This window comes from Mastigoproctus giganteus, chromosome 3 (assembly GCF_048544385.1).
Source record: "Mastigoproctus giganteus isolate SK-2022 chromosome 3, ASM4854438v1, whole genome shotgun sequence".
Taxonomy (NCBI): Eukaryota; Metazoa; Arthropoda; class Arachnida; order Uropygi; family Thelyphonidae; genus Mastigoproctus; species Mastigoproctus giganteus.
In genome coordinates, this window is record NC_143577.1 from 221,789,348 (window position 1) to 221,933,526 (window position 144,179).

General features: G+C 37.7%; 2 protein-coding genes across 2 annotated transcripts in view; both read right to left on the reverse strand.

Annotated features, from left to right (window-relative positions):
• Window positions 1–273: 273 nt before the first annotated feature.
• On the reverse strand, window positions 274–58,567 carry LOC150088767 (calcium-activated chloride channel regulator 1-like). Its single transcript, XM_090369636.1, has 14 exons — window positions 58,456–58,567; window positions 42,688–42,853; window positions 31,216–31,513; window positions 30,429–30,535; window positions 28,813–28,983; window positions 25,204–25,337; window positions 21,595–21,709; window positions 21,254–21,478; window positions 18,583–18,885; window positions 15,505–15,744; window positions 8,469–8,739; window positions 6,572–6,739; window positions 3,336–3,626; window positions 274–1,590 (listed from the first exon to the last, which is right to left on the reverse strand). The coding sequence occupies exons 2-14, from the start codon at window positions 42,847–42,849 to the stop codon at window positions 1,157–1,159; spliced, it is 2,919 nt and encodes a 972-aa protein (XP_090225762.1). The 5' UTR covers window positions 42,850–42,853; window positions 58,456–58,567; the 3' UTR covers window positions 274–1,156.
• Window positions 58,568–99,705: 41,138 nt separating this feature from the next.
• The window catches only part of LOC150088768 (calcium-activated chloride channel regulator 1-like), a 179,671-nt gene continuing 135,197 nt past the window's right edge, over window positions 99,706–144,179 (reverse strand). The window contains exons 12-14 of the mRNA XM_090370317.1: window positions 129,930–130,100; window positions 115,181–115,438; window positions 99,706–100,280 (exon numbers count right to left, since the gene is read on the reverse strand). Of these exons, the coding sequence (XP_090226443.1) occupies window positions 99,706–100,280; window positions 115,181–115,438; window positions 129,930–130,100 (1,004 nt within the window). The remainder of the gene's footprint in view (window positions 100,281–115,180; window positions 115,439–129,929; window positions 130,101–144,179) is intronic.

Below are 144,179 nucleotides of genomic sequence, written 5' to 3' on the forward strand. Positions count from 1 at the left end.
ACATCAAAATCATAGCTTTATTTTTTCATGAGAATTACATAATTATAAAATTATGAAAAAATATTTTATAACTGAAATTAAACATCATTTCTTACAAACAGATGATTATGCAAATAAAACAATGCAACATTGTGTGATCAATAGATCTGAGATGAATTCTAGGTTAGCATTTACAATAATGGTAACAAAATAAATAAATTACTCTGTTTTGCTAATCTTTTCAGACTAATTTAGGATAATATTGTAAAGGTTAACGCTGTATTTAATGTAGAGAAGAATATTTTTGAACAGTGCTCATTATGACATGTGTCATTTTGGACCAAAACATTTCGCTAGAAGTTTCTTTGCAAACATACAGCAATTAGCAATCTTTAATTATTCCTCTCTGTGCTGAGAAATTCAAAATCGCATGTTCTTAATCATGGTAAATAAAGGAATTGTCGAATTTCTTTACCACTGTTATGTTTCTGTATTTGGCTAATTCTGTACAGCATGCTCTTGAGTTTGGACAGATATGGTATGTTCAAAACATCTGTTGACCACATGACTTTCCTACTTTTCTGAGTCCCTTTATAAGTATTATACGTTTGATTTGAATTATATACAGCTTATTATATGACTAGAAATTTCTTACAAGTATTAGCTAACTTTAAGATCTGAATATTTCTTTGCAATCTATCTGAGGGGCACTATTTCTTGATTTGTCCCTTTGCCCTCTTTTACTTTTGAAAAGCTCCTGTGCTTTAGGTGAATTAGATATCAAATGTTTATGATTTGCTTCAGAATAGTTATATTTTATGTAACGTGCTATATTTTCAACGCAAAAATATGTACAGAAAGGGTATTGAGCTTAGATCTGAAAGTTCAATTTTCGCTTGATATCATCAACTTTCTGAAAAAAATATATCACCATTAACGTGAACTAATACGAAAATTAATTGCTGAAAATGAAATAAAATTAAATGAATAAAATTGCTCCTCTAACCAGATTTAAACCAATTTAACAATTGGTCATTCTGGAGCCCCCTTAAACTTTTGATCTTAAGATTACTATAGTTTAAGTAATGTGCTTAAAAGTATCCATTTTGTCCATGTTTCTTATGGTTGACATCGGTGCAATGAAAAATTTATGTCACTATACACACATTTGTAAATTTTAACGTGTTTCCTTGCTCACAGCTTTATAAATTTTCTTCCTGCGCACCATCATCACTACCACTCCTATTAAAGCGATACCAAAAAGAACCACACATCCAATGGCAAGAGCCACAGGCCACCATTTCAAAGTGCTCCTAGACGTTTTAGTATAAACACCGAAAATTCCAAAGTTGGCTGCAGCGATGTTATGACTGGGTGACAAATTATTATTCTCATCCTTTGCTTTTATGGAGAAGTATAAAGTTCGTCTAATGTTGCTGGTGAAGTTATAGAAATGAGACGGCAAAACAATTGTCACCATTTGAATCTCTCCAGCACCAAGAGGAAACAAAGTTCCATCGATGACCATTGTCTCAGTGAACTGGTAAGCAGTATGGAATCGATGAAGGAGGTCGTCTACATCAAAACTGGCTCGAAGATCGTAAGATGTGGCTGAAACGAAAGGAGAAGAATTAGGTACTCGTATATTAATGAAATAACAGACAATGATAAAACGATTTGGAATGGCCATTTAATTGATCGATGTTACAATGTCGCTTCTCTTTAAGGCACCACCCACAATAACTATCGGTCCAATCAGGGTCGATAGGAGGCATATACAGCGTGAGTAAATACTATGGGTGAATGCATCCTAGGGCTATCGCTATTCAAATTTATTGAAAGTATGGAACTCTTAGGTCTTGTCAACACAAAATTACCTCAGCCGCTTCTGGATCTAACACCACAGCATTAAAAATAGGCTCAAATTATTACACTGACACCATCATGCTTCACAGTATACTGGTTTGAAATTATCCTCGTTCTCCTGGTTGAAGACAAGCTACAGTTCTTACATCAGATGAAATAGTGATTACGAAGATCTACTGCTTTTGAGAATCTCGGAACGTTGAGCTGTCCCAAAAGTGGTCATTTACTAAGTCCTGTTCAGTATTTCATCACCTGTGCATGTTCAGTCAGCTGTATGTAGATTACAAATGGGGCTTCTACCTTTTACAGATTTATTTATAATTCTGTGCTATTTCGACCTTGACAAAACTTTTGGGTGGTAATATTGCGTATATCGGTACATGTCCCCACTATGCTCAAACGGGGAGATATTTATAGGCCCTACAGCCTTCAATAGCCATCTCAACAGTTTTGAAATTTTTCTCTTTTCACACATACCAACAAATTAGAGTTAAAAATTATATTAAGTTCATGTATTGCTTAAAAGACGTAATCTTGCAATTAATCCATAAATTATCTTTTGTATTTTAAGGTACAGTTATGAAATGAAAACCATTTGAAAGAACAAATTCAAATTGAGTTTTGAAAATTAATAAAGTTCAATGTGAGCAATACAGAAATGTGAAACAGATATTCAATCCCTTGTCACACTTTTTTTTTTTTTTTTGAACAGCGTGGTCAGCTTTGCACAAACCTCTGTGATCCTCATTTGGAGCTCTTCAAGTATCTTCTGCAGCTTTGTTTCAGACGATACTAGAAGGGCACAGAATTGAAACTTGGGGTTGATATTTTCGACTGTACCGCAAACGTAATCTGAAGAATAAAATATTAAAATTGTAAAGATCATTTGCTGATACTGTATTTACTAAAGGAAGAAAACACTGGATCCATGTGAGTAAAATAAAGTTTGGGCTGTTTGATACAGAGGATTTCCAGCATACAGGGAAACTAGAGAATTAGATATTGGCTACATTTCAAGATTTTTGTCATAATTCTGTCTTCAGGCCACACTACATATATACACAGTTGATATCTCAACGACAATAAACCAAGAAAATGAGTAGCGGTTAATTTATTTACACAAAAAATTTTCTCCTGAAGATGGAATCTGGCAAAATTCCTGAAATATTGTTAATATTTTTATAGTTATATTATAATCTGTGAAACACTGACTGGTAGATTGGAATTATTATAGGAGGTGTAATCAAAAAGTTCGGGGGCTGAAGCTAGTTTCGGCTTGTCCCAAGAGTGACTCATTGATTCATGGACTCAGTGATTCACTGACTCATCTATTCGGCGCCCTTTGGACAAAACGTGTTTGGTCGCATTTTGAGGTGATTGATTTTACTCAGCAGCAAATTTATATAAAATGATTCAGTTAATAAAGAAGTTTTCTTAAATATTAAATTCTTTCTTCAACACAATTAGAGAGAAAATTATGAAATAGTTACCATTTCCATCATACAAGTCATCTCCCGGAGCTGTCCACTGTAACTTTACTGATTTATTGGTTTGCGTTTCTATCGATGCCACTACTTCCAAATCGGTGATGTTAGCAGGTGGGATTACATCTCCAACGTCAGGAGTCCATTCCTCCAATCTAAAAGCTCCACCATCGGAAGTTCGTTCGAAATCTTCTGCTGGTACACCATCAGGTTCCTCCTCTTCTTCGGTGATATTTTTCTTAACGATTAGAAAATCATCAGGGGGAAACGAAACGGAGGGTTCCTTCACGGTTGTGTCTGGAATATAAAATTTTATAAGGTCAGTGGTTTAAAAAATAAGTAAACAGGAGCCGTCTGGTTCCTGTTTACTTTTTTTAAACTATTTTCTGCAACATTTTTAAACTTTTGTTAACTATTCTCCTGCGGTTAGGGGCTCGATAGAACTTGAGAAATTTGTGACTTATTAAAAAAATTTTATCCCAATATTATATCAAGCGAAAAAATAAATTGGCTTCATCAAAAGGCAGACCTACGGATTTAGAGATCCTCAGTTCACTGTGATCTTATTCAAAGCAACTGTGCTCCCTATACTGGAGTTCGCTGCTCCTATATGGAATCCACACTACACATATTTGATACAGCAAATTGAGTCTCTGCAAATGAAATTCGTCCACTGTCTTTCCAGACGTAATCCTATGTTTTACCACCCGATTTTCTACTGGAATCTCTGCTCTTACTTCAAGCTTCAATCTTTGGGAACTCCGCGAACTGTTGTGGATCTAAAGTAGTTTTATCTCATCTTCACTGATTCAACCTACCTGCCTGATCTTCTGTGCCATATTTATCTTCACGTTCCAGCGGTGGCTACTAAACAGGTCTACTTTCCACACCAGTAACTCTAGGACAGAGATTTCTAAGAACTCCTTCTTCAAAAGAACTATGACACTGATGAACAAATATAATCTGGATATGGATATGGATAAGAAAGTTTCACAGAACTATCTGGAGCAGTCTAGCTGGTTGACGAATGTGTACAAGGTGGAAGCTGTTTTAATTTTGTGTGTGATGTCCCTTGCTGCTGCCTGCTTTCTGAGATTTTCTTCAGGATACCGGACTAATGATATCACGAATTCGGTTTTTATTTGTTGAAAATAGATTAATAACTTTTTCATTTAAGTTTGGTGCACTGTTGATAGGGCATTTAGCCTTTCCTGATTCACAGTGTTCCTTGAAAATGTTTTATTATTTTTAATATCGAATGGCAGCGTTCGGGCTTTGAAGTAGCCATCGGAATGGTCAAAAGAACTTTTATGAGTTTTGTAAGTTTACCAAGAACTTCAGATAGATTATTTTCTGAGATAAATTTCAGCGTCAGTTAATTTGCAATAATTGTGTAGATCATGTCTGCTATAGAAAACTTGTAATTCCATAAGAAGTTTTTCTCTTTCAATCATGGGATATGCCTCAATAGTTTCCCGTACCTCTTTCATGGGCATTTTCGTACGAAAAATAACAAAGTTCTCCTTGTTAGACGATTTAGCAAGAATTAATTGCTTTGTAAAAGAATATCTCTCATCAATGTCAACACTCATATAATCGCATACTTCCTTTGCTTCAATCATGAGTGTTTTTGAAGGATTTTCACAGTACATTGAATTCCTGATTTTTTAGAATAGCATTCTTCAAGTTTCCTATATATTCATGTATTTTAACTGCCTCAATTTCTCGAGATTGCATTTGATTATAAATAACTTCCACGTGAGGCATTATCTGATGGAAAAGTTCTAACCAGAACTCGAATTTTTCATTACTCAAGATGTGCAAAATTCCAGTTGCTTCTGAAATCGTCTTATCTGCTATCGCTTGTAGTTCCTCCATGCACTATTTTAAGGATTCAAAATTTTCGTAAACGCTGTTCACGGTGCGTATATCGAATTTCCATCTTGTAGGGGAAGGTCGGGCAACACGGCTGTCCATATGCTTTCTGAGAATAGAGAGACGCTGTGGTGATCTCGAGAAAAATGTTGGTATCGACATGAGGTTCGAAAAGAATATTCTTGAATCTCGGGTTCTACTTGCCGCATTTCTCATCATCAGAATCAGTTGGTGTGCATAGCAGTGAATAAAATGTGCATTTTTGTACACTTTATTTATTTTAGCCTGAACTCCCCCTTTCTTGCCTTTCATTCTGCTTATGTTTGTAAAGCCAATTTGTCCACGTTAAGTCATCTCCGCACAATAAACAGGGAAAACAAAACAATGCATTTTTAACTTCACAACCACAAAGCCAACTTTTCCTTTGGTACCATTCAGTTTTAAAACTGCGAATATATTTCTTATTATTACTTATTCTCCGCTGAGAAATTTGAATCTTTGGTGTGGGGCGGCCTTCTTTTTTAATCGCATTTTTTTTTTAGAGAGATAATTGTGAAGAAAACTAAGTTGCTGAAGTTTATTCACTGTCACGCGTTTTACTTAATGGGGAAGCACGGAGGCCATGATCGAATCAAATTTCACAAAATCGTGTGTCGTAGAAATAATGTTTTACTTACACATCACCTCATATTATAACTTGAACTGTTCAAGTTCAATTCGCAATTAAGCTGTAATCACATAATTACACTGAATGTTGAGTATTGACTTAACACTGATGTTATTTAGTTACTTAACCGGAATTCGGACGAATAACAAAAAGACCGACATTGTGGCTACACACCCATCATGGTCAAAGATGAAATCTGCTTTGCACACTTCACAGTGACTTTGATTCGTTTCACCTATAAAAAATTTATATTGGCAAGTTGCCAATGGCAACCAACTACCAGATATTCACTTGAATAATTAGCCCACGGTTAATTAAACTTCAAAGTTGGAAACGATTTCGTGTTTTTATTCGTTTATTATTGAAATGATTACTGGAAATAGAGGATGCGCATACTATATGCGGGTCTTGTTCATAAAAATATTCATTGCGTTGCATTGTTCTTCACAAAATTTCATATAACTCCGTTCACTGTATATCTAGATTTAAATAGCTGGGAGTGCCACAGTACCTATGGACAAGCCGCCCCTGACACACACAATGTGATCTGGATGTGAGCTACTTTACCTTGAGATTAAATGCGAAGCTAATAATGTCTAAAATGAAATACAAAGAACTACTAATGACAGTTCACATTGAAGTATAATTAATAAATTTAACTTAAAATGTATTTAAAATTCAGTTCAAACACTTTACTAACCTTTACTTTGAGGTTTCGGTACTGCCACTGAAGCAGACGATCTAACACCGTTTCTTATCTTTGCGTTACCATCGTTGATGACACGAGCTATAACAGCATAGCGACCATTACCATTAAAATGGGTGAAGTAACCAGTATAGACACCATCGTCTCTGGTGACATCAGCACCTGGAATCAGAAAAGTCTTGGTCATATAGAATATGAGAGGTCAGTTACATAAGACGATGGAAAGAACATATTTTTTTTCCATCTTTATATATATAAAAGGCGTGGCAACAAAGTTCCCGACTGGTGCCGTTGCGGTCATGATCCATGAGTTTGAAAATAAACGGAAGTGAAAAAGTGTAGTTCAAACTTACTCCAACAGATGGTGGTACGAAGATTGCTCAGTAGGCTGACAAGTTGCAAGTAACGATCAGTTTCGTTAGTAGCGTTAACGTTTCGTGATACGGTTTTGAAATGGAGCAACGAAACTGGGAAATTGCAACAGAAACGTATGAAATATTAAAATATGTTTATAGTGATGAAAGGTTAAGTTGCACGAACAGAAGAAGTGGCGTCCATCAACCTCTAGAAATGAAGACAGAGTTATAAAAGTTCGGAAATTGTGCAAGAGATCGTCGTTTGAGCCTCGGAATGATGGCTAACGAGTTGGATTTGAATAAGGAGAAATTCGTCACCTCTGTGCAAAATTCATGTGGAAGGTCTGTGCAAAATTCATGCAGCTCAGCCTCACAAATGAATAGAAGAACCTATACAGATTGTCAAGGAGATGAGTATTGAGTGTTTCAGTACGACCCAGAGACGAAGTGTCAAAGCAGGCAGTGGACTTCAAAATCATCACCAAGGCTCAGAAAGTTTCGTTTACAGAAGTCCACGATCAAGACGACGCTGATCATGTTTTTGTTGACAAACAGGGTGTGATTCAAGGAATTTGTACCTGAAGGAGAGTGTCAATTCTGCGTTCTATGTATAGATGCTTCAAAGACTATTGAAGCGCATTTCCTAGGTTAGGCCCCAATTTTGAGAGAAAGGCAGCTAGTTCTTGTTGGGGGGGGGGGGGGGCAATTCCCACCCGCCCATTCCGCACTTATTGCAAAGACATTTATGACGAAATTTGGCATTCTACAGTTAACTATCCACCATGATCCAGGAAACCAGTAAAAATTTAAGGGTAGGGACGGCGAATCTTGAAGAGGACGGTTACATCATCTTCGAAAGCGTCTCTACAAACAATACAGGACTGGACGCATCATGGCTTAAGTTGCTCATGCGCCATTTAAAAAAAAAAAGATTAATCAATAAACATTATGATGAGTTGCATTACTCAATGTTTAGGGCTGACGAATTCGGGTTTAGAAGCTGCCCGGAGAATGCTGTCTGCCGCAGTACATCGTTCCAAATGTGAATTTTCGAGGAGGAAGTGTCATGGTGTGGGACTATTTCTCGTGGCTTGAATCAGGACCGTTGATTTAGATTAAGTAAAAGCAGACTGGTTTGGCCCTCTTCAATTCTTGACCTGAATCCTACAAAACAGTTTGGAATGACCTGTAATGATGGATCAGATGATGCTGGCTACTATCGTGAACTGGTTAATGGTCTACTAAGGACTACCACTGGCATTAATTCCTTTAACAAGACTCCATTTTCTTCAAATTTCCTGTTATTTGATAACTTTGAAGGGATAGTGTATACGAGAGTTATGGAAAAGTAGTGGCATCCAGATAACTAGGAAATTATGATTATAATCCTTCAGTACTTCTCGATTATTACATGGATGTCAATACTTTTTCATAAACGCTCCTATTTTCTCTTTCACATCAATATTATTTCACTATTGTTGTAACACAGACTGATAAATAAAAAAAATAGAAAAAATACACATTCATGAACTCACCTACACCGTCATCTCGAAGGGTTATGTCCACTGTTTTCCCCATTGGGCGGTCCACAGTCGCTACCACGGTAGCATCTATCACAGCCTGGTAACCTTTTTTAACCTCGGCATACACTTTAGCATAGGCGGGAAACTTAAGTTGCATATCATTCAACCATGATCGAACTCGAATGGGTTGATGCTGGAGGTCTTTAGCTTCTGAGGTCAATGAAAAAGCAACTACAACTGGAAAGTAGCCGCTCTTGTGAAAGGTGATTCTCCAAGTTCCAATCTACGATACATTAAGAGAACTATTAATTCGCTGACATCTTCAGCTGTTTATTAATAAGATGTGTAATATTAACATGACAACAACAAAATAAAGTAATTTATAAACTATTTAACATTATTTCCCCGGCTTTGAATACCACTTCCTCCCAAAGGATTGGTTGGTTGGTCGGTTGTTTTAGGATTTTATGGCGCATTAGCGTCTAATGCTAATCCAAGTCAATCCTCCCAAAGGAATATATGTGTGTTAAGCGCTAAGATATCTAAGACCACATGTATATTGTGTCGGTATTCTTCAATCGGTTTATGTATTTGACAACTGAAAAAGTGTCTAAGAGATAAAAACATGCAATGACCCTTGCTCGAGACCTGTTCTGCACTTCCGGATAAAATTCCTCATGTGTGAATGTAGATGCAAAATACTCATTGAGGTTGCAAGTAACCTGAGCAGGATTATCAACAGTAGAACCATCGATATCAAGGGGACCAATTTGATCCATCCCCTTTCTTCTAGTTTTTGTATAAGTGAAGAATCTTTTGCTGTTTTTGTTTGCATCCTTCGCTTGCCTAACCTCCTTTGTGACTCGATTATAGACTATTTTATATCTACCATAGACTTCTGTATCGCTTGATAATTCTATGCATTTTAATTCTCTGCCAGGAGTCTCATCAGTTTACCTGACATCCATTTAAGCCTATATCCTAAAGAGAATTTTTTAGTTGGTATGATAAGCCTAGTAATCTTCACCACTAGCGAATTTGATGTAGTGCAATATCAGGGCAACTCGTTGTGAAAGCATTAACAATGTGAGATATAACATAGCGATGCCATTTCCCCTAATAATTCTGTTCTGCTGCCTACCTTAATATAATTAGATAGATCCCTTTCACCCCAATTGCCTTTCTTATGTTTAACTTCGATGATTTACTACGAATTAACATGATGGTATGCACTAACTTGTTCGATCTGCAGATTCTTGATGCATGAATAATCACTGCTGATAATCAGATCAAGAGTATTACTCCCTCTGGCTGCCTCTCGAACATGCTGCTGCAGAAAACAATCATCCAATAAATCTACAAAAGTCTTGCTAGTGTGCGAGTGACCAACCCACAAATTCCAGTCAATATCTGGGAAGTTAAAATCCCTCATTGCAAGATATACTGATTTACTGGCCCACTCTATTTCTCTGTACAATTGTTCATTGTACACATCAGTCATTAGGCCTATAACACACTATTACTCTCATTTTTACCCTTCCCAGTGCTTACGTCGCACCAAACTGACTCAACATTGCACTGTCCATCTACAGTGGCGGGCAAAAAAACTGAACCACCTTAAAAAAAGTAGCATTTATAGTGAAACGTATAAGATATTGTTCGATTGCAGTCATTTTGTTTGTCGTAAAGCAAAGGTATTGCATCAGATAATGCTTCTATTGCATCAGACAGTAATTGCATCAGCCGTTTCTATAAATACGGCGTTGGAAGGGTATACATGCTCATTAGTATCCTGTTTTGCGGAGGTGTAAGCATGGTTCTATATGTTCAGTTAACACCAAGAAAAAAAAAAAAGTGTAGCTCTTGCTCTGTCCCAGGAAGGGCTTTCAACGCGTGCTATCGCTGATAAAATAGGCTGCCACCAGTCAACAGTATCCCGGTTGCTGAAATTAAAGCGCGAAACCGGTGATGTGAAGAGAAGACCTGGATCAGGCCATAAGAGAGTGACTACGCCTTCCGAAGACCCAAGATCGATATTTGAAACGGATATGCCTTCGTAATTGCCATGTTAGTGCTCCTGATCTAAAACTGGACTTTGAGATGGCCTCTGGTGTTGAAACAAGTGCATGAACTATCCAAAGACGGCTTTTTGAATGTGGTCTGCATGTCTACCGGCCCAAGAAGAAGCCTTTGTTGACCCAACGAATGAGGAAAAGCGACTTGCTTGGGCTAAAACGCATGTTTCATGGACAAAAGAGCAATGGGACACTATCATCTTTTCTGACGAATCGAAATGACTTGGATGGGAAGCGATATATCAGAAGACGAAAATCGGAGGCATATCATCCTGACTGCATAACACCGACTGTAAAGTTCCCCGGCGGTCAGATGGTCTGGGGATGCATAACAAGCAAAGGGGCGAATTAAGTTTATTAACGGAACCGTGAATGCAGAAACCTCCACTGCTATCTTGGAGGAGTGCCTGAAACCCGTTATTAGGAATCACCACACAGACGTCCAAAACTGCGTTTTTCAATAGGACTCAGCACCTTTCCACACAACAAAATTCACAAGATTTATGCTATTTGGATTTAATGATGAGTTTGTCTTCTTGTCTCACAAGGCTTAAAACATACTTATACCAATGTTTACCTTCTTTTTTCTCCCTTAAGGGGCAGTCATACCTCAGAAATGCTGGCATTACAGTATCGGACTGGCCCGGCAACAGTCTAGATTTGAACCCTACTGAGAATTGCTGTTACATAATGTTGTCAAAAATTGCTCAGAAGAAGGCAACAAGTAAGATTCAGCTGCAGGAGAGCATTTTAAGAGTGTGGTACCACGAAATGCCTACGTGATGCCTAATGATGCCACGTGATGCCTAAGCAGTGGAATAATGCAATCATAGTTTTGCTGCATAAGAAAGGAGATAAATCAGAAATTGGAAATTATAGACCAATTAGCTTGTTATCCCACATCTAAAAGTTGTTCACAAGGGTCATTACTAACAGATTAGAAAGAATACTTGATGAGAATCAACCGAAAGAGCAAGCTGGCTTTAGGACAGGATTCTCAACTATGGATCACCTTCACGTAATATCACAGCTAATGGAGAAAGCAAATAAATATAAAACACCATTATGCCTGGCATTTGTGGATTATGAAAAGGCATTTGACTCCATACAGCATAAGGCAATGTTTCGGGCACTGGAAAGACAAGGCATAGATACTCCATATATTATGATTTTGAAGAAAATATATGAGAGTGCTACATCCTTTATTAGACTAGACAAAGACAGTAGCAAATTTAAAATCGAGAAAGGAGTTCGACAAGGAGACACAATATCTCCGAAGCTGTTTACTGCTGCCCTTGAGGAAGCTTTCAGAAGATTAGACTGGTCGCAGAAAGGAGTCAATGTGAACGGAGAGTACCTAAACCATTTACGATTTGCAGACGACATTGTGGTCATAAGCCACGATCCCAAAGAATTAGAGGAAAATTTTAATCAGTTATGCACAGTTAGTAAGGATTTTGGACTAAAGATGAATATGGCTAAAACAAAAGTAATGATGAACAAGTATGCCACGAAAAGGGAAATAATGATTGAAGGGCAGTAATTGAAAAGGTGGAGTCATATACTTATCTGGGACAAGTTATTAGCTGTAATAATGATAAATGGCTGGAAGTCAAGAGAAGAATAAATGTTGGATGGATAGCAGTCAGGAAATATAGTCACATACTGAAGAGCAATATCCCAGTTTGTCTGAAACGTAAAATAATGAATCAATGTATACTCCCCACCATCACTTATGGAAGTGAAACTTGGGCACTCACCAAAAGAATGGAAGAGAAGCTGAGAACTACACAGCGAAGAATGGAACGAATTATATTGGGAATCAGACTGTTAGATAAGAAGAGAAACACATGGATTAGGCAGCAAACTCAAGTAAAGGACATTCTTATCAAAACTAAAGAACTAAAATGGTCTTGGGCAGGACACATAGCTCGAAGACATGATGACAGATGGACTAAGAAAATAACAGAATGGTACCCAAGAGGAGCTAGAAGAAAACCTGGAAGATAAAGGCGGAGATGGACAGATGAAATTCATGAGTTTTTGAGTAGTAAATGGATGGCCAGTGCTCAAAACAGAAGGAACTGGAAAGTTGCTGGAGAGGCCTTCATCCTGCAGTGGATTGAAAATGGCTGATGATGATGATGATGACCACGAAATTGGGCAACCGTATAACCAGAAATTGATTAACTCTATGCCAGATCGTTGCAAGGTTGTAATTGCAGCTCAAGGAGGAACAACAAAATATTGAGGATTTATTTTGCTGATTTACAGTACATAATACTATTACGTTAACTTGTCATTTCAGTTTGTACACGTAAATGCAATAAAATGTATGTTTGGTTGTCATGATTGCCATTTGCATGATTTCTCATATTTCCATTAATTACGCATTTTACCCTTTGGGAAGATATTTGTAACAATTAGGTATATCAGGTGGAGTCTTTTTATTGGAATTCATTCACAGATATACAGGGTGTTTCAGTTAAACGTTTCAGAACTTCTAAGAGGGGTAGGGTACATCCTGACAACTCGAAATCATATAGCAATGTGGGGTCGGAAATGCTTTCCTGAAGCGGTGTTGTACACAGAAGCACCATAAAGAAAAGAGACCGTAAGTGAGAAATCGTTTTAATAATACATGAAAAGAAGCAAAAGGTACATGGATTAAAGTAAGTGTTCGAAGTTTTTTCCACGGGCTACAATGCACGCCTCACATCTCCGACGCATGGACATCCGAACATTCTGGAATACTCCAGGCGAATTTCGAATTTCTTCGGCAGCTACTGCGATTCTTGCAACCAGCTCCTCAGCATTGTCAACAGGGGTGTCATAAACTAGCGATTTCATATGACCCCAGAAATAAAAATCAAGACATGATAGGTCGGGTGACCGAGCAGGCCAACGCACGGGACCACCACGTCCGATCCCCTGTGGACCAAATGTGACATCCAGGTAGTTTCGAACATCTCCGCTATAATGGGCAGGGGCTCCATCGTGTTGGAACCACATTGTCTGTTGCGTCGATGCAGAAATCTGTTCATCTCTCAAAAGTTGTGGCAATACTTGCTGCAGAAAGATCAAGTAGATAGGTCCGGTTAGACGACACGGTAACAGGTAAGGTCCGATGAGGTGATCTCCCATAATACCGGCCCATACATTGACCGAAAATCGAATCTGTGCTGCACGACGTCGTATTGCATGCGGGTTCTAGACCGCCCAGATATGGTCGTTATGCGTGTTGAAAATTCCTTCCCTTGTGAAGGATGCCTCATCGGAAAACAACACTTCAGCAGGAAAAAGGGGATTTGTAGCACATTTTCCACGGTACCACTGTGCGAAAGCAATACGAGGTTGAAGAAACTTCGAACACTTACTTTAATCCATGTACCTTTTGCTTCTTTTCATGTATTATTAAAACGATTTCTCACTTACGGTCTCTTTTCTTTATGGTGCTTCTGTGTACAACACCGCTTCAGGAAAGCATTTCCGACCCCACATTGCTATATGATTTCGAGTTGTCAGGATGTACCCTACCCCTCTTAGAAGTTCTGAAACGTTTAACTGAAACACCCTGTATATATATATATCCCTTCTAACAAATTTCTGCAACCCACAATGCAGCGCAAAACACATTATTTGCAAAATTCACAAGTGATGCAGCTTTTTTGTCCGCCACTGTATGTCAACTGGATGCACTTCCTTAGATTTTATGTGTTTCTTAACTAACAGCATAACTCTTCCTCCCTTCCTATCCTGTCTGTACACTTTGTATTCCCCATATTCCAATTCTGCACTGCTTATATCTTTGTGCCACCACGTCTCTGGTATCCCAACAATATTCGCCTCTGATGTCTTGACCAGCACTTCAAATTCATCAAATTTATTTACTATGCTCCTAGCATCGGTGTACACGCAAGTATACATGCACTTGTTTTTACTATTAGTCACCCTAACACAGCCCATGTATTTTCCTGTTCCATAATGACTCCCAGCAGTCCTTGAAATCCCAAGTACCTTGCCTCAAGGTTGCAGCTCATTCCAATAATCACTTTCACCTCTGCCTGCGGCTATTATTAATCTATATATTTCCCCCAAGCTTTCAGTTTCCAACCCACCTAACACTGCCTCGATACCATAAGCAAATATTCTCGCATCCTCTCTATTTAACTGTATCCCATCCCTGTTGAATGTCTCTCCTGTTAACAAGCACAGACCACCCTTAGAAAAATTCTACCCCAGGGGCCTTGCACAATCTCTCCAGGGTCCGAATCCTGTCTTGTCAATGATGCAAGAAACTTTTTTTAGGCGTTTTTTCACATTGTGGACGAATTAGTCCGTCTTGGTGTTTAACACATACCTAACCTAATTGGTAATCGAACTTAACACGGTATGGAAGGACTATCAGATGAAGAGTTTCACAAACTTTTGCAATGCTATCCTCATTTCTGTTTGAGCTACAACATACCACTTCCGTTAACTCATCAAACATGACCGCAACAGCACCAGTCCGGGAAATTTATTGTCACATCTCGTATATACAAGAAACTTCATATGATTTTAATATCGATTAACTTTCTGGTCTGCCGTTCATCTTGGGCGGGTAATTAGCTCGACTCAGCAAAGATAAACTGCAGTCTCTTCCATTGGTTTGCGGCTTCTCCATATTTTATAATAATCAATAATTGCGAAAAATATAAAATTATATGTACCTGTTGAATTGTCTTTGGAAATCCTTGAGCAAACGTTAAACTAATGATTGTGTGTCATTAATCTATATTTTCTGGACCACAGATTTTCTTTTCAGTGATGCAAAATCTCTTTTTGCCTTATTATAAAGTCTGGAATTTGTTTGGTGATTATGGGATGAGATTTAATTGTTATATTTTTAGTATTCCGCATTACATTTTCCTTTACGATATTTCTGGATGTTCTCCACACCACGAAGAAAGTAAAACATGAGAGATACCTACCTCAGCTTCGGGGAATTTGACCTGAATTCTTTGTCGAGATTCGCCATCTTTGCTATATTCCATGCTGTTTTCGTCGTATCTTCTTCCACTGGGGCTTGTTAAAGTAACTTTTATATCAGTGATGTTAACTTGAATATCAGGAGTGGTGAAGGTAAAGACTGTGTTTCTACCAAGGTCACTATCGATGCGAGCCAACTTTTCGGTTATTTCGTTGTAGAGTGGGAACAGTTCATCTTTTATCTATTCGACAGAAGAGAAAGTAAAAAAGGAACAGAATTATTTTGAAAACTTCAAGTTATATTTCTAATAATAAAGACTGTCCATGCTTCATAGTATGTTTTAACTGTCATCTGTTATTGGGATAAGAAAATTAAAAACAAATCGCACTGCTAGACCAGGACCTGTGATGTAAGAATGGAAAAAGGGCAAACAGCAACTGAAATCACAATGATAATTCTCAGATAGTTATGAAAACCAGAACTACAATATAAGCAAAGTAAGGGTTTCACTAATCTATTCCAGCCAAGGACAGTCATTGACGATTCCAGTCGAATCAGTTATGGGGACTCTACAATTATCGATGATTTACTTTATATACCTACGCATTTTTCTGTACAAAACGCAACTTTTTTATCTTTATTCTTTTGCTTGTATTTTCATACATTTCGCAATTTCTAATATTCGCAATTTCTCTCACAGCAGCAACTGCTTTATGGAACTTGTGTATATGAGCATTGTCATGAAGAAGCAGGGCATCTCGTGTCGATTTCCTTCTTCTTTGTTACTTTATGGGCCTTTTTTCAAAAGGTGGCTCAGTTAGTCGGTCTCAAGCGAGGTAGCATGGTTTTTCCTCCCGGAAAATTAAATTGGCTTCCTCGTCCAGCAAACCCGCCTTCAGAACACACGCAATTTACACACAGTATATACAGAGCATATTACAAAACAAATCGACTATGATCATATTGTGCCATATATATTGTCTGTAAATTGAGTGTGTTCCGTGGTCGATGTTCTATTTGCTAAACGACAAACCATGCTACATTCACCTGAGACTGACCAGCTCAACCACTTTGTGAAAAACGTGGCCCATAAAAATTCCTCACATTATTCACAGGATTCAACTCGGGTGTTTACCACCTGGTGCGAGGAGGACGGTGATTCCACCAAATGTGTTACCCGCGAGGGTTTATGGTCTCGTTGATCGTTGTGAATATGTGTTTTTTTTTCGTCTATCAAAAGAATTCCTTCCATATTCTAAAAACCGGTGGTTAAAAAACCCTCCAAGCTTTAATCAAGTATTATGAAAACACAGGAAGTCAGGACAGAATAAAATAACCTAGAGTAAGTTCGCAAACTTTATCCAGCTAAGGGTATGGACCGGTCTATAATTAATTGCGAACAGGTTTTTAGTTGTTGTTGTAGGGTTTAAGTGCATCAGCGACTTAAACCATATTGCGTCGCACATGTATCTGTAAACTGAGTGTGTTTTGTGGTCGATTTTCCTGTTTGCTGGACTAAAAATCCGAGTTTCGGGAGGAAAAATGTCCCTATGCTGCTCTGCCTGAGAATGACTAACTCGGCCACGTTGTGATAAAGGTCCATAAAAATCCCTCGCGTCATTGAAAGGATTCAAATTCAGGTCTTTTTCACCCGGTGTGGAGAGGACGTTGCTTATATCAACAGTGCTACTGCGAGGAGTTTTTATAATACCTTTTTTTGAGGTCCAAAAATGTAAATGAGTAAATTTACACCCTTTATTTCTCTTTCTCTAATCTGATCACAATAATTTATTTATTGTGTTCGCTCTATAGTTTTTAAATGACTATGAATAAAAATGAGAACGAAAATGTTGTATAACCCTACAAAGAAACTTTTATGTTATGAGCATAACAAACCAAATTTATTTTTAAATCTGTTAAAATAATTTTACCCCAGGGGCTCACATTTGGTGAGTATGGGCTTGGCACACCCAGGGTCCTGAGCTGGATATCATCATTCTTCCTTTTCTTGGTAATTCCCTTCTACTTCTCTTGTTCTCTCTCTCTCTCTCAGGGTAATTCAGAAAATTTTTTTCATATTGTTGTTGGGTTTAGTCATTAGCGACTATAGACTATACTGATTACGTCTGTGTTTGGGGGGGCAATTTGCATATCGTGCGGATTTTTCCGGTAAAATACACTTTTTAACTAAATATGAATTTGCTAAAATGTTATTTATAAGGAAATCTAAGTATTAAATACAGTAGTTTTATAAGTTCCATTTGAAAAAGCACATAGTAATATACAAACACATTATATTCACCTTACATTGGAATGTAAATTGTATTCATTTTCCACCATTCTCTGAGATTTGAAGAAATAACAACAAAACCAGGAACATATGCTGATTCTCCTGGTCAAGCAGGTATACAAAATTTAAAAGTAAATCAATGAAAACGAAGACATTAAATTGAACTTGAAATTATGTACCACATTCACTTTTCCATGCCGCTTAGGTCTACCTTCTGTGTCCTTACAATTGAAAACCAGAAAATTGACGTTTAAACTCAGACATTTGGCTGTAAACAAGTAGAGATGGCAACCCTATCTGTAAGTGATTTCATGTTATTTTTGGTCCACTGTATTTCGTTAATGATTGTAATAATAAAGTTTTAAAATCATCAATGAAAGAAGAAATCATGCTACTCTCGCCTGAGACCGATTAACTCGGCCACGTTGTGAAAAAAGGCCTATAAAAATTCCACCCTTCATAAAAATTCCACCCATAGTGTGCGGTTCTCAGTATTTATAATGAGAAGCTGATAAACATTTATTGGTGAGTTTTACCAATAGTAATGTAGATGGATTTCACATCACCCTCAAACGTGAGTGCAACAACTCACCATAGTACATCATCCAATGTGGCAAAAAGAGCCCAAGCTAAGGTTTGTGATGATATGATACAGCAGGGTTTGTGATGTTATGAGCTAAGGTTTGTGATGATATGATACATAAAAACCACAATCAGAAATTGGTAATATTATTTTCAGTATTAAATTTAATAAAAGGTTACTCAATAAGAATCCAGATATTAGCATACCTGTACTGGTTGAAAGTTAACGTCAGCCTGTGCAGTCACCGATTCCAGAAATGCGGAATCCAAGGCAGAGGACGGTCTGGTTCCATCAATATTTGCAAAAAAATATCCTTTTCCACCGGTTGCTAGGGTAATGTTTTCTAGTTTGTCACTGGCATCTCTACCAAACGCCACAGTATTTATAAGCACTTTTTCATGAATCATTTGAGGCATAACTTCATCTAGAAAAGGAGCAATGTTTTCTTCTCCATCCGTAATGAGAAGAATTAGCCCTCCTTCAACAGGGAGCTGGCTTTCTTGTAGAACCTATAGAAAATAACCAGAGATTTCATAAAAATTAGCACTCAACACTCAGAAGGAGCTATGTAATTTTAATCACAAAACTATGATAATAAAACCATTTTCAAAATAAAAAGGATCTCACAAAGTTGTGTTGAAAGAATTACCATATGATTATTTTTCGATTAGCTTTAAAAAGTAAGGGGGGGGTCTCCTTACACAGTAAACCTAAAATTGTATTAATGCGCCTTGCTGTCATCCTTAAATATCACAGTCCGTTTCATTTATTTTTCTTTTTTGTCAATCATCATCATCATCAGCCATTTTCAATCCACTGCAGGATGAAGGCCTCTCCAGCAACTTTCCAGTTCCTTCTGTTTTGAGCACTGGCCATCCATTTACTACCCATAAACTCATGAATTTCATCTATCCATCTCCGCCTTTGTCTTCCAGGTTTTCTTCTAGCTCCTCTTGGATACCATTCTGTTATTTTCTTAGTCCATCTGTCATCATGTCTTCGAGCTATGTGTCCTGCCCAAGACCATTTTAGTTCTTTAGTTTTGATAAGAATGTCCTTTACTTGAGTTTGTTGCCTAATCCATGTGTTTCTCTTCTTATCTAACAGTCTGATTCCCAATATGATTCGTTCCATTCTTCGCTGTGTAGTTCTCAGCTTCTCTTCCATTCTTTTGGTGAGTGCCCAAGTTTCACTTCCATAAGTCATGGTGGGGAGTATACATTGATTCATTATTTTACGTTTCAAACAAACTGGGATATTGCTCTTCAGTATGTGACTATATTTCCTGAATGCTATCCATCCAAAATTTATTCTTCTCTTGACTTCCAGCCATTTATCATTATTACAGCTAATAACTTGTCCCAGATAAGTATATGACTCCACCTTTTCAATTACTGCTCCTTCAATCATTATTTCCCTTTCTGTGGCATACTTGTTCATCATTACTTTTGTTTTAGCCATATTCATCTTTAGTCCAAAATCCTTACTAGCTGTGCATAACTGATTAAGATTTTCCTCTAATTCTTTGGGATCATGGCTTATGACCACAATGTCATCTGCAAATCGTAAATGGTTTAGGTACTCTCCGTTCACATTGACTCCTTTCTGCGACCAGTCTAATCTTCTGAAAGCTTCCTCAAGGGCAGCAGTAAACAGCTTCGGAGATACTGTGTCTCCTTGTCGAACTCCTTTCTCGATTTTAAATTTCCTACTGTCTTTGTCTAGTCTAATAAAGGAGGTAGCACTCTCGTATAATTTCTTCAAAATCATAATATATGGGGTATCAATGCCTTGTCTTTCCAGTGCCCGAAACATTGCCTTATGCTGTATGGAGTCAAATGCCTTTTCATAATCCACAAATATCAGGCATAATGGTGTTTTATATTCATTTGCTTTCTCCATTAGCTGTGATATTACGTGAAGGTGATCCATAGTTGAGAATCCTGTCCTAAAGCCAGCTTGCTCTTTCGGTTGATCCTCATCAAGTATTCTTTCCAATCTGTTAGTAATGACCCTTGTGAACAACTTGTAGAAGTGGGATAACAAGCTAATTGGTCTATAATTTCAAATTTCTGATTTATCTCCTTTCTTATGCAGCAAAACTATGATTGCATTATTCCACTGCTTTTTGTCAATATACCGATATAAATTTAAAAATGTATCAATATAAATAAATATTAAAAATAAAATTACTTAATATTTATATTTATAAATATTATTATATTTGTTGTTTGCTGGACGAAAATTCCGAGTTACATGGAGAAAAATCATGCTACCCTCGCCTGAGGCCGACTAACTCAGCCACGTTGTGAAAATGGCCCATAAAAATTTCGCGCATCATTGAGGGAATTCGAATTCGAATCTTTTCTACCCGATGTGGGGAGGGCGGTGATTACACCAACTGTACTACTCTCGAGGGCGTTAGAGAGACAATCTACTATCATTCGCAGCGAGTGGTCAAAAAGAAACTGAACATCCAATTGCAAAAAAGGAGACGACAATCCATAAGATGGGAGCTTTCTTAGGAGACTTATGCTAAACACGATTAATGGCAACGCCTTAGAAATCTCTAGAGCAGCTGCTTTAGTTTCACTGATCCTTTCCATCAAATTTGTCAAAGATGAGTAACATAAGCCAAGATATCGACAGTGGATAAACCATAACGGAATTCATTAATTTCTCAAAAATACTTTCATGACAATTCATGATATTCATCCATCAGTTTTAGGAAAACACTATTTCTTTTGGTAAAATCTTCAATTTTCTTACTATGAACATTATGAATTATGAACATTAATATTACGAACTTAAATATTCATCATAAAATGGAGAAAACTGTTTAACAATATCTATTAAACTCTTTAAATGTTCCCTTACCTTTATTCCTGCCAGTAATCCTCTGCCAATCGCTGTTTTACCACCATCATCTTTATGCGGTAAACTTTTGCTAAGTTCCATTCGGGTGTGGTTATTAACCTTCGTAAGACCATGAAGTATAGAAGCTCTGGTACTGAACTGCACGATACCAAGGTAAGCTCCATCTGGAACTCTGTCTTCGACAAGTCTTGTAGCTGCTCGATGGAGAAGTTTAATTGGACGCCCCTTAAACAATAAAAATGCGAAATCATCAACTATGCTGGTTAAAATTTTATTAAAGTCATATTTGAATCGTTTTAAGTTATTAGATCTTTACTATTGGGATGAAAGGTCAGACTTACATTCATACTACCCGATACATCAAGAACTAGGACGTAACGACCCTCTTCTGTTAAGGGTGGTTGGATGATACGAAAGATTGGATCCGTAACGACAGAAACATCTCTGGTTACTCTCCTAGATAAACAATATAGTTCATATTCAACCAGTAACAGATTTTATTTAGAGATTTTTATAATTTAACAAATAGCAAAGCCATGGTAGGTAAACATTTTAGATCATTTATACAAAGATTAAGTATTTCAAAAATTTACAGTTTAATCGAACACAAATTATATTGTCAAAAATAACTGGACACCTACATGTTTCAAAGGACCTTTTTGTTGATAAAATATTTAATAACGTGTTAACCCAATTTTGGCTTTATTTACAAGCTATGTCCTTGTCGATTACCAACGACGAACCAATTTTTAACATGGAATAACATGGAAGCGGTATTTTGGTCCATTGCTCTTGGCACAACGTTAAACCCATCTCCTGATTGTGGACATGTTGGCCTAGCCAAAGCAATTCTAATTCATCCCAAAGGTGTTTAATGGGGCTGCGGTCCTGACAGTAATCCCATTATGAATTATAAAGAATCGCAAATAGGGTTCGAGGATTAGTTCTTGGTACTTTTGCGCAGTTACGGTACCCCTATTGGGGTGCGGCCGTTGATAATTATTTCGCCCACACGAGAACATTGTCTCCACCGCAAGCGTCCCTTTCTTTAATGTTGGAGTAATGGTACTGTATTTCTTGTTGTCTCCAGTTTAAATAACGTCTAAATCTGTTTGTAGGCTAAAACGGGACTCATAAGAGAACAGAACTGTACCCCATTTGTCAGGGCATCGAGTCACATGTTCATGGCACCAGTTTCGATGAGCTCTGCAGTGGTTTGGGGTTAATCGGATACAAACCACTAACTTCCTTGCGTAGAGTCCACTTGACTTGAGCGTTCTTAACGGTTGGAAATGTTTTCGCCTAGTGTGGATACCTCTGTAGCAACCTTAAGACAGTTGATGACAGGACATCGTTGGGTTCCGTCTTTTTGTTAGAGCGAAATAGCAGTCTGTTCTGGTTGACGTAGCCCTCGGGAGACTTTGGCCAGCTTTTATTGTAATAGTTCCTGTCTCTTGAAACTGCTTCCGTAAAGTGTAAAGTGTATTGATGTCTAGCGGCACCAGGGGTTCCCCCCATCTCCGCGTTGCTTTCATTGTGGGTGTACCAGTTCGCTGGGAAGGCCAGAGATTTAAAAGTATATGGACATTGTCTACGTGTAGTGTTATGTACCGTTGTTCTTCTGGCAATTTAATTGCTGGACCTCTGCTGAGGCCCAACGTTGCCCCATTTTCGCTCCGTACAGGCAGACCAGGAACCCAGTACTTTTATATTTACTCTGGAAGGCCCTGCCACCTAATTTCCTGAGATTTCAGAGGCTAGGACCTAAATAAAAAAAAAAAAAAAAACGCGCGCGCTCTTTTATATGCACATACCTACAGACAGATCCATATATATGCGATACATATATCCATCATCGTCGGTTTTGATGATCGTTACGTGAGGGGGATACCGCTTGCATAATAAAGGCCGAAATTATAGGCAAACGGTAATTTGGACATAAGTTTTGGTGTGTGGGGTATTCGCTGGCGTAAAGATAGAGTGAGTGGGAGACTAAAGGCTGGGTGGTTAAGGTAAAAATATGGGGATGTTAGTGTAGGCAACCCCAGGAGTCAGTGTGGCAGGCCCATGCCTCACCAGGAGAAAGTAGGGGAACAGGAGGGGGCGACCGCCCCCGCCGACGCAGGAGGAGGAGGTGGAAAGACACCAGGCAAGGGAGCCTGGTGCGATCGCCAACAGGTGTCTGCAAGAAAACTACGCATAGACCCTGCTGGTAGTATCCAATCTGGTGTCATATCCGAGTTGTCGTCCTTGGGACCGGGATCCCGTCCGTGTTAGTCCTTTACCTTAGTGTGGTTTATTTCCTAAGTCTTCCAGTTCTCAGGAATGTGTCTTGTTCACGTAGACCCAACTGGTGGGATGTCCAAGTTTGGTAGTTATCTCCAGTTGTCATTCATGTTAGTTTACTTTGGTACAGTTTGTTTCCTGAGTTTTCTAATTCTTGGGGGTAGATCATTTCTGGTGTCCCAGTCCAAGCGAGCTGAAGAACAGATGTTCTCTGGTTATAGTGGTAGTGGGTTGCAGCGATTTGGTTTCTCCACCTCGCGAACAGTGCCTGCGGATAATCCTAGAAGGCTTGATACTCCTCCTTCGTGTTTAGGAGGTGATGTTCTTGTCCCTATGTTAATTAGTGGATCCTGGTGAATAAAACACCACGTAGGTCTTCATAGAGCAGTCATACATGAGGTGCTGCCAGCTCTCCAGCCCCCTGCAAGTGCAAGTTGGATCATCCTGGATCCCAAGTAGAGACAGTTTGGCATTAATCGCTCCGTGTCCAGTTAAGAGGTAAGTTACCTGTAGAGAACCAGTTCGGTGAGGTTGGATAGTTTTGTTCAATATTGGGTATAAACTTCTTTGTGATGTCTCCCTTTTGAGAGGTGCTCCACCTTTCCTGCCTTGCCTGCTACAGGTGAGTTTGTATCCTCTTCTTTTCCACATTTCTGTTGCTGGTTAGGTCAATAGTGAAACCCAGAAAAGTCTGTGGGGTACCTTTGTCTTGGTAGTACAGTAGACCGCGACGTACGATTTCTAAGTCTAGCGGGAGAGTGGCAGCGAGCACCTGTAGAGCATGGGTGCTCACCGTGCGGCAGGCGCGGGAGATAGTTAGGAGGATGGATCTGTGAATTTGGTCTGTAATACGTCTGTTTACTGCTGCTGTAGTTTTTTTAAACCAACTGCAAACACTGCGTGACAGATTAAGCAAACGTACCATCTCCTCCTGCGATTGCCCGGCTTCATGTCGTCCAACGGCCAGTCATCTCAAAGAAACATCTAAACGACGATGACTTGCCATCCTGATTGCTAGAAATGTGGCTATTCCACTGAGCAAGCCAGAAAAAGGGAATGAAGTGATGTGGTCGCAACTCGTGTTTTTATAGGCATGAATAATTTGCATAATGTGCGGTTCTGTAAGGTGGTAGATCGATTTCTATTGGATACGAAAATGAAAACTATTTTGTTCTGTTAATTTTGTCGAGCAGCGTAGTTGTCTTTTGTACCTGTTTCTGACAGCAGGTATAGTTCTTAGTTCCCAAATCCCAGGGGTGTCCATATAGTTTGGTAATATAATACAATGCCGAATTAAAATTAATGTTTGAGGAGCGGATGATAAAAACACTGTAGATTGAGCACACCAGATGGCTAATAATAATGATAATAATAATAAACAAAACAGTAGCGCCCCATGTGGTTACTTTAGCAATCAAATGATGACGAAATCTTTACCTTTATCTATTATGACCACTAGCCAGCATATGTTGACTATAATAAACACTTCTGGAAACTTTTAAAATCGTGAAGCTACTTTTGACTTACCCTGTATATCTGATTAAAAGTTTAAGCAGTCTTGAAACATAAGTATTAAAGTAATTAAATATTAAAATTCATTATATTCAAGAAACATTTACTATCGTTAATTTATCTATTAAATATTAAAATTAATCTTTTATTACCTTTGACCTGAAAAATCAGAATGTTTGGAAATAATACTCCACGTACTTTCATAATTGCACAATGTATTTTGCTTAGTTGGGGCCTGGGTATTGTGGAGACGTTCTACTTCATTGTTATCACAAAATCCTTCCATCTGAAATCAAAAATAAAATTTTGAAAAATTAAGGCGCATATATTGTATACATTTTGTGCCAGTCAAGGTGGAATGAGTATTCAGCAGTGAGAAATATTTGCTCAAGTTGCCTCCAATTTTGTGTTCCTTCTAATCTAAAAATAGTTTCCAATCTTTTGTTAAAGTTTAAGAACAATATGAATACAGGAAAACTACCACGAGCCTTAACATTGAAGGAGAGGATTGAAATTATAAAGAGCCATGCAAAATATGAAAATGCTGCCAAAGTTTCGCGCCAGTTAAAGAAGATTTTTGGACATAAACCAATCACAATAAAGACCATAAAACAAATTGTAAAAAAAGTTTCAAAAAGTGGGAACCGTGTACAATTTACCAAAACATGGTAGACCTTGTATCTCAAAGACATCTGCAAATTTGGAACTTGTAAGAGACGATACCGAAAGTAGGAATGCCTAAATGGGGAATTGTGGGAGCGAAGTTGAAAAATATGTAATTAATGATATTGAAATTTCGCAAGATTATTTAATGAAAAAACTTTCGAGCCTACAGGCCAATAAGGCTCCTGGAGTTGATGGAATATACCCTATAATCTTAAGGGAGGCAGCAGTGAGTGCATTGAACCATTGAGGCTAATTATGCGAGCATCACTAGACTCTGGGGAGATTCCCTTGGATTGGAAAAGTGCCATTGTATCTCCCATACATAAGGGTGGCTCTAAGAGTGAAGTGGGAAATTATCGACCTGACAGTCTGACTTCAGTAGTAGGGAAAATCATGGAGGCAATGATCAAGGGTGGAATTCAGGATCATCTGGATAGAATTGAAATTCTCAAGGATACTCAGCATGGTTTTGTAAAGGGAAAATCATGCTTAACAAATCTGGTTCGCTATTTTGAAAGGGTCACTCACGAGCTGGATTTAGGGAATAATTTCGACATTGTTTATTTAGATTTCAGCAAAGCTTTTGACTCAGTCCCACATGAGCGGTTGGTTGCTTTATAAGCTGGAACAGGTTGGAATCACTGGGAAAATCCTTAGATGGATATCAGGATGGCTTCAGGGCAGGAGGCAGAGGGTTGTAATAAATGGCTATTCCTCAGATTGGGTTGATGTAAGAAGTGGGGTTCCCCAAGGATCAGTATTAGGACCACTGTTGTTTTTAATTTTCATAAACGACATTGATGAAGGGATAGAGGGCGTGATGTCTAAATTTGCAGTTGATGTTAAAATTGGTAGAGTAGTTAATGATCACTGTCAAGCTGAGCTTCTTCAGAGAGACCTAGATAGACTTCAGGAATGGTCAGAAAAATGGCAGCTATGCTTTAATCCAACAAAGTGTAAGGTATTACACCTGGGAAACAGCAATCCCAAAATAACTTATTCACTTGGTGGAGTTCAACTAAACCCAGTACAGGAGGAAAGGGACTTGGGTGTTACGATACGGTCAGACATGAAATTCTCTGAGCATTGTAAATAGGTTGAAAGGAAGGGCCATGGTGTCCTATTGATGATCTATCGAACTTTTGCAAGTAGAGATAGGGACGTGATAATCCCATTATATAAGGCTTTTGTTGGACCACACTTGGAATTTTTTTTTTTTTTTTTTTGATTTGGTAGTTGTTGGCGCATCGGCTTCTGTGGCCATATTGCACCTCCCAAGGTTTTTGCGGTACTTTGATCCAAGCCCGAGGCGGGAATCGAACCCGCGACCTTTGGGTTGCCGGGCGGGTACTTTACCCACTCGGCTAGCCCGGTTGGCTCACTTGGAATACTGTGTTCAAGTATGGAAACCGCACCTAAAGAAAGACATCGAGCTTCTTGAAAGGGTACAAAGACGGGTAACTCGCCTGGCGAGATCGGCAAAAGGGCGTCCTTATGAAGAAAGACTTCGAATATGTGGGTTGCAGAGTTTGGAAACTAGACACCTTAGAGGAGATTTGATTGAGGTGTTTAAGGCTCTGAGAGGCATCAGTAAAATGAATGAGGACGAAATTTTCAAGATTATAAATGATGCTAGAACTATGGGACATAAATTCAAGTTACGGGGGAAGATATTTAGATTGGACTGCAGGAAGTTTTATTTTAGCCAGCGAGTTATAAATGGAATATACTGGAATAAGTTGCCGACATGGGTGGTAGAGGCTGACAGTTTGGGGAAATTCAAAAGTTATCTGGATAGTACCTTCGGGTGAGGGAAACGCATAGGGTGATAGGTTTAATTTCCTTTTCTTTTATTAATTATTAGTTGTTTTTTTTTTATCATTGTTTTATTCGTTTTTTTTTTTTTTTTTTTTTTTTGGCTGGTGCAGCATAAGCCATAGGCTTTCTTGCACATGCGGCCATTACTAATATTAATACTGATACTAATACTAAAACAAGCTTAAACAGTAGCTAAAGAAAATTTAACATAAGGTTTATCCTCTCATGTTGCTATGAAGTTTGAAGGAGTACGACTCAGATAGAAGATTGGAATTTTACCCAACGGTTTTTGATCATGGGTGTTACAACCCCAGATATCGTTCACAATGTTTTGAGGACTGATGAAGCCAAATTTAACATAAATAGAGCTGCTATCGCCATAACCGTGTTTATTACTCTCTTAACAACTCCCATTTCTTATTTAAACTCCTGACTTGATAATCTATCCAGGAATTTAGACAGGAGGTGTTCCTGGACCTTTTTCTTTAAGGCAACCATGATAGGAGAAAGATACCTGAGGCTTCTGAAAGACAAAAACCATTTCACTAAATGCAATCAAAACTCAATCTTTAGCACTGGCTTTTTTTTATTTATGCTTGGTTGGAGCACCACCTCTCACTATGCAAAAATTGTCTGCAAATTCTTAGAAGAAAAGTTCCCAGGTCAAGAGATCGGAAGGCGAGGTTCAATTGAATGGCCACTGCACTCTCGAATTTAACATATAGTTTTTATTTTTTGTGAGGATTCTTAAAGATAATTAGCACAGGTTTGTGCAAGAGCTTCATCAGTCAATAGAGAATCTGAAGACGTTTTTGAGGAATTGTCTTGATGCGTTTCACTCTGTATTCAAAAGGTATACAGTTTTGTAAAGGCCAAAATGAGTCCATACTGAACAGATGTGAAAATTTCATTTTGTTTTTTTTTTAAGTTTACACAGATCCTCATAACACAGGAAAAGACACTGATATTTGGATGATTAATTGTCTTTTAAACACCAACTTTCATATTATGTTGGAGTTTGACAAGTCTATTTGGGGACTTGAACGTTATTTATATTATCATGATAGGGAATGATCCAACGTAATAAAAGCTGAATTCTAAAATATAAAAAGAAAAGGAAATGGCGTTCTTGAAATCGAATTTAGTAGATGATCTACTTTAGCCATAAAATGATTGGTAACAGTGCATTAATGTCTAATTAAAAATGACAATTCCTATTATAATCGCACATAAAATTTAAACGAATATTTTATTTTAATATACTAATGATAACTTACCGAGGGAATGAAGGGCATGTACATAATGGATGCCTTCGCTTCGTCGCTATGCATATCAGGAATGAAAATGCAATCGCTGCTTACAAATCCTCCTTCGACAATTGTGCATGGACCACCGTCTCGCGATTCGATCCATCCTCTGATGTCCCGTATGCAACTAGTAGGTCTGATCTAAAGAGAAATAAAGAAATGGTGCAATATGCCGCGCAAAGAATGATTTCATGAGTTTTTGGGATACATAATTTCTGTAAAATAACCAATAACTTATAGGTTTATTCAGAAAGGAAATTAATTTCATTAAAGTTTCATTTTCATTATTTGCATTTAGACTGCAATCCTTAGAATTAATTCCTGCATTGCAGTAGCAACATCCCTTTGTGTGGGAATAGAGTGGTCTGTTGCGCAAGTGAAGGCTCAAAGTCGGGAATGGCTGATACAAGATTGCAGTTCGCATAGGTGGAAATCAGTTTTTGAGTGTCTGCGAGGAAGGATGGGTCGGTGTCGAGGTCTATCCACTTCAAAAGTGGAATGATTGTGGGGGAAAGCCGTGCAGGTGCCAGTACCTCGACAACAGCCAACGTGACTAAGTGCTCCAGTTCTGTGGTGTCACGATTTTACCGTGACTGACTCAATAGCAGCATCGTGTGTTTCGTCTCCTAACACAGCAGCGCTCAGCACAGAACCCCAGCCGGTACAATGTAAGAATAGCAAGACCATCCACATGGACTATGCACTGGACATTAGCTCGTATAGGCTATGTCAGGGGTACCCATGCTCAATGCGAGACACATGAAAATGGATTTGCCTTGCATGGGTAAGTCAGCGCCAACACTAGGCTATCGATATGTGGAAATCTGTTGCCTGCTCTGATGATTTCCGTTTCCAACTCTATCATGGTGATAGGCGTATCTGCATTTGGAGAAAGTAACATGAGGCCGTGGCACCTGGATGCACATTTGATGCTCCGTGGCATGTCCTGGGTCTTCTGATTACCATGAATCAACAACTCATTGAGAATACCTACGTTTCCATCGTCTTGTTGATAGACGCCGGAGGAGTTATCTGAATACTGTCATCGTGAAGAGGGTGTATTTGATCGACGAGGACAAAAAGGTAGACATGTATATTATACATTTATGCAAATCTGTTGTGGCCGATCACGTACACTCTCTTCACGATGACAGTATCTTGACAACTCCAGCGTCTATCAACAAGACAGGTTGCTAAGTGGTTTCAAGTAAATCACAATGAATTCTCCGTTCTCCGAGCCGATCTCAACCCAAATGAGCATGTTTGCAGTCTACTGGAAAAGGACATTTCATGCTACAACTATCCACCTGGAAAAGTGCGAGTATTACTGGACACATTGTGGGCCGCATGAGTAGCACTACCACAGAAGACCCTGAAACCCCTTGTCCAGTCCGTGCCAAGACGTGCATGGGCTGTATTACGAACAGAAGATTGCCTCAAGAAGGTGTTGCTAAGTAAAGTCAGCTCAGTGTATATTGTAATGATTACTCACTGTATCGAATACGAAAACAAAAAGAAGGAAGTAAGCATATCAACAATAATGCGCCTCAATTACTCTTTCACAAATGTACCGTACATATACTCACCCTTCCATTTTCTTGGTAAAACATTGGGAATCTTCGATCTCCAGGATCGCCATATTCGTCAAAGACACCATAGCGTAAATGGGCCCACTCGTGCACCAGTTGACGTTCTGCGTACCACACATGAAATAATGAAATGAATATACGAATAAGCAATAATAGAGCAGTTATGCCTCTTTATTAAACTATGCATACTAAAAATAACAGAGTTTGAACATTCATCGCAATACCAATACTTACTGTACAACCATAACTTATCAAACTTGCGTTACCACATTGTCTAGTTTGAGCTATAATGCTATGCCAGTCATCATGTAACTTGAATTTAACGCTTAGCATCTCACCAGACGCGTTAACATATATGCATACTCCTCGTATTGTCTTCACCATGTCTGTCCGTCCGTCCACATGTAACAACTCGATTCCCAGTGGAGGGATTTTCATGAAATTTCATTAAAATCAAACCAACAGAAATCCAGCAACTGTTATTATTATTATTATGATCATTATTATTATAGCATATTGTGGAAGAAGCACTGGTTATTATGTTTATTGTCATATGCTGGTTAAAGGAATGAATGGAAAATGTGAGGAATGCGCAGAAACAACATTTTCTCGTATACGTGCCTTGAAGAGCACGTATCCAAGGTATCCGGACTTACGAATGCCTTGAAAAAATAAAACACCAATTTAAAAATATAAATAAAATGTATTTTTAAATAAAACAAATAAAATAGTAATTTAAAATAAAATGTATTTCGACTACTTTTAAATTCTATTTTCAGTTTACCTGGAGCTCCAAAGGTATCCGTGGTCTTTTCTCTCAATTCTTTAATAAACCAAGGTGTCAAGTGGATGTACTGTCCAGCTTCTCCACACCCACCGGGTTGAAGTGTATAAGGGGCATTCCCATGAGCTGGATTTTGTTCATCAATACGAATATGGGCTTTAGAAAAGAAATTCCCCGATACTTTTTCAAAATAAGGTTTTGTTGTCCACGTAGGTGGAACAGCGATAGTGACATCTTTAAAATAGGCTTTACCCTTACTAGAAGCGTGGAGAAATTTGGAAGCGTTCGTCAAGAGTTCCTGAAACGAAGAACAGAAGGAAAAATATGTATTTCATAAATCTTTTTATAAAATATATTATAGAGGGTGATCTACTTTTCTCTCAGAACAATATATTGTATTTATTCAAATAACATTTAAAGTACTGTCTTGAATATGGATTATTTAAAAAAAAAAAACAATGGCACTAATACTCCTGCCATTTACCAGCATATATTTTCAAACAGTTTAAAGAGCTCTCAATCTGACAACGAGATCATGGCGTCATTCGATGTAGTGTGTCCCTGTTTAAATGGATTCCAGTCCAACAGGCCGTAAACTGCATCAAGAGGCTTCTGGAGAATGACTCAAATCTACCGATCAGAACATCACTATCCACAGAAGACATCTGTACCGCCCTCAACCTATGCTTATCAGGCAGCGTCATTACCTTCGGGGATTCCTTATACAAGCAGGTGCACGATACTGCCATTCGCGCTCCTGTTAGCTCCGTCGTGGCCAACATCGCCATGGAGGAATTGGAAGAACAGATATTCCTGGACCCGTCTGTATCTACTACAACATGGTGCAGATACGTCGATGACATCTTCAACGTCATCCCACGTGGTTCTGAAGCAACATTACTGGAGTACCTCAATTCGTTGTCAGTGTTCATCCAGTTCACTTTAGAGTTAGAAGTGGACGAGTCTCTTCCATTCTTAGATGTCCTGGTAAAACGTGTGGGCCCACACCTAGAAACCTCGGTATACCGTAGCCAATTGGTGCGGGCAGTTTACCAACTATAGATCGGGCCACGGCCCCTAGACATCTCAACAGCACCGCCTGCACCCTATTCTTCCGTGCTTGGAGTCATTCCAGCTCAGATGAAGCAAGGCGCACAGAGATTTCCAGAGTGAGAACGGATTTAGTCAATTGTGGCTATCCAACCCACATATTAGACAAGTGTTTATTGCAAGCGCAAGAGCCCACGATTCACCCACGTCCGTGCAACAACAAAGCAGCAATCTAGTAGTTAAAAGTTTAATCTCCTGACCATGCACGCATAACTCTGTATCTGTTAAATTTTGTCTCTAACGTCTTTATCCCGTTAGAATTTGTTGATGAAGGGGCCCATTTAACCCTGAAAGCTTCACGCTATTCGTTATTAAGCGTTTTTTCACTGGATTATACAGTATTTATCTCTTGATGTTATTATGCTTAAAATATTCTTATTAACAATGTCAATCACTTGAGCAAGCACACAAATTTCTTAATTTCGTATTTAAAAATTAACTCATTAAATCTTGGTAAATATCATAAACTCGAATCCTGGTTGGTACTTTTAAAATGATATATAATTTATGATTTATTTATTTATTTTGTCTGTAATTTGATCACGTATATCAAAAATGTTGGGCCCACTGTTGTTTTGTATATTTACCAATGATATTGATGAAGGTATATCAGCTTAGTGTCGAAGTTTGCAGATGATACAAAGGTGGCAGCGTTGTTAATGACAGTGTACTACTGCAACAGGATCTAGAAAAGTTGGGGAGATGGGCTGAGAAGTGGCAACTGAAGTTTAACCTTGACAAATGTAAAGTACTGCATACGGGTAGAAGTAACTCGAGAGAAAAGTACCAACTGTGTGGTACTATACTTAAGGTGGTAGAAAATGAAAAAGATCTGGGAGTAATTGTGCAGTCAGATATGAAGTTCTTTGAGCAATGCAGACAGGCTGCCAGGGCAGGTCATGGGGTTTTGTCGATGATATATAGGAATCTTTCTAGCCGGGAAAAGGAGGTGATTGTTCCTTTGTATAAGGCAATGGTCAGGCCACGCCTTGAGTACTGTATACAGGTCTGGAGGCCTCATTTCAAGAAGGATATAGAGCTGCTGGAACGAGTACAGAGAAGGGCAACAAGATTAGTGAATGGAACAAAGGGGTGCTCTTTCGAAGAAAGGCTTAAGTTTTGCAAATTACAGTGTCTGGAGACTAGGCACCCCCGCGAGGTGATCTGATAGAGGTGTGTAAGGCCTTGAATGGGTTGAGCACGCTGAATTCTGATGGGATTCTTCCTCTTGCTCAGATTAAGAACCTGAGGGGGCATAGATTCAAACTGAGGAAAGACAGTAGTAGAATAAATGTGCGGAAGTTTGCCTTTAGCCAGCGGGTGGTTAATTGCTGGAACAAACTTCCATCTGTCGTTGTGGAAGTTGATAGCTTTAATAAATTCAAGGAGGACTGGACAAACTTTTACAGGGGAATGATTGTGTGAATTTTTTTTTTTTTTTTGGCTGATGCTACATGAGCTCATACGCTAGCTTTCTTACATCACATGCCACTATTACTAACAGCGAAAACAAATATGAAACTGTCGCATCCATTACACTACTGGGTAAAGCTGATATTATTATGCTTAAAATATTCTTATTTACTTCAGTTACTTGTGCAAGCGCACAAATTACTTAATTTCGGATTATGTTAATATCATCCTGCTTGAGACTTTTCTAAATGATATATCTCTTTAAGCACAAAACTCGAGGCTAATATCATGTAGAAACGCAAACTGAAGAACGGTTTGATAGCCTGTAATAGTAAAGCAATGTAGTTGCAGATTCCAAAGAGTATACTACTAACAAAAAAAAAAAAAAAAAAAGAAAAGAAAAGAAAAAAGAGAATAGTTATCAATAAATTACTCCAAATAAAATCCAAAGAAGAAGATACAAGGCTGGAATGTTAAAAATCGGTACGTTCACTTTGCTATTAATTATTTAAGAGAAATATTAACTATTGTAATTAAGAACCCTCTCTTTCATGTTATTGATTACTAAGGAAGCGTATAAGAAAGACATAAAAATTCAAAATAAGCACGTGGGCTTTTTTTATTTCCTTATTCTTGAAGGTCTAAGGAAACGAAAACACCTACGGATTTTAAAAGGGGAAGTTGAACTTCCCCTGTTATGACTTCTAAGAAAGTTCATTGCCATATGTTACGTCCCGTCCGGTGTAGTGTGTGGTAACTTCCTTAAGAAGTCTGAAAAAGGTAAGATTGAAGAAGGAAGCCCAGCAGACCTTGAGATTCTGTTTTCCATTGTTCTCCATTGGAAGATGTGCGAAATCTGATTTTAGACGTTACTGGAAACATTAAGATAGCTGTGCTATACAGTTTTCTACTCACTAGAATGTACAGTATGAACCAAAAACATAGAATAACTTTTAAAAAAAAATCAATAATGCACAATTTATTTACGTTTATGTAATGTTCACACATACACCGCCTGACCACTTTATTAGAATCATGAGGAAATAGCGCGTTGTACCGTTATTTGTCAGAACTACTGCTACAACATGTATAGAGCATTCAAGGTGGTAAAAAGTGACACGAACAATATTGGATCATTCATATAACAAATGTGTCTTCAGTTACTTACTATAGTGACTTGAGCAAAGGATTATGCTGACGAACATCCCTTTCCAGTTCATCCCACAGATGCTCAATGGGACTGAAATCCGAAGTGGGTCGGTAGAGCAGAATGCTTGAAGCCTTCTTCTAAAACTATTTCACATATTTAATGCTTTGAATGGTTGCATTATCACCTTGAAAGTACTCCTGTCCATAGGGGTAAATGTACAACACTTCCGGTTGTTCCTTATCCTCTGTCACGTTTAGATATGTTCTAACGTTCACGATGACTCCCAGTGGGATCTGAGTACCAAATGTTTGCCATAAAAACATGCCCCGCACTATTAAACCTCCTCTATCTTGTTTTGTATTGTCGGTTCAAAACAGGATGGGTCCAATTTCTCGTGTGGTTTCTTCCACACGTGGACTTTTCTGTTGGTGCTGAAACGCGCAGATCGGAACTCGTCGGACCACATTATTCTCATTCAGGGTTTCTGCTTCAATCCTTTGCATTCCTAAGACCAACAAAACATATTTTCCAGCAGGGATTCGAGGACATTGGCGTAGGAGGCGTTCAGGAAACCCACTCTTTTGGCTTATACTGTATTATGATCCGAAAATAAAATGCATTCTTAATGTCTAGACGTTGAAGATGAGCATAGGCGAATAAGATTCGTTTTTTTTTTGAGGGATATAAGACAAATTAATAAGAATTCCCACAACTTTTCTTCCTACAAATGTCGCTAAAATCATATTGTGATCAGAACTGGAATGGTCTAATATTGATGTTGGTAGAATTTTGTCGACTTATTTTTAATGTTGCATGACTTGAAATTAATTAATGAATCTTATTAATGAAAATTCATATATTATCATAAATGTTTTCCACTATTCTTTGGCAACTCCTCTCCTATTTATGGTCTTAGATGTATCATCAGACTTATCATGCAAGAAAATAGAAATCAATACACGTTAGGACAACTTTTTTGTGTTCCAATAATGAATTCATTCTAGGCAAATTGAGAAACTTGACTGAGTCATAGTTATCCTTTGAATGATGCTTCATACTATTCGAAAGAAATCTGTGAGAAGTAGGAAGGATATGTAGGAGGTACATGACTCAACAAGAACCGGTCCTGTTGTCGCTAGTAAGCATGGCACCACGAGTGTGTAACATTACTTTATCTCAGTGGGTGAATGTGATTTATAAACAGATTAGACACAGGAAATTCCTGTCAACTTATTATCCAGTTCCACATTTCCTTGATACTGTTTATGCTGTTGTTATGGCACATATCCCGCTCTAGCTGATAATCTTCTGATCGGTTTATATGTTTAATGTCACACACTCCTAAGTGGAAGAAGTATGCTTTTTTTATTGATGCGAAAATATAATCCATGGTAATGAGCATCTTTTCCGAGTCCCAGAAACATAGCGATTAAAGTAACGTAACCGTGCGCCAAAGCAACTAAGGCGTATGAGGTGTCTGCGTATTACCTTTGTAAGCTGCGTGTATTTTCTAGTCAGTTTGGTTGTTTCATAGAATGAAAAACTAAGTAATCATGGATGTTGCGAGGGCCCAGTCAATATTACTGAATAACTTGAGAACATATTTTTGAAATTTTCCACAACACCACATGGAAGTATGTTCCACGATCAACCATCCACTGAATGAAGGCAAATTTCCGCACATTTGTCCTGCAACCATCCTTCCTCAATTTGAATTTATATCCTCTCATGTGCGTAGTCTGAGCATGAGGAAGAATTCCACCAGCATTGAGCTTACTCAATCCATTCAAGCTCTTAAACACTTCAGATCTCCAGACGTTTCAATTTGCAGAACTAAAGCCTTTCTTGGTAAGACCATCCTTTCTTTCCCTTCACTAATCACGTTGCCCTTCACTGCACCCGTTCCAGCAGATCTACATCCTTCCTAAATAAAGGACAGACTTCTTAACGCTCAAAGGATGATGAGAAGCATAATACAAAAATTGTCCAGAATGAATAGGCTTTCTGTAAATACGGGTGCCTAAAGAAGTGCCTTATTTTATGATAGTTAAATTCAAGAAATTATTACTATATCTTTTTTGAACTTCAGTAGTGTATTTATATCTGGGATGAAATAAAGTAAACTTAGTTAATAAGCTATCTATGAAAATTAAGTTCCCTACCGACCAATCCGAAATGAGCTCTGCGTTCACCAAGATTCTTCCTAATATTAAAAACATTTATTCCATCCGTTCATTGCAGCATATGGCAATCGACAATGTGTCCTCACGAAAAGTTCAGTCCTTTTCTTGCCAATGTGTTTTTCTTACCATATTAAATTTATGTTTTTGTTGCCAATTGGCAAATCAGACCCGCTCAATGAGGCACACTTCAAAGAGGTAGCGTTTTAATGGTGTTTACTTTAATCACTTCCACATAAAAATTTCAATGCAGAATAGAGATTTGAGTTATTTAAAAAAATAAGTTTTTAAAGTACTACCATTGACAGTCTCAGGCGAGGATAGCATGGTTTTCTCTCCGGAAACTCAGGCTTTTCATCCGGCAAACAGAAAATCGACCTCCGAACACGCGAAATTTACAGGCAGTATACAGGGAGCAATAAGGCCTCAGTCGCTAATGCTCCTAAAACCAACAACAACAACTGGAAGCCTTTGAGCTAAAATCTTCATATTATGTTGAGTAATATCCCCAAGGGCTCACATCTGGTGAGTATGAGCTTGGCACACTCAGGATCAGAGGCTATCTTGTGGAGAAGTTTGATATCTATAGTTATACTAGTCTGCATCATCAGAGTTGTTTTAATACGTGTTCGGAACAAAACATTGGGTTCCAGCAAGTAAAGTAATGGATAAACTTTCTTTGGATAGATTAGATCTGGTTATTGAACTTAAAGAGGGAGTTAAGTTCCAGATTAGAGAGATAAATCGATTATTGGAAGGATGAGTACCTTGGACAGATATATAAAACGTTTGGGTTTTTTCTGGAGATTCCAATCTATTTGGTCGTTTGACTTTTAAAGCTCAGAGTATGTTTATCGAGGATATAGTTATTCGCAAAAGTGTAGACCAGATATTTGGCTTTTGAGACCTGCGACTGTTGAATATTTGATGGATCCAAGTAAGCCTTGGTGTAAGGAGAGTGAAGCGGGTGTCTTTGAACCCGTACACAACTAACAAACAAAAAAAAAAAAAAATATATATATATTTGTATATGCAACGTACTAACCAGAAATCCAACCGCGAATTTTGCACAAAATAGTAAAAGTCCAAGAAACACTGAGAACTATATAATTTAGAAAAACTTACATGCGGTCAACAGTCACTCATGAACAGGCTAAAAACTTTTCATCCAGCAAACAGAACACACGCAATTTACAGCAGTATACACGGGACAATATAGCCTTAGTCGCTGATGCTCCTAAAACTCTACTACTACAAACGATTCATATTTAGTGGAAAAATGTGATTCATCCCCTTCCTGCTCTTCTGCCCTCTGCTCTTCTTTGTCAGACACGTCTCGTAATCTGTCTTTGCTTGCCTGACTTCTTTGGGACTTGATTGCAGACTAGTTTATATCTACTGTAGACTTGTATGTCGTGTGATAATTTATATCCATTGAAGTATTTTTCTTATCTTCCACGGATTTAATCAGTTCATATGATACCTATTTAGGTCTTTCTTCAACAATATATCTTAGTTGGTATAAGAAACCTAGCAGCTTCTACTATTATTTCCCTGAATGCTTCCCATTTGCCTTCGTGGGTAGCACAGTTGGCAGAATCATCGTACTCCTCACACCGGGTGGAAAAGACCCGAGTTTGAATCCTGTCGATAACGTGAGGAATTTTTATGGGCCTTTTTCATAGCGTGGCTGAGTTAGTTGGTCCCAGGTAAAGGCAGCATGGTTTTTTCTCCCGGGTTTTAGGTTGGACCTAAAAACCTCATGGTTTTTAGGTCCAACAAACAGAAAATCGACCACAGAACGCACACAACTTACAGACAGTATATACGGCAGTAGGGTTTTAGTCGCTGATGCTCCTAAAACCCTATTATAACAAGTATTTGTGTTGCAAATTAGAATGTCCTTCAGTAAGATGGGGAAAAAAATTGTAACATAAAATTTCAGGAGACACACATACTCAAGAATTTTCGTATATTACACAATCTGAAAAAATTAATATGTTTGCCTTGTGTACTTTATGCAGATATGAATTTTCAGTTTCAAGGAGTGGGAAATATGATGGTGTCAGACATTTGCAAACAAATAAATCTAATAATAGTGCAGTGCATAGAAAGAAATGCAAAACAGACGTTCCGTTTCATCGTTTCATGGTGATTGTGATGTCATACATACGCTGGCCAAAAAAAAAAAAAAAAAATAAAAGTACCTTTGTATTAAGACTGTCACAGACAGAAGAGATGCAAAGAAAACTGTGACGTTGGAGTAATGACTGTTGCCTCGAGTATAAAGACTGCACAGGCTGTTCGATTGCAGTAATCTGAAGCTAGAATGAGAAAACCGCTTGATCTATTAGATTTTGAAAAAGGTCTTATGGTGAATGCATATTTAGTAAGAGCCACGATTCAAGAAACGAAAGACATAACTGATTTCTCAAAAGCATCCATCCCAAAGGTTTTTGATGACTGGAAAGCAAGCGGTTCTATAGTCTCTCAAAGGCGTATTTGTGGCAGAAAAATAATACAAGCGCGAAGCCATCGTATTCTAAGGAGAACTGTACGGAAAAAGAGGCCATCCAGTGTGCAGCAAATAACGTCTGACTTTCACCAAGCCTAGAACTGCCCTTTCAACGTGTACTATGCACAGGGAATTGAAGAAATTGGGCATTGGCAGTCGCCTGCCTACTCGGAAGACACTTGTTTAGAGAGAAAAAAAAAAAAAAAAAAAAAAGAAAAAAATCCTCTGCAGTGGTGCCGGGAACGTTGTGATTGGACAGTGGAACAATTAAAGAAAGTCATTTGGTCAGACGAATCATGAAAAGCTTTGTTTTGCACTGATAATAGAGAGAGAGTGACGAGAATCTCACGAAGCGATGGACCCGCTTGCCTTGCTAAGACAATCCAAGCATTTGGAGGTGGTATCATGGTATGGGGAATGTTTTGTTGGCGCAGAATGGGTCTGTTGATACCGGTGGAAGGTCGAACGTCATCCAGGAGTACCTGAATTTTGTATCGGATCTACTGCACTCTGCAATGTTACACTTTCCGAAGGTGATTGCCAATTTATGAATGACAATGCAACAGCGCATCGTGCCACAATCGTGCAAGAATGGTTTGGAGAACATGACATGGATTTCCACCATCTTCTTTGGCCCCCCACATTTGTCTGGTCCTAATCCTATTGAGAATGTGCGAGATATGCTGGAGAGAGCTGCTCGGCAACGAAGTCCCCGTCCTTCAACTTTGTCACAGCCACGCGATATTTTGCTAGAAGAATGGTTACAATTAGACCAAAACGCGTTAAAACAACTTAGAGAATCCATGTTACTCCGCACACTTGCTGTTATTCGAAACAATGTCTGCCCGATTCGATACTGAATAAATGTTCATGTTTTTTTAGCCAGTGTGTGTATGTGCTATTTGTTTATTTGCATCGGTTATCACAGAGCATGCTCTTCTTCTGAGTTGTGTTGATCATGCAAATACATTATTCAGAAATACGTTTCTTCATAGTGAAATAGTGAAATTGCAAAGATAGGAAAAGAAGAGGTAATGATGGTTTTGAAAAATGGACCAATTTCGATTGCTACAGATAATAGTAATCAAAGTGATTCCAAGCTATATCCTATTGTGTTTGAGTTTGCTAGCTTTTTTTTTTTTTGGTAGTTGTTGGTGCATCGGCTTCTGTGGCCATAATGCACCTCCCAAAGTTTTTACATTTTCTACTCTGATCCAAGCCCGAGGCGGGATTCGAACCCGCGACCCTTGGGGGTTTCCAGGCAGGCACTTTACCCACTCGGCTAGCCCGGTCGGCGGTTTGCTAGCGTATTGTCTCTATTTCCATATTTAATTTTAAGCAGAATCGCTAAGATCTTTGAGGTGGCAGTTGGTTGGTGGGTGAAGCGCTAAAACAACAAAGGCTATGAGGCAACAGTATATTTGTATCTGTAATAGAGTGTTACTTCGGTCGGTTTGCCTATCGTTTAGATGAAAAACCTGAGTTTCTAGGGAAATAGAACCATGCAGCCCACACAGGAGATCCATTAACTTGGTCACATTGTGAACAAAGCTGCTAAAATTCCTCCCGTCGAAGTGACATTAGAACTCAGACCTTTTCCAGACGGCATGGACGGTGTGGAAAGCACTTTGGTAACTACTTCGATTTGAAGAGAAGAGAGGATAATTTCTACAAGATTAGTTTAAACTTAAGATTCAAGAAAGATCAAAGAAGTGGAACTGAGGATTGATGGTGCGAAAAGCTGTAGATGTAAAAATTTGGAGAAGATAGGCTTTTATGTGATGATATAAATGCAGGCTGTGGCTCTGTAGTAGCGGACAAGGGTACGTATTATTTCAAGATGGAGCCCTCGAGCCAGCACGAGCTATCACAAAAAAAATATATATATATATTTATTTATAATTTAAAATAAATCGCGTTTGATGAAATCGAACTGCATTTTCAAATATTAAACCGGGACAATGGGCTTTTCTTAAAGCTACACGAGTTTTAAAAACACTATTTTTTGTCTATTTTGTCTCTCTTTCTCTCTGAGGCATCATTTCTAAATATATTCTTTGAGGTTTCACCGCCAATCTTAATTGCCGAGTTTAAAGGAAATTTTCTTTTAAGTTTTCGACTCGTTTTAAGTGCCCTTAAAGTGTCCAAGGTTTATTTATGTTGAATCACGTGATTTCCTAGTGCATAGGGTCGTTATTGCAGGCGGTGATGGATATCTTAACAGCTGTCAAGAATAAGGGTAGAAATTCAAGATGGTAGTGGGAGGTGATTTCAGCGTTTGTAAGTTTCGGGTCATGTCGGTCTTAATTCATTTTTGGACAGTTTTGGAAAACATAAACCGAAAATTAAAAAAAGAATAACAAACGTGGATATTAAATGAACTCAGTACTAAACAAGAAGGAACTTAAGGAATTCTCATTGCAAATAATATCACGGACAAACGCAGTGGAAGGAACTTTTTCATTCTACAGAATGTACACACTGAGAATGTTTTGAACTAAGAAAAAAAGTTCGCAACTGCAGTAGCTTTAGTTAATACTGTTAAGTAGGAATGATAGAAGACAGGTGGCTTGGCTTTTTTTTTTCTTTCTTTCTCTCAGACCGAATCTCCCACCAGCTATGAATCCAGAGAAAAACTGCACAATATTTAACCTTTATCATGTTACTGTTTTGGAAACACTTAAGTTCCACCATGTTACAATTTCAGTCTTCCATTAAGAACTGTACCAAGCTTATTTTATATCTCTCGTAACAAATTACGTCATTGGTTTGCAATTTTCAAATTTACACTCGCAGAAAACTAGTATTTATAATATAATTATATTTATGATTATAATATAAATATTATTATATTTAACTGACCCGTCTACCTCATCTCTCTCGACGTTCCTGTGTACAAAAATAACTTGGATTATTTAGATTTTGAGTGGAATCAGTACAGATGATCTCTGCTTACACGAATTTTCAGTAATGAAAGCAGTAATGGTTAATGTAATTTTCATTTTCAGTAATGATTAAATGGCCATCAACTTGACCTAGACTATGAAACGTACTTTTTGTCAGTTATATTTCATTTTGAATAAGCTTATACTGACTTGACTTACCTTAATGTTATAAATTAATGCTTCATCTTCAGGGATGGTATTTCGAATGGCTATCAGTACTCCCCTGTATCCCCCATCGTCCATGGTTATAATGGAAGCTCTTCCTGGACAGCCGAAGCATGCTATTAGGATGAAGGCGAGTGAACTCAAGAGTACAGACATGGCTCTGGAATACAAAACAAAAAATATATATATATAATAAACAATGGTTGCGACTGACATCACTAACGACCATTATATCTTTATTTCGTTAGGCAAGGAGATCTGGACAAAGGAAGATACTTCTGGAAACAAACCTATGAGAAACTATAAAAGTCTGATTTCGCGTAAATACTGATCAAATGATAGTAGAGAAACAAAAACATAATTAAGATAGAGAGAAAAAGAACTTGATCATCCATTTTCTATATGAGGACCCCAATCGACCTTTTTGTTATCGACTATTGTCTTCATAATGCGATTTAGCAACACCTTTGGAAGGAAAATGTGTTCGTATCTGTTTGGAAGGGTTTTGGTCCATATTGGATTCTTACAAAGATAATATAAATATTCGCGACATCCTTCGGTCCTATTGGACGAATCTAGCTAGCTTCTATTTTTGCACTTTTTTTTTCACTGTACCACTTGACAAAACATCCTAAAGAGGTTATAAAAATAAATTCTTAATACGGAATATCTGCCCTCTCACCAGTGGCCTTTTCTGATATCAATAATCCTCTGGGGGCCACTTTTAAAAAGTTTTTGGCGTATGGAAAAAGGAATCTTCTCCATTCCTCCTATAAGGCTGCAGTTAAACCCAGGTCGTTTTGTTCTAGTCCTCAGCTGTTGTTTTCTGAACAACTGAGAGCCGGAATAAAAGGTACGCGATCAGATCTCAGTTCAGAGTTGAAAATGGAAGGTTCGTTACATTATTCTACTCTATTGTCGAACTAACTGTGTTTTGTGTGTGAGTAATACGAATGCAGTACCTCTCCAAAGAATTCCTTTCCTCCAAAAAAGAAATACGCCTTCAGCTCTTCAGTTATTTCGGGTATTTGCAAACCAGCCCATGAATACAAACACGCCCCCGTACAGACACAACACACGATAAAGACCATAACAGCTGGTTCTTTATTTTTATCAGATTAGTATATGTAAAACCCAAAAACATCAATCGCATCTACCTCCTTTTCCCTGCTAGCAAAAGATGCTACAATCATCTTGAAACTATCGAAGAGTATATTCCACTGTACAATTGAAGTTCGAATTATATCAATACTTTACCGAATTCATAAACTGGTCTATTATTAAGCAGAAATTTTCTTTAAGCAGTTTCCCTAAGTTTATGTGCCATATACCATTCACACGAAGGTTAATTTTAGCAGTTGCATTTCTGCACAATTTTAAGTCACCCATCGTAGCAGAAAGGAAAGAGGATTACCTTAAACTGACATACCATTGATAGTTGCAGAGGGTGGTGTTTGTCTCTGCGATATTCTGTTGTCTGGGTGCCCCTCCCTGGCCTTGTATCACTTCATCTTTCTTCGCCAACTTTTGATCTCTTGACACCAACACACGTGTTCGACTTCCTGGCAGACTAAATATACTTTCAAATGTAGCAGATGTACTGGCAGATTGCCTCTTCGATTACCAAATACTGCTCACGTGCTGAGAAAACCTACGGGGATGTTAGGAGAGGCACGTGACAAAAAACAGTAAAAGACCAAAATATGTCACTAGACCATGTTGCTATCTTCTTTCGGAAAATAGGTTTTCCAAAATAAATACGAGTAACTATCTTAAGGCAGCTGCTTCTCTCTCTTTCTCTCTCTTTTTTATTTATCTGGGGAAACGAACCTCCTTTTGAACTGTATTAAAACACATCTGAACTTCAAAGGAGAATCGTAATAAAAGATTCTTGAAGAAAGAAATATAAGAAGATAGAATTTTACCGTTGAAAATTTTAGGATGTATTCAACTGAATTGTTAATACTAAGAATAGTATTAGTGTATTTAGAAAAATAAATAAATACTATTAATAACTAACGTTTCCCCCCCCCCCCACATTTACCAACAACTTTGCGGTTTGAATCTATGTACTTTGTATTAATCAAAAAATTGTACAAAAATTTAAAATTTTAAATATAAATTTATTTTTATATAATATTTTTAAAGTGAAATTGTATGCAGACAAATTGATTATGAATGACAATTTCAAGTGAAATTTTAACTAATTCTCAAACCTTATTACTCGTTTCAAATGAAATTTTTGTTCGATCATTATGCAGATCATGGCTCACCTGTTATCTCACCTTTAGAATAAAATGCCACAAGCCTAAAAATTTTGTAATTTCTTTTTTCGTAAGACGATACGAGGGGAAATTGTGCTGTTGCAGGGACGGATCTACATTGGGAGAGCAATGTGGATCCGTTGAGAGCAATTCTTGATCCATCACTGTGCAGCCAGCGGTGATACTTAAAATTAATGTATGTGTACAGTTGCTTTTCCTTGATCTTTGCAGTTTGCTGTCGGGTCGTTGTTTGACCATTTTGACAAGAACACTTTAACTAGCACACTTTAACTACGGCGGCTCTCGAACACCCCACCAGTTCAGCCGTTTGGGAAATCGAGGCGCCAGCTCGTCGAGCTCCCACAATCTGTCCTTTATCAAAGTCAGATAAATCATTCCTTTTACCCATCATGCTCGGAATTTTACTGCTTATTGAACCACTGACACCTTATCTATGCTACGTAGGTCGACTAACTGCGCCACTCTACGTTACCTGGTCAACAGGTAGCATTCAGTTTTCATAGGGGTGGTCATAATTCAGTGACCACTCAGTGTATATTGTAATTATATATCTTTAAATGGAGTCTGTACTATGTGTGCCTGCAGATGCTCTTCAATATATGGTAAATAGTTTGTTTTTTAAACCCTTAACTGTTATTGACTTGAGATAATGATTACTGTCATATTTGTACAGATATGTACAAATTCACCGGTCAAAAAATTAGAAACCTTTATCCAATAACTAGTAAGCATGTGCACTTCGTGGGAAGGCGTTCACTAGGTGTCTGAGAAAGTCTAGTTTCCGATTTCACTATTCTAACATCAGGATACTTGTCAGCTTTTGTATTGTGGTCGGTACATAATTGTGAAGTTGAAATACTCCTTTCCCAGACATTCTCAATTGGATTCAGATCTGAAAAATCAAGTGGCCGAGGAGGATATTGGAAATCTGAGGAATGTTTCTCTAACTATGAAGGATATAATTTTTGCACTGTGGGTCGTTGTCATCTTGAAAGAACACATCTCAATTCGGGTAAAAGCGAAGCTTTTACCCAGATCCTCTCCCAGGTCTACAAACTTGATGCTGATATTAACAAATTCGCATGTGATAAAAGATATAGAAAGAAGGTGCTTTCCATGCAATGACATCAGTTGGTCTCAGCTTTTTTTTTGTTTATTTCTCTTTGTATGTCTTGACATTATTAATCATTGGCCTGCGTGCCGTGACGGGTCGGTTGCAACGTTAAGTTCTCTGTAACCATCTTTTTCATAGGTTGCAATAAAATTTATTTTCCTCTCTCTCTCTCTTTGCAGGGCGGAGTTGGTCCGATATGACGGAAAGATATTCATTGGAGGCAACACAACCTTCTATTTTTCTTTTAAGTTTTCGACTCGTTTTATGTGCCCTTAAAGTGTCCAAGGTTTATTTATGTTGAATCACGGAATGTTTCTCTATGTGCATAGGGTCGATTTCCTAGTGTATAGGGTCATTTGCCGACCCAGTTCTCACCAAAAGAAAATACCATACCATGATACCACCTGCAGCTTCTTGAATGGTGGACATGAGACAGTCTGGATACATGAGTTTACGAGGTTCACGCCATAATTTTACCGTACTACTGGTGCAAAACAAGTGTAAATCAAGACTCATCCGACCACATGATATATTTCCGATTTTCACGATCCAGTCTTGGCGTTGGCGGCACCTCTCTAATCGAATCTTTTGATTTTTTAAAGAAAGAAGTGGCTTTCGTACAGACACACGACAGCCAAATCGCAGTTTCATCAACTTCCACCGCATAGTTCGGTTGGAAATGGATCTTTCTTGGCCTAAATTGGATTTTTCAGTCATTCACTGCACACGTACCTTCCATTCTGACGCACAATTCCCTATAAATTCCTGCGGTCTCATTCATTTTAGAACTACATTTTCCTTTCGTCTTCCACTCATTGTATACCTTTCAGATGGTTGCTTTCGACACTCCAGTGATTTCTTTGTTTTCTCAATCATGGCCCTGGCTAAACATGGCCCACTGATAACACCATCCTGAAAATCAGAAAGATCATTTGAATTCCCTATGACCGAATCGACTAAAAATCCCAGGAAAGTGTACAATGTTTATCTGATATCAAGAAACTTGTGATTTTATATTTGAATATAAATTATCGTTTAATTATCTGCACGCGAATTGCAAAAGGTTTTTAATTTTTGGCCAATGAGTGTATTGAATTGAGTGGATTTTATTGTAAATCCTGTTTTACTTAATGTGGCTAATATACAGTTATTTCAGTGCTGATGTTTCCAGGGGGTTGTCATTCAATATGGAATGCCATATTGATATTGGAGACATTCATATCGATCGCTTTATAAAATTATATTACGTATTACAAATTGTTTTCAATTATGGTACAGTGTTCATGTATAGTTCAATACGCGTGCTGATTATACCTTCAACCAATGCACTGTATACTTGCCTTTATATAAATAGTACTGTACCTTAAGACTCACTTGACAATTTTTTCTAGAATCGATACCACTGTATTCGTCCCCCACAGAATTTTTTTTTAATCCTCTTATGAAGGAAATAAATGATATACTAAACTCAACTATTTTATCCGTGTTGCATTAAATTTATCCATAAAAATCCGTAATGATTTTAAATCTTGAGATTTTAAATACCATGATAGTATTTTTTTTATATTACTATTTAAAATTCAACGTTATATTGTAGTTGGAAAATAGTACTGCATACATATTTCAATACGTACAAAATCAAATCTACCAAACAGATGGCACCTTTCTTAGCTTTTAAAATCTTTTAAATTAAATTCACGTTAAATGTTTATCTCTTCCACGTGCGGTTTCATAGCAACGTGTTATCCGTGAGTGATTAAAAAAAAAAAAGAAAGACACTTGACTTCAACTTAGATCACACGTAGATAAGAGGAACGTGTTCAGTTTCTTTTCAATGGCTTAAACTGTGTTGATGGCAAACTTACGTTTCTTCCTTTTTTTATGGCTTCCTAAGTGCTGGGTCGGTGTACCGTTAAGCACCCCCACGAACTCTCATCATTGCCATAATTATCACCCTTTTTTGTTCCCACTCCCTCGCGTTGCGTCGAGGTGGGTGTTTCTGAGTAGGTCACACTTGTAAAGGACTGGTATTCCCAGAAGTAACAAGGGGAAGAGAAGAATTTTCTCCAGAGGTTACCGCCTCTAATTTTCAACTACGAGATGTGGGGATCAGGTGGAGATGCACTTAATGACTGTGGGATGTTTATGCTTCAGTAACACGTTTCCTCCTTCTGCTTAACATTTTGTTTCTATCAAGAGGATATAAAATTACTTTAATTGCTAGGAGAATTCAAAGCGATTATTAATTACTGGGCATTATATCTGGCAGCTGTATCATTGTGAGCAAGCCAAATAAGCTAAATTATTGGTGTATTGAGTGCAAAAGCAACTAAGGTGTTCGGTATGTTATGTCAGTAATAACGTATTTTCTTCGGATAGCTTGCAGGAAGAAAAACACGAGTTTCTGGATAATAAAAACAACCACACAATATTCGCCTGAGGTCGAATAACTCGGCCAGTTCCACACGGAGTAGAAGAACTCTGATCGTAACCACTGTGCTAATGGGAACCGGAACTATTGGATGATTCAATTGATTAACTTATTTGCAATAGATTTGTAAGCTGTAATCATGAATTGGTTACAGATACAGCTAGAGTCAGGGTACAAATAGTTACCAGGCCAGGGGCAAAAGCAAAATATTGAGTCTAGTTTCCTATTAGTGGCATGCAGACTCCATAGGCTGCTAAAGTTGAGTATGACCGATTAAATCATGTCTAATGATGAACACTTATCATAAAAGTACTGGCGACGTGATGGCCATGTCTAAGGTCCTAACAATTGCTTCGCTAGTATAGATTTTAGAAAAACCAAAAAAAAAAAAAACCTGTTTCATTGAGGAATAAATTAATAATCAAAAAGAGCGAGTCCCTGCTCACATCTCTCGAGAAACTACTCGTTTAAGGTAGTGATCATTCACTATCACACGTCAATTATTTTCGACGGAGATTCTCCTATGATTTTTTTTTTTTTTTTTTTAAAGCTTAAACACGAAAGATATTAGAATTTACAATATTTAGTATCGTACACGGATTGCAGGCTGAGAAGACAGAAGATCTGTTTTTTTTTTTTGCATTAGTTTTGAATTTCTATAGATTGTAATATTCGGGAAATGCAGTAGAACCCAGATAAGAAGTTTTCTAAGGGCGTGTAGGTTTAGAACTTCTTACGAAGGAAAACTTCTTAGAAGGAAAAATGACCTAAGGATATGAAATACTAACTATACAAATACAAATGAAAAGATACATAAGTTAAAGATCATTTTTAAGTACTATTTCAGAATTTATAAATATTTTACTCTGCCTATGGGAAACATTTTTAAACTGAGAATTTCTAATTGCTTAACATTCTGTTCATTAAACTCACTACCAAGTTGGAAGAATGAGCTCCTTTGGAGTTTCGACATACCTTAAAATGTCACAATTACAATAAGACAGAGCAACAATCCACTAAGTTCAGAACTGTTCATAACCATCAGAACTTCACTCTCAACGTGGTCGACGTATCCAATTATGGATATCGATGAAAGCAATTGCAATGTCACTTCCATTATATCAAAATGTTTATACTAAAAAGGTTTCAGTATAAACATTATTTTAGTTCGTAGTAAATCATCGAAGTATGTTAAATGGCATCGTTTTTGTTATATCTCATATTGTGAATGCCTTCACAACGAGTTGCCCTGACATTGATTGAGTTACCTTCAACAGTGGATTCTCGAATAGGCAACACTTCACCAATAGATTCTCGGCGGATACCACCACCCAGTGGTGATATACACCGTGTATTCTTTGTCACGTACTTTTTATGCGGGAAACCTTTTTACTCGGGAAACTTCTCAAGCGGGAAAATAATACATTACAATATATAGCGTTGAAATTGGGAATCAAGAAACCAAACCTAGTACAGGGGGAAACTTCTTATGCGGGAATTTCTTATCCGGGTTCTACTGGACAGGTGAAGGAAAATTGCTCCAGAAAACAGAAACTGAAGTGATAAATGAGGAAGAGAAAAAGTTGGTTCTGTGAGTTTGGAATTAGAAAGTGAATGGATGCTGATTGGTTGTCGCAGTGTTCAGACTGGTTTGAGAGTGGGGAAATTACAGACGATAATTCAGAAAAATAGTACTCAGAAAAGGCATGCACTATAAACTGAACATCTATAAGAGAGAGACCCAAGAAACGGGGCAATAATTAATCTGACTACCTTCTTTTAAATAGAATGTAGAAGTTTCAGAGAGGTTTTGGGTGCCACCGCCCCAGATATGAGAACAATATTCCATGGCGGAGCGAATTTGAGCTTTGTACAGAGTGAGTAGTTGTTCAAAAGAAAGTAACACCAAGAGAGTAGAGAAAACAAATATTTTATGCAGACGAAGCAATATTTACCATGTGCTTATGCAAAGAGAGAGATTAGAAGTCGGGGTAACCCCTAATACAGATATTGGAGAAGTTGATGCTTTTATGCAGAGAGCAAAGTTTCTCAAACTGGAGGGTGGAATGTAAGTGTTCTCATCAGCCAAATTACGGACAGGATCAGTCAGTGGAAGAAGGTCATTAATATACAAAAGTAAAAGAGTACACAAACAGTGGTGGAGAAATTAGAAGATAGAGTGCCAAGATCACCTGCATTGAGCGATCAGAGAGAAAACTAAGAACCCAATTACAAATGTAATTTCTTATCTTTACGTTTATCGCTTTTTTGTAAACTGCAAAGCAGTTTACAAAAACCTGGCCTGGGAGTTTCACATCTTTTATAAGCGCTGGTCGAAATTTGTAAATCCAACGTGCTATGGTCTTGCAGTGTGGAACACTACCACTCCTTCCGATGTTGAAGTGACGCGTAAATGCAGGATATTTATTCTACCACCACTTCATTTTATGAATGCTTTCGTGTATTCTGCTCCAGAACGTGACCACAGCGGCCCCATCGCAACCGCTACGAAATGGAGCTGTTTTAAAATAGGTAATTGTTTTTGCCCGACCCTGTATAAATAGAAAATTCAATTCTTGAAACAGTGCAATAAAGATTCAAATCGGCTTACATTCAATGTAGTGATGAACGATAAGTTATTTCCATATAGCTGTACGTCTTTGGATTCCTATAGTATAGTGGCTTCTTCGCGTTTGAAATTGCAGTCAGCTGGTAACAACTTAAGCTGAGTTGTTGTTGTAGTAGGATTTTAGGAGCATCAGCGACTAAGGCCATATTGTTCCGTGTATATTGTCTGTAAATTGCGTGCCTTCTGAGGTAGATTTTCTGTTTGCTGGAGGAAAAAACCCGAGTTTCCAGGAGAAAAAAAAAAACCATGCCTAAGACCGACTAACTGAGCCACGTTGTGAAAAAGGCCCACAAAAATACTACCGTCATCGACTGGACTCGAACTTAGGCTTTTCCACCCAGTGTGGAGAGGATGGCGATCCTACCAACTGTGCTACCCACGAGGGTTCTTAGGTTGGGGAAGACTGGTAAACCATAAATACCTACATTAGAATATATACAATCATAAACACGATAAACGTAGACTTCTACAATGTATTCCTTTTCCGGAACATATATATTACATTTTTGATGGCGAAATACATTGAATGAAACTATTAATGACATCTAATGCTAGTTAAAATTTCATCTGTTTATTCAACGATCTGCGAAAACTCTTCCGTATCTTTCGTTTTAGTTGCTGGTTAGACTAAACTATCTTCTTATTACTGTTTAATCGTTTTGTCATCGAGTGTACATCTTCGCCAGCTATAGTACATATTAGCTGGAAATATGCAGCTCTTTGTTCTAACTGTATTCTTATATACCCCCAGGGGCTCACATCTGGTGAATATGGGCTTGGCACACACAGGGTCCTGAGCTGTATATCATCATTCTTTTCTTTCTTGGTGATTCCCTTCTACTTCTCTCTCTCTCTCTCTCTCTCTCTCTCTCTCAGGGTAATTCAGAATTTTTTTTTTATTTTTGCCTGGTGCAGCATAAGCCTCAGGCTTCCTTGCACCATATGACTACTACTAATAATAATATACAGTAATTTATGCAGTATTTTTTATAAAAGCCTATATATTTCCAAGGTAGCGGAACTGTCCATCTCCTGCTTGAATATACCTGTTGTTTTTCTCAATGTTAATCCTCCAAAGAACTAAAGTTTTTGTTCTTTCTTTAATCAAGATAGTTTAATATATAAACTAATATACAGAAAATGAAAGCCTCTTTATCTATCTGAAACCGATATCTTTAGACAGAAGTCTTAAAATAAAAATTATAAATAGACCATTCTCGACAGCAAAACAAGGATTGTCAACAACAAAAAAGAAAGGAAACTATAGAAGTAGATGATTTAATAGTGAAAATTTATAGCTTACATAACTCAATGTTTTATGGAGGTTTTTACAGATAAGAAATTGAAAATGATGCCGACAAATGACTTTAGTACATTAGCGTGGTATCAAGGGACTAAAAAAACGGAGATAAAAAAGGCAAACGACCAAGTTGATATCGCATGGCAGATCACCCCCGCGGATATTCCACCATAAAAGAAAAAAGTAATAATCTGCTAGCAAATTCTGGGCGGGAACGGCTGTCACGTGCGGGAAAAAGAGGCCACTGCCTGGCAAGAAACGATGAAACCAGCGGCGTTTCATATAGGAAGTCTCTCTCTAAGAACTTTTTATCGCATGTGACCATTTTTAGCACTTATCAATAATCCTACTTTAGGGTGTTCTGTGTGTTTTTTAAGCATTAGTTCATCTCTGTATTCAAAAAGACCATGTGAACTAAATATAGGTATTTTACTTGTATAAAAGCGTGCACCAAATTAATGGTGCTACCTTAGCCACTGTTTCAGTGATATAAAATACTGATAGTAATTAAAATGAAAAATTAGACTTGGTGTGATCAAATGATGGGTTACAAAAATTAAACGCTATTATAACACATCAAAAGAATTGTTACAAACTGCAACAAGTAACGCTAAAGAGGCGCTAACTGCCAGTTTAATCCCCAAAAAATCGAAATTCAAATGACCAAATGAAAGAAAATTAAATTAATAATACAAGACCAACACTCACTAAAGCAAGCACAGAGACAGTCTCTTGCATAAAGAATAGCTTTAACTGCTATCGCAAACAAGCTAGAAACCCCCACAAACACTACTAAATCCAACGGCTGAATACAGACACCCACTTAAAGAAGAAAAACAAAAAAAGTTTAGGGAAACAGCAGTGACCACTTCAAGGGGGATCGGCACTACTGGAATTCCATTTCCAAAACACCCGCATTTCTGTCAGAGCTTGATAACAGTAAAAGAACCATGGATACCCTTATGTGATTGATCGAGACAGGCAGAACAGAAAAAAAAAAAAGACTGAAATTTAGTTAACTCCATAACCAGAAATCATCTTAAACAAACTGAAAATGACAAAATAAAAGGTAAATTTTATGTCGACAGAAGCCAACCGACAGGTCAAAATGCAAATATGCAACGTCCCATTCTTAAAACACAATGAAAATAAAGCGAAATAAGAATCATATGTGTCTTCCCCTTTCAAGTTTCAACATATGAATTATCCTTTCCTTTTGTCAAGCTATGAACTGAATCTTTACACTACCATTTTATTGAAATATCTCACAGAAATTTACATCAGAAGTAAACTGGTTGAAAAGGATAATTTCTCTTTGCTTCTTCTCATTTACCTTTTGATCTTAGTTGAATATGTACACTTCTTGCAAGAAGACAAAATGGCTGAGGACCAGTGCTTTCTCTAACAAGCAATTTGTTTTTCCAATAATACAGTACTAAACACTGTACCACGCACGCTCTGTGTTCGAATCCAATCCTAACGCTGCCATGAAAAATGCAGGACCGAAAATATATGCACGAACGCCACATGTAGCTGCAGTGACAACGCAGTTTTTAAGTGTATGGTGTGCGGCTCTGCTTTATATGTGTGGAAACACTTTTTTCTTTCTTTTTTACCCTCTTTGAATAAGATATATTTTGTAATACACCACCTCTACAGTTTCAGAACCACGCATTCGAAATAAATGGCAAAATATGTTTGTTAAAATGATACATTAAGACAGGAGTTTCTCAAAATTTACAACACCGCAACCCCTACAATGATAAATGAATTTCTGCAACCTCTTCCCCATAAATAAAACTAATAATCTCATTTGGGTTAGAGTTTGACAAGAAATTAATATGCCACTTACTTTTAATTAAAATTTAATCTACATATCAAATAAAACAATGATATAGCTTTAAACTTTATAAAATAAAACTGTTGCAGATATAAACAAAGCAATCATATAAAACCGGAGGCAAAATTGAAGAAAAACATTTGCGACCCACCAGGGGAGGATCCCAATCGATAGTTTTAGAATCCTTGCATCAAGAGCTAAATTTTACTCTGAACGAGAGTAAATTCTGTTTTATAATGTATTAACTCTACAAATCAGGGAAACTATTATCTTTTTTCCCCCTGGGACTCACAGATTGACAACGATTCAATTCAGGTGGGATCATTAGGACACTTCCTTTTAAATTTATCAAGAAAACGTTAGACGTGATCGTTCGACTTTATTTCCAAACTTTGACTGTTCGGATTGGTGGATTTCAGTATATATAATTTACTTCTCAATAACCTGGAATCATTAAAGATCGAAGGCAAGAACCAACTGACATTTCGGACTATGTTTATGATTCTCTATTTCACCAAGGACAGAAATCACAGTCTTTGCAACAAAATCCTATTTTCGAACAGTTCAAGGCAGTTCCGACAACCGTTGGTTCACTTTGGCCCCTTGGATAGATAGTCTTCCATTATTAAATCAGAAAGGCAACAATAATTAACACAATCTTCTTTACAAGTTTTAAAATTATCATGAGCTACATGGTTCAACTGTACATATAAACAGCATATATTAAATTTAATGTTTGGTTTCGACACTCATTTGTAATCCGGGTATCTCTTTTTAATGAAATGAAATGCATGCACTGAATTTTAACCCATCTTTATAAAATGCTCACTTGGCAATTTTTTGTTATGAAATATTTCTGCCATGCATGTACACTGCGACCTTTAGATCATACTGTAAGCTTCGTATTCCGTTTTCATAATCCTTTGACTAATGTATATGGAGCTAGGACGTCACTGGAAATTCATTATCGCCCACGATATCCTTTTATTTTATTATTTTTTTTATATGAACAAACAGAGTTAATAAAAGCCATAAATTTGCTTTCAAATTAAAACTGCCTGAGAGGGCTGATTCTGATCTACGAGAAGAACATAACTATTTTATTGTGTTAATACTGAATTAGCAACTTGCTTTAAATCTTCAGTTTTTTGCTATAACCTTTTTATTCTATAATTATTATTTTTTACCCCCAATTTTATACTTGTAGAACGAAATTGCTACGATTGGAGGAAGTCAGCTTGTTTAGAAGCTGCAATAGTAATTAATTTTAACAGTGTTTTCGTGATTTAGGAACGAAATAGTCAGCCGAATGAAAGGATTCGTCGACCGCATTAAATACTTGTAGAACATTACCTCCCCCCTCCTACACTGAAGTTAGTCAGCTTTTGGCGGAAGTAGGAGTCCTTTTAGTTCTTCAAAATACGGAAGCCTGCATTTAACACCAGCATCCAACATGCATAATATTCATTTCTTTCGGTTAGCAGGATTATTATTGACCAATTCCTTCCCTCCACCCTCCAAAGGAACCCACACCTTTTTGTTTATTTCAGGACATCTGCAAAAGCATATTTTAGTTACACTCTTACGATGGCCTAGTAACGTCTTTTTACTCTAAAAGAGCCATCACTTACCGAGGCGTTTATCAGAAGGTTGCGTACCATAAACCGGAAGTGTAACAGTTCTGTGACTGCATCCCTTTATCAACTAACTGTTTGTTATTCTTAAATTACGCACAATCGCAGAAAGTTTGCAAAGTCTAGGTTAATTTTTTGTCACTATATTTTTCAAGCATCAATACTATACTTTCGTATTGTCATTTATTTAATTAAAACATAATGCAAAACTTAAATTTTAGTTAAATCTACACAACTATTGCCAATATATCGGTTTTGTGAGTAAATTTTTTATATTGGATCTTTGTGAACAACATCATTTAATCGCCTTAGCCAGTAGTTTTACTAGCCATTTATTTAGCCTGTTTCGATTAAATTGCGAAAGTGATAAAATAGTTATACTTTTAGTTTTTATTCTATTTTGGGCTCCTACTGTTTTTTTTTTTTTTTTTTTTTAAATAAATATCAATATTTTTTAGCTACGAAGCTTAGCGGCCTCTAGTGGTACTCTTAGTTTTATTAATATTATTGTAAAATGGAGGTCATCTACCTTTCTTATGTCTTATTTTATGATTATCCGTTCGTACTATTTTCCAAGAAGCTCTTAAAGGATATAAGAATTTCATAGTCTACTTATAAGCTACCTTTGAAAATTGAAGAAACGAAGATGTGAGACATTAGTCGCTTGTAAGCAGGTTGTTTTTAGCGTAGGGTCAAAACGAAAGGGAAATATAAAGTAAGATTTCCAGATCCCATCCTTGAATTTTTTTTTACAGAAGTTTTCTAAATAACTTAATCGTTTTCTTATTTTTAATTACATAATTTTGCTCGTTAGGCCTACATAATATTTTATATTAAATGATTGGATGTTAGAAGCCAAATTATTCCAATGCCTAAAGTGTTTTTTTCATAACCTTTTGTGAAATATTACATTAATGCATTAAGCAACGATGTAATTAGTGTAATGTAGTTGACAACTTCTTTCAATTACTGGTTAAGTAATTAACTTTCAATTAACTGTCTAATTATGCTACATCACAAAAAACTATAAGGCAGACTGTGCTTTCATAAACAGTAATTTGAATACTAATTTACTACGATAAGCTATATAAAAGCCTCATGTAGATGAATAATTATTACGAGAGGACAAAAGTTCTTAATGTTTCTTCCAGATAATTTGCATATGTCAGGAGATGCAGGTGCTTGGTTACTCCTGTGTAAAACTTTTCTTAACTCGATGAAAAATATGCAAAGTTAACTTTATGCCAAATTGATATATATACCTAGCGAAAAATTTAATTCGAAATCGTTTCTAATGTGTTGCGAAGCAATTTTGATTACTTTAAGTATGCGTATGATTGTAATTTTGATAAAGAAAAAAACCTGGAATCCCCAGAATCGTATATTATTATTATCCAAATTATGACTTTTATGCAAATATATTCTACAAATTAATATATACAAAGGTTACATGTGAATAATACAGGAAATTGTTTATTCTCTGTTACTATATAAAGTGAAAATTCAACCTTAATGCCCAAGTAAAACATGTTGGGGGGGGGGGATGTTAATAAATATCAGAAAAACAAGCACTACTGGTTTCGACGTACTTTGCCAGTTAAGGATAATTTCTTTATATTTTAGATGAACAGCAGTTAACAGATAAATAGTTGCTGCAGTCAATAATAAGTGTATTTAAGATAAAAAAACTAATAATAATAATTTCCGTTTATATTCAGGGGCAGCAACCATTATACTCCATGAGCATATTTGAATGAAGTTCTGTATCTTCCTGGTGGTTACGTCAGGGGCCGTACAAAAAGGTGATGGGGTTGGATAGTGTGATGTTGAGGTTATGGTTCTTGATTAGCAAGTTTAAAGTTATTTCAGCCAAGTGCTATTTTCACTTCGTCGATAAGAGTAAGGTCTTCTGTAGAAGAGCTTGGCGAGAGTTTAAGGAAGTTAAATGTGATTTGAAGAATATAGGTCAAATGTCATCCTGCCTTCGGCTTGTAATAAAAGTGCGCTTCCTGTAAAAATATGAACCACGGCACGTGTGTAACGTGACCACCGGGAGAAGTTTACTTTGAATAAATGAAAGCACAGATGATGAATATAAATGCGAATAGCAGAGTAAAAAAATGAGAGAGAGAGAGAGAAGATAAAACCAACTTTATACACAGTGGCGAAAGTATAAAGTTAAGTCTATCTCCTCCAATATTATCTAAAAGATTTATCCATCAATCAAAAATCGGGCCTTCTTACTTTTCGGATTCCTTCCCCCCCCCCTCACTGTGGCAGACCTGGAGTGTGGTAGTTTCTCCACTGCTGATACCGAGAGGTATGACTGTCAGTTCTTTACAAGAAAATTTCATTTCTGGGTTTGATCACGGGTGTTTGTGCGAATATATTAAATGTAATATTTATGAAAATAAATATAACGATTAAAGGTTTTATTAGCTGTAACTCACTTCTGATTACCAGAAAAAGTTATATTTTCGATAATTTTTTTTAAAGAATATAAAGATTAAACGATACTCATTCACTTACCTGAGGATCTCAATCGGCACTCCACTTTACTACAAATACGCTGGAGAAACGCGGTCTATTCGTATGAACTTCCTTCCTGACTTCGCTTTCCCGGGCCCGGAAATGGGCGTTCTTAACTTCATCTCACAGAGGGAGCTGCAGTATTGGCAATGATATAAGTGACCATCTTTTTTTTTATTCTTTTTTCTTTCTTCACTTGTCTATAGTTGTCATCACGGTTCACTCTCACTGATAAATAACGTAATCCTTTTTGCTACATAACAGCAAAGTGGTGTGAGTAAATGAAGATTACGTGTAAGCAGAATTTTGGACGGGAGGTAGAGGACGTGGCAGTAAATATTTTTCCTTCAAGTTTTAGTGCCAAGTTCAACTAGACATTGACAATCATCGTGTAAAAATAGCTTGTCTGCACTAAGAAAGTGAAATTAAGAAAATCGAAGTCGAGTGGGTTAAAAATAAGAGCTCTTACATGTTTTGGGATAACTTACTGAATATATTTCCTGGAGAGTGTTTTTCTCTGGAAACTAAATAAAAACGGAAAGAATAAACTAACTGTTTCGAACTTCAAAGGTAACAAAATTGAAGGTATAAAGCAGGAAAGTTCGAATAAACTGTAATTTGGCTTTTTAAACGAAGGGTTGTTTTTAATTAGAGGTACTGGCAGTAATGTAATGAAATTCGTGAATTAACGTGATTTATATTTTCGGATTAAAAGTATTAGTTGTATTATTTTATTAGTGGCGTATCTGGAGTTGATGGCGCCCAGTGCAAAAAAAAAAAAAAAAAAAAAAAAGGCGCCCCTGGTTGCATTTTTTTTACCATAAAAATGGCGCCCTCCAAATTTGGCGCACAGGGCACGTGCCTCACCCTAGTTACGCCACTATGTATTATCAGTAAATCAGCGTTAAATTGTTTAATAATATATATTTTTTGGGAATATAATAATTATTCGTCGTATTTAATGTTTTTTGCTTCTGAAATTAGATCGCGGGCCAAACGCAGTCCTCGTCAGCAAATCACAAAGTAAGGTTAAAAATAAATTGAAAAATGTAAGCAGGAAAGTGAGCTAAAAATGATGTGGTTACAAAGGATTGTTGTTGTTTGTGTGGTTTTTAGGAGCATTAGCAACTAAGGCCATATTTCTCTGGGATATGCGGTGGTCATTCCCTGACCTTTCCGCATCTTCCGTATTTGGTGGTGACGGGCTCGAACCCCGGTCTAATTAAGAAGCGTGTGCTACGCACTGCTGCTCCTTCCCACCTGGCTACGGAGGCGCCTTGGTCACAAAGGAACTGGATGCAAAAAATAATTTTGATATCATATATTTGGATTTCAGGAAAGCTTTTGACACTGTTGCGCATGGAAGACTATTGTACAAATTGGAGCAGAATGGTATTAAGTAAGTTGCTACAATGGATAAAAGGATGGTTGAGTGGGAGAAGACAGAGGGTGGTAATCAATGGGTGCTGCTCTTCGTGTACTAATGTTATTAGTGGAGTCCCACAGGGTTCGGTGTTGGGTCCACTGTTGTTTTGTATATTTATCAATGATATTGATGAAGGTATATCAGGCTTAGTGTCGAAGTTTGCAGATGAAACAAAGGTTAGCAGGGTTGTTAATGACAGTAATGGCAGTGTGCTACTGCAACAGGATCTAGATAATTTGGGCAGATGGGCGAAGAAGTGTCAACTGAAGTTTAACCTTGACAAATGCAAAGTACTGCATATGGGTAGAAGTAACCCGAGAGAAAAGTACCAACTGCGTGGTAAAAAAGTAAAAGTAAAGTGCAGCCATTATCAACCCACTGCAGGATGGAATTGTTGAGGAAGCCTCCTCAACAATTCATGTTGAGGGAAATGGACCATAATCTGCCACGCTGGTCCAGTGCGGGTTGGCAGATCGACCGTATTCAGCAGTCAGGGGCTTGAACCCCGGTCTACTCAAAGAGCGTGTGCTACTGCACTCCCGCTCCTGCCCACTCGGCTACGGACGCGCCTCTGGTATTATACTTAAGGTGGTAGAAAATGAAAAATACCTGGGAGTGATTGTGCAGTCAGATATGAAGTTTTCTGAGCAATGCAGACAGGCTGCCAGGGCAGGTCATGGGGTTTTGTCAAGGATGGCATGATGCCGTGAAGGGTATTGTATGGTCGTGGTACCTGCGTGTACCGGTGAACTGTACAATGAAGATCTTATTTGCTTGAGCGTGTACAGAGAAGGGCAACAAGATTGGTGAGGGGAATGAAGGGATCCTCTTACCAAAAAGAGAGGCTTAAGTTCTGCAAATTGCAGTGGCTGGAGACTAGGCACCTGCGTGGTGATCTAATTGAGGTGTATAAGGCCTTGAATGGGTTGAGCACGCTGAATTCTGATGGGATCCTTTCACTTGTTCAGATTACGAACCTAAGGGGGCATAAATTCAAATTAAGAAAAGACAGATGTAGAATAGATGTGCGAAAATTTGCCTTTAGCCAGCGGGTGGTTAATTGCTGGAACAAACTTCCATCTGTCGTTGTGGAAGTTGATAGGTTGAATAAATTTAAGGAGGAACTGGACAGGCATTAGGAGGGAATGGTGTGATATTTTTTTTTTTTTTTTTTTTTTTTTGGCTGATGCTGCATAAGCTCATACACTTGCTTTCTTGCATCACATGCCACTACTACTAATATATACCTTTCGACATGATCACCAAAAATATTTATATACTGTACACTACTTGTCCGAACGTTTTATGAAATTCTGAAGGCCGTCTGCGTAAAAAGAATTTTGTTATTGCTGTTTGTGATCTACATAATTTTCAAATTCTGCATCGTCAGAAAAACTCGAGGATTGTAACTGGCATTGAGTGATGGGTCCATCATTTTCAATTAAATTCAAACTGAGTTTCGATTCGCAGAAAAGGGCCGTTGAATACTGCTGTTGCCTGAGAAGGCAAGACCATATGCACATACTGTAACCCAAGGGTTCGTTAATCATCTTCGTACAACCCTAACCTCGCTCCCCGCTATTTCCATTTGTTTGGCCAACTTAAACAGCAGCTTAGTGGAAGACTTTTTTTCTGATGATGTGGAGGTTGTAAATGAGGTACCTTCGTCCCTGGTTACTACAGCCATCGATGTCTTTTTACACAGTGGATATTCAGAATTTGATATCGCAAATTGTTTTTCAGAGGTTATCAGGAGGGATTTCGTTTCAACATTATCAAATGTAGACTGTATATCCAAAATACTATATCGTAACCTGTTCTTTCCTACTGAGAGTTTCTGAATGTTATTCTTTCTAGCAGGTTCGTAACAACGAACTTGTCTGCTAGGACAGAGTGCATATACTGTATTTGGGATAGCTTGGGAAACAATGATCAATGAACTTTTCTTGTGAAGCGATTTAAGAAGTCTACAGCCAATTGAAATTGGTAATTTTAGTGTGTACAAGGAGATCCCTGATAAAGGAACTGGTTAATTTTGAGGTGAACTTTGGAAATAGTAAATCTGTCAGGGTGTACTGCAGCTTTATTTGATAGTTCGTTAATGACTAATAAGTTCTTATTCGATAACAGTATTTTTTTTTTTTTTTTGACGGTTCTTCTTTTTCTGTGTTTGGGAGAATAAGAGGATCATGGTTCTTGTTGCGGCTTCAACAAGTTTACAAAAGTATTCTTTGTCCATGCTAAAAAGGTCTTTTGTTCGAGTAACTTGTTTAGGTATTGAGTGAATACGTGTTACATTAAGTAGTGTTTTCTATAAACAGTTTTGTGAGCCTCTGTTGCAACATGATGATTTTTGTCACTCGCTTGGAGAGGTCCGGGTTCGAATCCCATCGATGACTGGAAGAACGACGGCTGTAGTTAGCCGATCCCAGACGGAGGGAGAAGGTTTCTCCCTTGAATTGTTCCGGGCTTTTCAGCCCACACAACATACAAATCGGCTGGCGATCACACAGTTATACAGACATAATACGCAATGAGCAATATGGTCTAAGTTGCTAATGCTCCTAAAAACCAGCAACAATAAAAACACTTAGGGATTAATTTGTTAAACATTTCTCGACATATAAATAATCATAAGGGGTGGGGGGATGGCGACCAGGCTTTTGAGTTATTTTTTTAGAATGCGTTCTTTTTCTTTAATTTCATATTTTTGGTTAAGGCGGGTCATACGCCCCTGTGACACGCACTGCAGATGACTAACTTGCATTCAGTGACTCCAGATGAATAAATTTAATAATTTGGCTTCCAATTTCATGCATGCGCAGAAACGAAATTTTTTCGGTTCGTGTATAAAATTTGTTTATTTTTTTATAAATCATGAGTTACTGTTATTTGGTAACACGCCTGAAAATGCTCTTTCTTGGTTTTTTGATTTGCCTCATTGCATCTTAGGCAGTGTAGTAAAACCATATGGAGTGAATATCATTGAAACGATTTTTCGACCGAAACAGCAAAAGAGATTGTCACCGGAGCACACGATCCATCTCAGTCCATTCAGTTAGGACTCTGGTTTTCAACCTTTTTTTAAATAACGGCACCCCTAAGTAATTTATTTTATTTTGCGGTACCCCTACTCAATTTTCTGCCTGTTAGATCTGATTCTCTCTCTGTTTATATATATATATATATATATATATATATATATATAATATTAAAAAATATATATGTTATATGATATTTATTACAATAATATAATTATAAAAATTACATTTCATAATACAAATTATATACAGTATATAATTTTATTCTTTATATAGAGGTACTAAGTAAACATCAATTATAAATCACCACAAAATTAAAAAGATACTGTACACCTTTTTATAATGAAATAAACATATAAATTAAAAAATAACAATAAGTTTAAGTAACTGAAACCCAAATTACGTGGCACCCCGGTTGAAAACCACTGAGTTAGGTGTTAAAAATTGAATCAGGAAACGGAAGTGACAGTATTATTCCCTTGAATTTAACTCAGCGTGCTGCGGGCGAGGTAGGAAGTTGAGTGAATATACCGTAATGGCTTTAGCAGACTGGTAGCCATCAGAGTTTGTTGTGCGAGAAAGTTGTTGTTGGGTTTTAGGAGCATTAGAGATTAAGGCCATATTGCTCCGTGTATACTGTATGTAAATTGCGTGTGTTCTGAGGTCGATTTTCTGTTTGCTGGACGAAAAAACCCATGCTACCCTCCCTTGAGACCGACGAACTCAGCCACGTTGTGAAAACGTGGCACCTAAAAATTCCTCTCATAATCGACGGGACTCGAACCCAGGTCTTTTCCATTCAGTGTGAGAAGGACGGCGATTCTACCAACTTACCCACAAGGGCATGCGAAGAGGAAATACTTTCTAGTTTGTTTGTAGGTATGATAAATGGGCTTTAATGGATTTCTTGAACAGACTGAATATTTTAATAAGTATGCCCTACTTAAAAGGTCTCCAGTAGTTGACAAGAGGAATTTTTGAAGCTAAGACAAAGCAGAGTGATCGTTTGAACACATGCAACATAATGATAACTGGTTTCATGTTTCTTTGCATTAACATAAAGAACAGAACTAGCAATTCAAAACTGTCTTCATTTAAAAAAAAAAAAAAAAAAAATCAGTGAATTGAAAGTTTACCGCTATAAGAAAAAAAGTGATAATTCATGATACATATTTAGTAAACCAATAACAAAATATGAGATCCTCAAAGCGCAACTAGTTTCCAATGCGGTAACCGAGAATTCTTTTTTTCGCATCCACAATATTTTCCATTCATTCCTCCAATGAGGATACTGCAACGAACGTAATATCCAGTGCTTCAGCTACAGTGTACAGCATATACATGTGGACATGTGTTTTTGTAAGGGGCGGCTCCTAGAACGTTAGTTCAACTCCGCCTCGTATCTCTGTGAAGAACAGTATCTCTACAAATGCGCCAGATATGTGTGTGTGACGTTGGTTTGTGTGTATTATGTGTGTGTTCTGTTGTTCTGTTCTGGCCACTTGGCTACCCAGAAGCATCAGTCACCTGGACAGATGATTCTGGGTACTCGTCCACACCACGGGAAGGTGGGCCAGTCCCAGCTAAACACGTACCGTCTCAATACGAGACTCTGATCCACCTGATGTTGCCAAAAGGTGGGCCAGATTCCTCTAGGGGCCCACTCCAGAGGGGAGAGAGAGAAAAATAAATAAATAAAAAATAAAATAAAATAAATAAATAAAAAATAATATATATATTTAGATTTTCCCGTGGTGCAAAAAAAAAAAAAAATCACTGTAAAACGCGAAACAACAAAAAAAAAAAAAAAAAAAGTGACAGCAACCCTGAAGATCGCAAAAAAAAAAAAAAAAAAAAGTGACAGCAACCCTGAAGATCGCAAAAAAAAAAACAAAAAAAAAACAACCATGTGACTGATTGTAGAACGCGAAGAAAAAAATAATAATAATAAATAAAAAAAAATAATAATAAAAAAAAAATAATAAATAAAAAAAATATATATTAAAAATAAAAAAAAATAAATAAAATAATATAAAATAAATAAAAAATAAAAGGGGGGGGAGAGAGAGAGAGAGAGAGAGAGAGAGATATGGTGTTTTCCTTCCTGAACACAGGCCGCAGAAACAAGCTCCACAGCCCATGTAGCAGGATGGGGGGGGGGAAATACATGGTTGGTTTCAGTTCACTGCTGGGTCCTCGATGTTTGCCACTGGGGGCCTGTTAATCCTTCGTCTGCGCTGTCTGTACAGCATATACAGGGATCACCAACCGGTCTATCGCGATCGACAGGTCAATAATTGGTACTACTTTCAAAATCGATCTCATATCTCCCGTTCCTATCGCCTTTTATCGAAATCCGCCATGCTTACATCCTGAACAACTTTTTGTAGATGGCCTGAAAAAGGTCAGTTCACATCGACAGACATTTTCAGCAGTTTCATATAATGGAAAAAAAAAAATTCTTATTTTTGGCTGTTTGTTATTTGGTTTTTAGGAGCATTAGTAACTAAGGCCATATTGCTCCGGGGATATGCGGTGGTCATTCCCTGACCTTTCCGCATCCTCCGTATTTGGTGGTCACGGTCTCGAACCCCAGTCTAATCAAGAAGCGTGTGCTACGCACTGCTGCTGGCTACGGAGGCGCCTTATTTTTGGCATATCCATTTTTGTTGAGGATGTAAGTGACTTGTCAGTTGTTAGAGAAAAGGCATTGAGTGTCAAGATTAGCCATGTTAATAATATACTGCTTCCATTGACTTGACAGTTGAGGCGAGCAGCATTTTAATTGTAACTCCCCGATCTGATATTTAATTGTGTTCAAGACTCGCACCATCTCATATGGTGAGAGGCCCTACATATAGCGGCAGCGAGTTCCACCATGAATCGTAATTCTGGGGCCGTTGTCTTACACCACGATGACAGATGGCAAATCAATAATACTAGTAATAGTACACCACAGTGTACTCTCAGGGTTTAATGAATGAATGTCTCATATTATCATCCCCCAATTCGCCGTAGCCGATTCAGAGTTATCTATTTACGCATGCGTGGGTTTTCTCAAAGTGGCCTATTATGTTTGCTGCTGTCGATCTCGACTAAGTTGAGAAAGAAGCTCATCGTCACCTTGAAAGCTCATGTCGCGTAATTTATTTCATAAAATATTGTCAGTTATTATTGAGGAACGTGTGTGTTGAAGGTGAAGAATTTCAACCGGAGGCCATTTCCTTGCAAAATGACAACATTAAATGTAGAAAATCTACATTTTCTTGTGCGGATGCTCTCAAAACAAAGCATCAAACCACATTATCAGACGTCTTAGCGATAGCATTCGAATTGTGTCAACGTCATACTAGAATTGTCCAAAATTGTAGCAAATATGGAGTGTCAGAGCACTTATTAATTCAGTAAATAATGCTTCAGGAATGTAATCCTTCTGTTTTGATTGCTGTTAAGGAATTTTATTTTTGTATAAAAATGTTATCTTTAAATACAGTATTTTATTGTATAGAAAGTAAAAAAAATATATAAATATATTTTTTAGGCCCCCCCCCCGAATAATTAAATTCATCTGCCGTGCTGTGTGTCTTATGTCTGTTAATTGCGTGTGTTCTATGGTCGAGTTGTCTGTTTTGCTGGACGAAAGCCCCAGTTTCTGGAGATAAAACCTTACTATCTGTGCCTGAGACCGACTAACTCAGGGACGGAGTGAAAAAAGCCTATTAAATTTCCTCGCATCATCGATGGGATTCGAAGCCGAGCCTTTTCCACCCGGTGTGGGGAGGACGATGATGCTACCACTGTGCTGCCGCGCAGACAGTCAAAATTTAAATTTTGTTTGTGATTTTGATAAAAAGAATGACAAAAATAAAATAATAATAATAACTAGGGGGCTCCGCTCCCTGCTTGCTTCGCTCGCCAACCCCCAGCCAATATCAAATATACAAAAAAAAAAAAAAAAAAAAAGTCTTAACTTGCTCGGCATCATTATTGAAGCCGCTTCGGAAAGAGTGTCCTTCACATGATCGACCGATTTGCTTACACCTGCCGCTCGGGCGGCTTCTTGAAAAGTCTCATACACTATGCCTTTCACAGTTCTCACGTCTTCGAAACACGACGTTTCGCTTCTCATAACAACAATTTCAAATGAAACATCTCGCGGCGAGACTTTACTTTACACATTTTTACGTTGCCGCCATTTATTTCCCGTTTTGTCCCACATAAAATGTACAGGTATGGCGGAGTACGTCACATATTCTACACCCCTCTCGTTATTATACTAACATTATAACGCACTGATCGAAATTTAATCAGGAAATGACTTATGTAATTATCTACCAGCGCGTTTGTAGTGACGTAATTGCCCCGCCCACTTATACACGTCACCCGCATCCCTCTTCTCCCATTGCCTCGATATATATCACCAGGAGGTAACATTTTTTAATGTATAGAGAGATAATAATTGCCAGATTTCGATTTGCTCGATTTTAATGAAATTTGGGATGCTCGACAAATCATTCTAAAAGAATTAAATATAAAATTGCATGTAATCCTGTCCACTGGGGTACTGGTACTCTGGCTAATTTGCACCACCTGCGCCGTAAGAGGAAACATTACTGATGATGCTGAAGTCCATCAACAGTCATCTAGTTGTTCTAATTCTACAACAGATGGCAGCACACGTCCCCCGAAATTTGTGGACAAAGAATTTAAGAACTACATCCTTGGAAATGTCGGTACCTAGGAATATCAGAAAGAGGAGGGAGGATGGAGAGCAGACCGGTCTACTTTTCCAGGTCTGGATATTTGGTAAAGTCCCGGAATTGGAGTCTGGAAAAGGTGGACTGGCCCAGTGAGGCTGTTTGTCCCAGGGTCGAGCTATTTTTTGACAGCATCCACAAGGTATCAGAACAGTACAGGCAGTTTTCGCTTTATGAGTTCCCGGGTTTACGAGTTCCCCCCCTCCCCAGGTATCAGGTATCAACAAAATCGAAAATAAGAACATTAATTGCAAAAAACGAATGTTAAACATTCATAAATACCGCATTCCAAACCACGTGCGTAGCTATACATTACAGTATACCCCGCATTACGATATTAATCAGTTCCAGAGACACCATCGTATTTGAAAATATTGTAATGTGAACCCAATAACACTGTTTTTTTTTTTTTTTTTTTTGGTAGTTCGTTTCAAGATCTCGGAAGTTGAAATTTTCGCTGTATAACTAAGCTATTTATCTCTCTAAAATGTCATTTTTAAGGTCACGAGCGTGACCTGAAGGCCATATAAAAGGTCGTGAGCGTGGTTTGTAAATTGTATTAGTTACCAATTCAAATCATTAAAATGCACTACACTTTCATCGATATCATATGTTCCGTTATAAGAATCAAATTTAAACGCCTTTTTGATATTTTTCTGAAGCACATTTCTGGAGGTCATGACCATAAAACAATAAAAACAATTTGCACTTTCCGGTTCATTGGGCTTTTCTGTTACTGCAAGCAATTATAAATGGGTAGTAAACTCGGTCTTCTTGCATTTGTAAAAATACCGATAGCTGGAATTGTGTGGTTTTTTATGTTATTATGGTGAAATGTATTTCCCCTTTACTGAAATCTTCAATCGTATAAAAAACGTAAATACATTTTCAGAATCTGCTCTTCATTCCTTTTTTTAAGCTTCGTAAACTTGTTACTCCACGCAAATTGTGTTAGTTGCAATTTGTGTATGCCGTTAAAAAATGCTTATGCATGCAATCGTCAAATTTATAATTAAAAGAGAAGATTATCTTGGAAACAAACGCCTCTTGAAACATTTCTGAAGGAGACGACTCCTTGTGCAACAAACCAACGAGTGCTGAGCCAATAATGAGTGATCAACGAGTGTGCATTTAGTCGATGATGATGAAGAATAAACATTCTTTAACATTTGTAAGTCGTAAATAATTTCTCTATAATTATAATTTGCTTGATTTAGTTTTCATTTCTTTCGACAAATCAATCATTGTTTAAACATAAACTAATTAGCTAACTAATTTCATTGTTGAGAACGTAACCCCTATTTTTAACCTTATATCTATGGGAAATGAATTCCCGCTTTACGAGCGAGCGCTAGGAACGAATTCCTCGTAAAGTCGAGACTACCTGTATACAAAAATGTAATCGCATTTTAAAGCGTTTTCATAATACCATTTAGCATTACAAGGAAAACTGCGATGTTATAATTTTTATTAAAACGTCTCGTTTTTCCACTGCATCGTCATTGTCGACTGCTAAAATGACATAAAAATGTTATTTTGCCACACATAATAACTACAATACAATTTAATTAAATTATATAAGATTTACTTTAATTTAATTAATTACTTAAATTTAAAATAATTGTTTTGTTGCAGTTATCATAACGGATTACTTAGAATATATATATCTCTCTCTCTCTCCTGGCCATTCTCATCCTCATATCGGTTGGCATTACTAGAATGAGAATTATGACATTTTCTATTGCTCTTTGCTTTGGTTGAATTACTGTTTTAAATCTCCTGATTGAAATATACGCTCAAATTATGTGAGTGAAATTATTTTTGTACGGATGAAATCCTTTACTCCTCGTATATTACATCCTAAACTTTTTGATCTTTATCTAAACGGAAGTTTTCCAATAAATATTCTAAGGCTGTTCCAAATAAGAATGTAGCTTATCACAATTGACTCTCATCCAAATCTTCACGTTATGCCTGCATAAAACCCGCAACAGTAGTAAAAAGTTATTAATCAATCCGAACTCAATTGTGAATAGGCTGAGGAGAAAATTTACTTTTTGGCCAAATGGTAGTCGAGCATTTATCTCTTTAAAAAGCCAAATCTGTTGGCTACATATTGATCCTCCATACTTCCGCCTCTGATACATCGTAATGGTATATTCCATCATCATCTAAAGACAAAGGTGATTTAACAGTATCCTGCTTTTATTCAAACCCTTACATCGATGACTTTGGTAAATCACCTGCTACCATAGCAAACGCATTCTGCTTAATGTCTTCAGTGTTCTTTAAATACTAGATAGATTATATAATTTATATGATTTAAAGTGGCATATTAAGGCCGCCCGAAAACTAACTCATCTGCTCATTTGAAATATGTTCATAAATTGCATGTGTTCTTTGGTTGATATGCCTGTTTTGTCTGATGAAAAACCCGAGTTTCCGGGGGTAAAAACCTTGCAATCCACACCTAAGAATCTGAGACTGACTAATTCAGCTACGTAGTGAAAAGAAATTACGGGATTCGAACCTAGGCCTTTTCCGCCGGGTGTGGGGAGTGATTATAACCACTGCGCTACACGCGGGGACAAGGAAGACTGATTAGGACATTAAATAATTCTGATGTCCTAATAATCTAATTCAGTGCTTAATCCTGTTTTGTGTCGCCGATTTACATTTCCTTATTCCACTAGTGTTTTCCTTATGTGTAGAAATTTGTTCCTATCCGGCCATTTCCTAAAATTGGTGACATCCCTCCCTTACAATTCTCGCCCCACTGCACTTGCCTCAACTTTTTTCAAAGTAATGGAGAACTCCGTCAACCGCCAACTTTTACACTGGTTCTTAATCGAAACCTTCTATCTGAACACTAATTGCCAATATGCATTACGTCTGTGTCGATCCGCTGGTGATATATTTAGTTTCCAGAGCAAAGCTCTGCTATCTCCCATATCTTCCATCATGCAATATAATTGATGTATTTTCAGATTATGATGGACATCATGGCGAGATCCAATCTTCCTTACATTTCGAGGGTATAGCTCTAAAACGGTGTTAAGGCTGGCCGCACATAGTTCACTGAGCCAGACGTATTGGTATCTCTGTAGGAGGCTTCCGAATCATGTATAATCTCTCTGGCTTTACTCTGTCAGATAGTGACTGGAAGGAGGTCCGAGTTGTGTCTATGCATGGGGGGGGGGGGCATTTTCAGGCCACGTTATGTCAAGGTGCTGGGTGTATTACCATTTGTACGCCATATCCAAAAATTTAATTAGTTCATACAGCATCTCGTCCTCCTCTTTTTTTTTTTACTACTGAATATGCAGTGTATTATCCAATTAACAGAACAAACGTATCTGCAAAAAGATCCAAACGTCCCAAACACTTCCTCATCCATTTCACAAACACATGTGGTCTCAATGATGTCCATTTCCACTTACGGTCTACCAGACACCAGGTACTTTTTCTGACAGAATCCCAAATATGATTCAACCACTCATCTTGTTGTCCGAATTATTTTCTCTATGATTCCTTTCGCTTCAAATGTGTTACTTGTGCATGTGTCTGCTTTGATATTTCCTGTCAGAGCCTTAGTAATCTGGAATTTCCTCTTTTCGATCTTCTGTGGCTTAAAATCTCTCTACCACATTCTGTCAAATTCATCTATTGCTTCTGTAGTTCTACAAAATCCACTAATCACTTGGAACTCTTTCCTGGAACAAACTTCCATCTGTCGTTGTGGAAGTTGATAGGTTAAATAAATTTAAGGAGTAACTGGACAGGCATTTGGAGGAAATGGTGGTTTTTTTTTTTTTTTTTTTTTCCCTTTTGGCTGATGCTGCATAAGCTCCTACACTTGCTTTCTTGCATCACGTGCCACTGCTACTACTACTACTTGTTCTCTTTGAAACTTTACTTTCTACACTCCAACAATCCTAGACGTGAGGTAATTTTCCTTGGTGATTCTAATGGTCACAGATCCAGCTGGCTTCCGTTTTCTAATCACACAGACCCTAGCTGGTTGAGATTCCAAGACTTTTGTAAGTATTAACTGCACAGCCAACAAACAACTCTTCAAAGTACACAGTCGAGATAAGTGGTTCTCTAGGCACCTCAGACCACAACTTGGTGATGGTCTCTTCTCCAACGAGACCATGTGTTTGGCATTAGAAGAATGCAAAATAGTATGATCTGCGAGATTTCGTCTTTTCCTTGGTGAAATTACTGTTTCAAATCTTCTGATGTCAACGTTTGCTCAGATCGTATCTGTGAAATTATCCTTGTAGGGTGAAATCCTTTATCTCACACACACCTTAAAATCTTGCCCTTTATCTAAACATTAGTTTTCCAATAAATGTGCTAATGCTGTTCAAGATAAGAATTTTGCATATCGCAATTCTCTTGTATCCAAATCTCCAGGTTCATTTTATGCCTACACCAAAGCTCGCCGACCGGGCTAGCCGGATGGGTCAAGTGCCTGCCTGGCAACCCAAAGGTCGCGGGTTCGAATCCCGCCTCGGGCTGGGATCAAAGTACTGCAAAAACCTTGGGAGGTGCATTATGGCCACAGAAGCCGATGCGCCAACAACTACCAAAAAAAAAAAAAAAAAAAAAAAAAAAACCACCAAAGCTCGCAAATTTGTAAAGCAGTACATTATATACTTTTGGTCAACGTGCACGCTAGTAACTAAGACAGCATTCCATCTGGAAATTTCGAAAGGGACAGCAATTAAGTTTTATAAGAAACTAAGAGATATTTGTGGATTGCAGTTAATAAAAAAACCCCATTAAGTTGGGTGGATCGGGGAAAATTGTAGAAGCAAGCGAAACTGTATTGGTAAAACCAAAACATCAGAGGACGAAATTTAACTGCTAAGAAGAAATGGGTGTTTGGTGTGTTCGAAAGAGAATCTAAATTCGTCTTCATGAAATTGATAAAAAATCGGAAAGCAAAAACTCTTTTGCGCATTATTAGAAAAGTAGTGAAGAAAAATACCACCATCATAACAGATGAATGGCGTGCAGATTGCTGCATTACGGCCTTCGAAAAAAAAGAAGAACAAACATTTAACGGTGAAACACAAGGAACATTTTGTAGATCCACATACAGGAGCATATACGAATAATATCGAAGCCCAGTGGAAGAAACTAAAAAGTGTAACTAAAGGAGTAAATGGCAGCTATAAACATATGATCGTATTACGGTTAATGAATATGTGGCGTCAAATTTATGGGAAAAATTATGAAGATACTTTTCACAATATTGTTACTCAAATTGCGAATAGCTATTCAGGTCCAACTGTATGATTTGTTACTCATGATTTTTTTTTCTGAGAAAGTTTCGTTTTGTTCATTTTTATGTTCTTCATTGTGTTTTTTTTTTCTTTCTCATTATTAAAAGCAGATTTTTAGAGTTGATGAGTGCTTTTACTGTATTATTGATTTAGGTTTGGTTACGAAAAAAGGAAAAGGTTTCTTTGTTTTTCGTTGTATTTCATAACCCGAGCTTAAATGGTAGGTTAGGAAATAAAAGAAAAGGTTTCCTTGTATTTCGCGACCTAAACTTAAACGTTAGGTTGGGAAATAATAGAAAAAGAAAGAAAAATTCTTTGTATATACAGGGTGATTCACTACCAGTGCGACAAACTTGCAGGAGGTGTAGGGGGCACAAAGACGAATCGGAATCACATAGCATTGCAGGGTCCGAAATGCCTTCGTCATGCGGTAGAGGACGTTGAACGGGAGGTCGCTTGAACAGCGATCCCGCTGGAAGTCAGCATTTGTGAACCGGTTCCCAAGGCAGTAGGATGGACGAGTATTCAAACGTTGAATTGGCCGACATGCACCTCGCGTATGGAGCTGTGGACTGTAACGGGCGCGCCGTTCTGCGCTTGTACTTGGAACGTTTCCCGCACAGGCATGCTCCTCATCATACGATTTTCGCACGTGTGCACAGAAGGTTAAGTGAGACTGGTTGTTTCACGAGACGTACCATGAATCGAGAGCGAACGACGAGGACGCCAGACAATGAGGAGAATATCCTACGTCTTGCAGAAGGCAGTACGAGTACTCGAGCGATAGGCCAACGATTGGGTATTTCCCAATCCACTGTATGGAGGATACTGTCAACAAACCAAATGAGTTCATTCCATCTGCAACGTGTCCAATCATTGGAGCTTGCGGATTATCCACTCTGGAGGACTTTTGCTACTTGGTTTCTTCAACAGAAACGGTTCGTATACTGAATAGCTATTAAGGTGCTGATTGACGTTATGATACGTGTGTATCCGCATGAGTGTCTTTAAAAATAAAAGTACAGTAATAAAATATTAATATTTTATTAATAAACAATTTATGTGCTAGTCCACTCATGATTCTAAAGAAAAAAGGTTAGGTTACCCCCTCCATTTCGGGAGAGGTTCAAGCTCCCATGGAATTCAAGTGGAGGTAACCTGACCTTTTTTCACCATTAGGGCATATTATTCAACAAGAAAATAAAAATACAGTCATAAAAAAATTTATTTTTTTATGAATGTATTTCTAAATATGACTGATTCTAAAGAAAATAGGTTAGGTTACCCCCTCCACTTCGGGACTGGTTCAAGCTCCCACGGGGTTCAAGTCGAGGTACCTGACCTTTTTTCACCATTACAGTAAATGTTAGGGCATGTGCGATTAGGACAAGTTACCATTAGTGCTGCTACAGTGATACTAAACCGATGTTATCGTGTGTTGTGTTCGCGCACCAATCAGCATGTTGTTTGCGATGCCTACCTGTCAATCAGTATATCGTTCTCGACTTTTCTCCAGACCGATAACACCTACAGTCTGTTTACCGAGTGAGCAGCGCTAGAGTGCCGTATCGGCAAACTAATTTTCCGTGTAAGTTATCCGACGTTTCTCATCGTTCTCGTGCAGTCTTTCTTTACCTTCATCATTTTCTCATATCCAGCCAGTTCCTTTAGGGCGAAAAATCCCTCCCATCCAATTATCGTCCCTTGCAATTACTTCCACTCTTTCTAAAGTAATGGAGAAATCTATTAACCACTAACTCTTAAAATATCTAGAAACCTTCCAAACTGATCAATGATCGCCAGTATGGATTCTGTCAGTTACGATCCACTGGTGATATAAGAGACTTATGTTATCCATCTATGGGCAAATTCAATGGAAAAGCTTGGTTAACTCAAGCAGTTACTCTTGACATTTCAACAGTAGCGTAGCTACCCTTTTTTGGACCCACAGGCAAAGAACATGTTCGGGTCCCAGGCCCCTACTTAATGAAAGTTGCAAAAAGAGGAGACAGCCAAAGACGCCAGGCCTGGAGGCAATTGCCTTGCCTGCCTACATGGTAGCTACTTCACTGAATTTCAAATACTTTTGATCATGTTTGGCATAAAGATCTTAATAAGCTTCCATCTTAAGGTTTGCCAACTGTTTTTTGTAATTGAATATCCAGTTTTCTCTCTGACCAGTCACTGTAGACTGTGGTCAATGACTCTCTTCTAATTTTTCCATTAATACTAGTGTTTCTCAAGTTTCATTTCTTTCTCCCACTCTTTTCTTCTTGTATTGACTGGAAACCCTATCCATAGTTTTGTGGAGCACTTTTCATTCCACAAACAGCTTCAACTTCTCAGATATCCTCTACCAGTTTCTGAAATGCTGATTTCAAGGTAGATCTCCAGTGGGAATAATAACTTAGTCGATTTCAATCCTTCTAAAACTCCGAGCTGTCTTATATCTAACAAAAAGGATGCTTATCTTTGTTTATGTTTATCTTTAATGACACTCAGATTTCTAGACAAGATCACATATTTTTATAGGTGATTAGCCTGTCTTCTGGTCTCTGGCTTAAGTACATCACAAATGTTCTTCTGCATCTAAAAAACTGAGTTTTATCTTTTGCATTTGGCATTCCTTTTCTTCCAAATAGCTGCTCGCACTGTACAAATCACAAATCCTTCCGTTCTACTATGGAACATCGTTCTGATATCTGGGGCGGTGTCCGTAAAACCGCTTTCAGGCTTCTAGATTCCTTTAAAAAAGGGCAGTTAGGTTAATTAATGTCCCATCTCTAACAGTCTTTCCACTGTTGGTCTGCATGGGTAGCATAGTGGTATCATCACCGGTGGAAAAGGCTCGGATTTGAATCCCATTGATGACGCGAGGAACTTTTATGGGCCTTTTTCACTCCCTAGCTGTTAGTTGGTCTTAAGTGTGTATAGCAAGGTTTTTTTCCCGCAGAAACTGGGGTTTTTTTGTCCAGCAAACAGGCAAATCCGCCAGAGAACACATGCAATTTTCAGACAAAATAAATATATGGGTAGATGTAATTATTTACAGAGGACCCTAATATAATTTTTTTTTTTCCACTCTGTCGGTCTGCATGTATAACAGTGGTATCGTCACCATCCTCCCCACACTGTGTCCGAAAAGCCTAGAGTTGAATCTTGCCGATGACACGAGCAACTTTTATGGGCTTTTTTGACTCCCTAGCTGTTAGTCGGTCTCAAGTGTGGATAGCAAGGTTTTCCCACCCCAGAAACTGGGGTTTTTCATCCCGCAAAGCAGGCATCTCCACTAGAGAACACACAATTTACGAACTTTTTTTTTTTTTTGACTGATGCTACATAAGCTTACTTTCTTGTATCACATGCCTCTACTACATGGGTATATGAATTAACTTTCTGGGTGACCATAATTTAGTAGTTTTTTCTCTTTCCTCCCACCCTCCCGTAGACATTTGTTTCTGCTGCATGCCTTTTCTATAGATACTTCCATGGGTACTGTTCTTTTGAATTGGCTTCTATAATTCCCTCTCTCTTCCAAACCAGTCTGAATACATGTCGCAATTAGTAAGCATCCATTTACTGTCCAACTTCAAACTCACAGAACCAACTTTTCTCTCATTTATTACTTCAACTTCCATTTTCTGGAACAGCCTCCCCTTCATAAGTTTTGAGGTATTTCCTCAAAATTGCAATTTAACGATATTTAAGTCTAATCAACAAGTATCTTCTTTCAGCTTCTCAATTTTCAACCCATGCACTTATATACGGAGTGATCACTGACTTATGACCACCCCTATGAAAACTGAATGCGACCTGTTGACCATGTGAGGTACAAGAGTGCGGAGTTAGTCGACCTATGTAGCATAGGTAAGGTGTCAGTGGTTCGATAGGTAGTAAAATTCCGAACATGATGGATAAAAGGATTTATTGGACAGATTGTGGTTGCTTGATGAGCTGGTGCCTCGATTTCTCAAATGGCTGAACTGGTGGGGTGTTCGAGAGCTGCCGTAGTTAAAGTGTACCAGAACTGGTGTCAAAATGGTCAAACAACGACCTGACGGCAAAATTGCAAAGGTCAGCAAAAGGTTCATGTTAGCGGTGAGTGCCGGGTCCAGCGACACAAACAGGCACAGCAATGTTGAAGAGTTGACTACCCAATACGACATGAGCCAACCCGGAACAATATCTGGCATGACCATGCATTGCACACTCATACGTATGGGCTATACTAGCAAACGACCCCTATGGCATTATCTCCTAACCAAGGTTCATTGGTGTAAAAGATTTGCCTGGTGCAAAGAGCATGCATGTTGAATGTTAGGTGTGCTGGTCGGATGAGTCACGTTATTTACTCCATGCCGTGGATGGTCGTGTACAGATTTGGGGCATTAACAAACATGAGGCTCTTCATTAATCATGCATGGCATCAAAAGTGCAGGCTAGTGGAGACAGTTGTATGGTGTGGGGCATGTGTAACTGGCAGGAATTTGGACCCCTGGTGCATGTGGAACAATGTATCAGTGGTCTCTGCTATTGTCAACTGCTTGCTGTGTACACCCCGCTATGTTAAACATTTTTTCTGAATGGCAATGGTGTCTCTAAGATGACAATGCGCTGAGCCATCGGGCACTTGTTGTACAGGAATGGTTTGAGGAAGGCAGTTCTGACTTCCAGCATATTGATTACCCTTCAAACTCCACCGATATCAATCTCAAAGAGCACTTGTGGGACACTATGGAAAGGCATATCAGGCATCTGGATGCACCAATCACCTCCCTACCTGCATTGCTGACCCAATTACACAAAGCTTGGTTGGCCATACCTCCCGAACGCTTCTGACATCTTGTTGAATCAATGCCACATCAGATAGCTGCTGTACTGAGGGCAAAAGGAGGACCTACAAAGTATTAGGTAGGCGGTCATAATTCACTGATCACTCAGTGTAGGTTCTAATTGCTCTTGTGCTTGGGATTTTCATAAAAAAAAATTGGCTTATGTTAGTCATCTTTGGATATATTCAATAGAAAATTTCTGTGAATTTGTAGCATTGTTCATGATAATTGTAATGCTTTTGATGTGTTTGGCAAAACGTTTTTCTAACTGATCTCTGAAATTCTGGTTTTCTGAGTTGTTTGCAGTTAAGCCACGAGTTTTCTCTTTGACCATTTATTTGAGAGTGATGATAGATGGTTTTTTGTGTTCTTACTTCACAACTAATATTTGTATTCTCCAAGGTCCTGTTCTTCGTATCACCTCTTTTCCTTCTATTTATGAATGGCCTTCGTCCACTGCTTGGAAATCCAGTACATGGTTTTGTTCATGATAGCAGACCACTTTGAGAGAAACATTGTTGGGAAAAAAACAAACAAAAAACTAGCATAGAATTCTTGAATATGCATCCAATTGGAAGTGCTTCCAATTGATGTTGGTGGACAATGCAATGTTGAGTCTGTTTGGTGTGAAATAAGCACGGGGAAAGGAAAAATGAGGGTAGGTGTATGTTATAGGTCTAATGAATCTGATGAGTATAATGAGCAATTGTGCAGAGAAATAGAGTGGGCCAGTAAATCAGAATGTCTTATAATGGGGGATTTTCTTTCCGGCTATTGATTGAAACTTGCGGTTTTGTCATTCGCACACTAGCAAGACTTTTGTGGATTTATTGGATGACTGTTTTCTACAGCAACATGTTCGAGAGGCAACCAGAGGGAGTAATACTCTTGATCTAATTATCAGCAGTGATTATTCATGCTTTAAGAATTTGCAGATAAAGGATCCACTGGGTGACAGTGATCACAATGTACTGATGTGGGAATTACTTAAAGATGTAACTACCATCAAGGCATCGAATTCCCAAATGCATCCAACTGAAGGTGAATCCAATGTTTATCCGATTAGAAGTGCTTCCAATTGATGAAGGGGGACAATGCAGTGTTAGCATTAGCATTAGTAGAATCATATGATGCAAGCTTATGCATCTTCAGTCAAAAAAAAAAAAAAACCCACTCCCATTTCAGCCCTCTGTTTGTTCGAAATACCTGTCCAGCTGAGCCTTAAATTTATTTAGCCTATCAACTTCCACAACAAGGGATGGAAGTCTGTTCCACCAACAAACTACACACTGCCTAAAGGCAAATTTCTGCACATCTATCCTACATCTGTCTTTCCTCAATCTGAATTTATGCCCTCTCAAGTGATTATTCTGAGCAAGAGGAAGAATGCCGTCGGCATTGAGCATGCTCAAACCATTCAAGGCTTTATACACCTCTTTCAGATCACCTCGCCGGTGCCTAGTCTCCAGACACTGTAATTTGCAAAACTTAAGCCTTTCTTCGTAAGAGCAACCCTTTGTTTCATTCACTAATCTTGTTGCCCTTCTCTGTACTCGTTCAGCAGCTCTACATCCTTCTTGAAATGAGGCCTCCAGACCTGTATACAGTACTCAAGGTGTGGCCTGACCATTGCCTTATACAAAGGAATAATCATCTCACTATCCCAGCTAGAAATATTCCTGGACTCCATTAATAACATTAGTCCGCGATGAGCAGTGTCCATTGATTACCACTCTCTGTCTTTTCCCCTCAACCATCCCTTTATCCATAGCAGCAATTTGCCTCCAATGCCACACTGCTCCAGTTTGTGCAGCAGTCTTCCATGTGCAACAGTATCAAAAGCCTTTCTAAGATCCAAGTATATAAAATATCAAAGTTATTCCCTGCATCCAGTTCTTTTGTGACTGCATCATAGTATCCAATCAAATTGGTCAGGCATGACTTTCCCTTAACAAAACATGCTGTGTCCTGGCTATAACAGAAGTCTTGTCTAGATGATCCTGCAGTGCTTCTTTAACCAGTGCCTCCATTAATTTTCCTGGAACAGAAGTTAAACTCACAGGTCTATAATTACTTGTCAGCCTTTGATCCTCCTTTGTGAATTGGGGTCACATTTTCACATCTCCAGTCTATGGGTACCTCCAATGAGTCCAAAGACACTCTCATAATTAAGGCTAGGGGTTTGCTTACTTCCTTTAATATTACTGGATAGATCCCATCCACCCTGGGTGCCTTTTTTATGTTTATCCTTAAAAATTTCTCCTCCACTTTCATCTCAGTTATTACAAAATCATCTAGCTCACTGCCAGAGTTTACTTCACCTCTGGCATTCCCCTTCTTGAATAACTCCTCATGTGTGAATGTAGATGCAGAATACTCGTTTAGTTTGTTAGCCACCTGAACAGGATAATCAACAGTTTAACGATCAATATCCAGTGGACTAATCTGATTCATCCCTTTCCTTCTAGAGTTTACATACGTAAAGAACTCTTTTCTGTTTTTCTTTGCATCCTTTGCCAAGGATTTCTCATAATCTGCCTTTGCCTGCCTAATCTCCTTTGTGACTTGGTTACAGACCAACTTATATCTATCATAGGCTTCCATGTCACCCATTAATTTATATGTATCCCATGCATTTTTCTTCTCTGCCATATGTCTCACTAGTTCATCTGACATCCATTTAGGCCTAACCTTGAACAATATTTCTTAGTTGGTATGTAAAGCCTAGTAGCTTCCAAGGTAAATTCTTTGAATGCTTCCCATTTTGAATTTTCTTTTGGTAACATCATCAGTTGGTTCCACTATATAGAATTTAAATACTGTCTCAGACCATCGTAGTCACCTTTACGAAAGTAAAAACACTTCCCTTTACCTCTGATGGTAGTTATCTCTTTGACTAAATCCCACTTCAGCACTGTGATCACTGCCACCTAGTGGTTCCTTTATCTGCAGATTCTTAATGCATGAAGAATCACTACTGATAATCAGATCAAGAGTATTACTCCATCTAGTTGCCTCCGTAACATGCTGATGTAGAAAACAATCATCCAATAAATCCACAAAAGCCTTGCTAGTGTGTGAGTGACCAACCCACAAATTCCAGTCAATATCTGAGAAATTAAAATCCCCCATTATATGACTCTCTGATTTACTGGCCCACTCTATTTCCCTGTACAGTTTCTTATTATAATCATCAGAGTCATTAGGCCTATAGCACACTCCTACTCTCAATTTTGATCTCTCAATGCTTATGTCACACCAAACTGACTTGACACTGCACTGTCCAGCAATGTCGATTGGCTTCACTTCCTTGGATTTTATGTGTTTCTTAACTAATAGCATAACCCCTCCTCCCTTCCTATCCTTTCTATACACATTGTACTCCCCAAATGCCAGTTCTGCATTCCTTATGTCTGAGTGACACCACGTCTCTGATATCCCAACAATATCTGGCTTTGATGTTTTGAGAAATATCTCAAATTCATCAAATTTATTTACCAAACTCCTAGCATTGGTGTACCCGCACGTATACATGCACCTGTTCCTATTTTTAGTTACCCTAACACAAGCTATGTGTTTACTTGTACCACAATGACTCCCAGCAGTCTCTGAAATACCCTGCATCTTGTTTTCCAGGCTGCTGCTCATTCCAATAGAAGCAGTGCAAGAATCACTTTCACCTCTGCCAGTGACTACTGTTAATCTATTAATCCTTGTATCCCCCCAAGCTTGCAGTTTTCCGACCCGCCTAACACTGTGTCGATAGCATCAGCAAATATTCTTGCACCCTTTCTATTTAAGTGTATCTCATCCCTGTAGAAGCAGTCTCTCCTGTTAACAAGTACAGACCATGCCGAAAAAAATCTACCCCTTGAGCCTTGCACAATCTTTCCAGGGCCGAATTGATCGACAAAGCTCTCACCATATACTCCCTCCTGTTGTGTCTGGGCAGAATTGGAGACACTTTCAAATTCAACCTTAATTCACGGCTTTTTTTCAACAGTGACCTGTACTTGTTAAGTAATTCCGCTGGTCTCCTACTCTTAATATCATTAGTGCCCATGTTTACAACAATATCACCTTTTGTGCCCTTAAAAGATGATATCCGCTCTACAATGTCATCAACCTTTGCCCCTGGCAGACATACCCCGGTCCTGTTCCACCTATCATTTTTACATACCATGTTCTCCGTTTTCCCGACAGTAGAGTCACCAATAACTACTAGTTCCTGTGGGTCCAGCGCATTCTGCCTTGGGGGTTGCCGCTGTGTTGCGTGATGATCAAGTGCAAGCTCTGGCGTTGATGTCGGCAGCTGAGAGCCTGATGGGCCCTTCAATTTAGATCCTTCGAGGGCATCCACCCTGTCCTTCAAGCTCTCATATAGGCCCACAACAACGCTGAGTTGTCGCCTGATTTCCTTACACTCCTTACATCATGCACACACACACACAAAGACATCCGCTATGGCAATATCATGTCCCGTACCTGATTGCTCCACAAACATCAAGGAAGCAGTACTTTTTAAAAGGCTGTGATTCAGAGGGCCACTTCCTTCCTCAGTTCTCCCCTGAGCCACAGCAGTCCCATTAGCTTGAACCTTTTGCTTTGCTGCTCTGGTCTGAGTTATGATTTCGATTTAATTTCAATAAAATTTCAATTTCAGTACAAAATTATAACCCTAAACTTGTATCCCACCACAGTTATAACTCTGTATATCTATATATATATTTTCAGTATCAAGTATTATTTACGAGTTCTGGGTATATAACTTCCGTATCAAGTTATGTATTAATTAATTATGTTACGTTTATAAAATCTAAGTCGTTATATGTATTTAGTTAAAAAGTACAATTTAATTGACAAGTAAGTTTAACAAGATTAATAGATTTTACTGATTAATTGACAATATTATATTATATACTATACTATACTAAGCTAACGCTATCTAGTTCAGGATATAATGTTGTATCGTATAACAGTGGCGGCAAGTTATGAACAGTAAATCTACGCACACTTAAGTATTAATTAACTTCCAAAATCTCGCTGTCTCAATTCAGAATAAACCAAGGATCTTGACTATGTCTATAAGCTACTTATAGAATATAATTTAATATAACAATTGGTCAATAAAGTGGCTAATATGGCTAAAAAACTTCTTATTCAGTAGAGCTGCAAAATTTGTAACACGTGGATTGGATACTCTTAACGATACTGAGTCTGTTTGGTGTGAAATAAGCATTGGGAAAGGAAAAATGAGAGTAGGTGTGTGTTATAGATCTAATGAATCTGATGAGTATAATGACAATTGTGCAGAGAAATAGAGGGGGCCAGTAAATCAGAATGGCTTATAATGGGGGATTTTAACTTTCCAGATATTGACTGGAACTTGTGGTTTGGTCACTCGCACATTAGCAAGACTTTTGTGGATTTATTGGATGACTGTTTTCTACAGCAACATGTTTGAGAGGCAACCAGAGGGAGTAATACTCTAGATCTGATTATCAGCAGTGATTATTCAAGCATTAAGAATTTGCAGATAAATAACCACTGGGTGACAGTGATCACAATGTACTGATGTGGGAATTACTTCAAGATGGAACTACCATCAAGGCTAAAGGGAAGGGCTTTTGCTTTCGTAAAGGTGACTACAGAGATCTGACTGTTTTTAAATTCTATACAGTGGGATCAACTGATGATGTTACCAACGTTGAATTCTAAATGGGAAGCCTTCAGGGACTTAATTTTGGAGGTTACTAGGCTTTTCATTCCAACAAAGCAATACTGTTCAAGGATTAGGCCTAAATGGATGTCAGATGAATTAATGAGGCTTGTGGCAGAGAAGAAGAATGTAAGGGATGCATATAAAGTATCAGGTGACACAGAAACCTATGGCAGGCATATACTAGTCTTTAATCAAGTCACAATGGAGGTTAGGCAGGCGAAGGCAGATTATGAGAAATCTTTGGCAAAGGATGCAAAGAAAAACAGCAAAGAGTTCTTTACTTATGTAAACTCTAGAAGGAAAGGGATGAATCAGATTGGACCACTTAACATAGATAGTTTGACTATTGATGATCATGCTTGAATGAGTATTTTGCATCTACATTCACACATGAGGAGTTATTCAATGAGGGGAGTGCCAGAAGTTTATCAAACGCTAACAGGGAGCTAAGTGATTTTGTAATAACTGAGAGCAAAGTGGAGGAGAAATTGATGAAGTTAAACATAAGGAAGGCACCTGGGGTGGACGGGATCTATCCAGTATATTAAAGGAGGCAGCAAAGGAAGTAAGCAAACCCTTAGCCATTATTATGAGAGCTTCATTGGATTCAGGGGAGGACCCCATGGACTGGAGGTGTGCAAATGTATAACCAATTCACAAAGGGGTTTCAAAAGTGACACACGTAACCACAGACTTGGTAGTTTAACTTGTGTTCCGGGGAAAATAATGGAGTCACTGGTTAAAGAAGCATTGCAGGATCATCTAGACAAGACTGCAGTAATAGTTAAGACACCATGGGTTTGTTAAAGGGAGGTCTTTTCTGACAATTTTATTGGATACTATGATGTGGTCACAAAGCAACTAAATGGAAAAAATAATTTTGATATCATATACTTAGATTTCAGGAAAGCTTTTGATAATGTTGCACATGGAAGACTGCTGTGCAAATTCGAGAGGTATGGCATTAAGGGTGAGTTGCTACAATGGATAAAGGGATGGTTGAGTGGGAGATGATAGAGAATAGTAATCAATGGACACTGCTCTATGTGGACAAATGTTAGTTATTTATGGAGTTTCCCTGGGTTTGATGTTGGGCCCATTGTTGTTTTGTATATTTATCAATGATATTGATGAAGGTATATATCAGGTTTAATGTCCAAGTTTGGAGATGATACAAAGGTTGGCAGGGTTATTAACGACAGGAAGGACAGTATACTACTCCAACTGGATCTAGATAAGTTGGGAAAATGGTCTGAGAAGTGGTCCAATGGTCCAATGACAATTGTTTGCAGAGCTTTTGTTTCGTCAGCTTTGGAGGTTTTCTGGGTAGTTTCGTGATGGTATCAGCAGCTATCTACTCCTACTTGCAGATCACATCACTGGTTGTTGACATAGGAATCTTCAGTGCCACTGAAGTGTCACATGCAAATCAATTGCTTATGTGGCACCCTATCATCATTCAGCACCGCAAGTCTTAACTTCATTGATCTCAGCATCTCACATTCACAATCTTATTACCATCTCCTTGAAGGCCTATGAAAATATTTATAGTTGTCTGATTCATGGTGTTTATATAGGACATGAGGAACTAGCAATGGAGGGGTGTTTGGATATTAATGGTAGAGCAAAGTAGATATGTTAGTAGATAGTTTAATGCAACCACTGGATCAAGGCATTATTTATAACCTCAAGAGAGCATATAGAGCCGCCTGATAAGGTATTGATCTACAACATAGAAGGAGGGAACAATTTTCAGCCAAATTGGAAAGTCTTGGATGCTATCCGTAATCTTATTATTGCTTGGGAAAGTATTAAATCAAGTGTAATAATCAACTGCTTCAGAAAGAGTGGCTTTGGAGAGAACATCATCGAAAAACATGGTCCAGCAAACGAATGTGATAGCAACAGTGAGGAATGGAGAAATTTGAAGCATATGGATTTTGTTGGCAAATTTGAAGAGTTTGTGAAGGTGGATGATGAAGTTGCTACCACTGCAAAGTCAACGCCAGAAGAGCTGCTGGGTACCAAACAAAATGATGTTTTTGTTACCAGTGACAGCGAAAGTGAAGAAGCACGCACACTTCCATCTAAAAAAGATGCCCAAAATGCATTGAACATAATAGAGAATGTGTTGGCCTGCAGTAACATTGATAAAGAAACAACTGTTGCATTTGATAATATCTGTGCTATAGTTAAAAATGCATATAGGACAAAAACTGTGTAAACAACATTGGATTCTTTCTTAAATTAGATTAATTTATTAAAAGGTTAATGGTTTTGAATGTCTCCTTTTATATTAAGATTGTAATTCCTTTTACTGCGATACTAAAATATTGTATACATCAAAATATATACTGTACAATATTTTTATTTCTGTTAATATTGCTTTTCTCTTAGTTTATCTTACAAATAAAATAAAATCTTTAAGAAATATGTTATTCCTATTACTATAGGAATAACATATTTCTATTGTTCAACAGAGCTTTTATTTTTATTTTATTTTATTAATTTACTTTTGATATTATTATTCTTAGATATACAGTAGGTACAAAAAAAAAAAAAAAAAAAAACGGTAAAATTTTGACACTCTTGGGGGACCTTGTTACTACAAACCTTGTTATTACAAAACGTGAAAATTTAGGTCCCCTGAACTTTGTATTAACGAGGTTCCATTGTGTGTGTGTGTATGTATATATATATATATATAGGGGGTCTGCAAACTTTTTTTTCATTTTTGAAGGGGTTGTTAAACTTTTTTTTTTTTTTTTTCATTTTGAAGGGGTCCATAGATCTTGGTAGTTTGGGAACCAATTCTATATATCATTGACAAAAAGCTCCATGACCTTCTCTGGCAGCCCATCTGCACTGCTCAGAGAACTTCATATTTGACTGCACAATTATCCCCAGGTCTTTTTCACTTTCCACCTCCATGAGTGTAGTACCACACAGTTGGTACGTTTCTCTTGGGTTACTGTTATCCATATGCAGTACTTTGCATTTGTCAATGATAAACTTCAGTTCCCACTTCTCAGCAAATCTGCCTAACTTTTCTATATCCTGTTGCAGTAGCATACTTTCTTTACTGTCATTAACAGCCCTACCAACCTTTGTATCATCTGCAAACTTGGACATTAAGTTTGATATACTTCCATCGATATCATTGATAAATACACAAAACAACAATATTCCCAGCACAGAACCATGGGGGACTCCACTAATAACATTAGTCCATGTAGAGCAGGTGACCATTTATTGCTACTCTCTGTCATCTCCCACTCAACCATCCCCTTATCCATTGCAGAAACTTGCCTTTAATGCCATACCACTCCAATTTGTACAGCATTATTCCACTTTCAACAGTATCAAAAACTTTCCTGAAATCCAAGTACAGGTAGCCCTCAATTTATGTTGGGGTTAGGTTCCTGGGAGGACAGGTGCAAATGGAAAACTTTATATAATGGAGTCAATCGGAAATCACAGGGTTAGGTTTCGGGCACCAAAAATTTTACCTACCACTTTGCATCGATTGTTTTATTTTATTAGCATTCTTCGTAGTTGTAGTAAGAGTCAATGGAGGCATATTCATAGCCCTACACACATTAGGGCAGCTTTCATCAGATTCTATCCTCTGAATATTGCACTAGGATTCAATTAACTACTTTTACCAGGCATGGTGTCTTTATTCTATTAAATTAAAAACTTTATAACACGATTGGAAAAAACTGCACATGGCTGTCACTATTATTATTTAATTTATTAATAGCACAATCAATAAAAAAATGTTAGCATAATAAATTTCCAACATGTGTAAATAGCGTAAACAACAACCAAATGAATGCTTCACCGCATGGACCTTGACTACCCGGATCAACGAGTGGTTACTTTGAGGGCAGGAATCTTTCGCGTCTGATATGAATGTGCTAATTGCTGATTGGCCCAGATTGTCCTAAATCATGTGAACAGTGCATGATACATAGCACAGTATGATGTCGATAAATTTTTGTCTGACTATTTTAAACTTTCAATTGAAAAAAAAAAATTGCAAAAATAAATAAATAAAAATGGCATTGTGGTTAGTGATCGGCGCTATTTCGAATCGGCACAAAAACGGGCTACCTGTATATGATATCAGAATTATTTTTTGTATCCAATTCCTTTGTACCCATGCTGTGCCTGAACTATTACTGCAGTCTTGTCTAGGTGATCCTGTATCGCTTCTTTAACCAGTGACTCCATTATTTTCCCTGGAACAGAAATTAAACAGACAGGTCTATAATTATTTGTGTCACCCTTACACTCCCTTTGTGAATTGGAGATACATTTGCACATCTCCAGTCCATGGGGATCTCCCATAATTATGGCTAAGGGTTTGCTTACTTCCCTTGCTGCCTCCTTCAATATAACTGTATAGATTCCATCTGCCCCTGGTGCCTTTTGACGTGAAGTAACGTCTATGCTGGGGGTACCCTACCTCCAGTGACCTTTTCATGACTGCACTCAGGCTGTCAAGAAAAGTGAAACGTCTAACCGCTGTTATATCTCCGAAACTAATAGACAATAGTATAAACAATTTATACTAATTCTGTTGGGTGTTGGGAATATAATTCTGTTGACGAATATGCAAGAAAAATTAGAAATTTTGATATTTAATATAATTTTTTTTTCAAAAAAACTTAAAATTCACATTTTGGTAATTTGCCATTGCGCCTTGGTTATTTTCACTCTCAATAACTTCTAAACTATGATAGATAGAATAAACAGATTGGTGTAGTCTATATGTATAGACACAGATATAGATTGGTGTAGATCTTATGGTCCCCGAGTGATAGCAATGCAAAGTTGAGAGAGTTAAAAAATTTGAGCATTTTCAAGTTTGTTTTTGCAATATCTTGAAAACTATAAAAGTTAGACAAAAACAGTAAGCAACAAAATTGTTGCCCTTTGAGAGCTCTACAAAGATATATAACTAGATTTCAAATTGGGTTTTTAGTTTTCGAGAGTTGAACAACTCATTAAAGTAACTACTTTGTTCAGTTGCTTCACATTTGTCAAGCAGTGCAGTTGTGTTTCATTTAATTAAGTTGTGATGATGCCGAAAGTTACATCAACTAAACATGTTCAAAGAGTTTGACAAAATCACAAATCTAACATTGAAAAGCAAGCACCAAAGTCGGCGGTGGAATGCAAGAGAGAGATTCATCTAGATTCACATTTCTGTCCAATTTCCCTTTCTTTCATTCACAATATAACTTTGAATGCTGGGCTGTAGATTTTGGCATGCGTTGTACTTGTTGCATGCAGTGATGCAACAAGTACAATGCATGCACCCAAGAAAACTCAATTGTACGCAACAAGTTGCATACAATTGAGCAACAAAATTGTTGCCCTTTGAGAGCTCTACAAGGATATATAACTAGATTTCAAATCGGGTTTTAGTTTTCAAGAGTTGAACAACTCGTTAAAGTACCTACTTCGTTCAGTTACTTTGCATTTATCTAGTGACTTAAATGCCAAAGTTTGGAGACTTACCAAAAGTTGTAAGGAAATTCAACTTTCTAAAGATCCCAATAATTTTAGTGGGTGATTTCAACGTTGACGTTAAGAAACCCGAAAATGCTCCATTCCTCGACTTCATGGAATTAACATTTGATCTTAAACTCGTATCAGATCCTACAAAATCTAATACGTATGGTCAATCATGTATCGACTTGGTCTTCAATAGCAATGTTAATAGTTTGAATTGTTTCAACTATGTATCCTCCTTTAGTTACCACAAACCTTTATTGTTGATTGTAAATGAAAATACCGAATAAAATAAAACTGTATAATCTATAATGTAGCAGAGAGTGAAATCGAAAGTAAAATAAAATAAATGACAGGATTAATGTTAAATAGTAAAACAGAATAGGTTAAACACATACAGTAAACAGTAATACAAAAAGCTTTCAGTTATTATGGGATAAAGGCGCCGCGAGCGCCTTTATCCCATACTACCTGAACCTATCACAGCAGGTTTCTAGGGTCTTAAAAAATCTCATGGGATAAAGTGCATACAGCTCCTGGGCAGGAAGTTGCGATCCCTCATCTCTAGAGTGAAAACACCAGTTCCCACCTTACTACAAAGTGGACTAGTATACTGCATTTCTTGCCATGACTGCACTGGTTACTACGTCGGAGAAACTGGCAGAAGGCTCGGAAAACGTATCTCAGAACATGAAGGAGCCATCCGCTTAGTGGGCATAGAACACTCGGCCATTGCTGAGCACTTCTGGTCAACCCGACACGACATTGATCCACGGCGTGATGTCATGGTTGTCGATCGGTCCCGCCATTACTGATGCTGCACCTGGTTAGAGTCATTGCACATCACATGCTCTAATACTTCGGTCAACAGAACCAGTGGATGTTGTGTCCACCCTATTATTGAAGCAACTATTCTCATGACGGACAAACGTTGGTAACGTTACCATACGTCACAGCCACAGGCTTCAGTTTCAAACAGTCAGTTGTTACATCATGCAGTTTACTGTGCGTGACTGGCACTACAGGCTCTTAAGTTCTTTCAGTTCAACTGATGAAGGTTACCATAATAACTGAAAGCTTTTTGTATTACTGTTTAGCATATGTATTTAACATATTCTGTTTTAATATTTAACATTAAACCTGTCATTTATTTTATTTTACTTTCCGTTTTGCTCTGTGCTACATAATAGATTATACAGAATGAATCCAGAGTGCACAGGCCTCTTTACCTATAAAATAAAACTGATTTTATTAAGCTTAAATTGTATTTTCTCATTTCACATGACATTACTCACGGATCCACCTTCGGCTCCATGGAGCCAACGTCAATTTTTTTTATGTTTAACTTCAACAATTTCTCCTGTACTTTGCTCTCAGTTATTACAAAATCATTTAGCTCCCTGATAGAGATTGATAAACTTCTGGCATTCCCCTCCTTGAATAACTCCTCATGTGTGAATGTAGATGCAAAATACTCATTCAGTTTATCAGCTATTTGAGCGGGATCATCAATGGTCGAACCATCTATGTTAAGTGAACCAATCTGATTCATCCCATTCCTTCTTGAGTTTACATAAGTAAAGAACTCTTTGCTGTTTTTCTTTGCATCCTTTGCCAAAGATTTCTCGTAATCTGCCTTTGCCTGCCTAACCTCCGTTGTGACTTGATTACAGACTAGCTTATATCTGCCATAAGCTTCTGTGTCCCCTGATAATTTATATGCATCCCATGCATTTTTCTTCTCTGCCATGAGCCTCATTAATTCATCTGACATCCATTTAGGCCCGAACAGTATTTTTTAGTTGGTATGAAAAGCCTGGTAGCTTCCAAGATTAAGTCCCTGGAGGCTTCCCATTTATTTTTTATTATCCACCGTTGGTAACATCATCAGTTGATCCTGCTGTATAGAATTTAAAAACTGTCTTGAGACCACTGTAGTCACCTGTACGAAAACAAAAACCCTTCCCTTTACTTTTAATGGTAGTTACATCTTTAAATAAATCCCACATTAGTACACAGTGATCACTGTCACTTAGTGGTTCCTTAATTCTTAATGCATGAAGAATCACTGATGATAATCAGATCAAGAGTATTGCTCCCTTTGGTTGCCCCTCGAACATGTCGCTATAGAAAACAATCCTCCAATAAATCCACCAAAGCCTTGCTAGCATAGTAGTAGTAGTAGTGGCATGTGATGCAAGAAAGCAAGTGTATGAGCTTATGCAGCATCAGCAAAAAAAAAAATTCACACCATTCCATCCAAATCCCTGTCCAGTTCCTCCTTAAATTTATTTAAACTATCAACTTCCACAACGACAGATGGAAGTTTGTACCAGCAATTAACCACCTGCTGGCTAAAGGCAAATTTCCGCACATCTATTCTACATCTGTCCTTTCTTAATTTGAATTTATGCCCCCGTAGGTTTGTAATCTAACAAGTGTAAGGATCCCATCAGAATTCAGCATGCTCAACCCATTCAAGGCCTTATACACCTCAATCAGATAACCGCGCAGGTGCCTAGTCTCCAGTCACTGCAATTTGCAGAACTTAAGCCTCTCTTGGTAAGAGGATCCCTTCATTCCCCTCACCAATCTTGTTGCTCTTCTCTGTACACGCTCAAGCAAATCTACATCCTTCCTAAAATGAGGCCTCCAGACCTGTACGCAGTACTCAAGGCGTGGCCTGACCATTGCCTTATACAGAGGGACAATCACCTCCTTTTCCCTGCTAGCAAAATTCCTATATATCATTGACAAAACCCCATGACCTGCCCTGGCAGCCTGTCTGCATTGCTCAGAAAACTTCATATCTGACTGCACAATTACTCCCAGGTCTTTTTCATTTTCTACCACCTTAAGTGTAGTACCACACAGTTGGTACGTTTCTCTGGGGTTATGTCTACCCATATGCAGTACCTTGCATTTGTCAAGGTTAAACTTCAGTTGCCACTTCTTAGCCCATATGCCCAAATTATCTAGATCCTGTTGCAGTAGCACACTGCCATTGCTGTCATTAACAACCCTGCCAACTTTTGTATCATCTGCAAACTTCGACATTAAGCCTGATATACGTTCATCAATATTATTGATAAATATACAAAACAACAGTGGACCCAACACCGAACCCTGTGGGACTCCACTTATAATATTAGTCCACGAAGAGCAGCACCCATTGATTACCACCCTCTGTCTTCTCACACTTAACCATCCTTTTATCCATTGTAGCAACTTACCCTTAATGTGCGAGTGACCAATCCACAAGATCCAGTTAATATCTGGAAAATTAAAATCACCCATTACAAGACATTCTGATTTACTGGCCCACTCTATTTCTCTGTAAAACTGTTTGTTGTACTCATCAGTCATTATAGCCTATAACACACTCCCGCTCTCATTTTCCCTTTCGCAGTGTTGATGTCACACTAAACAGACTCAACATTGCACTGTCTACCCATGTCAACTGAATGCACTTCCTTAGATTTAGTGTTTCTTAACTAACAGTATAACCCCTCCTCCCTTCCTACCCTGTCTATCCTTTCTGTACACATTGTACTCTCCAAAATTCCAATTCTACACTGCTTATATCTGTGTGACACCTTGGCTCTGATATCTCAACAATGTTTTAGTTTCCCTAACACAGCCCATGTATTTACTTGTTTTATGATGGCTCCCAGCAGCTCTTGAAATCCCCAGCAACTTGCTCTCCAGGCTGCTGCTCACTACAGTAGAAGCAGTGCAAGAATCACTTTAGTCTCTGCCTGCAGTTACTGTTAATCTTTTAGGCCATGAATCCCCCCCCCCCAAGCTAGCAGTTTTTAGACCCACCTAATGCTGCTTCGATAGCATTAGCAAATATTCCTGCACCATTTCTATTTAAGTGTATCCTATCACTGTAGACATAGTCTCTCTTGTTAACAAGCACAGCCCACGCTGAAAAAAATGCTACCCCATGAGCCTTGCACAATCTCTCCAGGGCCGAATTGATTGACAAGGCTCTCATCATATACTCCCTCCTATCGTGTCTGGGCAGAATTGCAGACACTTTGAAATTTAACCCTAACTGGTGACTTTTTCAGCATTGACATTAGTAGAGGCATATGATGCAAGAAAGCAAGCTTACTCAGCATCAGCCAAAAAAAAAAAAAAAAAAAAAACGACCACTACTCCCATTTCACCCCTCCGTTCGTTCGAAATACCTGTCCAGCTGAGCCTTAAATTTGTTTAGGCTATCAACTTCAACAACAAGCGATGGGAGTCTATTCCACAAACCAACTGCCCACTGGCTAAAAGCAAATTTCCGCACATCTATCTGACATCCGTCCTTCCTCAATTTGAATTTATGCCCTCTCAGGTGATTATTCTGAGCAAGAGGAAGAATCCCATCGGCATTGAGCATGCTCAAGCCATTCAAAGCCTTATACACCTCTATCAGATCACCTCGCCGATGCCTAGTCTCCAGGCTCTGTAATTTGCAAAACTTAAGCCTTTCTTCGTAAGAGCAACCCTTTGTTCCATTCACTAATCTTGTTGCCCTTCTCTGTACTCGTTCCAGCAGCTCTACATCCTTCTTGAAATGAGGCCTCCAGACCTGTATACAGTACTCAAGGTGTGGCCTGACCAATGCCTTATACAAGGGAATAATCACATCCCTGTCCCTGCTAGAAAAATTCCTGTATATCATTGACAAGACACCATGATCTACTCTTGCAGCTCGTCTGCACTGCTCAGAGAACTTCATATCTGCCTGCACAATTACCCCCAGGTCCTTTTCATTCTCTACCACTGTCAGTATAGTACCACAGAGTTGATACGTTGATCTGGGATTACTGTTTCCCATATGTAGTACTTTACATTTGTCAATGTTAAACTTCATTTGCCACCTCTCAGCCCATCTGCTCAACCTTTCCAGATCCTGTTGCAGCAGCATAGTATCAGTAGTGTCCTTAACAACCCTGCCAACCTTGGTATCTTCTGCAAACTTGGACATTAAGCCTGATACACCATCATCAATATCATTTATAAATACAGAAAACAACAATGGACCCAACACTGAACCCTGAGGAACTCCACTAATAACATTAGTCCACATTGAGCAGTGTCCATTGATTACCACTCTCTGTCTTCTGCCACTCAACCATCCCTTTATCCATAGCAGCAATTTGCCTCCAATGCCACACTTCTCCAATTTGTGCAACAGTCTTCCATGCGCAACAGTATCAAAAGCCTTTCTAAGATCCAAATATATAATATCAAAGTTATTCCCTGCATTCAGTTCTTTTGTGACTACATCATAGTATCCAATCAAATTGGTCAGACAAGACCTGCCCTTAACAAAACCATGCTGTGTCTGAGCTATAACTGAATTCTTGTCCAGATGATCCTGCAGTGCTTCTTTAACCAGTGCCTCCATTAATTTTCCTGGAACCGAAGTTAAACTAACAGGTCTATAATTACTTGTGTCAGCCTTTGATCCTCCTTTGTGAATTGGAGTTACATTTGCACATCTCCAGTCCATGGGTACCTCCCCTGAGTCCAAAGAAGCTCTCATAATTATGGCTAGGGGTTTGCTTACTTCCTTTGCTGCCTCCTTTAATATAACTGGATAGATCCCATCCACCCCGGGTGCCTTTTTTATGTTTATCCTCAACAATTTCTCCTCCACTTTCCTCTCAGTTATTAGAAAATAATCTAGCTCACTACCAATGTTTACTTCATCTACGACATTCCCCTTCCTGAATAACTCCTCATGTGTGAATGTAGAGGCAAAATACTCGTTTAGATTGTTAGCCAGCCACCTGAGCTGGATCCTCAACTGTTGACCCATCAACATCCAGTGGACCAATCTGATTCATCCCTTTCCTTCTTGAGTTTAAATAGGTAAAGAACTCTTTTCTGTTTTTCTTTGCATCCTTTGCCAAGGATTTCTCATAATCTGCCTTTGCCTGCCTAATCTCCTTTGTGACTTGGTTACAGACCAACTTATATCTATCATAGGCTTCCATGTCACCCACTAATTTGTATGTATCCCATGCATTTTTCTTCTCTGCCATATGTCTCATTAGTTCATCTGACAACCATTTAGGCCTGAATCTTGAACAATATTTCTTGGTTGGTATGTAAAGCCTGGTAGCTTCCAAGATTAGTTCCTTGAATGCTTCCCATTTTGAATTTGCTGTTGGTAACATCATCAGTTGGTCCCACTGTATAGAATTTAAATACTGTCTCAAACCATCATAGTCGCCTTTACGAAAGCAAAAACCCTTCCCTTTACCTCTGATGGTAGTTACCTCCTTTAGTAATTCCCACTTCAGCACACTGTGATCACTGCCACACAGTGGTTCCTTTATCCGCAGATTCCTAATGCGTGAAGAATCACTACTGATAATCAGATCAAGAGTATTTCTCCCTCTAGTTGCCTCCCGAACATGCTGGTGTAGAAAACAATCATCCAATAAATCCACAAAAGCCTTGCTAGTGTGTGAGTGACCAACCCACAAATTCCAGTCAATATCTGGGAAATTAAAATCCCCCATTATAAGACTCTCTGATTTACTGGCCCATTCTATTTCCCTGTACAGTATCTTATTATACTCATCAGAGTCATTAGGCCTATAGCACACTCCTACTCTCAATTTTGATTTACCCATGCTTATGTCACACCAAACTGACTCGACACTGCCCTGTCCATCAATGTCAACTGGCTTCACTTCCTTGGATTTTATGTGTTTTTTAACTAATAGCATAACCCCTCCTCCCCTCCTGTCCTGTCTATCCTTTCTATACACATTGTACTCCCCATATTCCAGTTCTGCATTCCTTATATCTGTGTGACACCACGTCTCTGATATCCCAACAATATCTGCCTTTGATGTTTTGAGCAATACCTCAAATTCATCAAATTTATTTACTAAACTCCTAGCATTGGTGTACACGCAAGTATACATGCACCTGTTTCTATTCTTAGCTACCCTAACACAACCCATGTGTTTACTTGTACCGCAATGACTTCCAGCAGTCTCTGAAATATCCTGCATCTTGTTTTTCAGGCTTCTGCTCATTCCAATAGAAGCAGTGCAAGAATCTCTTTCACCTCTGCCAGTGGCTACTGTTAATCCATTAGTCTTTGTCTCCCCCCAAGCTAGCAGTTTTCCGACCCACCTAACACTGCCTCGATAGCATCAGCAAATATTCTTGCACCCTTTCTATTTAAGTGTATCCCATCCCTGTAGAAGCAATCTCTCCTGTTAACAAGTACATTCCAGGCTGAAAAAAATTCTACCCCTTGAGCCTTGCACAATCTTTCCAGGGCCGAATTGATCAACAAGGCTCTCATCATATACTCCCTCCTATCGTGTCTGGGCAGAATTGCAGACACTTTCAAATTCAACCCTACTTCACGGCTTTTTTTCAACAGTGACCTGTACTTGTTAAGTAATTCCGCTGGTCTCCTACTCTTAATATCATTAGTGCCAACGTGTACAACTATATCACCTTTTGTGCCCTTAAAAGATGATATTTGCTCTACAACGTCATCAACCTTTGCCCCTGGCAGACATACCCTGGTCCTGTTCCACCTATCCTTTTTACAAAGCATGTTCCCCGTTTCCCTGACAATAGAGTCACCAACAACTACTAGTTCCTGTGGGACCAGCGCATTCTGCCTCGGGGGCTGCCTCTGTGTTGCAAGATGACCAAGTGCAAGCTCTGGCGTTGATGTGGGCAGCTGAGAGCTTGATGGGCCCCTCAATTTATTTCCTTCGAGGGCATCCACCCTGTCCTTCAAGGTCTCATATAGGCCCATAACAACGCCGAGTTGTCGCCTAATTTCCTTGCACTCCTTTCATCGTGCACACACAAAGACATCCCCCATGGCAGTATCATGTCCCGTACCCGATTGCTCCGCAAACATCAAGCAAACAGTGCATCTTAAAAGGCTGTGATTCAGAGGGTAACTGCCCCCCTCAGTTCTCCCCTGAGTCACAGCACTCCCATTAGCTTGAGCCTTTTGCTTTGCTGCTCTGGTCAGAGTCATGATTTCGATTTAAATGTCAATAAAATTACAATTTCAGAACAAAATTAAAACCTTAAACTTGTATCTTAACACAGTTATAATGCTATATTTATTTTTCAGTATCGAGTGTTATCTACGAGTTCCCTTTATATAACTTGCGTATCAAGTATGTATTAATTATTTGTTACGTTTGTACTCTAAGTCGTTATATATATATATAGTTAAAAGTACAATTTAATTGACAATGAAGTTTAACAAGATTAATAGATCTACTGATTAATTGACAATATTATATTATGCACTATACTATACAAAGCTAATGTTATCGAATTCCGGATATGCTGTATCGCGTTTCAGTAACGAGTGTTATCTACGAAATCCCTTTATATAACTTCCGTATCAAGTTATGTATTAATTATTTATTTTTACTAATTATTTATGTTCCATAACCTAAGTGGTTATATGTATAGTTAAAAGTACAATTTAATTGCCAATGAAGTTCGACAAGATTAATAGATTTTACTGATTAATTTCACATAACAATGGCGGCTGTTTATGAACGGTAAACACGTGGATTTGATACACTTTCCGATACTAAGTAATACCTACAAATCTCTATCTAAGTTACTTTAACTTTAAGTACCGTAAATAGGAATATAAAGCTACTCTAGAAATAAGTTAATATGTCAATTTAAACTAATAAAGCAGAAAATAAATCAGAAAAAACTTCTCTGTTCCAAGAGCAGCAGAAAGGCACGTCCGCACAGGAAACTCTCGTCCTCAATATCCTACTTAAGTAAATCTGCAGATCTCTTACTCTTAAGGTCATTAGTGCCGTGTACATTATTACCTTTTGTGCTCTTAAAAGATGATATCTGCCTTACAACATCATCAACCTTCGCCCCTGGCAGACATACCCTGGTCCTGTTCCAGCTATCCTTTTTGCATAATATATTCCCTGTCTCCCTGACAATAGCTAATAGCTGTGGAACCAATGCATTCTGCCTTGGAGATTGCCACTGTGTTGCCTGATGCACAGGAGTGAGCTCTGGCATTGATTTGGGCACCTGAGAGCTTCATGGGCCCTCATTAATTTCTTCGAGGGCATCTACCCTGCATCTCAAACTCTCATAGATGCCTGTCAGAATGCTGAGTTGGCGTCTAATTTCTTCACAGCCTCTGCAACTAGCACACACAAAGACATTCTCCTTGGCTAGATCATGTCCTGTTCTAAACAGGTCTGCAAACATTTCACATTTCATACATTTTTTTTTAGACTGCGATTTGCTGGAGAATCGCCTTCTTCGGTTCTCCCCCTGACCCACAGCACTCGGGCTATTCTGTGATCGTTGCTTTGCTGCTCTAGTGTGGTTCATAATTCCATTTAAGTATAATTTAATTAGCAATCAAATTTAATAAGATTAATATTTTGCTGATTAATTGATAATACTATACTAATCAACAGATTTCTAAAACAGTGCTACGTATTTCGCTATTTCGTATCGTATAATACTGGCGGCAAGTTACGAACAGTAACATCTATGGACACTAAGTATTAACTTTCAAAATTATCTAAATTCAAATAAACCAAGGTTCTCGACTAGGACTATAATGCTACTTATAGAAAATAATTTAGTATAACAATTAAGTCAATAAAACAACTAAATATATATAAAAACTCTGGCGTTTGCCAGAGCTACAAAAATCTTGGCCAATATGGTAATCAATTACTGGGTATATGCCATCAACTCCAGGAGCCTTACTCATACTTTAAGCTCAGAAGTTGTTCTTAATAAGTAATCTTCTGAAATTTCAATATTGCTAGTTTTCTGCATCCCAGCATCAGTTGCATAGTTTCTCTTCAGCATAAAGGGTCTTTCATCTGTAAATATTGATGCAGAGTACGTTTACAATTCTTCTGCGAAATCAGCTGGGTTATCAAGACTGTTCTGTATCCACTACGCAAGGGATCTGATCTGATTTATTCATTTTTTCCTTTGTTTTTATATATGTGAAACTCCTTGTTCCTGTTCTATACCTCTTGGCAATATCTACCTTTCTGTAAATCTAAAGTTTTTGAAATCTTTCTGGTATGTCGTGCCATCTTTTATCTGTGTTTTGAACTAATTGAAAACATAGTTTATAATAGATGGCAGCATGAAAATAAAAGATTTCACTTGTTGACCTTAGTTTTTCAACTTGGGTTCACAAAAGCCAAAATAGAAGGTCTATAGAATTCATTTCCAGTTGATAAAATTGAATCCAGTGATACATAGATAGGTGTAAAGAATATTACTGCATCAAAAAAAGTGATGAGTTTTTTTTATTTTTTATTTTTACAAATATAAAAAAAATGTAATTTGATTTTTTTACAGTAAATTTACACTAGTGTTGAGCAATAAAGTTAATATTTTAAAATATTTTGTACAAAGTTTTCATTATTTCAAAATTGATGTGTATAAAAATTGAACTTGCAATACAAACATAACAATATTTATTATTATAAATCTGTACATAAAACCTGTTGATCAATATTAACTGTTTCCATAATGTTGAGTAAAAGTTTTATTTTTTTTAAAGATCAGTGAACTGATTGAATGTAGAAATAAAGATATGTACAAACTGTCTTAAATACTTTTCACTGTTACTCGATATTTTCATGTCTTGAATATTGCAATCGTTTTCTACGCATGTATAGCAAGACACCACCAATAATTGCAATCACTACTATGACAGCCACTACAACTCCAGCAACAATTCCAGCTGTATTTTTCTTATGAGGTGCTTTAGTAGTCGGCTGTGAGGCAGTTCCCGTAACAGGTTCGGTCACATTTCCCGTAACAGGTTCGGTCACATTTCCCGTAACAGGTTCGGTCACATTTCCTGTAGTAGGTTCGGTCACATTTCCTGTAGTAGGTTCGGTCACTGTAGTAGGTTTCTTTTCTCTGTATCCATAATGGGCAGGGGCAATATTAGAAACTGATCCCTTATTTTTGCTTGTCCCAACTCTTAGGGCAAAATAACAATCTATTATATCATTTTTATTTTTGATTTGATTCTTACTTGAGGAGATATTCACTGTTATTTCTTGCTTGTAACCTGGTTTCACTGGTGTTAGAGTACCATTGATAATGTCACTAGTTTTGATTATTGTGCCAATTTCAAAATTTTTGACTATCATTTCTTCTTTATATTGATACCGTAGCTGGATATTTGTTCCTTTAAAAAAAAAGGTTAGTTATGGTTAGTTACTTAACTCATTTTCAAAGTTAATTTAATAATAGTGAAAGAACTATAATTTGTAAATAAACACTGAAATCCAACTTTGAGTGAGATTTATAGATGATCTAGTAATCTGAAATAATGGTAAGGACTTTATTTCCATGATTATTTAAATGGCTAAGTTAAAGAAAGCCAACACAAGAACGACGAGAAACGTCGGATAACTTGAGCAGAAAATTAGTTTCCAGACACTGGACTCTAGCGCTGCTTGCTCGGTAAACAGACAGTAGGTGTTATTGGTCTGGAGCCGAAATCAAGAAGGATATATTGATTTACAGGTAGGCGTGGCAAACGAAATGATTGGTGGTGGGTGCGAAGATGACAAGCTACTGTATAGTCATTGGTTGCATTATAATGTGTATTTATGAGTAAAGGATGGCTCATAATAGTTTTGTGATGAACGGTAAACAGGTAATAATAGCGACGAATCTTTTAAAGATGGAAGAACTTTGTAAGGAATATAAAAACGTTGGTTGATTTTTTGATGAAAACTAAATTAATAAAAGTTTCGTTCTGTTCATTTTTATGTTCTTTATTATGTTTTTTTCTCATTATTAAAAGCACATTTTTGGAGTTCACGAGTGTTTTTAATATACTGTTGATTTAGGTTTGGTTACGAAAAAAGGAAAAGTTTTCATTATTTTTCGTTATATTTTGTAACCTGACCTTAAATGGTAGGTTAGGAAATAATAGAAAAGGTTTCCTTATATTTCGTGACCTAACCTTAAATGTTAGGTTAGGAAATAATAGAAAAAGAAATAAATAAATAAATATAAAGCTATCATTAGAGGCAGCAAAATGCACATCCTCCACACGATGCCCAGTACATAACAGATAATTAATATAAAAATAAATACATATGCCAGTAGCATGGCAAAACTGTAGAGCGAAAATTAACATAAAAATTAAATCAACAGGGAGGGGGAAAGTAAAGGTAACAAGACTGAAACTGGTCAAAAGTCTCCATTTAATTTAGAAGTTCAATTAAATCCATTTTAAATTTAAAATATAAAGCCAATTATATAATAATTTATCGGCACCCCCCTTGTAAGGTACCAGTTCCAAGAGACGTGAAATATCACCAGAACGGGACTAAAACGTCACTCTAGTTTTGTCATGCTACTGGCATATGTATTTATTTTTATATTAATTATCTGTTATATATATATATATATATATATATATAAAACTGATATTAAATCAAAATTAATGCCAGTAGCATGGCAAAACTGTTGAGCGAAAATAATAAATTAAATATAATGATTAATCAACAGGGAGGGAAAAGAAAAGGTGAGACTAAAAATTGTAGCAGCAAATCTCCAACTAATTTAGAAAATCCAATTTAAAATAATAAATCAATTTTAAAATTTAGAGCCAATTACATAAGAATTTAATGGCACCCACCCCCCTCGTAAGGTGCCAGTTCCAAATTACGTAAAATATCACAAATAGAGACTAAACTACAATAAAATAAAACCAAAATAACAAAAATAGACTGACCATTATTGGCCTTGTGGTCCTCCATTGATATGGGGCATAATGGTCAGTCCATTTTTGTTATTTTGGTTTTATTTTATTGTAGTTAGTTTAGTCTCTCTTTGTGATATTTCATGTAATTTGGAACTAGCACCTTACGAGGGGGATGCCGTTAAATTCTTATGTAATTGGCTCTAAATTTTAAAATTGATTTATTATTTTGAATTGGATTTTCTAAATTAGTTGGAGATTTTCTGCTACAATTTTTAGTCTCACCTTTTCTTTTCCCTCTCTGTTGATTAATCATTACAATTTTCAGTGAACAGTTTTGCCATGCTAGTGGCATTAATTTTGATTTAATATTTAATATCAGTTATACATTGGGCATCATGTGGAGGAATGTGCATTTTGCTGCCTCTAATGATAGCTTTATATTTATTTTCTTAATTTTCATATTATATTTTTTACTATTTTTTAACTACTTCATTATGTTTATATATATATAGTGAATAGCTATTGAGGTGTTGATTGAAGGTATGATACTTGTGTATCCGCACGAGTGTCTTTAAAAATAAAAGTACAGTAATAAAAAAATCAATATTTTGTTAATAAACAATTTATGTGCTAGTCCACCCATGATTCTAAAGAAAAAAGTTTAGGTTACCCCCTCCATTTTGGGAGGGGTTCAAGTGGAGGGAACCTGACCTTTTTTCACCATTATGGAAAGTGTTCATTAGAGCAAGTTACCATTAGTGCTTCTGAGTGCTACTAAAGTGATACTAAACCTGTTGTTGTGTGTTGCGCGTTCGTGCACCAATCAGCACATTGTTTGCCATGCCTGCCTGTCAAGCAATACAGTATATTGTTCTCGACTTTGCTCCAGACTGATAACACCTACCGTCTGTTTACCAAGCGAGCAGCGCTAGAGTGCCGTATTGGGGAAACTAATTTTCCGCTTAAGTTATCTGACGTTTCTCGTCGTTCTCGACTAAGTAATAAAGTCACTTAGACAAATAACTAAGTAATTACATTACTTAGTTATTTGGGAAAGTTATTTTCCAGTTAGAAAAATCTTGTAAAAGTAATTTCATTTCATGTTCAGAAGAAATAACCTGTGTTGTTGCTTTTTTTTTTTTTATAAGTTTTTCTGTTAAAGAAAAAAAAATCTAAATGAAAAATTGATTAAAAAAAAATAATTATTAGAGAATTAGCTTAGGTTTCTGGCTTGTAAATGTTTTAATTGGAGCACGAATTGCAATACTAATTACTGGAATTTTCAGCAGCAAAAACTAGGAATTCAAGTGCTTTGAAAATAGAGATTCAGATGATTTGAGTTTTTACTTTTTTAGTAGAGTGTAGTAGAGTTAGGATAGCATATTCTCCTTCATTTTTTATTATTATTATTAGCTATATGGTGCAAGGAAGCCTGAGGCTTATGCTGCAACAGCCAAAATAAATTGAGAGAGAGAGAGAGAGAGAGAGAATTTCAGTGCCTTCTTTGCTTTATGAAAATGAATATTGGGCAAAGGTAAAGAAAGCCAACACGAGAACCACAGGAAACTTCTGCTAACTTACGCGGAAAATTAGTTTCCCGATGCTGCATTCTAATGCTGCTCACTCGGTAAACAGACAGTAGGTGTTATTGGTGTGGAGCAGAAGTCGAGAACGATATATTGATTGACAGGTAGGCATGGCAAACAATGCTCATTGGTGCGTGAGCAAAACAGACGATAACATCGGTTTGGTATCACTTGCTCTAATCTCAGAAGCACTAATGGTCACTTGCCTCAATGGTAACTTGTCCTAATGAACACTTTCCATAATGGTGAAAAAAGATCAGATTACCTCCACTTGAATTCCATGGGAGCTTGAACCCCTCCCAAAGTGGAGGAGGTAACCTGACCGTTTTTTCTTTAGAATCATGGGTGGACTAGCGCATAAACTGTTTATTAACGAAAAATTAATTTTTTATTACAATATTTTTATTTTTAAAGACACTTGCACGTATCATAATGTCAATCAATACCTCAATAGCTATTCACAATATATATATATATATATATATGAAGAATCTTTCTTTCCCTATTATTTCCTAACCTAACCTTTTAAGGTTAGGTAACAAAATATAAGGAAGCGTTTTCTATTATTTCCTAAACTACCATTTAAAGTCAGGTTTTGAAATGAAATGAAAAATAAAAAAACCTTTTCCTTTTTTCGTAACCAAACGTAACCTACAGAGCCGTACTGAGGGTGAGGCGAACGAGGCTCCTGCCTCAGATTAAAAGCTGAAAGGGGGTGCCAAAAGAAAGATTAAATAATTGCTAACGTTGCCATGATTAACAGTAGGGTGCATTTTAGTACCTTGCCTCAGGTACTAAAATGGCTCGCCACGGCCCTAAAAACCTAAATCAATAATATAGTCAAAACGCTCATGAACTCAAAAATCTGCTTTTAATAATGAGAAAAAAAACAGGCGAAGGTAAAGAAAGCCTGCACGAGAAGCACGCAAAAGTTCGATGAAATTTACCGGTAAAAGTAGTGTGCCGTAATGGCATTTGTATTGTTGCTCGCTCAGTAAACATACAGTGGGTGTTATTGGTCAGGAGTAGAAATTGAATCCCATGGGAGATTGAACCTCCTGAAGTGGAGGGGGTAACCTAACCTTTATTTTCTTTAGAATAACTGGTGGACTAGTGGATAAATTGTTTATTAAAAAAAAAAAAAAGCAAAGGAAGCCCACACGAGAAGCACGGCAAACTTCAAAAAATTTTTTACCGGTGAAACTACGTTCCGAACATTTTTTACGACACCAGAACTTCCAGTATGAGCCTTGATTCAATGTTCGTGATTCAATCAGCGATTCTAAAGAAAAAAAGTCAGGTTAACCCCCTCCACTTCTGGAGGGTTTCAAGCTCCCGGGGGATTCAACTTCTAATCCAGACAGATAACATCCACCGTCTGTTTACCAAGCGAGCAGAAATACAAATGCCGTTACGGTAAAGTACTCTTACTGGTAAATTTCATCAAACTTTTGCGTGCTTCTCGTGCAGGCTTTCTTTACCTTAGCCAAAAAACATAATGAAGAACATAAAAATGAATGGAATGGAACTTTAAAAAAAAAAAAAAAAAAATCATGAATACAAATATAGTTGGACCTATTCGCAATTTGAGTAATAATATTCTGAAAAGTATCTTCATGATTTTTCCCATAAATTTGACGTCCCATGTATTCATTCATGTGGCCCGTCAACATATCTTTACAACTGCCATTTTGTCACATCACACTTTTTAGTCTGTTCCACTGGGCTTTGATGTTATTCGTATGTGGACCTACAAAATGTTCCTTGTGTTTCACCGTTAAATGTTTGTAATTATTTTTTCTAAGGCTGTAATATGCCTATATTCACGCCATTCATCTGTTATGATGATAATATTTTTCTTCTACCTTTCTAATTTTTTCTTTTTAACAGGAGAGACTGCTTCTACAGGGATGGGATACACTTAAACAGAAAAGGTGCAAGAATATTTGCTGATGCTATCGAGGCAGTGTTAGGTGGGTTGGAAAACTGCTAGCTTGGGGGGGGGATACAAGGACTAATAGATTAACAGTAGCCACTGGCAGAGGTGAAAGTGATTCGTGCACTTCTATTGGAATGAGCAGAACCCTGGAAAACAAGATGCAGGATGTTTCTGAGACTGCTGGTAGTCTTTGCGGTACAAGTAAACACATGGGTTGTGTTAGGGTAGCTAAGAATAGGAACAGGTGCATGTATACTTGCGTGAACACCAATGCTAGGAGTTTGGTAAATAAATTTGATGAATTTGAGGTATTGCTCAAAGCATCAAAGGTGGATATTGTTGGGATATCACAGACGTGGTGTCACACAGATATAAGGAATGCAGAACTAGGATTTGGGGAGTACAACGTCTACAGAAAGGACAGAAAGGACAGACAGGATAGGAAGAGAGGAGGGGGTTATGCTATTAGTTAAGAAACACATAAAATCCAAGGAAGTGAAGCCAGTCGACATCGCTGGACAGTGCAGTGTCGAGTCAGTTTGGTGTGACATAAGCATTGGGATATCAAAATTGAGAGTAGGAGTTTGCTAGAGGCCTAATGACTCTGATGAGTATAATAAGAAAATGTACAGAGAAATAGGGTGGGCCAATAAATCAGTCTTATAATGGGAGATTTTAATTTCCCAGATATTGATTGGAATTTGTGGGTTGGTCACTCACACACTAGCGAGGCATTTGTGGATTTATTGGAAGATTGTTTTCTACATTAGCATGTTCGGGAGGCAACTAGAGGGAGTAATATACTTGATTTGATTATCAGTAGTGATTCTTCATGCATTAAGAATCTGCAGATAAAGGAACCATAGGTGGCAGTGATCACAGTGTGCTGAAGTGGGATTTACTCAAAAAGGTAACTACCATCAGGGATAAAGGGAAGAGTTATTGCTTTCGTAAAGGCGACTACGATGGTCTGAGACAGTATTTAAATTCTATACAGTGGGACCAACTGATGATGTTACCAACAGCAAATTCAAAATGGGAAGCATTCAAAGAAATCTTGGACGCTATTAGGCTGTACATACCAACTAAGAAATATTGTTCAAGGTTTAGGCCTAAATGGATGTCAGATGAACTAATGAGACACATGGCAGAGAAAAAAAAATGCATGGGCTACATATAAATTAACACATGACACAGAAGCCTATGATAGATATAAGCTGGTCTCTAACCAAGTCACAAAGGAGGTTAGGCAGGCAAAGGCAGATTATGAGAAATCTTTGGCAAAGGATGCAAAGAAAAATAGCAAAGAGTTCTTTACTTATGTAAACTCTAGAAGGAAGGGGATGAATCAGATTGGTCCACTTGATATCGATGGTTCAACTATTGATGATCCTGCTCAGATAGCTAACAAACTAAATGAATATTTTGCATCGACATCCACATATGAGGAGTTATTCAGCGAGGGGAATGCCAGAGGTGTATTCATCTCTGGCAGTAAGCTAGATAATCTTGTAATAACTGAGAGTAAAGTGGAGGAGAAATTGTTGAAGATAAACACAAGAAAGGCCCCTGGGGTGGATGGGATCTATCCAGTTATATTAAAGGAGGCAGCAAAGGAAGTAAGCAAACCCTTAGCCATAATTATGAGAGCTTCCTTGGACTCAGGGGAGGTACCCATAGACTGGAGATGTGCAAATGTGACCCCAATTCACAAAGGAGGATCAAAGGCTGACACAAGTAATTATAGACCTGTCAGTTTAACTTCTGTTCCAGGAAAATTAATGGAGGCACTGGTTAAAGAAGCACTGCAGGATCATCTAGACAAGACTTCAGTTATAGCTCGGACACAGCATGGTTTTGTTAAGGGGAAGTCTTGCTTGACCAATTTGATTGGATACTATGATGCAGTCACAAAAAGCTGGATGCGGGGAATAACTTTGATATTATATACTTGGATCTTAGAAAGGCTTTTGATACTGTTGCACATGGAAGACTGCTGCACAAATTGGAGCAGTGGCGCATTGGAGGCAAATTGCTGCTATGGATAAAGGGGTGGTTGAGGGGGAGAAGACAGAGAGTGGTAATCAGTGGACACTGCTCATCATGGACTAATGTTATTAGTGGAGTCCCTCAGGGTTCAGTGTTGGGTCCATTATTGTTTTCTGTATTTATAAATAATATAGATGATGGTATATCAAGCTTAATGTCCAAGTTTGCAGACGATACAAAGGTTGGCAGAGTTGTTAAGAACACTACTGACGCTATGCTGCTGCAACAGGATCTGGAAAGGTTGCACAGATGGGCTGAGAGGTGGCAAATGAAGTTTAACATTGACAAATGTAAAGTACTACATATGGGAAACAGCAACCCCAGAGCAACGTATCAACTCTGTGGTACTACACTGGCAGTGGTAGAGAATGAAAAGGACCTGGGGGTAATTGTGCAGGCAGATATGAAGTTCTCTGAGCAGTACAGATGGACTACAAGAGTAGCTGATGGTGTCTTGTCAATGATATACAGGAATTTTTCTAGCAGGGATAAGGAGGTGATTATTCCCTTGTATAAGGCAATGGTCAGGCCACACCTTGAGTACTGTATACAGGTCTGGAGGCCTCATTTCAAGAAGGATGTAGAGCTGCTGGAACGAGTACCGAGAAGGGCAACAAGATTAGTGAATGGAACAAAGGGTTGCTCTTACGAAGAAAGGCTTACGTTTTGCAAATTACAGTGTCTGGGGACTAGGCACCGGCAAGGTGATCTGATAGAGGTGTATAAAGCCTCGAATGGTTTGAGCATGCCCAATGCTGATGGGATTCTTCCTCTTGCTCAGAATAATCACCTGAGATTGCATAAATTGAAATTGAGGAAAGACAGATGTAGGATAGATGTGCAGAAATTTGCCTTTAGACAGCGTGTAGTTGGTTGGTGGAACAGACTTCCATCCCTTGTTGTGGAGGTTGATAGCGTAAATAAATTTAAGGCTCAGCTGGACAGGTATTTCGAACGAACGGAGGGGTGAAGTGGAATTTTTTTTTTTTTTTGGCTGATGCTCCATAAGCTTGCTTTCTTGCATCATATGCCTCTACTAATGCTAATAATGCATAAAAGATTTTGCTTTCCGATTTTTTATGAATTTCATGAAGATGAATTTTGATTTTCTTTCAAATACTCCAAACACCCATTTCTTCTTAGCATTTCGTCCTCTGTGATGTTTTGGTTTCACCAATACAGTTTCGTCTGCTTCTATAATTTCCCCCAATCCACCTAACTCAATGGGTTTTTAAAACAAGTGCAATTTGCAAATATCTCTTAATTTCTTATAAAACTTAATTGCTGTTACTTTAGAAATCTCCAGATGGAATGCTGTCATAGTTACTGGCGTGCATGTTGATCATTGTTCCTAAAACAGTACAATTTCGGTCTTATTAATTTAGTTTACATCAAAAAATCAACCAACGTTTTATTTTCCTTAAAAATTTCTTCCATCTTTAAAAGATTCATCCCTACTATTACCAGTTTACCGTTCATTACAAAACTAATTATGCACCGTTCTTTACTCATAAATACACATCATAATGCCAACCAATGACTACACAGTAGCTTGTCATCTCTCGTGCCAACCACCAATCATTTCATCGCTTGACACGCCTACCTGTCAATCAATATATCATTCTCGACTTCTGCTCTAGACTGATAACATTAGCATTAGTAGAGGCATTTGATGCAAGAAAGCAAGCTTATGCAGCATCAGCCAAAAAAAAAAAAAAAAAAGCACTTCCACTTCACCCCTCTGTTCGTTTAAAATACCTGTCCAGCTGAGCCTTAAACTTATTTAGGCTATCAACTTCCACGACAAGGGATGGAAGTCTGTTCCACCAACCAACCACCCGCTGGCTAAAGGCAAATTTCCGCACGTCTATCCTACATCTGTCTTTCCTCAACTTGAATTTATGCCCTCTCAGGTGATTATTCTGAGCGAGAGGAAGAATCCCATCAGCATTGAGCATGCTCAAACCATTCAAAGCTTTATACACCTCTATCAGATCACCTCGCTGGTGCCTCGCTGCAAATCTTAAGCCCTTTGTTCCATTCACTAATCTTGTTGCCCTTCTCTGTACTCGTTCCAGCAGCTCTACATCCTTCTTGAAATGAGGCCTCCAGACCTGTATACATTACTCTAGGTGTGGCCTGACCATTGCCTTATACAAGGGAATAATCACCTCCTTATCCCTGCTAGAAAAATTCCTATATATCATTGACAATACACCATGAGCTACTCTTGCAGCCCGTCTGCACTGCTCAGAGAACTTCATATAAGCCTGCACAACCACCCCCAGGTCCCTTTCATTCTCTACCACTGTCAGTGTTGTACCACACAGTTGATAAGTTGCTCTTGGGTTGCTGTTTCCCATGTGTAGTACTTTACATTTGTCAATGTTAAACTTCATTTGCCACCTCTCAGCCCATCTGCTCAACCTTTCCAGATCCTGTTGCAGTAGCATAGTGTCAGTAGTGTCCTTGACAACCCTGCCTACCTTTGTATCGTCTGCAAACTTGGACATTAAGCTTGATATACCATCATCAATATCATTTATGAATACAGAAAACAATAATGGACCCAACACTGAGCCCTGAGGGACTCCACTAATAACATTAGTCCACGACGAGCAGTGTCCATTGATTACCACTCTCTGTCTTCTCCCCCTCAGCCACCCCTTTATCCACAGCAGCAATTTGCCTCCAATGTCACACTGCTCCAATTTGTGCAGCAGTCTTCCATGTGCAACAGTATCAAAAGCCTTTCTAAGATCCAAGTATATAATATCAAAGTTATTCCCTGCATCCAGTTCCTTTGTGACTGCATCATAGTATCCAATCAAATTGGTCAAGCAAGACTTCCCCTTAACAAAACCATGCTGTGTCCGAGCTATAACTGAAGTCTTGTCTAAATGATCCTGCAGTGCTTCTTTAACTAGTGCCTCCATTAATTTTCCTGGAACAGAAGTTAAACTCACAGGTCTATAATTACTTGTGTCAGCCTTTGATCCTCCTTTGTGAATTGGGGTCACATTTGCACATCTCCAGTCTGTGGGTACCTCCCCTGAGTCCAAGGAAGCTCTCATAATTATGGCTAAGGGTTTGCTTACTTCCTTTGCTGCCTCCTTTAATATAACTGGATAGATCCCATCCACCCCGGGTGCCTTTCTTGTGTTTATCTTCAACAATTTCTCCTCCACTTTACTCTCAGTTATTACAAGATTCTCTAGCTTACTGCTAGAGTTGAATACACCTCTGGCTTTCCCCTCGCTAAATAACTCCTCATGTGTGAATGTCGATGCAAAATATTCATTTAGTTTGTTAGCTACCTGAGCAGGATCATCAACAGTTGACCCATCGATATCAAGTGGACCAATCTGATTCATCCCCTTCGTTCTAGAGTTTACATAAGTAAAGAACTCTTTGCTGTTTTTCTTTGCATCCCTTGCCAAAGATTTCTCGTAATCTGCCTTCGCCTGCCTAACCTCCTTTGTAACTTGGTTACAGATCAACTTGTATCTATCATAGGCTTCTGTGTCATGTGTTAATTTGTATGTATCCCATGCATGTTTCTTCTCTGCCATATGCCTCATCATAACACCTACCGTCTGTTTACCGAGTGAGCAGCACTAGAGTATCGCATCGGGAAACTAATTTTCTGGGTAAGTTAGCTGATGTTTTCAGTGGTTCTCGTGTTGGCTTTCTTTACCTTAGCCGAATATTGTATCAGTGGCAACTAAAACTATGTCAAACTAGATGTTATTTAGTAGAAAAGTAGAAAATTTAGTACCAAGGAAAAAAACAAACAAACCAAAGACAATTTTTATTTTGAAATAAGTCTTAAAATAAAACATTTATAAAAATATATACAATTAAAAAATAATTTAATTTTTATTTATTAATAAAAATGTCTCCTGTCTACACTGCTTAGAGAACTCTCTGTTCACCCATACTTTTGTGTTCTCCTAAATCTAATTCTTTCTCTACTTTTTAATTCAATCCTACCAAGTGTACAAGTTATTTTGGGGTTGCTATTCCACAAGTGTAAGGATTTGCATGTTGTTGCATTGAAACATACCTGACAATTTTCATTTTTATGCCATGATGGGAAAATTTGTATAATGCATGTAAAACTGCCAATCTTCCCTTTCATAACAGAATCCAAGACCAGCTGCTGAAGTCATAAATTTTACTTTGAATAATGTATCCACATCAGCCAGGCAATCCATCCTCCCTAGACTAAGCAACTTCTATCTCGTGATTTCAATCTTAGAAATTGACTGAAAAGTCAAGCCGTCCCCATGTACGCATCGACAACTCTTTGCAGTACACTGAGCTGAATATGCTGGCTTCTTGCCAGTACACACAAATGGTTCAGAATTTGAAGTATCTCTGGGATCCAGTTGTGTTTTCTCAAAGAAAACTATCTGCATATGGATTTCCATGAATGTAGATACATTACAGAGAGCTCAGGGTGGTCGTCCCAAGGGTGCAAGGGGTGCACTGCACCTGGGTGTCAGCATTCAAGGGGCACCTAAAACTTGCGCACACATATGAAGAAAATTTTAAAGGGAGGCATCAAATTTCAATTGGCACCCAGCCGCCACATAACCTAGGAATGCCCCTGACAGAGCTGCATGCAATAGAACTGGCTGTGGATCATATAAAATTCTGCCAATATCAAAGGGGTATGTTATATACCGATTCTCTGAGTGTATTGCAGGCTTTATCAGAAATGTGATACACTCTTTATTCAGTGTTGTGTCAGATACAGCAAATGCTACATTTTTTTTTTTTTTTCAGTCAAACTTTGGACTAAAGTAAAGAAAGGCAATATGAGAACCACAGCAAACTATGGGAAACTTATCAGACAAACTGGTTTGCCATTACTGCACTTTAGTGCTGCTCGCTCAGTAAACAGTGCATGTTATAAGTCTAGAGCAGAAGTTGAGAACGATATATTGATTGACATGTAGGTGTGACAGACGATGTACTGACTGTTGTGTGAACACAACAGACAATAGCATCACAGCATTAAGTGATTGACATTATGATAAGTATATATATACATTTGATAGTAGCATGTGGGGTAAATTTCTCTTATTCTTCTACAAGTATACATATAAAGAATCTTTCTTTTTATTTCATAACCTAACCTTAAAGGTTAGGTTAGGAAAAAAGGAAAAGGTTTCTTTATTTTTCATTATATTTTCTAACCTGACTTTAAACGTTAGGTTATGAAATACAGTAGGCCCTTGATTTAACAGACCCCAATTTAACGAACAAAAAATTTCTGTCCTAAAGTAAAAATTTAGAACCTATTTATATCTGATAGTGTCGCACATCAGACAGCACATCTGTCTGATGTGCGACGCTATCAGACAGATGTACTGAAAATTCCTTCTCATGAAATAAAGGCTGTTTTACTGCTAGATAATGCACCTGCCCACCCTAATGCCAAGAGGTTAGTTAGCAGGGATGGGAGAATTAATTGTGTTTTTCTGAATCCTAACACTACTTCACTGATACAGCCGATGGATCAGATGTAATCATTGCATGTAAGAGGTTGTATAAGAAGTTTTTGGAAGAGGTGATGGTTGTTTTGGAAGAAACAGAATACACAGAAGAAGCTACAAGAGGCATCAGGACACTGCAAAATTTACATGCATACAATGTCAGATCTGCTATCTTCAACTTAGCAGCTGCGTGGAAAGATATGAAGATTACTACCTTGGACAATACTTGGAAGAAGTTGTTGTACGACGTAGAACCTGAAATTCACTTTGAGGGAGTTGAGGCGTCTAATTTTTGGGACCCTCTTCTGAGAGCTGGCAACAAAAGTGCAACCGAGAATGATGTGGAACAGTGGCTCGAGGAAAAGGTTTCCTTGGCTAAAATTCAGAACAGGGTGTGCACTCCAGACGTGGCATTTAATATAGCGTTTTTATTAGATTTTTATTTTGAACTAGTTAAAAAAAGGTTAGGTTAGTTTATGTCACCAATTTGGGACAGATTCATGCATAAAACTGTTTTTGTAATCTATAATATATCATGGTCAATCACTGCCTTCTTTCTGATACTCTGGAGTGCATACCCTGTTCTGAAGTTTTACCACGTATCATACTGTCAATCACTTAATGCTATGATATTATCATTTGTTGTGTTCACGCACCAATTGGTACATAGTCTGTCACACCTATGTGTCAATCAATATATCGTTCTCGACTTCTACTCCAGACTGATAACACACACCATCTGTTTACTGAACGAGCAGCACTAAAGTGTAGTAGCGGCAAACCGGTTTGTCTGGTAAGTCTCCCATAGTTTTCCGTGGTTCTCGTGTTGGCTTTCTTTACTTTTGCCAAACTTTGATATCTGCTTTTGCTGGATCCCTAGCCATATTGGGATCACAGCAGCTTGTCAGTCCCCTATACAGAAAAGCATTTAATTCATAACAAAATACTTTTACGATGGCAAGAATCATGGCATGGGTACACCATAAATAAACTGTATGAAATAAAGCCTGTAATTATGCCTTGGCACTCTAGTCAGTGCAGGGTCCACCAGGAAGAAGTTATCCTTGTTCAACTCAGCATAGAACATTATCATCTTGTGCATTCCTATCTGCTGAAGAACAATGATCATCCTATGTGTAGATACCATGACACTTTTTTACAGTTTGGCACATTTTAATTGAATATACATTTTTTAGTAATCGGCACCATCTGTCTTTTATCCATCTGATTCAGCTGTGTACACTGATTTTATTGGACAATGATAACATGTTCAGATATATTTATAAATTTTGAAAACATTAATTTAATTTACTGGGCTTTCCACAGTTTTACCTAAAATAACTGCTTTATACTATATTTATATATATATTTATCTTATACCATTTGAATTGGTGTATTATAGCCTTTAGTCACTGGTGTGTCATAAAACAACCATCCAACCAACCAGCTTCCTAGAGAGTTACCAATAGATTAGGTTCAGAGTAATATCTCACAGCCAATCTGCAAAAATTGTTTTAGAGCTGTACCCTTGAAATGTAAGGAATACTGAATCTCCTCATGACAGAAGAGGTGGGGGTTGCCAGAGCTTTTTTCTGGAGACTAAACATGGGTTTCACCACTTCAAGCCTCTAGTAAGAAAAGTGATAATACTGCACTAGATAATGAGGTCACCTTCTACCTAGTATTGCCTGGTGACACAGACGGATGGCATTCCTCTGTATGATTGCTTCCATTATGCCTGATGTGGTGTTTCAGAATTTGGGATACAAATTTACAAATTCATGGGATACACCCAATGTTATTAACAGTCCTACCATCATTAAGGTGCAATTAAAGGATTTGTTAGTTACAGAATTATTGGATTTCACTGATATTAACTCCATCTGAATTACAAGTGGCACCTGAATATCAGTTCCACCAGTGTCCTAAGACTCCCAGGCAGCTATCCCCGTCCTGTTGTACCTGGAAGGATGTCTGTGATAAGCCTTAGGGAACCAATGAACGTTCTTCATTTATGAATGTCCTTCGTTTATACATTTTCTGTCACTGTAAACTCGGTCATAGCTCTTTATTTCCAAAGCACTTTAGTGACAAATGCCATTTCAGTTACACGCTGACTGTATTCTCTGTCAGACTGCTTTGTAACTAGGTGCCCAAATTCAAAATATTTTAACTCTGTAGCATTGAACATTTTAAAATTTCAAGTGTTTTTTGGAGAGAAAAAAAATTGTGGTGCATTACTTTTTGGGCAACCTTCATATCATAAAAGTATATATTAGGAAAACTTACCCTGAATACTGTAGTCTGGAGATGTCCACTGAAGAGTGACAATCAGTTCATCTTCTCTTTTATCCACATTAGTTACTTTTAAATCTGTTACTTTAGTTCCAGGTAGTCCCGTTGTCAGATTATTTTTTAGCAAAAATAAATGTTTATTTCCAGCTCGTTGGAAATATATGCTCTCTCTTTGTATGTTTTCAACATGACCTTCAGGAAAGTTGAAATTATTCCATGTAAAATTTGTGGCAGCACCAGTACTTGGAATTTCTGAAAAGATAATATTTAGAGGTAAAGGATTACATAAAAAAAAATGACAAATTCAAGGATGCTATACATATTAAATCCACTCCACCAAGCAGGTTTTAAAAAAAGAAATGGTTTTATAAGATTCTGTTCTATCCTTTTACGTCTTTTGATTGCGTTATTTCATGGAAATAACGCAATCAATTTGCATTTTTACTGCAAATAATTGTAATAACAATTATTTGCAGTAAAAATGTACTCAGTGCAAATACATGGAAGTTAATTCTTTTTCATGTCTAGGACTACTGTGATATTTGGTGAAGTGTAGTAGCTGCCAAAGGCATCAACAAAACAGCTTTGAAGGATTTTGACTTGCATAAAAATGCAGTTTTAATCTTAATTGTTCACAGCAGCGCAGCAGTGCTGCATTCACAAGATATATATAAATAAATAGATAATAAATATCAGACGAAAGTTTTTCTCCCTGCTATTCACCAATGTTAAAAGTATGGTAAATTTTGTTTTTCTGGAATACTAAAACAGTATTTGGTAGTTAAAATGCTACAGACCAAAAAAATAAAAACTATTAAAATAACTAAAGTCCATGTGAGCCTTAGTTATTTCTCCAGTACGTCTTCAGTTCTGATCTGCATTACTGTTAAAAATTCTTTACAGATCTAATTTTATCCAAAAACAACAGTTTCTTGTAGGAAATATTTATTTGGAATTATAAATAGTATATTCAAATGAATAAAAATAATACTGTAATTATTTTACAGCTGGGTACAAACTGTAGTTTAGTAGTACTCTTAATTATGAGTGGGGTTAAAAAAAAAAGATTTGTATTCACCCAGAAGTAGTTATGATAGAAGGCTGAAACAAACACCATGTATTACACTTTTTCAACATAGTCACCAGACAAAATGACACAGTTTTGCTACCTCTCAATACACTTCTGCAGGCCAGTTTTGTAGATGTCCTCTGACTGTCCTACAAACCATGACTAAATATCTATCCTTTCTGTACAATGTGTACAGAAAGGATAGGAAGGGAGGAGGTGTTATGCTGTTAATTAAGAAAAACATAAAATCAAAAGAAGTGCATCCAGTTGATATAGATGAACAGTGCACTGTTGAGTCAGTTTGGTGTGACATAAGCACTGCGAAAGCAAAAATAAGAGTAGGAGTATGTTATAGGCCTAATGACTTGAATGAGTACAATGAACAATTGTACAGAGAAATAGAGTGGGCTAGTAAATCGGAATGTCTTATAATGGGGGATTTTAACTTCCCAGATATTGACTGGAACTTGTGGGTTGGGCACTCACACACTAGTCAGACTTTTGTGGATTTATTGGATGATTGTTTTCTGCAGCAACATGTTCGAGAGGCAACCAGAGAAAGTAATACTCTTGATCTGGTTATCAGCAGTGATCATTCATGTATTAAGAATTTGCAGATAAAAGAACCACTAGGTGGCAGTGATCACAGTGTACTGACGTGGGATTTACTTAAAGATTTAATTACAATCAGGGGTAAAGGAAAGGGTTTTTGCTTCCGTAAAGGTGAGTACAGTGGTCTCTGACAGTTTTTAAATTCTGTACAGTGGGATCAACTGACGATGTTACCAACAGTAAATTCTAAGTGGGAAGCATTCAAGGAATTAATCGTGGATGCTACTAAAAGTTTCATACCTATTAAGAAATATTGTTCAAGGTTTAGGCCTAAATGGTTGTCAAATGAACTAATGACACTCATAACAAAGAAGAAAAATGCATGGAATGCATATAAATTATCAAGCGACTCAGAAGCCTATGGCAGATATAAGTTAGTCTGTAATCAGGTCACAAAGGAGGTTAGGCAGGCGAAGGTAGATTACGAGAAATCCTTGGCAAAAGATGCTAAGAAAAACAGCAAGGATTTCTTTACTTATATAAACTCTAAAAGGAAGGGGATGAACCTGATTGGTCCACTTTACATCGATGGTTCGACTGTTGATGATCCCGCTCAGATAGCAAACAAACTGAATGAGTATTTTGCATCTACATTCACACGTGAGGAATTATTAAGGTTTGAAAATGGCAGAAGGTTATCAAATTGTAGCAGGATACTTAATGATTATGTAATAACTGAGAGCAAAGTGGAGGAGAAATTGTTGAAGTTAAACATAAGAAAAGCACCTGGGGTGGATGGGATCTATCCAGTTATATTAAAGGAGGCGGCAAAGCAACTAAACAAACCCTTAGCCATAATTATGAGCGCATCCTTGGACTCAGGGGAGGTTCCCACGAACTGGAGATGTGCAAATGTATCCCCGATTCACAAAGGGGGATCGAAGGGTGACACGAGTAATTACAGACCAGTTAGTTTAACTTCTGTTCCGGGTAAAATAACGGAGTCGCTGGTTAAAGATGCATTGCAGGATCATCTAGACAAGACTACAGCAGTAATTCAGACACAGCATGGGTTTGTTAAGGGAAGTCTTGTTTGACAAATTTGATAGGATATTATGATGTGGTTACAAAGGAACTGGATGCAAAAAATAATTTTGATATCATATATTTGGATTTCAGGAAAGCTTTTGACACTGTTGCGCATGGAAGACTATTGTACAAATTGGAGCAGAATGGTATTAAGGGTAAGTTGCTACAATGGATAAAAGGATGGTTAAGTGGGAGAAGACAGAGGGTGGTAATCAATGGGTGCTGCTCTTCTTGGACTAATGTTATTAGTCCAAGAAGTCCTACAGGATTCGGTGTCCTACAGGGTTCGGTGTTAGGTCCACTGTTGTTTTGTATATTTATCAATGATATTGATGAAGGTATATCAGGATTAATGTCGAAGTTTGCAGATGATACAAAGGTTGGCAGGGTTGTTAATGACAATAATGGCAGTGTGCTACTGCAACAGGATCTAGATAATTTGGGCAGATGGGCTAAGAAGTGGCAACTGAAGTTTAACCTTGACAAATGCAAAGTACTGCATATGAGTAGAAGTAACCCCAGAGAAACGTACCAACTGTGTGGTACTACACTTAAGGTGGTAGAAAATTAAAAAGACCTGGGAGTAATTGTGCAGGCAGATATGAAGTTTTATGAGCAATGCAGACAGGCTGCCAGGGCAGGTCATGGGGTTTTGTCAATGATATATAGGAATTTTGCTAGCTGGGAAAAGGAGGTGATTATCCCTCTGTATAAGGAAATGGTCAGGCCACGCCTTGAGTACTGCGTACAGGTCTGGAGGCCTCATTTTAGGAAGGATGTAGATTTACTTGAGCAGGTACAGAGAAGGGCAACAAGATTGGTGAGAGGAATGAAGGGATCCTCTTATCAAGAGAGGCTTAAGTTCTGCAAATTGCAGTGGCTGGAGACTAGGCACCTGCGTGGTGATCTGATTGAGGTGTATAAGGCCTTGAATGGGTTGAGCACGCTGAATTCTGATGGGATCCTTCCACTTGTTCAGATTACGAACCTAAGGGGGCATAAATTCAAATTAAGAAAAGACAGATGTAGATTAGATGTACGGAAATTTGCCTTTAGCCAGCGGGTGGTTAATTGCTGGAACAAACTTCCATCTGTCGTTGTGGAAGTTGATAGTTTGAATAAATATAAGGAGGAACTGGACATGCATTTGGAGGGAATGGTGTGATTTTTTTTTTTTTTTTTTTTGGCTGATGCTGCATAAGCTCATACACTTGCTTTCTTGCATCACATGCCACTACTACTACTACTACTACTAAGCAGCAGAAATCACCTCATTATCAGCAGCAAAGCATTATCCAAGAAAAAAAAGACTTCAGTACAGGGAAGAGGAAGAAATCTGAGGGTGCAGGGTCAGAAGAACAAGCAGGATGCGTCAATACTTCAGTTTTTCCTAGCACATCAACAACATACTCCAGGGACTCACATCTGGTGAGTATGGGCTTGGCACACCCAGGGTCCTGAGCTGGATATCATCATTCTTCTCTTTCTTGGTGATTACTTTCTACTCTCTCTCTCTCTCTCTCTCTCTCTCTCTCTCTCTCAGGATAACTTGGGAATTTTTTTTTTGCTAGTGCAGCATAAGCCTCAGGCTTCCTTGCACCATGTGGCTAATAATAATAATAATAATAATAATTTCATGTGCACGTTGTGCTCTTTCCTTCTGGTAATGAGTCAGAAGTCAGGGAGCCCATCCAGCAGACACTTTACTCATATGCAACTGTTGTTGGATGATTTTCTCCACAGACCCTACTCTACACTAATTTGGAGTCCCACAGCTAGTTCTCTGTTCCTAATACAGTGATCCTGTAGGATAATTGCCTCAATTTTTTTCAATACTCTTCTGTTAGAACAGTTGCTGGGCACCCTCGGATTTCTTCATCATGCACTGAGGTTCTTCCACATTTGAATTGTTTATACCAGTGTGCAACAGCATTGTAACCTGGACAGTCTTCTCCATAAACAGTGACTATTTATTTGTGGATTGTTTTGGATGTTTTCCCTTGCAGAAAGAGGAACTGAATCATTAATCTGTATTCCACTTTATCCGTTGTGACACCTCACTTCATTCAGTGCTGCAAAAAAAAAAAAAAAAAAAAAAAACACAATTGTCAGATCAAAACCAAATTTGTATAGTTGCTATAGAGATTTAAAGGTATCAAACAATATAAATTTCATTTTTCTATCACAACTACTTCTGAATGAATACAATTCTTTTGAACCTCCTTGTATTAAATCAAAGTAATAAACATTAAACTGCAATAATCAGTAGTGGGAGTTTCTGGTTAGTGTTATTGCTCTGTATAAAATTATAAATTAGGATATTTTAAGAAGTACTTCATCATACCAGAAAATGTTTTATTTAGTATATCTCATCAAAATGGAATATTTTGTAATTTTTAATTACAAATTTATATGTAATTATGCTGAAAACTAGATCTGGCAATACTCCGACTCAGGATGCACTGATCGAAGACTTGCTGAAAGTTATTTTCATCAGTCTTCATTGTTGTATTGAATGTGATACATATTCAAAACCATCACTAAACAGTTACAATAGGGCCATAGGTGATTCCAGTGTGCCCTAGTATAGAGAGACCAGAGAAATTAAGCATAAACTCTGAAATGTTTTGGATATGACTGACTGCTTAAATAAATAGTTAATGCCCTGGAAAAGTTAAAATGATGAGTCATCAGGGACTTGGGTGTCCCAACTCAATACTGGAGCCATCTCTCATGTACCTGGCTGAAGGCAGGGAACACAGGAGCTGTAGGATTTGGTTTCACAAGATGTAATTTTGAGTGAACCAAGTATCAGAAAAACAGCAAACATATTATGTAAAACAGGATCAGGGTACACCTGCCAGGTACTAAGGTTGATGATATCTTAAAACACATATGATCATATTGAAGTTGAGGTCACGTTGAGAAAAAATCATGAATCATGTGAGAGTATATGGAATTTTATCCATAGCAGTAACTTGCCCTTAATGCTACATTGCTCCAGTTTGTACAACCTTTTATGTGCAACAGTATCAAAAGCCTTCCTAAAATTTAGTTATGATATGAAAACACTTTTCACATCAGTTCTTTTGTTACTGCATCATAGCATCAAATCAGATTGGTCAGACAAGACTGTCCCTTAACAAATCCATGCTGTGACTGCAGTATACAGGAACTCCCCGACTTACGGAAATTCGACTTTACGTAAGTTTTTGCTGGCTGGTGCAAACTTAAAAAAATCGTGGAAACGTATTTTGCATCCCGTAGGAATAAATAGAGGTATCGTGAAAAGATCGTAATGTGAACCCAATAACACTTTTTTTTTTTTTTGTAATTCATTCCAAGTCCTTGGAAGTTGAAAATTTCGCTATACAGTAATACCCCGAAGTTACGCGATAGGTGGGTCCGACGAAAATCGCGTAAGTCGAATTCGCGTAAGTCGGGGTACAACTTTGCATATAAATACATATAAATTTTGCTTAATTGGGACCAAGGACTAACAAAAACACCTAGTTTAGAAGAAAAATATTAATAAAATTGCAGTTCTTTATACATATTAATACAAAATATGTATTAAAAAAAACAAATGACTTACGTTAAAAAGTTATTTCGATGTCGATGGCTTCATAAAATCTAACAAATTCGTCTGACGACACAGCGCGTTCTTTTTTTCACGCAGAATTTCTTCGTAGCAAACTAATAATTTTTTTATTCCTTGCTTTGTAGCTATAACGCGTTCTTCGTTGGAGTCTGTTTTCTAAAATTTTTAAGCCCTTTACAAGTGAGCCCTTTTCAATTTTCAACCTGTCAAGTTTGCAATTGTCATGTGCTTTTCGCCGTTGCTTCATTTAGGCCTGTAGCACGTGCAGTATCACATGGTCTTTCATTTCGCTCAAAGCGTTTCACAATTTCATATTTTTTCTCTATCGACAGAGGCGGACTGGCCATAAGCCTTACCGGGGAAACCCCGGTGGGCCAGTGTGATTTTGGCCATAAACCATAGTATGAGGCCACTATAAATTTTCCCGGGTAAGAATTTTTGACCCAGTCCGCCTCTGTTTATCGATAATTGCTTTTCTTTTTCTCTCTGAATCTGCAGTGTCTTCACCAGGACGCTTCCTTTTCACACCTTTTAATTAAGTATTTTACTCATTTTTAGGGAATAAAGCACAATTACAAAACGAGGAGGCACGCTTGATACGCATAAACAAAGCTGCGCGCATGTAGCAACTGAATAAACAACACCATAAAGGCAGAGATACACTATTAACACCTCACATTTCTAGGGGTTACTACCATAAAACAATAAAAAATCCAGTTGCGTTTCTGCTAGTGAAATCTGTTATAAACTGGTAGTAAAGTCGATCTAATTGCATTTGCGATTATACCGATAGCTGGAATTGTGTTGGTTTTTACGTTATTATGGTGAAATGTGTTTCCCCTTCACTGATATAAAAAACATAAAAGCAGCAAAGTTGAATTTTGTTCATCTTTCGCTCTCATTCTCCGCCGTCGCACCGTATATCGATAACATAAGAAAAACGACCTTGAAGATAGTGGGCGGCAGCGTTGCCAAATGAAAAAATCAAGAACCGCGTAACTCCGAGTTCGCGTAAGTCGGGGTAGCGTAAGTCGGGGTAGCGTAAGTCGGGGTATTACTGTATTACTAAGCTATTTATCTCTCTAAAAGGTCATATTTATAATGGAAATTGCAATACTATCCTTTCATCATTATCATATGTTCTCATTATAAGAATCAATTTTGAATGCCTTTGTGATATTTTTCTAAAGCACATATCTGGAGGTCACGACCATAAAATAATAGAAACAATTTGCACTTTTTGGTTTATTGGGCTTTTCTGTTAGTGCATCTAATTATAAATGGGTAGTCAACTCGATCTTATTGCATTTGCGATAATACCGATAACTGAAATTGTATGGGTTTTTATGCTATTATGGTGAAACGTGTTCCCCTTCACCGAAATCTTCAGTCATATAATAAACAAATTTTCAGAAACTTCTCTTCAATCCTATTTATGTATTACAATAATGAAGGGAAAGCAACCAAAGAAAAGTGCAAGTGGTGGTAGTGCCACAAAACGAAACAAAATTGATTTAGAAACAAAGATGAAAATGATTAAGTAAGAAGCAGGACAAAGTTTGTCATCTATTGCACGGGAATTAGATCTCTAGTGAATGCTATTTTAAAAGATAGTGCACGTGTAAAAGAACATGTCAAAGGATCAATGCACTTAAGATCAACAGTGATCACAAAACAGCGTTCAGGTGCTATATTGAAGATGGAACAGATGTTAATATTAAGGATGGAAAATCAGATTGAGAAGCGAGTGCCCCTGAGTCTAAGACCATTCAAGCAAAAGCAACGAGTATTTATAAAGATATTAAGGATAAGTACGGCGAAGTGGTGAAACCCATGTTTAGTCTCTAGAGCAAAGTTTCCGGCATCTCCCTCCCCCATACTTCTCCTTCAACCCATGCGCGGTACTAAGTACTATAGGTTTTGATACCTTTCGTGTTTGGGGTTTTCATAAAAAAAAAAAAAAAAAAATCCCCAACCCAAGTTCGGGGCAAATAATGGGGGGTTTAATAGGTTCAAGCATCGCGCTGTTTTCCACAACGTTAAAGTATGTGGTGAAGTTGCCAGTGCCGATTCTGCAGCTGCAGAGAAATTTTGTGATGTGTTGGAAAAAATTATTGATGAAGGCAGCTATTTAATGCAGCAAATTTTTAATGTTGACGAGACTGCTTTGTATTGGAAAAAAATGTGGGATCAAACATATATTGCCAAAGAGGCAAATACAATGCCAGGTTTCAAGATGCCAAAAGACAGGGCCACACTCTTGCTTGGGGCTGATTCAGCAGGAGGTTACAGATTAAAACCACTGCTTGTGTACCATTCTGGAAATCCTCGTGCATTTAAGGGCATCAATAAAGCCACCCTACCCATGTATTTCCGATCGAACCAGAGAGCATGGATAACAATATCTCTCTTTGAGGATTGGGTTAAATGCTGTTTCATTCCCCAGATTGAAAAATATTGTAATGACAATGCCGTTCTCTTCAAGAATTTGCTTCTATTAGATAATGCTCCTGGATATCCTATGCATCTAGATGATTTCAATTCAAATGTGAGAATCATATTTCCATCACGAAACACTACTTCACTCATCCAACCTATGGATCAAGGTGTTATTTCGAATTTAAAAGCATACTATTTATGCACAACATTTGCTCAGGCATTGTCTGCAGTAGATGATGAAAAAAATTTTACGTTAAGAGACTTGGAAATCTTACAATATTTACCACGCCATCTTAAACATTAATAAGGCCTGAACAGAAATTACTAAAAGTTGTTTAAATGGCACATGGAAGAAAATATGCCCACGGCATGTAAAAGGCTTCAAAGGATTTGAAAAAGACGAATCATATGAAGAGGTTACAGATAAGATTGTAAAGGTTGCAGAGCTACTTCGGTTGGAGGTTGATGCCAAAGACATGGAGGAGTTAATAGAGGAAGAAGAGAAGGAATTATCTAATGAAGAACTTACTGACTTGCAGGTAGCAATAATGGAAGAAGAAAATGCTGACGAAGCTCAAGATGAACCAAATGAGGAGCAAGACGCTTCATCACCAGAGAGATGGCAATGGCATTTTGTGAAATTGCATCAGCAATGGCAAGGTTTGAGGAGATGGATCCTGACAGCGAACGATTCTTAAAAGTTAACAGAGGGGTGAATGATATGCTTGCTTGCTACAAAGAAATCTATGATGAAAAGAAAAAAGCCACCTTCCAATCATCCATTAATATGTTCTTTCGTAAGGTTGAGCAGCTGACCCCTTCTAAAGCTCCACAGCCCTCAACTTCCGCAGCAGCGTACTTATCAGCTGAAGACGTTGATTTTGGCAATAATGCTCGAGAGGTAAAACTTATCAATGTTGTTTATCTCCTCCTTTTTTTTTTTTTGTAATTTTATAATTTTGAAATTTTTTAACTGCCCACTTTTGTAATTTTTCCTGCACATGAGATAAAAAATTGAATAAATACAATAAATAATTATATTTACATATTTATTGAAACTGAATCAAAAAATTAAATCAATTCAGTGAGCACAGTTGCAAGTGCTGCATAAGCATGGGGGAAAATTCCGACCTACGTAACATTCTGCGGAACGCAACCCTTACGTAAGTCGGGGAGTTCCTGTAATTGTATTCCTGTTTAGATGGACTTGCATTACTTCTTTAACCAGTGACTCCATTATTCTCTCCACCATTATTCTCTGTTGGTAACACAATCTGTTGATCCCACTGTATGGAATTTAAAAACTGTCTCAGGCCAGTGTAGTCACATTTTCAAAAGCAAAAACCCCTTCCTTTTACCCCTGATGGTAGTTATGTCTTTAAGTAAATCCCATATCGATAAACTGTGATCATTCCCACCTAGTAGTTCTTTTACTTGCAGGTTCATAATGCAAGAAGAATTGCTGCTGATAAGTTTCTGGGGCCCTGTGGCTAAGTGGCCAGATGAATACTACACAGTTACTCACACTATCTCTGGCCTTTACAGGGTTTGTACTGCAACTGTTTGTACCGAGTAGTATATTCTATATAAATTTATTTACATAGAGTAAACTACACAGAGTTGAGGGGGGGGGGATCTCCAGTGCTGCAAGACAGTAAACACTATATACTATGTCCTTTCTATACACATTGTATTCCCCATATTCAACTTCTGCATCCCTTATGTCTGAGTGATATCATGGATCTGATATCCCTACAATTTTGCATTAGGTGCCTTAATCAGTACTTCAAATTCATCAAATTTATTTACTATGCTCCTAGCATTAGTATACATGCACCTGTTCATACTCTTAGTTATCTTAGCACATGGACTTGTCCATGTATTTGCTTGTTCTGTGAGTCCCCCAACAGGGGGAATGCACAATATATTTCCCCGTTTCCCTGGAATACTAATTTCATCTGTGTGTGTGACTTTTCCATAATTGATATTTTCTATACCAGATACAGCATCTAAAATTTACCACATTTCACTCTTTTCCTCTTCTTCAATGTATTCAGCCCCTTCATTTAGCAGTTCAAAGTACTTATATTCACTACATACCTCTAAAAATCCCCCTGTTCTAATATCACCTCTGTCATTTTTTGATTTCCTTTTGAGTTTTCCTTCCTCTTCTGAGATTTTTAACTAAACATATTTCCATCCTCTTGATATTTGTTTTCCATATCTTTTCCAAACTCTTCCCAAGATCTTTCTTTAGCCTCTCACAAATATTTTAGTCCTCAGACACTTTTTTCTCTATATGCAAATAACGATTTATTAGTTTTATTTGCAAAAAATTTCTTAATTTTTTCTTTTCTTTAACTTCTTGGGTCTACCATGATGTTCTGAATTTCCTGTCTTTATAGACCTTAACCCTTGCAGTTTCCACTAAAGTTCTCTTAAATTTTTGCCATTCTTCATCTAAAATCATGTTAGCATTAGGAATGCTATCTAACCTTTGAGCAAGAAGGGTTGTATATTTAATGGTTGTTAGAAAATCCTAAGAACTCAATTTTTCTTGTTTTAACACTTCTCTTATTTTTGGGATTAATGATCATTTTTAATTGCACTGTACAGGATGATGGCTACTTCCAGTCTCAGATCTTTTATACCTTTGCATCTTTAACTAGTTGTTTAAGATTCTTTTTTCTAAATTTAATGTCTTTATACTAAAATACAGTTGTCCCCATGCAATAGCATTGTTTACTCAATGCTTATTTGCCATGTCACTCTGTATTTTTGAAACCTTCTTCCAGAGTTCTGTTTCCAGAATAGCATTGTTCACTCCAGATGCCGTGGGAGAAGTTACCTCTTAGCAGCTGTTGGATACCTGAGGGGTTCTGTTGAAAAAAAATAAAAATTTGAATGCTCTTCAATCTGATTTTTTTTCAGTCACTGTAATTCACAGTGCATGCCTAATAGGTATGCTCTTTGATTTCACTATTAAAAATTGACTTTTAAGTGAAACTATAATTAAAAAGAAAATGAATGAATTTCTGGATAAACTGGAAATACTACAAAGCAGTTCCAATTTATAACAAGGAAAATTTATGATTTATGATGCTTTCCTAATTTATGACACTTTGAAAGCTATCTGTTTATTATCCTACCATCTATGAGTCATCTTTGTGTTAATTTTCTGTAGCTGTTTGTACTGGCCCAAGTTTCCTGTGTCCACAGCTGTGTGAAATGCTAGTTATTCAATGCTATAAGTGGAAAATATATTAAAGTAATCGCATACACCATTTCTTGCATATTACAAGAATTTTTATAACACTTTATACAGCCACCTTCCTGGTGGTATTAAGGGAAAGGGAGTGCCTACTTAAGAGTTCTTATTACCTGAAGCTTACTGAAGTGTTGTTTTTAAAGTTTCTTTTTTGGAACTGCCATATGCCTGACAGGGAGTTGTTTTTAGCTGCATACTATGCAGTGGTATCACTAATGCCATTTTCAGCATAGTTTTGGTTTCTAGTCAGCATCTGGTTTGGTTTATGCACTGTTTATGTACATTTTTGTCTGTGTGACTGATTTTAGTTTATTATGCATGTAGTTTGAACTTCTCTATTTTTAAAATAGTTTCAAAATGATAAAGTGAGTCAGCAAATGGAAAAGCTTGTGTTTAGAAGTTAAACTGGACATTCTACAAGACGTGGATTTGGGAGGGTGCCAGACTGACCTGTGCAAAATGGTTGATTTAGCAGGATTGATTCACCATCATAATAAACAACAAGAAAAAAAAAACATGGAATGTGGCAAGGTAACAACTCATTTAAATGCACTGAAATTAAATTAATCTAGATGTATCTGCAATCATGATAGAAATTGAAAGATTGTTAAATTTGTTTACAGAGGATAATATGGTGTAAAATTCCCTTTAAATTCTATGATAAATCAAGAGAATTAGTTATATGAAGATTTGAAGAAAAAAAATTGCTGGAATGGTCCAATTTTAAACCTTCAGTGGCAGTAAAGGCTGGTTTTATAAGCATTGTAACTTGCCTAATATTTCCACCCAGGGGAAGTAGCAAGTGCTAAAAAGTTGAGGCATTTTAGATGTAACCAAAGAATAAGAAGGATGAGGCAATACCCTGTGACAGGTGTTTAATGTTGATGAATGGCTATCTTGGAAGAAAATGTCAAAGAGGTTTTATTTTCAGAGACGAAAAATACATACTTTGGTGCCTCTGTAGCCAGGTGGGCAGGAGCAGCAGTGCGTAGCACACGCTTCTTGATTAGACTGGGGTTCGAGCCCATGACTACCAAATATGGAGGATGCGGAAAGGATAGGGAATGACCGCCGCATATCCTCGGAGCAATATGGCCTTAGTTGCTAAGGCCATATTGCTCCAAATAACAAACAAACGAAAAATACATTCCTGGATTCAATGTTTAAAGACAGATTAATAGTGATGCCACTTGGGAATGCTGTTGGCAACTTTAACAATGTTAAAGCTCCTGTTAATCTACCTTTCAAAAATAACAGGGCTTTTAAGAGATTTATCAAAATTGAGGTTGCCAATCATAAGAATCTATTAAGGAGGTTTGAGTCACTAGAAGTCTTTTCCAAAGATAGTTTTCAGATTATTTTTGTCTAGCAGTTGAAAAGTATTATCAAACAGTAACATTTCCAATTAAGCTCCTTTGGTATTGAACAATACAGCAGGACATCCCACTTCTATTGATAAATTTAGCTAATGTAAAAGTCATTCAGTGCTTCCCAGTATTACCTACAACCAATGGACGCGGATGTAATTAGAGATTTTCTTGACCTCTAAGGGAGTTCATATTCCTGTCCATCTTCATGTTTTTGAGCCACACTTAGTGATTTGGAGCAGTCTGAAAATTTATAGTATTGCAAGTTGTTATTGTAAATAATGTAAACATATTCTAACTTTAAGGTAAGTTTTATTGCATTTTTGAACATATACAAAGTATTTATGATTTATTGCATAATTTATGTATTTAAACTTTATATCTAAAGATTTAAATGTTTCAGCTGCATTTAATATTGTTATCTAGAAAAATGCTGCCTTAAACTCATTATAACTGGTTGAACTGACCAGCATTTCTGGTCACTCCAACCAGTTATAATTATTTACGTTATTTCCTGTGTATAGATCTCCACACTTCATGTGGGTTCGGTAAGCACTGTTTTTATGGCCCCAATTAAGAGCATTAAGTGGAGGATGCCAGTGTTGTGTTGGTAACAAAATGTATGGCTTATGCAAAAATTCAGGAAACCTTTCTCAGCAAATTTTCCTAAAATATCTGCGAAAGAATGTGCGATATAATTGTCACTTTCTATTTTTGCTTTTTTGACTTATGTTATATAAATAATATGTACACTTACTGTACATTAAATTTTACCATCACTTGAACTGTACAGAAAGCAAACAAACATTTCACTCTGTGCATTCCATCCTTTCATCAAAAACCTAATGGTTAGTGTAGTGATAAAGGACTATATCACAGAGCCTAAATCATTTTCTTGTTTTCTCTGTATCGCATTTGTGTAGAGGGATAGTTTAAATATAACACAGAGTGAGTGTTATTCTTTATCAAAGTTTAGTAAATTTCCTTACATGATTTGTTCATATTTAAATATGTTATCAGTATTACAAATAGGTTAAATCTGTTTAATTAAATGAAAATTTAAATTATACAAAATTAAACAAACATAAATTATATTAATTTGCTATCATTTACTTTTGTATGAAGTACCTTCTTAAATTTATAATATCCAAAAATAACAACAAAAGATATGTTTGCCTAAAAAATGTTTAGTATGTTCAATTCCGTTCACTGAAAAAAATGAATATGTTCAGTTTGCATTTCCTTACAAAATGCAGGAATAAATTAAATCATAAGTACATATAGAAATATACAGAATTACTTTAGCATTCTACAAATGTTCCTTTGCTATCCTGAATTCAAAATTATTAGCCACTTACTTTTGATATCTTGGACTGTTGGGATAGGAATTAAATCAGATCCTTGTGATTGGTTACGGATTGTGGTTGTTTCATCACTGCTTGCCTCAACCCTTACAGTATATTGACCTTCTTTATCAAAATTTCCAAAGTAAGCAGTGTAAATACCATCATATCTTGTTATATCAGCACCTGTGGAGAAAAGAAAATAAAGTATTAAAAATATCTGCTAGACACTGCTGTAAAATATAAAAGAAAGCCTAATAATTCATAACAATTACTTAAAGAAGAAAAATATTTTAAGAGATAAAGGGAAGGGGGAGTGCAGTGGATGCAGTGCATCCTAGGGTCCCCTATAATGGGCAGCAGCATTAGTAGTGGCATATAATGCAAGGAAACAAGCTTATACAGCATCAACAAAAAAAAAAAAAAAAACCCACCCTCCTAGATTAACAGTAGCCACTGGCAGAGGCGAAAGTGATTCTTACACTGCTTCTATTGGAATGAGTAGCACCCTGGAAAACAAGGTTCAGGGGATTCGGAGACTGCTGGGAGTCACTGCAGAACAAGTAAATACATGGGCTGTTTTAGGATAGCTAAGAATAGGAACAGTTGCATGTATATTTGCCTGTAAACCAATGCTAGGAGTTTGGTAAATAAATTTCATGAGTTTGAAGTATTGCTCAAAACATCAAAGGCAGATATTGTTGCAGATATAATGGGATATCAGAGACATGGTGTCACACAGATATAAGGAATGCAGAAATGGAATTTGGGGAGTACATTGTGTACAGGAAGGATAGAGAGGATAGAAAGGGAGGAGGGATTATGCTATTAGTTAAGAAATGCATAAAATCCAAGGAAGTACAGCCAGTCGACATGAGTGGACAAAGCAGTGTCGAGTCAGTTTGGTGTGACATAAGCACTGGCAAAGCAAAATCAAGAGTAGGAGAGTGTATAGGCCTAATGACTCGGATGAGTATAATAAACAACTGTACAGAGAAATAGTGGGCCAGTAAATCAGTGTCTTATAATGGGAGATTTTAATTTCCCAGATATTGACTGGAATTTGTGGGTTGGTCAATCACACACTAGCAAGGCTTTCATGGATTTATTGGATGATTGTTTTCTACAGCAGTATGTTCGGGAGGCAACCAGAGGGAGTAATACTCTTGATCTGATTATCAGTAGTGATTCTTCATGCATTAAATCTGCAGATAAATGAACCACTAGGTGGCAGTGATCACAGTGTGCTGAAGTGGAATTTACTCAAAGAGGTAACTACCATCAGGAGTAAAGGGAAGGGTTTTTGCTTTTGTAAAGGTGACTACGGTGGTCTTAGACAGTATTTAAATTCTATACGGTGGGACCAACTGATGATGTTACCAACAGCAAAATCAAAATGGAAAGCATTCAAAGAATTAATCTTGGAAGCTACTAGGCTTTTCATTCCAATTAAGAAATATTATTCAAGGTTTAGGCTTAAATGGATGTGAGATGAACTAATGAGACATGTGGCAGAGAAGAAAAATGCATGGGATACATAAAAATTAACAGGTGACATGGAAGTGTGTGATAGATATAAGCTCGTCTGTAATCAAGTCACAAAGGAGGTTAGGCAGGCCAAGGTGGACTACGAGAAATCTTTGACAAAGGATGCAAAGAAAAACAGCAAAGAGGTCTTTACTTATGTAAACTCTAGATGGAAGGGGATGAAACAGATTGGTCGACTTGATATCGATGGTTCAACTGTTGATGATGCTGCTCAGGTAGCTAACAAACTAAATGACTATTTTGCATCTACGTTCACATACGAGGAGTTATTCATGGAGGGGAATGCCAGAGGTGAATTAAATTCTGGCAGTGAGCTAGATGATTTTGTAATAACTGAGAGAAAAGTGGAGGAGAAATTGTTTAAGATAAACTTAAGAAAGACACCTGGGGTGGATGTGATCTATCCAGTTATATTAAAGGAGGCAGCAAAGGAAGTAAGCAAATCCTTAGCCATAATCATGAGCACTTTCATGGACTCAGGGGAGGTACCGATGGACTGGAGATGCGCAAATTCACAAAGGAGGATCAAAGGGTAAAACAAGGAATTACAGACCTGTAAGTTTAACTTGTGTTCCAGGGAAATTAATGGAGGTACCGGTTAAAGAAGCACTGCAGGATCATCTAGACTATTCTTCAGTTATAGCTGGGACACAGCATGGGTTTGTTAAAGGGAGGTCTTGTCTTGTAAAGGGAAGAATTTGATTGGATACTATGATATGGTCACAAAGGAACTGGATGCAAAAAATAATTTTGTAATCGTATATTTAGATCTTAGAAAGGCTTTTGATACTGTTGCACATGGAAGACTGCTGCACAAATTGGAGCAGCGGCATTGGTGGCAAATTGCTGCTATGGATAAAGGAATGGTTGAGTGGAAGAAGGCAGAGAGTGGTAATCAATGGATACTGATCTTCGTGGACTAATGTTATTAATGGAGTCTCCCAGGGTTGGCTGTTGGGTCTGTTGTTGTTTTCTGTATTTATTAATGATACTGATAATGGTATACCAGGCTTAATGTCTAAGTTTGCAGATGATACAAAGGCCGGCATTGTTGTTAATGACACTAATGACAGTAAGCTGCTGCAATAGGATCTAGAAAAGTTGAGCAGATGGGCTGAAAGGTGGCAATTGAAGTTTAACATTGACAAATTTAAAGTACAGTAGACTCTCGATTTTCCGGGACATATGGTAAAAAAAAGTTCCCAGATAATCCAAAAATACAGCAAGTCTCCGACATACGTAAGAGATACGTTCCAGGACTTGTTACGTAAGTAGAGTTTTATGTAACTAACTCGGAAATGACTAATAAAATATTGCATATATCCTTGATATGCGAAAATTACAAAAACCACATAATATCCTCAGAAGAATGAAGAAAAATAGTTATATATTTTTAATTAGTTCAATTAAAAACTTTCTCTGAGGATAGTGGTAGCCAGAGTGGCACATAAGAAAAGAAAACATAAAAAGGGGGGGGGGGGGGGGAATGCATGTTATTGTACTGTAAAAACTGATTTGTATTTTGTAGCCGTAGTTATTATTGTTAACTTCATTGGTGCTGATCGCTTCACTGCTTCTCATATTCTGTCTTTCTACTTTATTATTGTGTTCACCGTTACTACTGACAAATCTGAATTCCACGCAAGACTTGTTAATGTTTGGCTATTTTCATACATCATTATTTTAATTTTCTAATCCAAAACGATCGCTTTCCTTTTCTTGGTAGATTTACTAGTAGTGCTATCACTTATTCTCTTAGTCGGCACCACGATAACAGTCAAAATTAAATTTTCTGAAAAGAACTTCACAGGGTTAAGGCAAACTCACTATTACTGCCCCAAAGCAGCTCTCATTTTACTGAAGCACATTTATGGTGGTCACTGCCATAAATCAAAAATAAAAACAATTTGCACTTTCTGGGTTACTGGGCTTTTTTGTTTTAATGAAAATCTACTATAAATGGGTAGCAAACTCGATCTTATTGCATTTTAGATAATACCGATAGCTGGAATTCTGTGGGTTTTTACCTTATTACAGTGAAATGTGTGTCCCCCTCACTGAAATCTTCAGTCACATAAAAAAAAATATAAATAAGTCTGAAGCTACATAAGTCGGGGACTAACTGTATTGAAAAATGTTCAGCAACCTATGTAAAAAGTATGGTGATAGATAAAAAACGAAAAACTTACCATGCACTACTCACGTGTGAATTATGCGAGTAGTGCATATTGGACACGCATTTATTTTTTACGATGTCGATTTTAAATCTAATAGCTTCCCTCTATTTTTTACAATGTCCCGTATGGTTTAGTCACCAACATTTTAATGGTTCATTAGAGATTTAACGGATGCACCATTTTCAAACTTTTGAATAATTTCAATTTTTGTTTAATTGAAAGCACAACTCTTGCATTTGCCCATCATTTTTGCGATTTCTTAACAAAAAAAAAAAAAAAAAAAAAAATGACATCCCTGACAAATAACAAAATAAAATTTGTCCTTTAGTGGTGCAACGGAACACAACCAGTGATGCGATGCGACACACTAAAACAAACTAAACATTTGGTCTCTCTTTTTTTTTTTAGCTGCAGGTGTGAAGACAGTGGGGGGTTGAAGATAATAATATCCCAATGATGACTTATAATGCCGCTTCTTGTCACTTATTTATGACTTGCAAAACATCTGTTTATACCTAACTAGTTATTACTTGAATTTTATTATTTCTGGTTGATTTTTTTTTTTAAATTCGATCCCAGTAAATTGAGAGTCTGCTTATGGCAAGTAGTAACCCCAGAGTAATGTATCAACTGTGTGGTACTACACTGACAGTGGTAGAGAATGAAAAGGACCTGGAGGTAATTGTGCAGTCAGATATGAAGTTTTCTGAGCAGTGCAAACTGTCTGCAAGAGTAGCTCATGGTGTCTTGTCAATGATATACAGGAATTTTTCTATCAGGGATAAGGAGGTGATTATCCTCTATAAGGCAATGGTTAGGTCACACCTTGAGTACTATATACAGGTCTGGAAGCCTCATTTTAAGAAGGTTGTAGAGCTGCTGGAATGAGTACAGAGAAGGGCAACAAGATTAGTGAATGGAACAAAGGGTTGCTGGTTGCTTTTATGAAGAAAGGCTTAAGTTTTGCAAATTACAGTGTCTGGAGACTAGGCACCTGCAAGGTGATCTGATTGAGGTATATAAGGCCTTGAATGGTTTGAGCACGCTCAGTGCTGATGGGATTCTCCCTCTTGCTCAGAATAATTGCCCGAGAGGGCATAAATTCAAATTGAGGAAAGACAGTTGTAGGATAGATGTGTGGAAATTTGCTTTTAGCGAATGGGTGGTTGATTGCTGGAACAAACTTCCATCTGTTGTCGTAGAAGTTGATAGCTTAAATAGATTCAAGGCAGAACTAGACAAACATTTGGAGTGAGTGGATGAGTAAAATGAGAAGGTTTTTTTTTTTTTTCTTTTGGCTGATGCTGTATAAGTTTGCTTTCTTGTATCATATGCCTTTACAAATTGCTAATGTTATTTCACCTATCCATTCACTATAAAAGTATGGTGGATGCACAGAATAGAACTGTTCTCAGTTTGCTCATATGAAATTTCAGGAGTTTATTTTTTTGTTATTGGTTTAAGTAAACATGAATTATGAATAATAACCATTTTCTGATTATATTAATAACACAGGAAGATGCATGAAATACAACTTATCTGTCAGCTGTTATCAGATAATAGTATGCAGTCATCAAAAATCTTGACTGCATATTATGATCTTGAGGTACTTTAGTTGGACACCTCACTGGCAACCTGCTAGGAATATTCCAATTGTGTAGTAGGAGGAGTTGCATCATAGCATGATATTTAAACCCATGGTCTTATGCCTTACTGTGTACACACTATACACAAGCAATCAGCATTATAAAAGTATAGAAATTGTTGAACTGTCATCTGTCTGTATTAAGGATGAAAAAAGAGGATATGAACATATCCAAGAAAACTGTATTTGATGGTATTAAACATTTTAATAAAGAAATATTATAAATTATGTATACCAACCAATCAAGCAAGCGACAAAGCATGCTAGTGTAATGAGAGGATTTTTTCCATATGTTTCATAGAAAGGATTCTAAGTCAAGCAAAAGGTAAACATTCTCCACATTTCTTATTGCCCAAGAAACATTGTGAAAAACTTATATTAGCATTAGTAGAGGCATATGATGCAAGAAAGCAAGCTTATGCAGCATCAGCCAAAAAAAAAAAAAAACCCCTTCCACTTCACCCCTCCGTTCGTTCAAAATACCTGTCCTTAAATTTATTTAGGCTATCGACTTCCACAACAAGGAATGGAAGTCTGTTCCACCAACCAACTACCCGCTGGCTAAAGGCAAATAAAAGTTATTCTCTCGACTAATTTGATTGTGGTATCATAAGACTAACAATCCAGGATTTTTATATTTATGAGTAAAAAAAAATTCCAACTATGCCTAAATTAATCTCATTGCAATTAACTTTTGTTTTATTAAAACAAAAGTAAATTGATAATGAGAAACTTGAAGAAAAATTTGGCGAAGGTAAAGAAAGCCTGCACGAGAAGCATGCAAAAGTTCATTAAATTTACGGTAAAAGTACTTTGCCATAATGGCATTTGTATTGTTTCTCGCTCAGTAAACAGACAGTGGGTGTTATCGGTCAGGAGTACAAATTGAATGCCATGGGAGATTTGAAACCCTCCCAAAGTGGAGGGGGTAGCCTGACCTTTTTTCTTTAGAATCGCTGGTGGACTAGTGGATAAATTATTAAGGGGGGGGGGAAGGCAAGGAAGCCCACACGAGAAGCACAGCAAACTTCAAAAATGTTTACTGTTGAAACTACGTTACGAACATTTTTTATGACACCAGAACTTCCAATACGACCCTGTTTGTGATTCAATTACTTAATTCAATTAGTGATTCTAAAGGGGAAAAAGGTCAAGTTATCCCCCCCCCCATTTCGGGAGGATTTCAAGCTCCTGTGAGATTAAACTTCTACTCCAGACTGATAACACCCACCGTCTGTTTAACGAGCAAGCAACAATACAAATGCCGTTACGGCAAAGTACTTTTACTGGTAAATTTAATCGAACTTTTGCAAGCTTCTCGTGCAAGCTTTCTTTACCTTAGCCAAAAATTCTTGACAAGGTAGGATTTTTTTGGGCAAAATCACAAAACAGAAGGAAAGTTTTAAGAAAATGAAATGATGTGACACTTAGAGTGAAGTATTTAAAAGAAATAAATTACCCTGACCTAGCTGCACAGGTGCTAGCCTGTTGATTCTTAGCACAGGTTTTAGTCCTTCTCTACACAGCCACCATGCAGATTTACCCATTTTTCTCATTGATGGATCAGGCTATGAATACCGTTTTTGCAGAAGTGGTGATGTTGGTCTTTGAACCATGACTCTATTGCAGAAATGAGTGTCTCGTTGTCAGGGAAATGGGTCCCCCGAAGAAATGATTTGAGGGAAGGAAACAAGAAAGCAAGCTTATGCAGCATCAGCCAAAAAAAACCCACTTCCACTTCACCCCTCTGTTCGTTCGAAATACCTGTCCAGCTGAGCCTTAAATTTATTTAGGCTATCAACTTCCACGACAAGGGATGGAAGTCTGTTCCACAAACCAACTACCCGCTGGCTAAAGGCAAATTTCCGTACGTCTATCCTACATCTGTCTTTCCTCAATTTGAATTTATACCCTCTCAGGTGATTATTCTGAGCAAGAGGAAGAATCCCATCAGCATTGAGCATGCTCAAACCATCCAAGGCTTTATACACCTCTATCAGATCACCTCGCTGGTGCGTAGTCTCCAGACACTGTAATTTGCAAAACTTAAGCCTTTCTTCGTAAGAGCACCCCTTTGTTCCATTTACTAATCTTGTTGCCCTTCTCTGTACTTGTTCCAGCAGCTCTACATCCTTCTTGAAATGAGGCCTCCAGACCTGTATACAGTACCCTAGGTGTGGCCTGACCATTGCCTTATACAAGGGAATAATCACCTCCTTATCCCTGCTAGAAAAATTCCTGTATATCATTGACAATACACCATGAGCTACTCTTTTAGCCAGTCTGCACTGCTCAGAGAACTTCATATCTGCCTGCACAATTACCCCAGGTCCTTTTCATTCTCTACCACTACTGTCAGTGTAGTACCACAGAGTTTATACGTTGCTCTGGGGTTGCTGTTTCCCATATGTAGTATTTACATTTGTCAATGTTAAACTTCATTTGCCATCTCACAGCCCATCTGCTCAACTTTTCCAGATCCTGTTGCAGCAGCATAGTGTCAGTAGTGTCCTTGAAAACCCTGCCAACCTTCGTATCGTCTGCAAACTTGGACATTAAGCTTGATATACCATCATCAGTATCATTTATAAATACAGAAAACAATAATGGACCCAACACTGATCCCTGAGGGACTCCATGATGAGCAGTGTCCATTGATTACCACCCTCTGTCTTCTCCCGCTCAACCACCCCTTTATCCATAGCAGCAATTTGCCTCCAGTGCCACACTGCTCCAATTTGTGCAGCAGTCTTCCATGTGCAACAGTGTCAAATGCCTTTCTAAGATCCAAGTATATAATATCAAAGTTATTCCCTGCATCAAGTTCTTTTGTGACAGCATCATAGTATCCAATCAAATTGATCAGGCAAGACTTTCCCTTAACAAAACCGTGCTGTGTCCGAGCTATAACTGAAGTCCTGTCTAGATGATCCTGCAGTGCTTCTTTAGTGCCTCCATTAAATTTCCTGGACAGAAGTTAAACTGACAATTCTATAATTACTTGCGTCAGCCTTTGATCCTCCTTTGTGAATTGGGGTCACATTTGCACATCTCCAGTCTGTGGGTACCTCTCCTGAGTCCAAGGAAGCTCTCATAATTATGGCTAAGGGTTTGCTTAGCCATAATTATGAGAGTGCAAGATTGGGTGAGTAGGCTGGATGGGACAGTATTTCAAGTTTCCTACTCTTAGCCTGTTTGAAATTGCAACACAAGTGGCCACTTGTGTTGCAATTTCAGAAGTGTGAATTGGGGCATTGTCTTGAAGCATTCTCACACCTTTGGACAGCATGCCACGCCTACATGTTTTGATTTTCTCCCGTAATTTTGTAAGTAAATTGGCATAATAGGCACCTGTAATTGTTCTACCTTTAGGCAGGTAATCAGTCATTATTATGCCTTTCTCATCCCTAAACACTGTCAGTAAGACTTTTCCTGCTGACACTTGGACCCTTGCCTTCTTGGGGGATGGGAAACCATGATGTTGCCATTCCATGGACTGCTTTTTACTTTCAGGGTAGAAATGGTTTATTTAACTTTCATCCTGAGTGATTAGACGAGAGAAAAAGTCGTCCTCATTTTTTTGGCACAGGGCTAACAACTCTTGTGATTTCTGTTGTCGATCAGCTGCCTGGAAACCAGTCAATAATTGGGGAATCCATCTTGCACTCAATTTCAGTAAATGGAGTTGGTCATGAAGGACTGTTTCAACAGAGTACACACTAATCTCACTTTCTGAGACAATTCACGCACAGATATCCGGCAATCTTCCATGATTAACAACTCCACTTTTCTGATCCTGTTGTCATCAATGGCTGAATGGGCTCAGATTCTACCGACGTCCAACCACGCCTAAACTGTCTATGCCAGTGCTTCACAATGCCATAGGATGAGGCTTCATTCTTATGTACAGCAGTCATCTTCTCATGGATTTCTTTAGATTTCCCCTTCAAGAACAGATACCGGATTACAGCTCTGGCTTCAACTTTGTTCATGACGTTACTTTGTCACGCATTCAGCTCTGTAAGAGAAAAACAAATTAAGACATGGCTGAAATTTTATACCATATTTTTTGTGGGTAGCATCATACAGAGATATGTATGATGCTACCCACAAAATATCATGACCCTTCAATATGTGGAAGTAGGCGAGGGCGATTCTTTATTGAACCACCCTCATATATTTCATAGGACTTGTAATTAAAGTGTAATATCTATTTTCTAATTCCCAAAAGTTTTATATGTTATCTTTAAATTCAAGTATGGTCACAAGCTTTTGCCATGTCAGGTAAAAAAAAGTGTTTCAATTCTCCTGTATGTATGGATCTAGCTAAGTTTTTAATTTCCCAAGCCCTTGTTCTTAACTTCCAGTAATTAACAAACCACCAGCTAAAGGAATTAGCTGGTGGTTTGTTAATGACACGCAATGTTGTACTTACTTGCCCATTTCAGATAATAGGAACAGCTGATTTGGTCATGTGCAGAGAGATTGATGGGACTATTTTGTGCAGGTTAGCAGTTCATGTTGCTATTTTTTGTATTTTGTTAAATCACTGAGATCCATGAAACATGTTGCAATTCAATTTTTGTTAAAACTAGGAGGAAATAAGTATTGCAGAATGTTGAGTGAATATTATGTTATGAAGCATGTGCAGTGAAGTGAAAGAAATTACTTTTATATATTATTAAAGTAATTAGTAATTAATTAGTAATAAGATAAACAGTTTTCTTTCTCTTCTGTTAATCACAAAAGCAAATTCAATTAACTTAAGAAAATACAAATCTAATGTACCTGAAATGTAATGCTAACACTGACTAATTTATTTCTGAGCTAAGAAAGATGACATTCCAATAAGCAGCATTTGAACACTTAACACATCTGTAAAAACAAGCAATTGTCTGATTGGCAAAAATTGTTCTTGTTCTTCAAACAGGCCTCTGAGGTTGGGTATATTCATATTGTAGTTTTAAATGTTTTTCACCAACCTTATGTAGAAATAAAACACAACGCAAACGAAAACTGGAATCTTGATAACTATGTATTTATAATAAATTATATTTGCCTGTATTTACAATAAATTATATTTAACTTTTCAACAAAAATATATGAAATATACATTAAAATATACTGGGTTAAGAACAATAAAATACATTAAAATATACTAAATTAAAAGCGATAAAACCATAGCTTTCAAAGGCTTCTGCCTTCTTCTTCAGCGGTATTTTCTTTGTTCTGCGGTGCGTCTTTAAATACCAGCAGGTTCACGATACTCTTCACATGTTTCATTCCCACGTGTTCCGTTCTCTTGTGTTATGGAATCGGGAGTGGCTCGAGAGTGGGTCATATGGAACTGTTCATCCCTTCTGAGGATAGTAGCCTCAAAGAGGGGATGGATCCGCGTTCCTATATCTCTATTAATGTTTACTGTGGAACAGATTCGCAAACTTTCGAGCCACTTGCGGTCCCAGAACTTAGGCGCGCAATCGGTGATGATAGCATCGTCCGGGGAGATCTCGTGCTGCTTCTCCCAAAAATGCTCGGCCACGGCAGACTTACCATACTCCGCATTTCTTATTGCCTTAGTGTGCTCCCCCAGACGATCTTTGAGACGGCGTTTTGTTTCCCCTACATAACACTCCCCACAATCCAGGCATCTAATACTATATATGACTCCACTTGCATTCTCTTTTTGAATGGGGTCCTTTACTTGTGACACGATTGTGTGCAGCCTCTGCCCCGGAAGCTGCATACAACGCGTCTGATAATTTCTTAGTATTCTAGTTATATGATCGGTTAGACCTGGATAGTAGGGAACGTATGCAGTGGATACTGGCATAAAAGATTCGCCTCTCCTCTGATTTCCTTTAATTTATTTTTCTATAATCCTCTGGGGGTAGCCACATTTTGTAAGATCCGTCGTGACGTGTTCATACTCTACCTTCCTATCCTCGGAGGTACTACAGTGTGATTTTGCCCTGAGCTGAATTGTAGTGTGAATATTGACCTTTACACATCGATTTCCTATAGACCTTAGTCTTTAGTTGTTGGTCTTCCCTACAGACCAACACATCTAGGAACGGCAAAACTCCTCCTTCTTCTGCCTCCGAGGTAAATTGTATGAATGGGGAGAAGCCATTTAAAATATTCAACACCTGATCTTCACTCCCCTTTCGAATAATTGAAAACGTATCATCTACGTATCTTTTCCAGGGGCGCATAGGGAGAACACTAACATTAAATATTCTAGCCTCGAGCTCCTCCATAGCTAAATTAGCTATAATTGCGCTAATAGGGGAGCCCATGGCTGTACCGTTAACCTGCTTATACATAGTATTATCAAGCACCATAGTGGTGCTTGAGAGGCATAATTCTATACCTTTCTCAATATCCTCTAAATTTAATTGTGTTCTAGTATTTAGAGTGGCATTTCTCCATAAGGCCATGTGTGCACAACGCACTCCATGGTCAATCGGAATACATGTAAATAGAGATTTCACGTCGAAACATATCATAATTTCATTCTCTTCTATGCGTTGGCTTCTAATAAAATGCCCAAAGTCTTTTCTGTCCTTAATACTAAATTCAGAAAGTCCTACTAATGGAGATAATAATTTGGCTAAGAAACCAGATAGTGCATATATGGGACCGCCTATAAATGAGACTATGGGTCTAAGTGGTACACCCATTTTATGAATTTTGGGCAAACCATAAAATCTTGGTATTTGACTCCAGAGTACCCGTTGCAGAAATAGCAATGGGTGGGGAAAGAGCTATAAATAAACTTCCCGAAGATATGGCTAATGAAATTTGAGTTAAAACAGCAGCTATCCTCAGTCAAGCTAAAAACATCCCCTCTAATCTCAATGTGAAGCAAAAATTAGTGCTAAAAAGCGTCAAGCAAGATGATAGCATTGTGGTCTTACCCGCAGACAAAGGTAGGGCAACGGTGGTTCTTGATAAGGAAGCATATCTAAATAAAGCGTTGGATTTATTGAATGATCAAAGAACCTATAAGGTTATTCAGAAAAGTCCATTGCTTAGCTTGGAAGGCAAGTGAATAGAATGGTACAGAGTTGGCTTAAGTCTAGCAAAATTTCCAAAGAACAATATTGGGTACTGCATGCTACAGGGAGCCAAATACGAAGATTTTATGGCTTGCCCAAAATTCATAAAATGGGCGTACCACTTAGACCCATAGTCTTGTTTATAGGCAGTCCCATATATGCACTATCTGGTTTCTTAGCCAAATTATTATCTCCATTAGTAGGACTTTCTGAATTTAGTATTAAGGACAGAAAAGACTTTGTGCATTTTATTAGAAGCCAACGCATAGAAGAGAATGAAAGTATGATATCTTTTGACGTGAAATCTCTATTTACATGTATTCCGATTGACAATGGAGTGCGTTGTGCACACATGGCCTTACGGAGAGATACCACTCTAAATACTAGAACACTATTAAATTCAGAGGATATTGAGAAAGGTATAGAATTATGCCTCTCAAGCACCACTATGGTGTTTGATAATACTATGTATAAGCAGGTTAACGGTACAGCCATGGGCTCCCCCATTAACGCAATTATAGTTAATTTAGCTATGGAGGAGCTCGAGACTAGAATATTTAATGTTAGTGTTCTCCCTATGCGCCCCTGGAAAAGATACGTAGATGATACGTTTTCAATTATTCGAAAGGGGAGTGAAGATCAGGTGTTGAATATTTTAAATGGCTTCTCCCCATTCATACAATTTACCTCGGAGGCAGAAGAAGGAGGAGTTTTGCCGTTCCTAGATGTGTTGGTCTGTAGGGAAGACCAACAACTAAAGACTAAGGTCTATAGGAAATCGATGTGTAAAGGTCAATATTTGCACTACAATTCAGCTCAAGCCAACCGTCATAGGAACAGTGTAGTTAGAACATTAGTTGACAGGGCAAAATCACACTGTAGTACCTCCGAGGATAGGAAGGTAGAGTATGAACGCATCACGATGGACCTTACAAAATGTGGCTACCCCCAGAGGATTATAAAAAAATATATTAAAGGAAATCAGAGGAGAAGCAAACCTTTTACGCCAGTATCCACTGCATACATTCCCTACTATCCAGGTCTAACCGATCATATAACTAGAATACTAAGAAATTATCAGACGCGTTGTGTGCAGCTTCCTGGGCGGAGGCTGCACACAATCGTGTCACAAGTAAAGTACCCCATTCAAAAAGAGAATGCAAGTGGGGTCGTATATAGTATTAGATGCCCGGATTGTGGGGAGTGTTATGTAGGGGAAACAAAACGCCGTCTCAAAGATCGTCTGGGGGAGCACATTAAGGCAATAAGAAATGCAGAGTATGGTAAGTCCGCCGTGGCCAAGCATTTTTGGGAGAAGCAGCACCAGATCTCCCCGGACGATGCTATCATCACCGATCGGGCGCATAAGTTCTGGGACTGCAAGTGGCTCGAGAGTTTGTGGATCTGTTCCACAGTGAACATTAATAGAGATAGAGGAACACGGTTCCATATGACCCACTCTCGAGCCACTTCCGATTCCATAACACAAGAGAATGGAACACGTTGGAATGAAACACGTGATGAGTACCGTGAACCTGCTGGTATTTAAAGACGCACCGCAGAACAAAGAAAATACCGGTGAAGAAGAAGGCTGGAGCCTTCGAAAGCTATGGTTTTATCGCTTTTAATTTACTATATTTTAATGTATTTTATTGTTCTTAACCCAGTATATTTTAATGTATATTTTATATGTATATTTCATATATTTTAGTTGTAAAGTTAAATATAATTTATTGTAAATACAAGCAAATATAATTTATTATAAATACATAGTTACCAAGATTCCAGTTTTCGTTTTTGTTGTGTTTTATTTCTACATAAGGTTGGTGAAAAA

Excerpts from the sequence above, each read along its gene's own strand:
- LOC150088767 (XM_090369636.1), bottom strand. The coding sequence starts at position 42,849 with ATGTCTGTACTCTTGAGTTCACTCGCCTTCATCCTAATAGCATGCTTC. Across the intron at positions 25,338-28,812 it reads ACATGCCCTTCATTCCCTCG|ATGGAAGGATTTTGTGATAA; the intron begins GTAAGTTATCAT and ends TTTTGATTTCAG. Across the intron at positions 18,886-21,253 it reads GATTACTGGCAGGAATAAAG|GTTCTACAAGAAAGCCAGCT; the intron begins GTAAGGGAACAT and ends TATTTTCTATAG.